Below are 108,847 nucleotides of genomic sequence, written 5' to 3' on the forward strand. Positions count from 1 at the left end.
GTTGTTTTCATTATGGAGACAACACATTCAGTTTTGTTTTCTAACAAAACGAAACGTTTGCACAATAATCGTCTCGATATACGGACGTTTTTTAGGTTGTAAAAATTGAAAATGACCATGTCACGTTCAATATAATTTGTTTGTCTGATGTGATTGCACGAGAAATGACCATAAGATTGAATCACGAATGATTATATTGGTTTGATAAATTTCAAAGTTTTGTTTTCTGAAGCTGAACTAACAAAGTGGAATTTTCAGGAATTTTTTGGCACTTTTGGGGAGCAGACAAGACGAGAAATGGCCTTACGCGTATTTAAAAGTCAGTGGAAATGGATGGGAAAACAAGTTCGTTGAAGATAAGTGCAAAACATCGCTCCCCGAGAGATAAAAGGAGTGCTTTATAAATCAACATTTGTAATAAACTGACGCTATAGGAACGGCACTGAACTTGGCATTTCGTGTTTTAGTTGGGAAAAACTTACTGGCACCGGGACTAGAAAACGTTACTACAATCACTACAATTTTAATTTTAGTTGTTTTTACACCATATGTAAATTTGATATTGTGAACCGGCAATTAAAGTTGGCAAATAAGAGATTGATTAATCTCTTCATTAACAGGGGAGGCTCAGCTTAACTGTTGTACATAAACCTAGTCAATGCAAATAAATTGTTCCTTGTAATTGGCGAATCCACATTGTGAAATCACACAAAATAAAAGCAAATACAGTGTGTAGTCGTCAACTCTGTTCAGTTTCCTTACTGTCGACTTGATGCTGATGTATGCCTAGGCGCCTTACTCATTCCAATACTTTTCAGAGTTACATAGCTCTTTTTGATGAAATAGGAAAACATTGTTTTCGATATCATTTTTATGATCACTACTCGAGTATGTATATAGCCTTTCAGAGAACATAAAATGATAGTACAATTTTGATACTTAAAGCACGTACCTCTGATGCTAGATACTGGTTGCTGTCAAACTTCGCTCGCCTGAATGATGACAAAACGTAAACGGATTTTTTTATTACTTCTTCCCGAAGGACAGGTTGTAATTCTTATGGAAGTGTTGCTTGATGAAGATTCGTATTTTGTAAAATGTTGATTTCAACCTAGTGTCAAGCGGAACACCTTGTTGTGCTTGATTCTTGTCTGACTGCTATGAAATTCTTTGTCAAACTGATTTGTCTTTTTATGTTTTACGTTCAACGCATTATCATCCGCAAGGTTATCGTTTAAGGCCCGATACCGAACGTTTACGTTCATGCTCCAATAACCACTGTATCAGTGCTGTGGCTAGAATTTTCGACCGAATGTAAAAATTCACCAAAGACTTGTTAGAAATGTGTCACTCAAATCAAATGGAAACAATCCATTCAAATACTTGAATTACAAGAGGTAAATTTGACAGGATTAAAAAGTCATGTATTTCGGGATTTCATAGTAATGTGAGAATCTCTCAAGCAGGTTCGAATAAACGACTGTTTGTTTGAAACGAGAAATACCGCTCCGACTGAGCCTTCATAATCATTTATTTCGCTTAATTATGAAACCTAGCAACTTTGATAACTTCTTTACATTTGAATAATTCCAATTAGGACAGAATCAAGACAGCAAGTCGACGTGGGTCGTTAGCAAGCGGAATTATTTCGTCCTCTCTGTCCTCCAAAACGAATCAAATGAACACTATAAGGTCATCATGCGGTAGCACACAATAAAAACTATAGTATTTTGATTTGTTGACGCAAACTTTATACTGGGAGTTTGAAAAATTATCAAGTAATAATTTTGCGGTACCTGGGCAATGCAAATGATCCTTCAATTGATCTCAATCTTCTGTGGCTACTTTGTGAAATACTGCGCAGTTCACCGAAGTGTTCAATGCGTGAAAAGATAAGCATCCCCGTCAGCGCGTCTGACTGCAACTTTTATGAGCTGTCAGGCAACTTGTCACATGAAAAGTTTAACGCCCAAACTCAAAACATTGTGGCGCGAAACCAAAAACATCCACTCGCCAAAACAATTTTTTAAACCACGCCCTCCAAATGTATCATTTTTTCGAGAAATGTGGTCTTTGTTGTACTCAAGACTGACCATCAAATGCAAAGTTACGGCAGGAGATCTCATACCGCTGTATTTCAACTGCTCTTTCGCCACGCAAAGCGTGACTATATCTGGGGTGAGATCTTGGGTCAATTTTACACCAGCCTCATCAAAGAACTGGATTTTGTGCGGGTCTTGTTCGTGCAGAAAGTTCACGAATTCATTGCAGTAGGCAATATTCGCATCAGTGGATTTCTCATAAGCAACTGGCGTCAATTTTTTGAACGTCCAGGGCCCACCCGATAGATGTGTTCTCACAGCTCGTCCAATCGTACTGATGGAGATATCACCATACTCCGCTACCTTTTCTTGGATAGCCCTGTACGTCATAGATGGCTGAGAGCGTTTTAATGTTTCAACCAGTTCAATGTCACCATCTTTAAGCTTCGGGTACGATCCCCTGTTTCCCTATATTGGTTTACATGATACAAAGCGGCGCCATAATTTTCGTACCCCTTGATCACTAAAACGAAACTTTTCAGCGACCTCGCGAAATGGAGAAAAATTACCAGTAACTGAATCTCCAAGCAGCAGTATTTCCTGTACAATACAGTTCTGCAAATCTCGGGAGGTCGTTTTTCCCCCTTTCCAATCTCCATCCAGTTAAACTTACAAAATTATATTCTGCCATGTCGCTAAATATGCCGGTCTGCTGACGTGAACGTGGCCGTCGAAGCTGTTTGTAAGCCTTGAAAGCGTGCAACAGAATATTATCATGGTGGGCGTGTCTTTGCCTTTGCGGTTTGGCGAGTGAATGTTTTTTGGTTTCGCGCCACAATGTTTTGGTTTGGCGCGTTAAACTTTTCATGTGACAAGTTGCCTGACAGCTCATAAAAAGTTGCAGTCAGACGCGCTGACGGGGATGCTTATCTTTTCACGCATTGAACACTTCGGTGAACTGCGCAGTAACAACAGCTGCTTGCTTCTTGTTTTTAAAACGAGGAATGTCTCTGATGAATCAGATGTTTTCTGAGTCGGGCAAACTTTCAATGTACGCCCACGCTGATGAAAAGGTGTAATCTACTTGAGCCGACGTATATCGTGTACAAGCAGCCATCCAAATCAAGTTTTTTGTAATGAAATAATGCAGTACATATTAAAACTGAAATTGATAAACGCTAAACGCTTGCAGTACCCATGTTACGAAGACACAGTCTGTACAGTTGAACACAAACATATCTCCATTTTATCTTGAATAAGTTTGAATTTCTAGCACCTTCGCGTAAACGCCAAGGTCCCCTAGAAAAGGGGCTTATGGCAAGACTATACAAATGTGAAAAAGCCACGCTATGGGTATGACGCACTCGATTTGCTCCGAGATTTCCTGAAATTTTATGCGTGAATAGCGTTAATTTCCATTCGATCTCACAAATGACGTCTGTGAATGCATGCATAGCGATGGTCTTTATGTCGAAAAAACGTTCAAAAGCAAAGCTATTTAATTCAGAGAAAGCACATTTTCACAGAGTGTGGTCCAAGAATGTCCATTTGACCTCGGTTTTAAACGTTAATGCATTCTGTCACTCACGCTTACTTAAATTCAAGATGCGGCCTGAGCGATCTTGATACCTGCTGAGCAAAGCTAACAAAGCGTACTGACATATCACACAAACCACCGTCATGTACCTAAACACGTACACTTGGTTCAAGTCGGTGAATTTTAAAAAAATAAAATCATTTATAATAGTTTCTCTTGTGTCTCTCCTATTTCGTACAAACCTATCCGGAATTTGGCAGCTCACGCCAGGTTTTCCCAGCGATTGAATGCGTCACGTTTGAGTCTGCGCAGTAGTGAGTTAGTTTCTGCCGGATTCCGGGTGAAACTCCGCTGTATAGCGTTCACTCCACTCATCGCGTTCACCCTACTCATCGCGTCCACTCACGCGCGCGTTTCACATGAGAGCAAAATACAAATCATTGCGTTCACTCCACTCAAACATTCACAAATCACAGACTTGAACCAAGTCTACTAAACACGATGAACACGCAAGAAACAGTATTCCCTTTTTTGAGTGATTTTATGGACCTGCAAAAGTCATGAATATTACGGCATTTAACCTTCACACGTCTGTGAAGACCTCTAAGTGGTCCCTGACTTCAAAGTGGTCCCCGTAGTTGTAATTGAACTGAAATTTTACGCAGTCCAGGGATTTTTCCATTCCTATATTTGCATTAAGTTGTTAAACTTTGTAACATTGCTAATACTAATCTGTTATTTTGGTCCTTTTTGATATATGCGCTCACTTTTATTACTTTTTCAAAATTCCGATGCATTTTACAATGCCAAACCTGTCCAAACTGCGCGTCCAATTGTTTCACCTGGTTGGGTGTCTCATATTAGCATCATGGGAGATTCGATTGCGCTGCACACGGCACGGACGAGACCAGCGACCGCGACCCACCGATCAGTGATCGGTCATCACTGTACGGATATGCGGATGTCCATATGGCCTAGCAGTTTACTGAGTGAGTACCAGCTCAAACAGTCACTAATTTCAATCTTGTTGCTCGACGTTATATTTCATACTCGCATACAGGCGCTCTGTTTACTGGGTAGCTCTGCATGGCAGGGCTGTGTACTACCGGCGTTATACGGCCTCCCACCACATGTGTTGGGAGGTCGTATAACGCCGCGCCGCTAACACACAGCCTAGCCCTGCCATGGCCATGCGCATATGCAGCAGAGCTATTTACTGGGCAGTTTGTTTTATGCTACCTGTGCTACGTTCCGACCATGGTTCCGACGTTCTGTTCCGTAGACTTTTACGGAACAGAACATCGGAACGTAGCATAAACTACACTTATACAAACTATCCAGTAAACAGAACGCCTCTGTGCGAGTGCTGATTGTCTTCGTCCAAATCAAATTACACTGTGAACTTACACAGAAACATCGCACAATGAATGATGGCCCTGCGTACGATGCTGTGTGTTTCCGGCGTTATATAACGCAGAGCTAGAACTGCTGTACCTCTCTCGGGGGGAGGGGGGAATACTTGTTCAGAGAAGTGGTAGGGGTGTGCGGCCGCAGGTATAAAACCCAGGGCCCATTTTAGACCTCAAATGTCGTTGTTTTAGGACCCCATTTTAGACCTTTATGACCTTTGACCAGGTCAACAGTCATAGCGTCAACATTTTTAAAACGGAAAAAGCAAGTATTTGCCCCGGCAAAGCCTACCACTGTAAGCTTATACTGCGTTTAGAGCTATTTTGTTGCTGGCCAAGCCATGATTCCGAAAAATCATGAGGAAATACTAACAAATTTTGTGAAAGAAAATGCCTTTCACTCTCACCAAATTTTGGTCCAGCTTCTGCAAATTATCAGTCATCTGCAGTTACAGTCTGAGTGGTGTTTTTTTTTTTAAATTACAATTCACAACAAACCTCGCTGTTTGTCTGTAAAGCAATACTACTTCATATGGCCATGGTCGACCTGAATAATACTAGGAGCAGTAGAGCCACTTTGTTTGGGTATTTTCTATTGGGCAAAAATCTGCCATATGTAGAGTTCTGACAAATCAGTGACAATGTTTTAAAACAAAGTCCATATTTACTTTAAGCCAGGGGGTCTCTGTAATGGTTCCCCTGCCACAGAAAAGATATCCATGCTTATTGAGTGCAGCTCAGAACCCAGCTAGCGAGATGGGAACAGACTGTTGAAATTTGTTCTTGTGTGGCACTCAAACTTCAACCCCATTTTAGACCATGGTTTACAGTGGAATTTAACCCCCCCCCATTTTGGACCAAATTGCTGAAATACCCACCCCATTGGGCGGCGCATATTCATATTGGCAAGTAATAGAAGTGACCCCCCCCCCTGACTGCTCTTTGCCAACTTAGATTTTTTTACCTGTCCGTGGTATTTTGGGGAAAGGGTTTTAAACACAGTTTGTCAGGAATTTATGATGATACTTGAAAGAATAGAATATACTCCAACACCCGACCCTGGCCCACTAAGCCCCAAGGCTGTATCATGCACGCACAGGAAAGCAAATTTAGCACTTTGAGGCAGCCATATTGTCTAGTTTCCATGTGTTGAGTTCGTACTCTACATGCCTTGACATTGTTTTCATTGTAACTTAGGTCATTTCACATAATTGGTACAACGTACATTTCAGTGACTTTGAATGACAAAGTTCTTTTACGTCAAGGACTGTCATCAGTCTTAAAGGGGAAGTTCACCAAGGATGATTTTTACATATGTGCTAGCTTTGTGGTCACTTACCCCGGAAAAGCTATTTTACAAAAACCTATAGAAATAGTACAGGAAGTTGCCCATGTAATTTGAATCATGGAAAAAAAGCGCCAAGCTTGCATCATGTGATATGGAAGGCACCATTTTCCCATGGGTATGGCATTGTCCACTCACCCATGCTTAAACCAGGCTGTGCGTATTTACATAACTTTTGTTTATACTGAGTATCCTTGCATAAACAGTGAATCACTCATAATAAACTGTCCACTGTCAGATTTTGTGTTGCTGTTACTACTGTATTACTGTGAGTGGACAATGTGGGGGCCATACCCATCCGAAGATGGTCCCTTCCATATCACATGATGCAAGCTCCAAGCTTGGGGCTTTTTTCCCATGATTCAAATTACATGGGCAACTTCCTGTACTATTTTTATCATTTTCGTAGAAAATCGGGCGAGTTATAAATGGTGAAAATAGCTTTTCTGGGGTAAATGACCACAGAGCTACCACATATGTAAAAATCATCCTTGGTGAATTTCCCCTTTAACTGATGTCTAGCTGTAAATTCAAGCTATCAATCTAAACTGAATACAATATGATTGTGCTCATGGAATTTGTGTCCATACACTTTTGTAATATATTGTGGTTTCAGTCGGATTTGAACTCACAACGTATAGCACCAGTCACCTAGCGCAGAAGCCATAGATAAAACCGCTGAGCCAAATCCCCAATCTCAGCCTCATGTGTGTTCAACACACAATTTGAGTCTTTACGGTTACACCTATAGTGTACTCATTTATGTATTTTGTTATGTCTCCATTTCAATACTTACCGTAGTCATAATTTTACATATGTGCTTATAATGAACAGACCTGCTTTGAGTCGGTTTTTAGCTCATATTTGGTGTGTATATAAATACCAAAAAGAGATTATATTTAATTTGCATACATTTTATCTTCTGATAATGATGACTGGATTGATTTGCTTACTGGTAATAAATTTTTCAATTTTAATCTCTCCAGATAACAGAGTTCTTGGAAATGATGTGGAAAGATCAGAGTTATCACTGCTTGCTGATTTGGACCATGCCTACACGTTTTAACAGGCGGAATAATAAACTGGTGACGTACTCAAAAATTGGCGACCAACAGAAAAGTAAAAAAAAAAACAGTATTTCCCCGCACATACACACCATGATCATACCAGAAACAAGCATGATGCCATTTACTTAATGCACAACACACGAATGCCAACTATTTGTTGTAATCTTTATTTTCCTGTCATATGATTATTAGTCCCCAAGGACACCGTCCGGGGGGACTTATAGGTTTGGTCGTGTCCGTGCGTCCGTCCGTGCGTGTGTCCGTCCGTCCGTCCATTCACACAGATATCTCAGAGACGCCTGGAGCGATTTTGTTCAAACTTGGTACAAGGATAGTACCCTACCTCATACAGATGCACGTCAATTTGTTTCACAATGTGATCAAATTTGGCTGTGTTAGAGGACTTTTTAGTTTACACCTCCATAGACTCCCATGTATAAGGCAGCTCTCCATAGACTCCCATGTATAAGGCCAAGAAAAATAAAAATTTAGTTTCTCATCGTATTCATATTGCAAAAAAGGATGCAGTGACACAGTTTTTAGTCCCCACAGATAAAGTCCAGGGGGCTTATAGATTGGGACATATCCGTCCGTTCACCCATCCGTTCACGCAGATATCTCAGACACTTTGACAAAATGTCACGTGACCTTGGTGACCTTTGACGTCAAATATACATATTTGTCCATAACTCAGTAACCACAAGTGCTAAACCTTTCATATATGGTATGATAGGACACCTTATGACGCCACATATTGTACCTCATTAATTATGTGCATATCTAATTTTGAGCGAGCCAATAGAGCTAGAGGTCTGATTTTTGGTATATAGGGATAACTTAGCAATACAATTTTTTTGACAAAATGTCACGTGACCTCAGTGACCTTTGACCTTGATTATACATATATATGCACAACTCAGTAACCACAAGTTCTTTACGCTTCAATTTTGATAGGATAATAGACCTTAAGATGTCACATCTTGTACCTCATTTATTATGCACCATATGCATTTCTTGGCTGCCAATACAGCTAGAGGTCTGATCTTATTTCCCGATTTAGAACCATAACTTAGACATGCCTCTTGTTTCAAATTGGGAACAATGACATAGACCTATGTGCCCATAGATCTGAACATATACATGTACACTCCAGTGATACTTCTTAATGACCACATTTCCCTGCCCCATCAAGACTAATACTCCTATTACAAGTGGGGACTATGTCATTGTCAATGACTTGTTTTTTTGAAATTCTCGGAAAATCTAAAATCATGTTAAAAGTTTGAATTTAAATGCTACTTCTTAGGCTATCGACAGTGTTGTACACTTTTTTGGTCTTTAATGTGTCTTACTTGAAGAAAACCCTTGGAAAACTGAGGATAATTTGAGATTGGTTTACAACACATTTGCTGCTGTATGGGGCTTTAAGGTTTGGCTGAAACAAAATAGAATTTTTTACGCCAAAACCCCTTGTCTGACAGCACTGATATTTGTTATACACAGGTTCATAGGGATGATCAAATTGTGAAATATTCAAATTTTGATAAATCCACAATTTTCTATTTTCAGGACAATTTTTAGCTCACATTTGGTGTATACATGTATGTATATTATACCAAAAAGAGTTTTTATGGTAGGTCAGCGGTGTCTACATTTATGTATGTTACTATGTGTGCATGCTATCTTCGTGCATATCGAAAACTCAAAAACCGCAGCACTACCATTGTAGTATTTGGTGTACTGGTGCACCTGGGGGTGGAGATGTGAATTTGTTCAAATGAAAGTGTCAGTCTTCAAAATATGATGATGAGGTAAAAAAAAAGAAATGTGGTAGAAAACAGAGAAAATCCAGCAAACGCTTAAACTCTGTAACGGCAGTCTAGATTTTGTTGAAACTCTGTATGCAGGATGTTTATGGTGATTTTCGTTAGTATTGTGGTGAAATTTTCATTTTTAGCACTATACGATAGTCTTTTGAAGCTATTGGGATGGGTATCTGTCCGGCATCCGTTGTCAGTATGTATGTATGTCCGTTTGTGAGGCGTCCAGTCACTCAAATATCTTGATAACCGCAGTATTTACTGATTTGCTATTTGTTGCGTAGATGAAAAAAATATGATTTGAGAATATATTTTTTTTAATTTTTAGCTCACATTTGGTATACCAATGTGAGGTTACCATATAAGCTGAATCAGTTCATTTGCATCCGTTTGCATGTCTGTATGTCTGTATATTTGTGGTATGTGCAGATGTATGTCCGTCACACACAAAGGCTCCCATACCGCCAAAGCTACCATATCTCAGTATTTGGTGTACACGTAGATGTAGGGATTGAGATGTGAATTTGTTCAAATGAACACATCAGTGTCAAAAATGTGCAAATGAGGTAAGAAAAAGTAAAATCCAGCAAATGTGCAGGAGGCATGCCAGTGAGAAACAGGCAAACTCCACTGATCTTGACTCATTTCCTGTCATTGTTTATGAACCGTTACATATTAACAGACCAGCTGAAACCATAGACAGTAGATGGGGAAGACAGTTTATACTAAACTAAGAGGGGCTTGTTTCTGCTATGCATGTTGCTAAAGTTGACCTCCAGTACCAAAAGTTAGACCTTAATTACTTTTGTCATTCTTGTTTTTCTGGTTTAAATATTTCTTGTTGTTTTTCTGTTGTCTGTGGTTTGTACTCCGTGCAGAAATCATTGCCATAACATCAACGTAGAATTTTCCTCCACTGAACAGATAGAAACAACATTTATGTTGATCATTGGTAACCATACTGGTATATACCAATTCTGATCAAATTTGACCGACACCGTATAATTGCGGTATTTTTTCTGAAACCACTCATCTGATTATTTTGAAAGTTGGTATACATGTTCCTCAGGATGACCTCAGTCAAGTTTATACAAATTGACTTGAAATTTTCATATTTGTAATTTTAGGGCAATTTTCCGAATTTTTGGTCAAAAAATTTGTATTCAAAAACAACAAATCTGATAGCTTTGATATTTGGTATACAGGTTCCTCAGGTTGATGAAATCAGTTTTATGAATATTGTGAAGATATCTTGAATTTTGTATTTTTGCTGAATTTTTTGGTTATTTTCTCATTTAAGTAAAATTTCTTCTTTTCAGAAACCGCTAGCCAATTGCTCTCAAATTTCGATTGGATGTTTACATGGGTGTTACCCTTCTAATTGTTGAACTTACGACAAAATTGGAAATATTACTGTTTTGGGGCAATTTTTATCATTTTTGGTCAAAAAATCTTAAAAAGATTTTCTTTCTAAAGCTCCTGGACAGACAACTTGTTCTCAAAATTACTTGTCTGATAGCTTTTTAATTTGGTACAAAAGTCCCAAGGGATGTTATTTGATAAATTTTCTGCTCAAAGTGTTGGGAAACCCCCAAATTTTTATATTTTAGGTAATTTTCTCAGTTTGTGACCTTAAATGACCTACAACCAACCCAGGATATGTTGTGAGAGAGTTTCGAAGGCTGTGAACATAATTTTGTCATATTTAATATCAATTTGTAGTAAAATTTGATCCAGAAAACAAAGTTGAAGTAAATATTTTCATTGCGAACCAATTTTTGCAACTTTTGCATGTTAAGACACATAAGAACTGATGAGAAATTAGGATCCAGGATAATTCCAGATGTTGTAATCCCCCCCACAGTGGAAGGCATTTCACTATCTGTAACTGATTTAAGTGTTGTTTACATTTGAATGATAGCACTCATAGCATTAATTAAAACATCCCCAAGGTTGTAAATACATTTCCTGTCAGCTGGTTTTATGTAAGGGGTGGAACATTTGATATTCAGGAGGGGGTAGGGGCTAGAAGATTGATGAGGTAGCATTACTTTTTACCAGATCCCTTGTACATTTTTTCCCACTCTTTATTTTTTCCCCACTCTCCCACCTTTTCTTTTTGTCAAGCTTCTCTGGCTAATTTTTTTGTTGACATTGCTTTCTGTATGTAGGATCTGCTTGTCCCGTTGCTATAGAAGATGATAATTTCCCAAAGACGACCTCCAGTACCTAAGTTGCAGACCATATTTGCTTTTGTCATTCTTGTTTTTCTGGTTTAAATATTTCTTGAATTTACCAATTCAAACCGAATGTGAGCACACTGTCCTTGACGGTATTTTTTGATATTGTTGAAAATATGCAAATTAGCGCCAAAAAAGGCGTTTTTGGTAAAAATCTTCTTCATAATCGCTGGTCAGACAGCTTTGTTATTTTGTATATAGGTCCCTTGGGATAACCCAACTTAGATTTGTTCAAATTGTAATGAAATATGCAAATCTGTACTTTTAAGGAATTTTTTTTGTCATTTTTGGTCAAAACTTTATTTCATCAAAACCGCTTTGACATCTGACAGCTTTGATATTTGGTATTGGTATACAGGTTCCTACAGATGAACTAAATATGATATCTTGAATATATGATGAAATCTGCAATTTTGTATTTTTGGGGCAATTTTTCCAATTTTTGGTCAAAAAATGTTTTTCTCTCAAATTTCTTGTTGGATTGCTTTGAAACTTAATACTCTTGACTCTAGAGTGTTTTCTATATGATTTCTTAAATTGTGGTGAAATTTTCATCTTTGTGTTTTTGGGTCTTCTTGCATTTTGGGGCAATATTTTGGTCAAAAAATATTTTCTTTGAAATAATTCTTTGAGTAAATGTTTTGATTGGTTTGAAATTTGTTTTAATGTATCTAGAGGCAACCTCGGTTGAGTGTCTTCAAATTTTTGGTGAATATTTTCATATAGGCATTTTTGCGCAACTTTTCCCATATTTGGTCAAAAATCATTTTCTCTGAAATCCTCTTCCAATGGCTATGAAACTTTGTATGCATGTTGCCAAGGGTAACATGATAGTTAAGTATACACACTGTGGCCTGCCTCATCAAATCAAATGAGAGCCAAGTGTCATTGATGCTATGTTTTCCATTATTGATCGAAAAAATCTCTTTCTCTAAACACTACTCATCTCATACCACTGGCTGATTTGTTCTCAGGGATAATCTTACTGTGATGTTCAAATTATATAATATTTTCAATTTGTATTAGTGGTAATGCAGCTTTTTGACATTTTTTGAAATGTGCTATCAAAGGTATCTATCTTCATAAACATATGTGTCACAAAAAGCTATTCTCTACATAGCACAACAGGACTGTATTGGCCTTTAGGTAATGTGCTTTTATTTTTGTGAAATTGATGCCCTTTATCTCATTTTTCCGGTTATTGAAAATAGTTATTTTACTTTACAGAGAAAAACTGCTCTTGTGCTTTACTCTACTGTTAAATTTATGTACAGTTAAATAAAGATTTTTTTGGCTAAATAATGCTCAACGTCCATTTGTATGTGTGTATGAGATTGAGTTTATAAGACAGAGTTACTTGTAGGATTATTCTACATTTCTACTGATTTAATGTCCGTAAAGGTGTCACGGAAATTCCACTTGATAACATGCTCCATCTGCTATGTTCAGCTTCTTTTAAGGAAAATTAAAAAGAATTGTTGACTTGAAAAATGTAACATGCCAGCTGTGAAGTATCAGGTATAATAGGCCTATAGTACACTTCCTTGGATTTTTGTCAACTTTTAGTATTGAATAAAGAAAATCAGTTTGACTCCAAAAGTGTCCTTTTGACTTCAAAGTGGTCCCCGGGAAAATCGAATGATTGTACACTCTGTCTGCTTTATTCAACTTCTTTTGCGTAATTGAAGCAATGTTCTAACTTGAAAAATGGAACATGCGACCTATGAAGTATCAGTTATTAGTAGGACTATAGCACACTTCCTTGGATATTTGTCAACTTTTAGTATTGAATAAAGAAAATCAGTTTGACTCCAAAAGTGTCCTTTTGACTTCAAAGTGGTCCCCGGGAAATTCGAATGATTGTACACTCTGTCTGCTTTATTCAACTTCTTTTGCGTAATTGAAGCAATGTTCTAACTTGAAAATTGTAACATGTGACCTATGAAGTATCAGTTATTAATAGGACTATAGTACACTTCCTTGGATTTTTGTCAACTTTTAGTATTGAATAAAGAAAATCAATTTGACTCCAAAAGTGTCCTTTTGACTTCAAAGTGGTCCCCGAAAACTTGGGATGATTTTACAGTCTCTCTGCTGTATTCCACATCGTTTAAGTTAAAGACAGAATGTGTTGACTTGAAAAATGTAACATGCGACCTGTGAGGTATCAGGTATTAATAAAACTATAGTACACTTCCTTTTTTTGTCCAACTTTTAATATTGCATAAGGAAAATCAGTTTGGCTCCAAAAGTGTCCTTTTGACTTCAAAGTGGTCCCCGAAAACTTGGGATGATTTTACGGTCTCTCTGCTGTATTCCACATCGTTTAAGTTAAAGACAGAATGTGTTGACTTGAAAAATGTAACATGCGACCTGTGAGGTATCAGGTATTAATAAAACTATAGTACACTTCCTTTTTTGTCCAACTTTTAATATTGCATAAGGAAAATCAGTTTGGCTCCAAAAGTGTCCTTTTGACTTCAAAGTGGTCCCCGGGAAAATCGAATGATTGTACACTCTGTCTGCTTTATTCAACTTCTTTTGCGTAATTGAAGCAATGTTCTAACTTGAAAATTGTAACATGTGACCTATAAAGTATCAGTTATTAATAGGACTATAGTACACTTCCTTGGATTTTTGTCAACTTTTAGTATTGAATAAAGAAAATCAATTTGACTCCAAAAGTGTCCTTTTGACTTCAAAGTGGTCCTTGAAAACATGGGATGATTTTACGGTCTCTCTGCTGTATTCCACATCGTTTAAGTTAAAGACAGAATGTGTTGACTTGAAAAATGTAACATGCGACCTGTGAGGTATCAGGTATTAATAAAACTATAGTACACTTCCTTTTTTTGTCCAACTTTTAATATTGCATAAGGAAAATCAGTTTGGCTCCAAAAGTGCCCTTTTGACTTCAAAGTGGTCCCCGGAAGATCGAATGATTGTACACTCTGTCTGCTTTATTCAACTTCTTTTGCGTAATTGAAGCAATGTTCTAACTTGAAAATTGTAACATGTGACCTATGAAGTATCAGTTATTAATAGGACTATAGTACACTTCCTTGGTTTTTGTCACCTTTAAGTATTGAATAAAGAAAATCAATTTGACTCCAAAAGTGTCCTTTTGACTTCAAAGTGGTTCCCGGGAAAATCGAATGATTGTACACTCTGTCTGCTTTATTCAACTTCTTTTACGTAATTGAACCAATGTTCTAACTTGAAAAATGGAACATGCGACCTATAAAGTATCAGTTATTAGTAGGACTATAGTACACTTCCTTGGATTTTTGTCAAATTTTAGTATTGAATAAAGAAAATCAGTTTGACTCCAAAAGTGTCCTTTTGACTTCAAAGGGGTCCCGGGAAAATCGAATGATTATACACTCTGTCTGCTTTATTCAACTTCCCTTGCGTAATTGAAGCAATGTTCTAACTTGAAAATTGTAACATGTGACCTATGAAGTATCAGTTATTAATAGGACTATAGTACACTTCCTTGGATTTTTGTTAACTTTTAGTATTGGATAAAGAAAATCAATTTGACTCCAAAAGTGTCCTTTTGACTTCAAAGTGGTCCCCGAGAAGATCGAATGATTGTACACTCTGTCTGCTTTATTCAACTTCTTTTGCGTAATTGAAGCAATGTTCTAACTTGAAAATTGTAACATGTGACCTATGAAGTATCAGTTATTAATAGGACTATAGTACACTTTCTTGGATTTTGGTCAACTTTAAGTATTGAATAAAGAAAATCAATTTGACTCCAAAAGTGTCCTTTTGACTTCAAAGTGGTCCCGGGAAAATCGAATGATTGTACACTCTGTCTGCTTTATTCAACTTCTTTTACGTAATTGAAGCAATGTTCTAACTTGAAAAATGGAACATGCGACCTATGAAGTATCAGTTATTAGTAGGACTATAGTACACTTCCTTTGATTTTTGTCAAATTTTAGTATTGAATAAAGAAAATCAGTTTGACTCCAAAAGTGTCCTTTTGACTTCAAAGTGGTCCCCGGGAAAATCGAATGATTGTACACTCTGTCTGCTTTATTCAACTTCTTTTGCGTAATTGAAGCAATGTTCTAACATGAAAATTGCAACATGTGACCTATAAAGTATCAGTTATTAATAGGACTATAGTACACTTCCTTGGATTTTTGTCAACTTTTAGTATTGAATAAAGAAAATCAATTTGACTCCAAAAGTGTCCTTTTGACTTCAAAGTGGTCCCCGGGAAGATCGAATGATTGTAAACTCTGTCTGCTTTATTCAACTTCTTTTGCGTAATTGAAGCAATGTTCTAACTTGAAAATTGTAACATGTGACCTATGAAGTATCAGTTTTAATAGGACTATAGTACACTTCCTTGGATTTTTGTCAACTTTTAGTATTGAATAAAGAAAATCAATTTGACTCCAAAAGTGTCCTTTTGACTTTAAAGTGGTCCCGGGAAAATCGAATGATTGTACACTCTGTCTGCTTTATTTATCTTCTTTTGCGTAATTGAAGCAATGTTCTAACTTGAAAATTGTAACATGTGACCTATGAAGTATCAGTTATTAATAGGACTATAGTACACTTCCTTGGATTTTTGTCTACTTTTAGTATTGCTTAAAGAAAATCAGTTTGACTCCAAAAGTGTCTTTTTGACCTCAAGGTGGTCCCCAAAAACTTGTGATGATTTTACGCTCTCTGTCCTGTATTCAATCGTTTATGTTAAAGAAAGAATGTTTTGATTTTACAATTGAATATGCGACCTGTTAAGTATCAGGTATAAATAAGACAAGAGTACACTTCCTGTTTTTTTAAACTTTTAGTAAAGAATAAAGAAATCAGTTTGACTTCAAAAGCGTCCTCTTGACTTCAAAGGTGTCCCATGAAAATTCGGATAATTTTACGCTCCGCCTGCTGTATTCAACTTCTTTTAGGTAATGTATTACTTCAATCGCGTCACTTTCTATGGTAGGTATTGGATATCTTTGTAAAAAAAAATTAAGAAAAATATCCCCCTAAAATATTGGCCTCGAGCCCTATTCTGGTGTATTTTACATCTGTGCATTCGTATGCTGAGGCCTATTGATTGCATTCGTGTCAAGGGATATCGCTTCAGAACCGCTGTTAATCTGTCCATAGACCTTTTCTGTAGTTTACTACGACACCAATCGGTTTTTTTATTTACCTCGCAAAATAATGAAATAGCTTAGTCTTTGAATAAATGAACATGTACCTACTTTATCTCTGACTATCTATGACTCATCTCCTACTTCCGTTAATTATGTTGAATGTGGCAACATCTATAATTTCAGCTTTTTTTAAGAGCCGTCGACTGTTTCTGCTCGGTTCTGAACTTTTGACAGACCCAAAGTATTCAATTACGCGAGAGGACAAACGTTGCAGAATTCGTGGACGTCGGCTCACGGGAAAACGGTTGAAAATACATGTTTATATTATTGAGGTAGTTAGCAGAAGTAGACAATTGGTCGTGAACTGACCAGTGTTATAGTACCGGTCGAAGTAAACTACCAAAAATGTCTATTGGCTGGCTTGTGGCGATGAATTTTTGACCCACAAGTGCGATTGATACGCCACAGCAATGCTGCAAATTGTATTTCATATCCGTTTATGTATTTACGAGCAGCGATTAGAATGACTTCCAAATATCGATATGACTTCAAATGAGTCATTTTATAGATAAGTCATGATTGATGTAGACACTAGCCCTCCCCATTGTTAATTCTGTGCTCAGCCCTTATTTGTACATTTTTCCCAACTCTAAGTATTAAATACTAAAATAGCAGCTGATATTACATCGGAAACGTCCGTGTGACAACAAAAGCGTCCATTATGCAGTAGGTGTCGTCAGACTTGAGTTTAACCCCCTATCTTACCGGACATTTAGGATGGGGACCACTTTGAAGTCGGGGACCACTTTGAGGTCTTCACACATGTCGTTTGTAAGGCATTCAAAATTTTATTTCTTCCTTCAGACATAAAAACTGAATCTTTATCTTTTCTCTCATATTTTGAGGAATATCTTCAGCATTGTGACCGGTTTGATTATTTATAGCAATTTGAGCTGACTGGACTTCAAATATCAGCGTCGATTACATCGTTAACACTCTTACTGGCTATATCAATATTGCGTTGCATCCACACTCATCCTAGACGGCCGCGGACCTGCACAACTGTCCATGTTGACTCATCAGACAAATAGATATTTTTACCGTGTATATCCAAATACTTGGTCGGACATTTAGTTTCCTGTTTTGAAGCTTTCTGGCCTTGACATTTTTTTTCGTTTGTTGGGCTATAGCTGGTTGGAAGTTAAGCTCAGCCCGACGTTTTTGACCGGTGACCGGCCGGCTATTGTCAATATCACTGCCTACACAAAAGAGTGATAAAGATACAAACAGTCGAAGTTTCTAACATAAGATTTCTTTAGAACGCTACTGTGACAATCTGCTACCGTTTTATCGTGTTAGAGACTGTAATTTATTTGCAATTTGCTGTTGTAAGAAAGTGGTCGTTCCATGTTAAAAGTCGGGGTTCAAAGTGCGGGTCCCGTCTGAAATCGCACCCAAATATGCACAGAAGATCGTTTTTGCAGATCAGAGATGTATCAAAAGCCATGCATCGTTGCTGGTTTATTGAATAAAGTGTGGCTTCTAATGAGGGAACTCTATCTCCGAAGTCAGCGATACGTGCCTATAGCTGCCTTTTTGTTTCCCAACTTCGTACGTTTCCAATGTATACCACAGCCACTGGCGTAGTTGACAGCTCTTTTAGTGTAGTGGTAAGCACAGTCAACTACGAGAGTGCCTGTGACCACAGCAGTTATCGCCTTGTATCGAACCACAAAGGACTGTGGTTTGAATTCAGTAATTTATGATGGGATTCGAATTCACAACGGACGGCAACCAGTCACCTAGCGAAGACATTACAGTCGAGAAAGTTATGTCGGCCATACTTTTTTGTTTGGGACTGTTTAATTACGGTCGGGTTTAATCGTTCCATGGAGGTAGTAGAGTCTCTACTACCTCCATGATCGTTCGAACCCACACTTCCTTAATATTCAGGCAAAGGTGATAATCGGAAGCCCTAGGTGTAACAGATTGTTTGTTTCTCTGATAACCCAACGACTAGGCAAGAGTTTAACAATTCCGCCCAGTGTTTTCCAACAACCAACGTCACTATCTTACTGCCTATTGTGCAACAATATTCATATAGAAAATTGAACAAGAGAACTTGCCATAACTTTACAAATATAAACCGTCATATTAGGTGTCGTCAAAATCTCCATTTCAATACCTTTCCATCGCTTCGTCATTAATGCATGTGATAATTTTGATATCTGGGACTGATATTGCCTCGTCTGCAATTTACTAGCAGACAAGTGTATGACCTTTTTGCTCGTTAAATTTGATATATTCACGGTCCCTCCACAAACGGTCAAGAATCGCAACCTGGTTCTTTTGTCATAGTGCGGATTTCAATGGGTCATTTGTTGATTTTCCCGATGGGGATAATCCCTTTAATAGCACGCGCGCGGTTGAAGGTGTTAATAGTTACGTGAATGAACATCACATAAAATTAGCGTACGTACAAACCACAGTGGGTGGAGGGACTGCATAAACTTAATGCGCCCGAATTATTGTCTAAGCATGCGTCTAACTGGTCATAGTTCGTTTACATCTGCCATCTTCTGAGCTAGCTTAGGTTACGAGAGATTGCAGTAGAGTAACGTGACCATGGAGAGATGTATAAGTCCGGAGACAAATAGTCAATTTCGATTGCTCTGATGTTGATTGAGACTTTATTTTAGAAGAAGATGACGATTCTGAGACTGACAAAGATGCAAACGTTACATTAAATTCGTGCAAATCAGCATTGACACTTACTGCGAAACCCGAGGCTTGCACGGTCTTCCGGCGTCCACTGTTTGCAAGGTCGACAAAATCAGAATATTGGGTTCGGCAGTAAAATGTATTTTCAAGGAAGAACAGATGCCGTTATGAACACGATTGCCTTTTTTAGAAGACTAAACCATCCATAGGGACACACTTAACACTTCTGAACAATCGACAAAGGCGAAAAAATGACCTTAAAAACACCCTCATTTATTACCATTTCGCCAGCTCACAATGGGTCGACTGGACCAACTAAGCGCTTTACAAAAACACGGCCATCGTAAGAGTTCCTTGCGTTCCTGTATTGAATTTTGTTGAAAACGACTAAAATTTTCAAATCAGACTCTCCAAGTGATGAACTGAGTGGATATCATGGTAAATCGATATCAGAAGGAGTTAGAGGGCACTGCACCCAAGACAGCGTATTTTCCTTAAAATAGCTTTTTTTTGCAAATATTCATTCATGTTTAATAATTTGTTCACCAATTTTCAAATGTTTAGCTTTGGAGACCTTGATATAAGACTTGTCGATGCACATTAATCTCCGTCAATGACAGATGGCGTCTTGTTTGCTTAACTCCGCCTTGTTCGATAAAACATTTAATACACGAGACTATTAGCAGCATAGTGTGTTAAAACAAATCTTTTAACACATTTCTATATCTGAAAGTTGACAACTTAAATCCACTTATTTTTAACAAACATTTGTAGCCCACTGTTGCGAGATCTTACAAGTATACGTAACCACTCGAGGGGACAATGGTATATGTTGACAGTTTGCAAATGAAGGTAAATATGTCTGGTTGTCATCAAAGAATTTTTTGTGCTTTTATCCTGATCAGGTATTGACATGTCAGGTTTCGTTACCAGAGCACTCAGTGTGCAGTCACTCCTTTCAAGTGTCCTGCCTAACAATTTGCATTATGAAAACATTTCCTGTGATATATCATAATACATGCTTGTAATAAGTAGTTCCATAATTCATCAATCCAATCACTAAAATAAGCATTCAGAAAACAAATTAATTCCCGAGAATAATTGCAGCACAATATGTCAATACTAGTTCCTCAGTCATATTACTTTAGAAACAAGAGAGCGACGATTATTTGGGTGAGCGACTGGCAAACATGCGTTTGAGTTTTAAAATAAACAGCTGACATTAGGGAGAAATTTACCTTGCAAATTAATTTGGAATATTAAACTGATATGATCAGTGAAAGGCTTTCAAGTCGATATTATTCACTTCACTGACTGGCTAATAAACAGCGGTGTACAAAACTACCGGAAGTGACGTCGTAAACTTTGTCATTCAAGCAGTCGACGTGTGCAACTGGAAGCTCTTCCACTTATAGAATGGCTACAGAATACAGGGACCAAGCACTCGGTGTCGATAAGTCACGCAGAAATAAAGTTTTCTGAGAATACAACTTTGAGAAGGAATGCTTCTAGCGAAAGTTGCAAGCCTAACTATTGAGCTACAAGCCTAAAAGAAATCTGTCCGGGGCATATCCAGCCTCAAGTGCGTCGCTTGTGCATATGGGACTGTACGTACGCTCAGGAACTTAAAAAAGGCGCAGGGAAGACTTTATCTGTTCACTAAACAATGATCATGGACATTGTTGGAAATTGTAATTGGCTTCCTGCTTATCCTGATGTGCAGTAACCTAATTTTATCACTAGACCTGAAATTTAGCTGGGTATTGTAGTTACTTCGTTTGCAGTTCTGAAATTATGCAACTTCTTAATTTGGTTAGAATAGTGCGAATAATATACTTTTTGAATTCTGTGAAAATCTCTCTCTCTCTCTCCCTGACTTCAGTACAATGACGTGGATATTATCAATATGCGGGTTACATTTTACAAAAAATAACTTACCGTCTGATGCCAGCACATTGAACGGTAGAAAACAGCAGCATAACGCTGTCCAGAGAAGACTTCCTGTCATGTAACAGTGGGGTTTGTATTTGTGCTTTTTTGCCATGTTGAGAGAGCGGCAAGTCACCACACGGTCATGCGATGATCTGCTGGGGCATTTCTATCAAATGCTAGCGTATGTGTACTTCAGATAGTAACGATACATGCACTTTAATAACATATTATCTCATTTGATGAGTAATGACAGTAGTAATCGAGCTATTGGACGACAATGTTATTTGGGGAGTTGACGATATGGTCACTGCGTTTACGTCTTTATGTGAGAACTGCAGGAAATACCTCTAGAGTCGTGTCGTAGGGCGAAACTTTCTAAAAGTACTATTCGTCCTTTCCTATAGTGTTTGTTTTCATATTCCATATGATCTTGTATTCTTGTTTACAGGCAATAACATAAGGTGATGTTATGAATTTTGCATTCAGCTTTATTTGACGCTAAAGTAACAAAATGACCTCTTCAGATATTTTCTTTCAAAGACTAATGTATCGCAGCTAAATCAAGGTCACTTTTTCTCTCCTTTGTTCCAGTCTAAATATCTGCTAAATGATGTTGCAGTTGCATTTTAATTTGTTTATTCAAGACATCTTTTTCAAATATTTCTCCACAGAGATATGATATATATTTCTCCACGGAGATTGATATGCCTTAGATGCCAGGGCAGTGTCTCATCATTTGGACATCACAGCACCACTCTGTCCCTTAATACCTATATAAAAATATGACATTACCATAGCAGCTACTTTTGGAGAAAAGTATGCAGGAAGATTTGTCTAAAACTGTACATGTACAATTTTCAAATGTTCAGTTTTGGGGACCTTGATGTAAAAATTGTCGATGCACATTAATTTCCGTCAGTGACAGATGGCGTATTGTCTACTTAACTCCGCCTTGATACATGAGACTATTAGCAGCATAGTGTGTTAAAACAAATTACCAGATCCAATTGCTTCACTGAAAAATTAATAGAACCAATCGTAGACAATTTCCGACATGACTTCCTACATGTTAAAGTTGACAACTTAAATCCACTTATTTTTAAAAAACATTTGTAGCCCACTGTTGCGAGATCTTACAAGTATACGTAACCATGCGAGGGGAGAATGGTATATGTTGACAGTTTGCAAATGAAGGTAAATATGTCTGGTTGTCATCAAAGAATATTTTGTGCTTTTATCCTGATCAGGTATTGACATGTCAGGTTTCGTTACCAGAGCACTCAGTGTACAGTCACTCTTTTCATGTGTCCTGCCTAACAATTTGCATTATGAAAGCATTTCCTGTGATATATCATAATACTGCTTGTAATAAGTAGTTCCATAACTCACCAATCCAATCACTAAAATAAGCATTCAAACAAACTAATTAATTCCCGAGAATAATAGCAGCATAATATGTCAATAATAATTTCTCAATTATATTACTTTAGAAACAAGAGATCGAAGATTATATTTGTGAGCGACTGGCAAACATGCGTTTTAGTATTAAAATAAACAGCTGACATTAGGGGGAAATTTACCTTGCAAATTAATTTGGAATATTAAACTGATATGATCATTGAAAGTCTTTCGAGTCGATTTTGTTCACTTTCATTCAATGGCTAATAAACAGCCGTGTACAAAAATACCGGAAGTGACGTCGTAAATTTGGTCATTTAAGCAGTCAACGTGTGCAATATGACATTAAACTGGTCCAATAATCATTTCCGTTCAAGGTAATACATTACCAGGTCCATGGGACATTTGTGACTTACAAATTTAAGTAGGACCATCCCGAACCACTGATAGTTTGTGATGGTACCAGGTGTCCGGAATGGGCAAGCGTACCCTGCTAGCATGCTACACCCGTCAGGATTAGTCCCAAAATTGTCTAAATATTGTATGAAAAGAATCACTGTAATAAGTCAAAGCCGGGAATGCTGTCGTTCATCATTTGAGTGACCGAAGTGTTATATTTGGCCACAATGTCGTCATATCGCCTTTAGAACTTTTTGAAAGTCCTAACGAGTCTTTTTGTTGTGTATCCTTGTCTCAGTAATTTTGATGCCAATGAGCTGTGTCTCAGTTGAAAATCAGCGTAGGAATTACAAGCCCTATAGTACCTGAGAGATTGAGATACGTACACACCATAAGCGGATGCAGATGGACTTCATCAAATTTCCGCTTCGGAGAATGACTTTATCATCTTCCAAAATACACTAAAAATGGTATTATAGTAAACTACTGACCGTTTTTTTCAACTCATTTGCCCTCTTACGGCCCCTTTGACATGGTGAGGCATCAACTTTGTACTAGTTCAAAATCATAACTGTAGAAATAAATGCAGGACATTATCCCAAAAGCTTCTTTAAGTTTCCGAAGGACCACTTTACTCATGTCAATGTTCTGAAGTTGGCAAGTAAGAGATTGATTAATCTCTTCATATTAACAGAGGAGGCTCAGCTTAACTGTTGTACATAAACCTAGTCAATACAAAATAGTTGTTCCTTGCAATTGGCGAATCTACTTTGTGAAATCAGACAAAAAAAACCCCAACAAATACAGTGTGTAGTTGTCAACTCTGTTCAGTTTCCTTACTGTCGCCTTGGTGCTGATGTATGCCTCGGCGCCTTACTCATTCCAATACTTTTCAGAGTTACATAGCTCTTTTGTTGATGCACTAGGAAAACATAGTTTGTCAATATCATTTTTATGAACACTACTCGAGTATGTATATAGCCTTTCAGAGAACATATCTTGATAGTACATTTTTGATACTAGAAGCACGTACCTCTGATGCTAGAAACTGGTTGCTGTCAAACTTCGCTCGTCTGAATGATGACAAAACGGATTTTTTAATTACTTCTTCCCGAAGGACAGGTTGTAATTCTTATGGAAGTGTTGCTTGATGAAGATTCGTATTTTGTAATGTTGATTTCAGCCTAGTGTCAAGTGGAATGCCTTGCTGTCCTTAATTCTTGTCTGACTGCTATGAAATTCATTGTCAAACTGATTTGTCTTCTTCTTATGTTTTACGTTCCACACATTATCATCCGCTAGGTTATCGTTTAAGGCCCGATACCGAACGTTTACGTTCATGCTCCAATAACCACTGTCTCAGTGCCGTGGCTAGAATTTTCGACCGAATGTAAAAGTTTTCCAAAAGATTTGTTAGAAATGTGTCGCCCGAATCGAATGGAAACAATCCATTCAAATACTTGAATTACAAGTGGTAAATTTGACACGATGAAAAAGTCATGTATTTCGGGATGTCATAGTCATATCAAACATTTCACCGATGCGAGAGCGTTCTTGTATATATTCGATCTAGCGTTTTGTATGCAAAGATATATTGTTCTGTTTTCGTTTCAATTACAAAGTTTGTCTTTACTTTTCACTGACTATTTTTACGATTGTTGGAAGTTTTACATGCTATTTTCTTGTGTATTTTGATATTTGCCATATTTCTATAATTTTTCTCAGTTACTGAAAATTCACTTTCTAGAAAAGTCGCTTAAGGAATATTTGAGACACTTTTTAAGGCTTGAGGGCAAGCCTTTGTGGAAGAATGAACGATGTCATATTTCTATAATTTTCTCATTTGCTGTAAATTTACCTTCTTAAAAATAGCACGGGCGTGAGATTATGTCCCACATATCTTTCAAAATTGGCGCGAAGATGCATTTTCACAATTCTTTGTTCTAATTAAATGGCGCCGCCGTTCAGGAACCCGTATAGTATGAATTCTCATGATTATTCATAGATTCCCTTGTGTACAAAGTTGGACAATAGAAAGACGCTGGTAGGGTGCTTTTCATACTTTCACGGCTTGGATCTTAAACAATATTGTTATGTGGGCAAACTGATAACTTGTACATTGTTTCTTTTCAAAAGTCGGTAGAACTCAAAGTTATATTAATTGTACTTTCTAAGACGATTGAGCCGACAAAGAACTGTAAATGTATAAATTGAGGTTGCTTTCGTGATTAAGGGGCATTCACTGGAGATTCTGTTTTACACTGAGCCCAATCTCTCACGGAGGCCTAGGGTCGGCCCGAGATAGGCCGTTCCCGCAGGGCACCACAGTCAATAAACCTGGTCAAGTTCCACATCGTACACCTGTTGTCGCCGTATTACTACGTAGCTGCACCCCTGCCCTTACTTAATAATTATTACATGATGGAGAATCCGAAGTTCCGGTAAGGAGACTGACATTGGGTCGTCAGCCACCTCTCGTCGCCAAGCGAGACAGCTCTACCAGAGGAGTGAAAATTCCCCGAGAACATGAAGTATTTTTATTAAGGAGATATTACATGGTGGAAGACCAAACCCGGCTTAAAAGTCTGCTCGGAAAATCGACCTGTCTCTTGACTGCTAAGCGAGTGGGTGAGTGATCCCCGTAACCAGACAGTAATCCCCGTAACCAGATCTACAAAGTGAGTTGCAGTTTAAAGCTGTTCCCTGAGCGAAGACCGTGTTGTCATCTTACACAAGCGATCCACGAAAAGAACAGTGAGTTGACTGTAGGAATTAATTCGCCAGAAGTCGCTGTCAAATCCTAGAAATCAGAGGATTCAACGGGACGGCTGCAGCCGCAGACGAATTGAAGAAGATGCCTTACCAAGCGCACTTCGACGCTCAAAGCAGGGCCAAGTCCACTCCAGTCAGCTGTACCAAACCCAGAATGGAATCCGTAGCAAGAAATTTCCGTAGACCAACGTCTCCAGAGATGCCGTACATCTAGCGCCCCGACAACAAGGTAATATTCTAGTTCCACTGCGAAACCAACTTTAACCATGAGATGAAATATTCAACTAAAGAAGCAAACACGAACATTGAACTGTCGGACAATAGTCTGTATTGAACTTGTTTGAATTTAGTTTGTATAAGCTGATAGAGTGTTTTTAAAGTGATACTCTGATTTTTTTCGTCCTTGCCAAAACGCTTTACGATGTCATCAACGTATCTCCATTGGTGAAAATTCTGTTATTTTCGTTTTTACTAAAAAAAAACTTTTTAATTTGTGCCTTTTTGTTGGATTTCATCGCAAATTCTTCACACTCCCGACAGCATTTTTTTTGTTTTGATGAAATGCTCCAGTCATCAACTTTTTAAGCGCGGGGTTTATGTCTGTTAGAGCACCTAAACAAGGTTTTCTGTTGGTTGCCTATTAAGCATTTACATTTTGCGTCTTAGAATGACGATGCCGGTCTTTAGTCGCTGCTCCGATAGGGTTGGTATTGCGAGGGCCAGTCTTTTGTCGTTTGAGCACCTTTAAACTGTTATCATGTCCTTGACTGCAATTGTTTTTGTTCAATGCGCGAGTGTCTATGAATTTGTTCTGTCTCCGATGAATATGACACGAGCTACTTTCAAGCCATTCGTTTCGCGATTCTTTTTTTTTACTTAGAAACATTCTACCTGAATCTATGTGGCGATATTTTTGGTCGACATTGATCTTTTTCGGTGTTTTTTTTTGTTATTTTAAAATGTAAACCGAGTAAGTTATGCGTAATTTATAGAGACAGCATTCGATTCATCCAGCGAGATTTCCGATGGCAGAGCGACCAGTCGGACCCTGGGGGATAAATGAAGAAAGCGGCCTTGAGTAGCGAAAAACGCTAGTAATTTATCTTTTCCTTGAATCTGAAGAATGCGTAAGAGTAAAAGAAGTAATAAGTTAGAAATATTATATATGTTGCGAAATATTAGAGATATTGCAACATTGCGAGATTTTAGTTTATTTTTCCTTTTGAAGCGTTCAACATGCAGTGTTCGTCAGCGATGATAAATGAATAGGCGTCCGAAAAATGGATAAACGCAAGTAGTTTGTCTAACATACACTGAGAACATGCCGTGTTTTTTTTTAATCTCTAGTTGCCGACACAATATCACATATAGATTCCTTTTTTCTTATTTTCCTTTTTTTTTTGCGATATCAAACATTTCACCGATGCGAGAGCGTTCTTGTATATATTCGATCTAGCGTTTTGTATGCAAAGATATATTGTTCTGTTTTCGTTTCAATTACAAAGTTTGTCTTTACTTTTCACTGACTATTTTTACGATTGTTGGAAGTTTTACATGCTATTTTCTTGTGTATTTTGATATTTGCCATATTTCTATAATTTTTCTCAGTTACTGAAAATTCACTTTCTAGAAAAGTCGCTTAAGGAATATTTGAGACACTTTTTAAGGCTTGAGGGCAAGCCTTTGTGGAAGAATGAACGATGTCATATTTCTATAATTTTCTCATTTGCTGTAAATTTACCTTCTTAAAAATAGCACGGGCGTGAGATTATGTCCCACATATCTTTCAAAATTGGCGCGAAGATGCATTTTCACAATTCTTTGTTCTAATTAAATGGCGCCGCCGTTCAGGAACCCGTATAGTATGAATTCTCATGATTACTTGTGTACAAAGTTGGACAATAGAAAGACGCTGGTAGGGTGCTTTTCATACTTTCACGGCTTGGATCTTAAACAATATTGTTATGTGGGCAAACTGATAACTTGTACATTGTTTCTTTTCAAAAGTCGGTAGAACTCAAAGTTATATTAATTGTACTTTCTAAGACGATTGAGCCGACAAAGAACTGTAAATGTATAAATTGAGGTTGCTTTCGTGATTAAGGGGTATTCACTGGAGATTCTGTTTTACACAGAGCCCCATCTCTCACGGAGGCCTAGGGTCGGCCGAGATAGGCCGTTCCCGCACGGCACCACAGTCAATAAACCTGGTCAAGTTCCACACCGTATACCTGTTGTCGCCGTACGTTACTGCGTAGCTGCACCCCTGCCCTTATTTTGATATTATGACAGTCATGTGCGAATCCCTCAAGCAGCCTCGAATAAACGACTGTTTGTTTGAAACGAGAAACACAAATACCGCTCTGAGTGAGCCATCATAATCATTTATTTCAGTTAATTATGAAACCTAGCAACTTTGATAACTTCTTTACATCGAAATAATCCCAATAAGGACAGAATCAAGACAGCAAGTCGACGAAGGTCGTTAGCAAACGGAATTATTTCGTCCTCTCTGTCCACTAACACGAATCAAATCAACACTTCACGATGCGGTAGCATACGATGAAACCTATAATTTAAATTGGAAATTGGGGGTTTGAAATATTATCAAGTGAGAAATTTGCGGTACGTGGGCGATACAAATTATCCTTCAATTGATCTCAATCTTCTGTTACTGCTTTGTGAAATAACAACAGCTGCATTGCTTATTGTTTTTTTCAAACGAGGACACACCTACACATCACTGATAATGTTTTCTGAGTCAGGCAAACTTTCTACGTACGCCTACGCTGATATCTATGGAAATCCAGTCACGACATGCGACATGCGACCTGCGACTTCAAAACTGCGACCTGCGTCCTGCGAGTTTGAAACATGCGACCTGCGACTTCGGCATTTAGACCTAGGTGTAACCTGCGACTTCACAACAGCGACCTGCGTCCTGCGTGTTTGTCAAACTGCGACCTGCGACTTCACAACTGCGACATGCGACCTGTTACTGTTAACATAACGAGCACTAGCAACGCTCAAAATATGCCCTAAAAAAAACCCTTATAAGCTTCCGGAAACTCCGGTCGATGCTGGGTCATTTATTCAATATTTTCATAAAACCTGTTTTACTGTATGGCTTAGAGTTCGGGGACAAGATTTCATGGATTACAAGAAGTGGGATAAATCAGCAATTGAAAAAACTCACCTCAAATTTTGTAAGAACATTTTACAGTGTAATAGACAAGCTTGTAATGCAGCTGTGAGGGGTGAACTAGGACAATTCCCACTTCTACTTGAGATCAAACTTCATATTGTACAACTTCCACATATAGTCTTGCTAAAGAAGCTTTCCTGGAGCAAATGGTAAACAACCCTAACAATAGATCCTGGTTTAACTGTTTAAGTGCTTTAATAAAGAAAATGGAATGGACTTTCTCCTTGATAAAGCTCCATCACTTAAACACCACAAAGTTAAAACTGGATTAATGAAAACAAATTTAACAAACAATTATGAAGTCTTTTGGAAAAATTTGATCACTGATGAAAATAGTAAACTAAGAATGTACGCCAAAATAAAACATAATTTTAGATTAGAACCCTACTTAACACAGTTACAAGGTGAGAAAAGAAAAGTACTCACCAAACTTCGCATTAGCAATCATGATCTAGCAATTGAAAAAGGGAGACACACTGTTCCAAAAACCCCAATTACTGAAAGATACTGCAATCAGTGTAACACTAACAGTATTGAAGATGAAACACACTTTTTATTAGTCTGTCAGAAATACAAAGTCCAAAGAAAGAACTTTTTCAGTAAAATCAATTTCCCAAACGATACAATTGAAAATCAGCTTATTTCTCTACTAACAAAACAAGAGTTATCTTTTAATGAACAACTCGCAGATTATATTTTTACTTTATATAAACAAAGAAATACCTAGTTATATTTATTATTAACTACTATTATTATACTGCATTACTTTATCTTTATTGAAGAAAAATTTGAACTTATTTTTGTATTTTTGCCATAAGTGTGATGTAAATCCTATATTTACAAGCAAGCAATAAAATGTCATTATTATTAATATGACACCACACACCGGATCGCTCACTATAGAGTCAGTCAATAGTGGCTAACTCTCTCAATAACGAATCTGGCTTCTCCTCATCGAGGACGAAGATGACTTCATCACACAACCAAGCGGAGGGGATACAAAACAAGAGCGCGACTGATGAAGGAACCCCATTTTGGTTCCGAAACACCGTTAAGACGAATCACTCAATCAACAAACCGGTTTACCGGGGACCCAGATCACATGACTAGGGTCAAAGCACTATCGATTCACCGGTATCTCGCCATGTATTTCACACAAAATAAATGCAATGATCCATTTATTCACCATATCGTAATATTAAACAATATTGGTAGAGCCTATGTGTGGAGTTGTCCTCATTTTTGCTCACGTGTTGACACACGTGGGCATATGTCGCAGCGATGTCTGTCTGTCTGTGTGTCTGTCTGTCTGTCTGTCTGTCTGTCTGTCTGTCTGTCTGTGTACTCAATATCTCAAAAACGGCTCATCAGATCAGAATCAAATCTGGTACATAGATTTAGTTTGCAAATGGCAAGAACTGATTAGTTTTTGGTGGGTGTGGCTTGCTTACTTTTTGCTCATTTGCATAATTAATGATTTTAGAAAAAACTGATATATATTGACAACGACTGCACATAATTTGATGAGATTTGCTACAAATGTTGATCACACCAAGATATATCAGCTTTGAAAGATATTAAGGGGTGACGTGAAAGATAATTACTAATTTGCATGTTTAATGAAATTTCCTAATTAGGAGTATATATCTGAATTTACTGGATCAAAATTGACGAAACTTGGTATGCATATTGAAGATACTATGATTTAACATTATTGACAGTCATTAAGCATTTTTACTTCATCCAAATCCTAATTTGCATATTTAATGACCTTTTGAAATTAAGGATATATATTTGAAGTTACAAGACCAAAATTGATAAAACTTGCTCTGTACATTAAAGATACTATGATAGAACATTATTAAATGTCATTAAGCATTTTTACATCTGCCAATTCCTAATTTGCATATTTTACGAACTTTCCTAATTAGGGATATTGATCTGAATTAACGAGACCACAGTTGATGAAACTGGCTATGTACATTAAAGATACTATGATAGAACATTATTGAAAGTCATTAAGCATTTGAACTTTAGCCAATTCCTTATTTGCATATTTCATGAACTTTCATAATCAGGGATATTTATCTGTATTGACTAGACCAAAGTTGACGAAACTTGCTATGTACATTAAAGATACTATGATACGACATTATTGAAAGTCATTAAGCATTTTTACTTCATCCAGCTCCTAATTTGCATATTTAATGAATTTTTGAAATTAGGGATATATATTTGAATTTACATGACCAAAATTGATGAAACTTGCTATGTACATTAAAGATACTATTATGTAGGCTAACATTATTGAAAGGCATTAAGCAATTTTGCTTCAGCCAATTCCTAATTTGTGTATTTAATGAACTTTCCTAATTAGGGATATATACTTGGATTTATTTGATCAAAGTTGGCATAACATGCTATGTACATTGATGATTATTCAAGATTACGGTATACCAATATTGGAAGTAATTTCGCACTTAAGTTTTCATGTCAGCTAATTTATAGTTTGCATATCTAATGAGCTTTCAAAGTTTGGAATATAGTTTGAAGGACTTGACCAAAGGCAATTACACTTGCTATGTAAAGTGGTGATACCATGACAGCAGTAAAAGGAATTAATTATTTTTATTTCAGCTAATTGCATATTTGAATACTTAATGACCTATAGAGTTAATCTGTGGTGAATATTGTTCATTATGTTGATCTTAATACTTTCAATGAAGTTGCAAACATGTGGCAAAGGTTCAAATTTACACATAACTGCAATATATAATGAAACACGTGAGCATTTACAGTTCATATCTGGTCCTTTATATTTATAAGCATTGTCCCTTTGAAACCGGACTTTGCAAGCAACCGAACAACACGTAGGCCAACACAGCTGTGTCATCGAAGTTCATCTCTTTCCTAAATGACACCACCTATCACTGGTATTACTTGTGACTGCTTTTCATACTCTCAATAAACACCAAATACCTAAAATCATGGATCAGGTCGTGATCTCGCAGGTCGCAGTTTCAAACTCGCAGGTGGCAGGTAGGCCAGAGCACCCGGAAAACGCAGGTTGTAGTTTGACAAACACGCAGGACGCAGGTCGCAGTTTTGAAGTCGCAGGTCGCATGCCGGGGTCGTATGTCGCATGTCGTGACCGGATTTCCTTAGATATCTACTTGAGCCGCAGTATATCGTTTACTAGCAGTCATCCTAATCAATTTTTCTAACGAAATAATGTAGTACATATTACAACTGAAATTGATGAACCCTTGCAGTACCTGTGTTATAAGGACAGTCTGTAATGTTGAATACGAATATGTTGTCTTGAATTGTTTGAATTTCTGGTGCCTAGTAGTTATGTATACGGTATTGCACACTTGGGTAAGTTAGGGGGTCTTATTCCATCACTTAGGAGACGTACTTCATTTCACATGCTAGGGGACCTCATTATTATGAATACTGTAATTAGTAACTTTATGTATTTATCGATCTATTTACTAGTGTGACGGTAGATCAGTCTGAGCATGCGTGAGGCTTACAACACTACGTCATTGCCTTAGCCTTTATGCAAATTTCTATACAAGTCCCGCGCGGCCAGATTTGACAGATTTTGTCGTTCACTGCCAAAGTTCCATAATATAGGTAAATTGTAACAAAGAGTGTTTTCGTTTAGGGTTGACTTTTGGCAAACATGGACATAATCCGCCACAACTTTGAGCCGAACAAGAAATGTAGGAATGTGGCACATAGGTTATTTGTTTCAGAAGTTAAAAAACTTGGGAAAGTAGCGCACTACCTGCCCCTGACTTGATGAAGAAAAATCTTATGGCTGCTTTCGGAGCTTATTCACAGCAGGGTAGTGATGTACACCGTACATACGGCAGTCTCATTGGATACGAGCGATTTTGGATACGAGGATTTGCTGCAAATAACAGGGAACAATTGACATTCTTTGCAGTCAGCATGGACGATATGAGTCAAGGTATAATGTGGTAAGTTCATTTGCTATATATTTAATTACTTTTCATTTTCTTCGATCACATACATGTATTTTTTGTTCTATGTTGATATGCAGTATCGACCCGACCTGGCTTCGTCTATCAAACAAGCGGGGAGGGGCGCCGGGGCATGTACATTCATGATTTCAACAGTTGTATTGATATATTATCATTCTGCAACATTCGATAAAGGAGTAGGTAGTATGAGAAATGTGAAATTTTGCCTTTAAAATGTAAACTAAAGGAGCGATGCCGTACTGTACCGCACCGCCCAGTATACGCGGCGCTAGCGCCACTGGAAGCATACAGTGCATGTTGTCCGTGAACACGTTACACTTAGCGACGAATACGCGTTGAAGGAAGAGGTTAAAAGACGATAGTTTAATTCTCTTTTCTGCATGGTGTGGACTGACCAATTTGTTCTTGTATTTTAAAGTGCCGGGAATGCTAACTTTTCATGGTTTTTTCACTATGTTTGTTTTAATATCAACCATAATTTCTTGTTTTACAATCCAAAACATGTTAATGTATACAGCCTTCAGCTTGTCAACTCAACTTGTACATGTTGAAAACCGCTGACAAGTGAATTTTTGCCCGACTGGAATTCAAAAGTCAAAACGATGAGTGTTTTCTACACATAGAGACGCTTAGTTGACTGGCTAAATAGTGGGTCGGCTTAAAATTCTTTTCGAAGAAAGGAAAAGAAGACCTTGCCATCGACACACCAAAATCATTATATAAAAATCATCAATAGTTAGCATAACCATTACATTTCAGAATTATCGACAAATTTACTTAGGTCTATAGGAGAATAAAGATTATTTCGTCTCGACATTCAAAAGTTATTACGAAGAAGAGAAACAATGTCAAAAGCAATAATTTCCACGAGGGTTTATGTCGACTCATCTGATGTTTGTGTTATTTTGACAAGAGACAAGGGGGAAAATTCTCCTCGTCTTTGCTTTGACTGAGATTTATCGATTTCCTCTTGTACAGTCGAGTTCAATTTAGAATATTATTCTTGCTATCAGTGTTATCAAATGGAGTTGGTAAAGAAATAAGGTTAGGTAGTGCAGTAATTCTTCTCTTTCAATGATCAATCAACTTTGGACGTTGTTTGATGGTGCAAACGGGGAAAAATGTGCAAATGTAAGACCGTCTATTGGTAAGGGCGGGCTCGTTACATCTCAGGATAGCTGACCATCGTTTGTTGTTCCAAAATTTTATAAGCCTATTTGTTGAAGCGTGCATTTCTTTCACTATATCCTATTTTTATCTCGAGTTGTTGGCGCTTTCATGGCGCCGCCTACGACGGCGTACTACCGATGCTTTTGTTCATTATAACATTGAGGATGCACTCTGGACGTTCGTGTAAGCTGCTGAGTGTATGATTAAAATATTGTTATTTCCACGTCGCCTTCACTTTTTAAAAAAAATTGTCACGACCAAATGTTACCAACCATCATAATGTTTTATATTAACGATTTCGTCACTCCACAAAATGACATTGGAGATCGAGGAGAACTTTGGTTCAGTCACAATCATCATTAAGCCACCGGTAGGAGCCAATGAATGCTACTGGCGGCGGCAACCTCCACACGTCAAGTGTCTTCACCATAGGGCAGATGCGCAAGCGACTCGCAAGGCTGTAGGTGATTGGTGTTTGCGAGTACAGGAAATTGTGAGTGAATGGGAATATGAAAGAATACTATTAGCGTATTATCTCCCCAGTTATTACGGATGATTTTGCCTACTCAAACTGGCAGTGAGAAAGAGTGATTGACCACTGAATAACATGAATATTCAAATAGTAGTTTTTTTCGAATTATTCTTGAGAAGGCGAGTAAAGTTTGTGACTCGCTGCAAAAGAAGTCATTGCAGCACCATGTGACCATCAGTTTTTTATAATTATTTTCGTAGGATCTGATCCTTGTATTTCTTTTTAATGTTAGGCTGCATCACAAACACGCATGTATGGGGGAGGGGAGGTCAAAAAAGTTCTGTGATTTTTTGAAGTGACTCCCCTAACAAACTCAAAACGTGTTCAAATGCCCCCTTCTGACTTGCTGTAATTTTGGATTCCGCTTCATGTAAAACTGGCCTGGTTTTGGAATGGAGATATTTTTTCGATGTGTGCGCGTATTTCGAGTCTTCCGGGGAAGGAGGGCGCTATTTTGACGCATTTCTCTCATAGGAAAGCTCATCTTGTAAAACAGGTAAAACATTACGCGATCACATAAAATTGGTCTGGAAACCTGTCAGTAAAATTGAACATACGTAACATATAATTTATAAAAGTGACATTGACATTACGTTTTGGGAAATATCGCTGCACAATTTGTTCTGTGTATCAACTGCAGTTTCTTGTTCTACTCCCCGAAGCATGCTAGAATAACAAACATGTGTACAGACTGTACTCATTATTATTGATGACAAATGAATATGAATTCAATTTCAAACAATAATAATGCTGACTGTACACATACGGCTGTGTTGAAAAGCTGAAAGCTTGACTTTTCTTCATGCTTCGGGGAGTAGGACAAGACACTGCTTTAGATACACAAAACAAAACCACCAAAAATTAACCGAAAGTTACAGCTAGAAAGGGAGTAAGGTCACTTTGCCTGGGTCATGTAAATGGGCCCATTCTCATCCATAAGTCGGAGGCCAGTCAGAGTGTGTATAATGTTATTGAAAGTGACCTAGTGTGACCGCCTCTGTTCCAATGCCAATGTCAAGAAAGGGGGTCTCAGCAGTTGTTTTCAGTACGGTTATCAACAGATGCCATTTAGTCTTACAGCTTTAAGTTCAGACTTTCGGTTTCCTGTCTCTACTAGAGGTGCTGCAAAAGTTGTGGATGGTCTGTTTTAATAAACCCTAAATATTATTGTGCATTGAAACAAGCGGCCCAGTGTTATCGCTGTACTGCTCTCACGTAAAAACAAATTAATATTTCTGTTGATACATAAGCAGAACAAAGGATGCTGGGGCAGTTCTATGTGATCTGAGAAATACCTGTATTTTTTGTATGTGTTCTAACAATAATTACACAACAGGGAATGTGCTTTTTCCATACAAGTTTTCTGTGAATTTTTATTTAAGAGAAAACTCAACAACTATTTCATGATCAGAGGCAATTTCTTTTCGAGTCTCCCAAACCCTTCATTTGCGCCCCAAAATACGCTTGATATTTTCATTTTGTACATCCATGGTAGTTTTCAAATCCAGTGCCAATTCCCCTTCGTGTTTTTGTTTGTGAATGCAGCTTTTGGGATGCATTTGGTTGATTGTTTGACCATAAAATGGATTTTAAATAACTTTTGAAATACCATAACTGTTAATTCGAGAAAGGAAATTATCTTCGGACATACTGCTAATTACATGGATCAATCGCATAGATTCGGAGCTCTCATAGAAAAACTGGGATCTAAACAGAGAAAAAAACGGTGAACATTGTTCCTGAAATGCAAATCCTACTTGGAAACTGCAGTTGACGAAATGCGATATGCGGGCATTTACAATGCGTATTTCCGTGCACTTATTGTCTTAGGCACTCACAGCCACGCGCGTCACGCATAATTATGTAGATAAGGAGGGCGTCGCTAGTAACAGCTGGCTGATCGTAGCGGGTATACGGCACAGCGCACTGGTTGAGATACTCATATACTCGTAAGCGCAATACACAGAGCAATTCATCGCGCTGCATGTTGGATATTCGTAAGCCGTCTGTACAGAGGATTTTAACGCAAAATGACCGGTAATAAGGGGATTGTCTAAAAAGCTGACATGCTGCCGCGCCGTCCGTGATGGCACATTGGGTATATGACCTGGAAACGGCGCCAATTCCACGTGTGTATACAGTGTAATACGCTAAACCGATCAAGAACATGACCAAAGGTTGTACCGCCGACGACAATAGGAGCTGCAGACCGGAAAATCGTATATTCATCGAGGAACTCGGGGGAGTGTTGTCATGAAAACAAAGCTAAGAAGGTCACGCTGACCAGGAAACAAAACACTGAATCTTAGGAAGTGTTGTTCGCGGTAATAACGTGATGAAAAACAGGACACGAAAGACACGGCGCTGCCTCAGTGATGGCGGCCAATTTGAAAATGGCTGTCGGGGTGAAAGATATACAAACCTAAACACGGCTCGCTGGTCGAGCATATTTTACCTTGCGCTTCTTGCAGTATTCGCCCAAGTCGCTGGCAACCCCGTTAATTCGGGTAAGTAACTGGAATATTGTTTGATTGTCAACATTGTGGAGTTAAAAAGGCAATTGGATTCAACGCATTGGCGAGTCCAAGATGTCCACAAGGCATTAGATTACACCGCAACGAAGGGCGCACATCGTACGCGTTTCCATGGTTTCTTGGCTTATAGACACGCGCCTCGAAAGAGGTGTGAGTGAAGCATTTATAGCAAAGCGCTGAAACAAATTATAAACTTAAACCCGTAAACTGCAATCCCAGGAAACACTGGAAAGACGTGTGCTGCGATGCCCAAATATTTTGTGTGGTACAGTCGTACTGTACTGAACCAGTGCATGGATCTATTTTTTACATCCATGACCAGTGCAGCGTTAGCAACAAGATCTGCAAACGTCGCCAGGGGGTCACCGCGGGTCAAAAATAGTGCTTCATTTCAGGAAACATTACCTCGTAATTTAGACTTATTGTCTGCTTGTTTAGGTTTCGGGGAGTAATGGCAGTGTAGATATATTTTGCCTATAATTTTTTTCAAACGTTGACGTTGCTATAATTCTGCACACACGCTCGTGGCAGCCGGCAGGTCATCGACAGGTGATGAGCATTGCGCCATGCACGCACGGTCCCTGGAGGGACCGTGCGCCACGCCACGTTAACTTGCAGCGTCATGTTTACATGGAAATGTACAACCAACGTACAGATAATTTATTTTTCCCCTTGATTATGCAGAGCCTGCCCCACTCTTTGCAGTCTCGTCCATGTGTATATGTATATACTGTATGGAGAGAGAGAGAGAGAGAGAGAGAGAGAGAGAGAGAGAGAGAGAGAGAGAGAGAGAGAGAGATTCACTTGGTACTGTATAATCGTAAAAGTTATCGTTCTATACATACGTATATCCATGCATACACTGTACTAAGCATATATGTACTATTACGTATGCCATTTGAAATATTTCCCTATATCTTATTCAGTTTTTCACATTTAAATTTATATCATGTGAAATTAGATGTTGGTTTGATTGGCTCTGTTGCAAAATTATGAAGCCATACTATAAATTTTTCGATCCTGCAATCAAATTACTCTCAGTGTTTCTCATTGATAGTGTTTATAGTCAGAGAGAAAGTGAAGCTGTTTTGTCACAAAGTTCGTTTTGTTAAAAAAAATTGTGAAATCGAACATTCATGAGAGATATGCAAATTCCTTGCAATTTTTCAATGACAACAGTAGAATTTAGTTTTTTCATAAATTTCTCGCGAGGAAAATTCAACATATTTTCTTCATTCAGAGCATGAACACTGTTTTGCATTTTCGTAATAGTTGCTCAAAGAATGCGATTGGAAAAAATGTGCGATAATTTTCATATGGATGATTTATTCAAAAAAAAGTAATGGTTGCCATAACAACTCGAATTGAACTTATATAAATGTATGAACCTTGTGAATTGCTTTGTTGGACAATTATGCATGGGTCATTGGCCCATGACTGCACTGAGTGTTATCAACCACCAGTTACTGTACCGATAATTTATTCTCATAATCTTTGCCCCCCCCTCCCCCCTGACTCTTGGCCCCTGTTGACAAGAGGCCTTAATAACACAGGTCTCACAACATTTTGTGCACTGATAACAGTACACCAACACTGCACTGTTAGCTATATGGAGTCTTCCTGGTGCTTCCGAGCTTCAGTTCCTCCCCTGTGTAATGGGATTTGACAGGTTTGTCAAGAGAAAGAATAATTATTCCTAGTTTAGAAAAATAGCATTGTCCACATACATGTACTGTGACTGTAACACCAAGACGTTCAGCACATGTTTTTCAGTAGAGCTGGAAATCGAATATTACCACCAGAACCATAACACTGGGAAATATCCATCAGAGAGTTACAGCTAGTAGTTTTTAATATATTTTAAAGCTATTTTTGTGATACCTGAAGTTAAACTATTGCTAAGTTGAAGTATTGAAGTTGAAGGAGAGGATACAGTTACAATGCAAAACCTCTACAAACTTTTTATCTTCCATTAAACAATAGTCAGACGATTAAATATCATAATAATGCTACCACCTACTGATCCTAATTTCCTCATAGTTAAGGAGTCCAATTATTTCTGTTGCTTTGCGTATTATGATTTGATTAACAACAGGAAGCTCTTAATTGCATCGATTGAATTCCGGCAGGATGAAAGAGTTTAGGTAGTGAAACTTGTTTAAGGGACTGGTCAGTTTCTTCGGTCAGGGGGGTGTGGAGGATAATTTTTTGTGGACATCAAAAAGTGACTGAACCCCCTATTCCTTAACTTCTGTAAACAGGGTCATCCCCTCCCCCGAGACAAAGGTCAAAGCAAATTGAAGTGAGTCATTCCACAGTAAAGTGCAACCACTTTGTGACAATAAGGTCAAAAATTAAATTCATTAATCTGAATCTAAAAGTTGAGTGGGTGGACAGTACTACAGGTGTGTCATCTAAAAATATTTTTTTAAGATAAATAATTTCTTTGTTTAAGGAAGAGGGCAAATTGTCACGGCAACAGTAACGCGTGTAACATGGACAGACATGACATTGTATTGTATTTGATCACATGTATGCCATTATCATCTCTGTGCCAAGTTTGAAAGAAATCCATTAGTCTACAAGAACTAGAAACACACTTCAGAAGATATTTTATCTTAAATATTATCAGAAGAGGAGGATATCTGATGCAATGTTATGGCCACTAGCAACGTATGTAACATGGACAGACACTGGATTGGCTTTATACACAAACTGTGTGTTTTCCAATCTGAATGAATGTACTTGATTGATTTGTATATACGTGTCATGACAAAGTTAAATACCTCAGAATTATGAAGTGAATTGTCATAAATTGGCTCTGTGGATAATCATATAGACAACAGAGGGAAGACCCCTGTATTGTCTATGGGATAACGTATGTAACATTGGACAGACATCATCAGTTCTGTCCAATATTTTCATAAACGATATGGGCATCTGAGGTGCATCAATAGTTGTAAAGAAAGCTTTCAGTAACTTTCTGATACAGATAGAATTGTCACACTAAAAAACAAATTAACATTATTCTATCCAGTATTAATTAAACTACAATTACTTCCACGCGCGTAACACCGGTAACGCGTGTAACAAGGAGGACAGACATCCTGCCATTCAGGTGCTCTCAGTAATGGTGGCCATTGGTTTATATTCAATTGCGCCATAATACATGAAATTTAGGGCACCCTCAAATGACAACATTTCAGCAATGTATACCAAAAGAATTTTTTTTAAATCTTGATTTGGAAATGAGGTAACGCGCGTAACATGTGGACAGACGCCTTCCAGAAATATTTTTAACTGCAAGAGAACCCAAGCTACAATAAAGACAGAATAAAGATTGATACCTAGTGGAAGATTTCATTGTTAGTCAAATGTATGAGTGGTTTGTTGCAGCTTACAGCCTTCACTATATTTATTGTTCTCATATTATCAATTCGCATAGAGTTGGACAGACATCGTTACGTACGTTGCCAATATTTTTTGGCATAATATTTGGCCCTTTCCTAGTGTTTTTTTTTCCAAGAATAAATTTAGTTCGTAATTGCTTATAATACATTACTACTTTGCATTTGAAATCAATTCAAATGGTATAAATATTGTAAATATCCCTTCCTAATGTTACAGGGGTACAAAATGTCACAAAATGGTGAGCAAATAGAGGCAATATTTACAAAGATAAAAATATATAATTTTTGTTGAGCTGGACATTCAGCTTTAATATTATTTTTTATATATTCTCATATGTAGTACTTACTAAAAATAATATCATTCTGTGTGAATGCTGTTATCATTGAAAAAGCTAGAGCTCCAAAATTGGGAATATCAAATGTTGCGCTTTACTGTGGAAAGACTCAAATATAAATTGATACTTAGGTGAGTGTCTTCAAATTGTGGTGAAATTTTCATATTTGTATTTTGGGGCAATTTCCCCATGTTTTGGTCAAAAAATAATTTTCTCTGAAGTCGCTCATCCCATTGCTTTGAAACTTGGTATGCATGTTCACAGGGTTAAACTTAGTTACAGTAAGTATATTCACTCTGGCCTGCCAAATCAAAACAAATGTGAATTCTTACATTGGCTCTTGAATTTTGGGTGTTGCCTAGCAACACAACGTTAAGTCTTTGTTCCCCTGTCTTAAATCCAGGTATTGTTGAGTGTCATGTCCAGGCATATATTGTGGTCTACTGAATAAGATATCCTGATTCAAAGAGCAGATTGACGGGAAAAAGCTATACTGTCATATGCTTTTGTCAAGTGCTTGCAAAGCGATTTTTACTTTTTGGATCAAAACAAAGGCAGTATTTGCAAAGGTTTTTGTCTCTCTTTTTGTGCACCCTAGCACTAGATTTTAGGGAAACTTGTAGCCAAGTTAACACGTACTGCTTAACTAGCTTTTTATGAATTTTTTCAGTATTTTTGTTTTTAATGTGAACAATTTCTTCTTGTACTCTGAAAAGCATGTTGAGATACACAATATTAAGCTTGTCGACTCAGCACGTACATGTGTAGACTGCACTGCTTTTGTTGACAACAAGTGATTTCTGGTCCGGACTAGAATTCAAAAGTAAACAATAACATGATAAGTACATGTACAGGTAGTGCAGTTTCTTGGGGAATTCTTTAGGTGGAGAATGGAGGAGTTGAGATTCATTTGTTATACCTAGACAGTGTTAAAATGATAATGTGTTTCTCTTTAATCTTGCAACAGTACCGCTGTGCTGGTATTGTATTCTCAGAAATCCAGTAGTATATGAGTTTGGATCACAGCAACTGTGCTAAAATTTCTCTGATTGCTGCTGAAGTGGAAAATTGAAAAATAGTAGACTCTCTTGTGGAAATGCTAGTGATTCGACTTCTGAGTTTGCATGGTACATGTAAATACAACTGAAATGCATCCACATTTACTTATTTTTTGCCTTGCTGGGTTTGATTTACTGCTGACCATACAAACACTTCACAACCATGGAACTGCATACATTTACATACAAGAACTAATGACTGGTTAGACGTAGTTGGCATTCCGCCTATAGCACATTGAACAAAAAATATGCAGACATACAAATATTTTGACGACTGGTTATCAGTGTATAACAGCAGCAGCATTCCCACAAATGCAGCTGTAGGTCAAATGCAATAATGGATTTGAAAATAATTAAACAGATTTGGGTGCAGGAATTCTGGCCAATACCATCCCAGTCTGGAAGAAATGCTTGACTGGAATATGAAATCTCAAAAAAAGTAAACGATGATGAGTAGACTTGTGAGACCTTTTTTCTTTTATCCAACATGATTTGCCGTGCATTTTACAAATTCAGGAGAATCTATTAAAAGAAAATATTGTCATTCATGTTAATAATTTGCACTTGCACAATGCTAGTTCTGAAAAGATACATCTATACTTTCATATTTACAACATAATTATGTATACTCTTGGCAGAAACAAATGTTTCTCTATTTTCTCCAGAATGTTATCTGAAGAGAAATGTTCTACGCCATTATAAGTTGTTCTACATGAACTTCTCAAAGTTTTATTTGCTTTTTTAATTAACGCTGAGATTATAATCTGTTAAGAATGCCTAGAGGGATACAGTAATATCTCCTTTAGTTATTACTATTTTGTCTTGATAAAGCAAGGACTGTCAATACTACAATTGTCTTCAATGTAAAAGTGGGGGGATGGAGGGGGGGAGGCATTATTTATAATTCTACGAATTGATGCTATTGACTAAATTTATTTGTGTCATAATAATTGTAGGCTAAAGTGTAGTGTAGCACTAATTTCAAACAATGCTTCATGATTAAATTATATGCTATTGAGCAATGTACACAAACATCATTATATATATATATATATATATATATATATATATATATATATATATATATATATATATATATATATATATATATATATATATATATATATATATGTATGTATGTATGCAATAGGTGCTAATGCAGGTGTACCAAATCAAATATTTCTATAATGCTTCCCTTTGTGGTTTTATGTATACACTATGGAACAAATTATAACATACATTGACATCACAGACCACCATGATTTCATTGAATCATTGGTATTCTGTCCCGCATATGAAATTTTCACCATTCACGGAATGCAGCTCGCTGATGGAATTCCATCTCCAGTGGTTGAGGTCAAGATCCCTCGTAATGTAAAACTACTTTTCATGGTTTTAATGTTGTCAATTGTTGAAAACATCTGTCACATGAAAGCAGTTAAGTTGCAGATAGGGTGAACCTCTGTATTTATTTGATTTAATGAAGTAGTTTTATGGTTGGATCCACGCGCACAGGCATAGCTCTTTTTATGAGCAATATCACAGTTTTTAAAATTCCATTTCAATAAGAAATACCACTGTAAGACATATCTTTGAACAAAAAATTGTTTATCTGTACATACAGTATAATTGCGCCTCAAAAGTGAAAGACTTATACGTTTGCCCAAACTTTCCCTAAGGAATCTTTCAACCATTCCCTTTCCAAATTAAGAATAAAAATTTGGGGTCACTGTGCAAATTTTGGTACTAGAGAAACAAATAACCCAAGATTTACGAATGTCTGAAATTCAAAATACCGGTAGCCGCCATCCCTGTGTAAACTCTATGGTGAAAAATTAAATTTTCGAATTTTAAAAGACTAAGCTGATGAAGAGTTTTTCTTACACCAGGAGCTTTAAAATGAACCTCCACAAAATGTATATCAGAAGAGAATTGTAAAAGTTTGAAAGTCTATCCCCAAGGTGTGTTCTACCTTAAGAATACATGTATGAAATCATTAATAGTTTAAAATACCAAAGTATGGTATTTCACACAGGCCCATATTTGTGCACTCATGATGTGTAGAATTTGGCTGTATATATTTCACAATAAAATACACACTTCATCTTTTTACCCACTATATGGTTTATTTTAATCCGTTTAAATTCATGTGATATTTATGAGACCATTTCAGAATAGGAATTGCCATAAACTAATTCTGCTAAAATTGGACATTAAATTATAAATACGGGGCTTTGCGACAGCTTTATAGATATAGCATAAACACTATAATCCTAAATCTGGGCAAGTTTTTGTCATGTAAATTTGTTTAAATGCAGGGCCAGCCAGTGGGTGGTTTCTATGACAACTGCGTGGCTGACTCAATACAGCTGACACCATATTTCAAAACAAGTCTATCATGAGTCACAAATGATAACATTGGTTGCCATAGTTTCATTGGATTGGTCTCCAAATGACACCACTGGGTGTGTTTTGTGGTTCATTGTCCAGGCAAAGATTTATGCAGGCACAACCGTGTAAATATTACAGAGTGTCACTGAAGGGCCATAATTATTAGAAATGCTACTTTGAAATTCTACATACCATACAGTATTTGCCAACAGACAAGGGTGCATGTGACTCATCTTTACGTCATTCTAATATTTCAATCCCTTGGAGCAGCCTTCTGTTTAATTTGCATTAATTTGTAATTGCAATATGATACATGAACATGCACAGTATATTATACAAATATGTTCATTTTGTACAAATTTAAAATACCAGTAACGGCTTTCTATAAATGGCAATGGTCAGCATTCAATATTTTCTCACCTTGAATGCACAGACTATATTTAGTTGCAACTAATGTCATGGAAATCCACCGGTAGTTTCCATGTGGTAGAGTTTTTATTCTATGCTCTGTATCAAAAAATTGGAAAACCAACTGTACAGTACCCGCACTTTACTATTTAAATGGCAGAAGTTACATAATCACTGTTCTTTTATCCAATTTTAACCTTTAAAAATTACTCTGACAAGAAGGACAGTGTACCAGTATATTCACAGACTGATGAAGAACTGCAGATAAACTGTAAACACACACAAATCAATATTTTGATTTCTTTAAATTGTTGTTCTCATTGTATTTCAGCTCAGTGTACATCAGCATATTTTAAAATATTTGGTAATATTTCGCAGACATTTCTACATCGACCTATTCTTTCCATAAGGCCATCTCTATTATCATGTCTCTATTATACTAGTGTGCAATGAGACGATGGCTAAATTGCAAAATAATGCACATGTATTGTACATGATGTATTATACAGTAGTCCAAAGAACAAACTATATTGTGCCTGAAGTTACAGTAGGTGATTATTTGTCCAACGTTGGGACCGCAAATGGTGTCCTGCCTCCAGGGCACATGTAGTCCTTTCTTTGGGCTATAATGTTTTTATAACATTCCTTTCTTACATAGTTTTCACTTAAAGTACAGTCGTACGTAGATTTGGCAATGACAATCATACCGGTATGCTTTATTTCCATGATAGATGAAATTCTGTTAAAAAACTATTTTTATCGGTGCATTGATACATTAAAATCACTGTTAGGAGGGTCATTTTTTTATTCACAATTTTCTTAATACCATATTTCCTTTGTAAAACACGTAATTTAATCATTCTTATATACGTACAAGTTGAAAATAGTTCCACTTCACTTTCAGTCAAATGATGACTTTGCTACCTGCAACGTCATCAACAAGGTACCATTGCATCCTCTGATGGGGTGCTTGACTTTAGATGCATGATGTACGCAATAAAATGTGTTCATGTGATAAAAAGTAATGTACATACATGTATTGAAAACCAAAATGCCGAATATCTCCCTCTGATTTCATGCCAGGAAGCACAGTATACTGTTGTTTGTGGAGCAATATCTCAGCTGCCCTAAATACACACCAGCCCTTCCTTGCTGTAAAGCTAGGACAGGAAACACATAACTATGGTTTGTAAATCAAATTTTCAGTTTCCCTATAACTACCATCCTCATCCTGCCAACCACACCACCTTACTTGTTGTAAGTCAGGATAGGAAGCATAGTATGATTTGCGAAGCAACTTCTTTCCTACCCTAAACACCATCCCCAACTACCCCTCTATCCCTCCTTGCTGTACATGTACGTAAGCCAGGACAGGAAGCATGGTATGGTTTCCATCGCAACTTCCTTCCTACCCTATCCTCCCCACTACACCCTCTACCTAACCTTGCTGTAAGCCAGGACAGGAAACAGTACTCTGGTTTGTGAAGCAATTTCTCAGCTGCCGTAATTCCAGGAAGAGGAAGAGTAGGGTACAATTGCTTCTGTAGTGTATCCATTAGGGAAACAGTAGTAATTACTGCATGCCTTCCTGCTGTTCAAAAAAACATTGCCCTCGGCTGTGTACTGTGGATAATTCTGTATGCAGGAGACCTTATGTGTCTGAAATTGAATAGCATTTGTGTTTATTGAAATGTTACAGCTGCATACATGTATGTACAGATCATGACCATGGGAACGTAACAATCTGATTGTGCATGGCAGCTGTTTAACTCTTTGAGCGCCAAAGTCAATTTTTGTCGCATTTATAAAATATACTGCAATCAAATTTTTTTCAGATTTTAGCCAAAATTTTGGTAAAAAATTGTAGCTGCAAAATGTGAATTGTCCCTTTGGTTCTAAATTATCAAAAGAATCACAGAAATATTCATAAAAATTGGAAAAATGTTGCAATAAAATTTTGATTGGAAAAAATTAAAGCACTGAGGGTTTATATTTTTTTGTGTACATGTATTTTACTACATACAGTACATGTACCTGTAGTTCGTAATGAAAATGAAGAACGCATATATTTGTCTGTGCTATTGTTGTCATTTCAATGGCATTATATTGTTGTTAATGGAAATACAGAGAACAATATAATTATACTTAATATGGCTTCCATAGCTACGTATAAAATTATTAAATGTACATATGATTGTATTCATGTACACACGAGCAAATTCTAAACTTCTTTATTCCCTGCGTTATGATGGTGATCTTCAAAAATGACAATAACCATACAGTCCTCTCCATAAAATGCATACATACATAGTATATGCCAGTAGAATCAGATTGTACTTAGCTTTATAAGTACGGTTCTGAAATGGAACTTGAGATACATGTATTATGGCAGGAAGCAAATATTGTACGGTATGTACTATACCCCAGTACTTCAAATTATTAACATTTCAAGCTGACTTCTGACACATGTACTTGACCCTACCTTGATGTTGAAGTTTATCCAAACTACTACACTTTATATAGTGAGTCATGATTTAAGTCTCTCCGTGGTTCTAGAAACTCTGTTGTGTTTACATTTGTTACCAGAGTATACATTTGACCTTCAGATGGTGAATTATTTCAACGCTGTCCAAAAATATTGACAAGGGGTACATGCGATGTGCCTATTTATGGAAATGATTCAGTACGTTACAAGTAACGTGATAGACCGGGGCGTGACCGTGCCCTACTGAGGTCCCTGTTAACGCATTAACAAAACACGCTCAGCATATGGTATCTGATGCGTAGATAATACACAATCTGTTGAATACAGATTTATTGTTGTGTAATTGTCGATTCTTGCAACCCCACATCAATCATTTCGATATATACACATACTCTAGTATGGAAATGTCAGAGGGCTGAACACAGATTTATTATTGTGCAATAATCGATTCTCACAACCCCATATCAGTCATTTCAATTGAAATAGACATAAACTTCAATATGGAAATGTCAGCAGTTGATCTATGCATTAATTACTTCATTTTAGTTTCTTTGTTTGATCGCAAGAGACCAAATGTGATAAATCAAGACCTATATTTATAAACATGTGCAGTAATGTTGAAAAGAACATACCACACCAAAAAAAAAAGACTACACTCTCCTACAGTACATATGTGTATTTGGATTTTTGTCTGGTCACATGACAAAATGACCTGAGGTCATGTGATCACACAAAAGTTATGAAAATTATTTCTGTTTTAAAATTGAAGAACCATTCTGTAGCTCTTGAAATCATTGATATTTAAAAAAAATATTTTGTATTATTAAAGATAGTAGCGGTATATACAGTACGCACCTAAAAGATGAAATATTTAAAATTTGCTCTAATTTGCCTCAAGAAAACGCAACCATTCTCTTTCATAATCAAGAATAAATATCAGGGGTCACTCTTACAAATTTTGTAACCAGCGAAATTTAACCATCTTTGAAATTCGAAATGGCCACCATCCCCGAATTATTTCTATGAGGAAAAGTCAAGTTTTTGCTTTTCATAACACTAAGACAGTATACCGGTATCAAAAAGCCTCATGGTAAAAATTGAGGGTCCAAGCATCTGTCCTGAGGCGTATTCACCACATGTACCTTAAAATTTCACATATTGTACGTGTATCCTGGAATAGTTCATTTTTTGTGCATGCCCGATCATAAATTCAGACATATGTGCTTGCACTATGTGGTTCTACGTGTTCATTTTTTACCAGACTTTAGTACATGTACATTGACTGGATATTAATATTGGTCAATTAATAATTTCCCAGTGGAAAATTTTCTCATCCAAGAAGAGGGATACACCTTTGAAATTTGGTATCTACGAGAATATAATGTTGAGGTGTTAATGAAAACTACAAAGTTTTGGCATCAGATTGAAGAAAATAAAGTACCTTTTGACTAATCAATCAATCAAGTTATCTTTTCTGTGCATGTGCTAGTTGATTAACCCTTTCACCACGATGTTTGGTCCAAACCCATTGTTTTTTTATGGTAAATCTGTACCTCTATACAGGGAAATGGGGGTGAAAGGGTTAAGTTAGTATAGCACTTTTTAACTTTTCTACATCTACATGTATGCTTATACTTTCTTTCCATACACATTTTCACTCACTGGTACATGTATCAGGTGTACCAGTATTTTATATGTTGAATCCCAGATGCATGTTCCACATTTTACAGCTCAAAAAACTGATTATTGATATTTCCACAAGTTGTAAATCAGTAGAACTGCACAGATTACAGAAAAAGTACCGGAATGTATTGATAAATATTTGCATGTATTGATCAATTATTAAATCAGCATACTGTCTGGAAAAGTTAAACTTCCAATATTTACAAAATGTGAGTCAAGCAATCTAAATATTGACCAATAATTCTGTATAAATTTTATGAGTAATATATTTTATGAGTTATGAAACTTAAACTTCCTATAGTGACAATTTTATACATGTGTAAGCCATATTAAAAAGCTTAAATTAACAACTCTTTAAAGGATTATGCTTTTGACTGACCATAAAGACATATATCATATGATTTATTGTCAAAAATGACACTGTCGTAAATTACACATAAATGTGAAAGGAGATTCAGTGAGTAGTGATATTAAATACTGATGTTGCGTGTGAATGTGTTTCATGTGTTGCTATGGCAATTATTTCGATTCTTATTCGATTTATTGTTTCCCCTTAATTGTTTGCTTGTTAGTTTTGGTTTTCCTGTGAACTACATGTATGTATGGCATTGGGTATTATTGAATGATAATTCTAGTCTGAACTAAAATTCAATTTTTCAATGTAAATAACATTGAGCGTAACACACACCTGTATAGGCTGTGTTAATGAATTTAATAAAGGGACATACATGTAAGCTGTAACTTGTGGCAAGTTTTTCAGTATTCTGTTTCTGTATATCAACTAACGTGTCTGACCCTAATCCATTTGTCATGTCGAAATTTTTTGGTATTCTTTTTGTCAACTCAGCTTGTATGTGTGTAGTGATCATTGTTTATTGTTTACAAATGGATTCTAGTCCGGACTTGAATACAATTTTCAACAATAACAATGTAGATTATACTCATATAGGTTGTAATGATATGCTTGGTATTAAATTACAGTTTAGGGATTCAATGCAGAAAGTGTAGGCAAACCATAAACAAAAGTTCTGAAAAAATAGCCAAAAGATACAGCTAATGGAGCTTTAAACCCAAGATGGTGCATTTATAAATGTTTTAAGGGCAAGAAAACCTTTTATGAATTTGACTATCATCCATTAACCCTTTCACCCCCAGTTCCCTGTATACAGGTCCAACTTTACCATAGTAAACAATGGATTTGGGACAAACCATGGTGGTGAAAGGGTTCAGAATGGTTGGTTAGGTCACGTCGGCATAGTTGTTTTTGAGGGGGTCTCTCACTGAAAACACCCCCACCCTCCCCCACTCTTATGGAATTTTACATGGTGTTATTATAAGGAACTTAAAGGAAGTATGATACATTTCTAAAATACATATAGTAGCTGAATGTTCTCAATTTACAAAGTGATAGTTTCACCAGGCAGTCTCATATAAACATATTGGTGACTGTGTGTCTGTTCTCATGACTCCCTTGAAGCATACAGACATCAGAATAGTTTGGTAGGACAAACAATTAACACATTGTACAATTTTCTGAACACTCCTAAAGTGATCATCAAAATTACTTTTAGGGCTGGATCACATGCAAATCTAATTAAACAGAGTGTTTGTGTCCTTGAGGATGTCTGAAATGTCTTTCAAGCCACGGTCACCCACTTTTTGCGAGCTTGGTTTTAAGAGTTGTAAAATTTGCACCACATATCGAATATCCGCCTCAGGCATTCTAGGGTCAAAAGTTACATGTATCTTGACCCAAGACTGGTACTCTTTATGCCGTACGTAAATGAAAAAGAACTTTGCCACTGAAGCCTACTGAAATGTCTTTTACTTTTTGTTCCACCCCAAATGTTTATCATATGACTTGTCATGTGACTTTACTAATAATAAGGATAGAACACTATACTACTAAATTTGCTATGCATCAGTTGTTGTGATATTACGGCAACTGTGTGTTGACTACGTATTTCTGGCAGTCCATCTCATGAAATTCAGGGATGACCAAATTTACTGGCTACGTGTAGCCCAAATAGTTTTAATGATTGAGCTTAATAATATTTTACGCCTACCGGTATTCTCTGTATATATAAAAATTTAACATTTTTCATATTACTAAATTAGTCATTTCAGTAAAACGTGTTAATGTAATGTGCTGGCATTAATATACAGATTTGAGATCAAATCAACGGCTACATACTGGACACTGCACCTCACGGAGTGGATCCCATAAGGAACAAAATTGTACAATGATTGTAATAAAAGTATTCATACATTAAAACATCTACAACAGTATTGATAAGACAGTATACTAAATCTTACAGTAGTATTTTGAAATAATTTGACTTTGAAGAACATGCTGTTTGGATTGACCATATTCTCTTTTTTGATACTTACACAAAGCCGTATCACATTAGAACGGATTATTTGAGTACGTCACCTAAAAAGTACAAAAGAAATAATTTAAGCTGGTGGGATTGTGTCATCCTCAACACCCAAGCTGTCATAACTATTTACATTTACACTGGTGGTCAGGTGGTCATGGAATTTGTATCTGGCTGCGAATTCTATGGATTTTATCTGTCACCTGGCGGATTTTTTCTAAATCCTTTTAAAAGCAAACATGCTATCATCATAACAGCAAAAAAATTCTGGTCTTCCTGCTTACGTGTTCCCATCCGATTACCGGTGCATGTATGTTTACGTAAGTACGACATACTTGAGTGGTATTTGTGTCAGCTTTTAAATTTACCATGACGTGTCATGCAATAAATTCATGCATTTTTCGATATAAAGCCATTCATTTAGTTACATGAACGTGTAGTCATATCAAGGTATCATTTTGCAAAATTACACTTTGAAAACAATATTGCCATCAAGCTAAAGTTATTTTTTCTATTTATTTCAGTAAAATTGGATAATCAAGGCATTTTCACGTCTGTAACTTTTCTTGTGTGCACAAAAAACTATATATACATGTACTGCGTGCTCAGTTTCCGTGTGATACAATGTTCCCCAACAGGAAGAGGTTGCCCACACTGCACAACCTTAAAACAAACAGAAAATAAACAAACAGAACAAATCACTGGTAACAATGTTATGAATCATTGTATACAAAATGCATAAAGTTGTAACAACTAGCGCTTCAGCTGTTCCACAAACTGTCTGTGGAAAAACTGTTGGATATCTCTTTTTTGATATAAAAAATTCAAAATCATGGGTCATAGTGCAAATTATTGTACTATTTAGGTACAAAATGGATGCCATCCCTATACATGTAATATAACTCCCTGAGAAAAATTTCATTTTCACAAAACACAGGAAAGATGAACCTTAATTTACACAAGTTTTAAAAATGAGTTAACAAAAGCAGCATCTAACTAGCATAGTACTTGGAGAAGTTTAGAGTCCAAATATCTGTCCTTGAGACACATTTCTACCTCAATGCAGACCATATTAACAGTAAAGCACAATTACATGTACGTTGTACCGGTACATACCGGTATACCGGTATGAATATCAATGATATCATGGCATGTATCTATGAGTATGAGTACATGTATGTACATGTATGAGTACCAGTACATGTACATGTATACAGGTATGTACTGTACCGGGCATGTTCATTTAACTTAAAGCAGGAGATGTTTATATTTGTTGTCGTGGTAACCTGTACAACACCTCTGTAAATTGTGCAACATTTTAGGGGTTTTGGACCCCAGGGTACATGTATTTGTGAATCCTTTCTTCTTTTTTTTTTAATCAGTTTTTATACATTTTAATGCATAGATCAACTGGTCATCAAGATATATGGATAGTATTTTGATTTCAGCTTTTTTTGGTTGATAAGTACAGGGAACCTTCAACACTTCCCAGCGGTCACTTGATGATAGGGTATCAGACCGAGCTCAACCTGAACTTCGGAAGAATTTTTAATATCATGCACCAATTTCAACAGATTAGGCTGATCCTACCATAAATCTTATCCTTGATCCATACTTGATGACAATCACCGAGGTGGAATATGAGTAAAAGATTACACAAATTCCTTCTCTCGCCCCAGCATGCACAATGACTTGTACCGGTATGTAAGGTACATTGAAAACGAGGGAACGGTGTGCGTTATAATATTTCCCCCAATTTTCTTGTTTTTGAGCAACAGATCTCATAATAAATTACATAAATTCATAGTTAAAATGAACAAAATGAACCAAAAAAAATGTTTATCAAAATGGTTTGGCTCAATTGTATTGTTTGAATGGCACGTCTTTACCTTTGGACACAAGAATGGGAACAAAAGCCGTATACATGTGTCATACTGATTCACAAATGGAAGAGCACATAATTACAGTGCTATCTGTTGGGACTGTCATTGCATATACCATGTAGTTTACGCCTCAAAATTGAAAGACTTCAACTTTTACCTAACTTTACACTCTCCTCTGTATATTTTGCTGCATAAAGGGGTCACCCTGGAAAATTTGAAACCAACGAAACAATCAATGCCCCAATATTTACTGACATTTGAAATTCAAAATGGCCACCGTACTTTGGTTAACTTTTTGAGGAAATTTATTTTTGAAATTTGGCAAAAATACATGTACCGGTACGCAATGTTCTAATAGTTACTCCATGAGCTTCAAAATGAGCCCCCACTTAGTGGTACCCGGTACACCACAGAAGCATTGTAAAAGTTTGAGAGCCCAAATATTTGTTGCACAAGAAGCGCTCTGCCATACATGTACCAGGTACACAATATACATGTATGCATGTACCGGCATGTACATTGGCAAACATACACCAGTGCACTCATGAACTGTACTCAAAGCACTCTGGTTTACATGCAGCCCAGCTCAAGCTACTTGATATTTACAGTTGTTGGTTCCTGCAATTCTTTTATTTCTTTTAACCGTTATTTTCCCTCCTGTAACTTTATAGAAATCAGGGTGATTAGGTTTCAGACTTGCCTTGTAGTACCTGTACAGGTATGTTCCAATCTCCCTGATAAAACAAACATTGGTGTGGTATTTTGCCATGAGTCAAAAAAGGTAATCAATACATAAATATCACCTGAAGGGGATACAGAAATCCTCAGCTATCAACAAGTTCCTTGGCTATCTGAATATTTTGTAAATAGTGGAGAGGCACTGTGCTTATCTTGGTTGATCACCACTTGACTAGGTTAATTTATGTTTGATTCCAATCTCAGAGAGATATAAACCAGGTGGATTTACCATACTATGCTGATAAACGATATATTGTGGTATATATTACTGTTTTTGTTGTTTGTGTGTAAATTCATGTTGTCTTTCTCCTGAAATCATGTTGAAATACTTCAACTTATCAATAACCCTTCTTTGTGTGTAATGTCCATTGTTGTTCTTCATAGCTGAATTTCTAGATATTTTTGCCAGCATAAAAGTCATGGTGGAAACTAAAATATTCAGGTGTACAGTAGTTTCTATTGTATGTAGTGCCAGACACCAAATCCGATACACTGCACTTTAGGACAGTATTGTGTATAGCGTGAATGTTCTGTACAGTGTAGATCCTTACTTCTAAAAGTCAATCTATGTTGTTCTGAATGGGATGATTTGTTGCTTAGCAACTAGCATGATAAACATGGCCGGGCATTGTGAGCAGTCTAAGACAAACTTCAGATCACTTTACCCTCATGGAAATTGTTTGTCTCAATGGCATGCAATGTGATAGTTCAAATTTTTATGAATACTTTAATGTCAGTCATGTACACATACATGTACCAGTAGGTCTGTGTCTGCAGATGACCTGATATGACCTCATAGAAGTTTACACTAATAACAATTACCGTATATAAGAATACTAAATTTGAATGAAAATCTTAGTGAGAATGAAAAAGTTTAGGCATACATTCGACTGTTACAATATAGTTAATATTTTCGAAAAGCAACTCAAAAAGAAATAACAAGTTAATTATTTGAGCTTCACCAGCTAGTCTGTGAATTCTATACAGAGCTGTACAGTGGTACAATGTATATGATGTACTTTAATTTTAGATATACCGGTAGTTCACTGTACATTTGTTCAGTTGAAATGCACACAGGTCTACAGGCAGTTGTACTATTTAAAACATAAATATCAAACCATCATGAAGAGATGCAAACATGATTTGAATAAACTGCAGTATTTTGATTGACAGTGCAAATGATATCTACAAATCACTCATTTACAAGTGGTTTGGGGGTACGTTTAATGTGAAAGAATTTTTTCATTTTATTTGGTTGCAATAGTTCTCATTTTGCACATGATTCTGAATTCTCACAGATCATTGCTTTTCTGAAATGGCTGAATGATGTCATGCGGTGTGCAATGTTTTCTTTGTTCAGTAAGCTGAAATTATGTGAGCGTGCTGGGGGGTAAAATAATCACAACAATCAATTAGGATACTACCAGATGTTGTAGACTTTACTGGGTGCGACGTCTGGATGCATTGTTGTGTTGTGATTCCATGTATGTATACCTTGTGATTCTGTGCATAAGCCTGTGACTTACGGCCACTTTGGTGTAAACAGTTATTGAAAGCTTCAAAATTGGAATCGTACGACCAATTTCCTAATTGCCTGGTAACAGCTGTCGCCAAGGGGACAGATTAACAACGCCTGATTGGTTCAAAATCCTAAATGATGGATAAAAATCTGTACATACCGGTAATTAGACACTGTTAATGCTATGATCATGTGAAATGTGATTTACCGGTATTTATTATGGCCACGCTATGTAATATTCCATTAGCAGTATTATATTTATATCACCAACCAAAACTACATAGTTGCTATTGTGTGTTCAATTGTGATCAGCAATAGTGTCACCATTCATAATTAGGGTTGTGGGTTAGCAATATTGCTACACTGAGGTCAGACCAGTACATGAGACAGAGAGGGGTGAACAATCCTGTATATTGGGGATATCAAGTCACATTGTTGTGCCATCATGAAGACATTGTTAATGAGCTGAATTAACACAGAAATAACCATAAAAAGAATATGCAATTATAGACAAAATGAAACAATGTCATGGAAACCGCATATGTCTGTCTTGCAATATTACGTAATTATGATATGTAAATTCATGTATGTATATTGCATAGTGCTTCCTATAAATGCATTAAATTAGCAACATTCCTGGCTTATGTTTCCTTTTTCAGTTTGCTTTAAAATATCATTTGGTACATCAGCCACAATATCCAAATATTCCTGTGATGAAAATCCTGTGATCAGATACATGTACCGGTATGTACGGTAGACACTGTACATGTATATGGGATATTCATGCCATTTTTCAGACACATTATCAATAAATGTAATTAATACAGCATCAGTTTGATATGGCCTTGCATGCTATCATGTTGACTCAGCAATATCTTCAGACATTGATATCATAGATTCAGTGACTTGAAACCACCAAAAAAATGGTTGAAATAGCTGTTGCCTGGCAACCACCATGTACTTTGAAACCTCACCATGGAACATGATATACAATGTAGTCTTCGTATTATATTGGATATCAATATGTTCCAGATCATAAATGTTCAGACTATCTGTGTGTGATACCATGCAGAGAATACCAATGCCCTACTAATAGAATTATTCTTCCACAAAAGAAATACTACATATCAAATGGTTCATGCTTGCCTCTAGAGGGCAGCACACAAAGGGAAGGCTTGACATCATAATGTCAACGTGTTGAACTGTGTTCAAAATTAGAAATTTGAATCTATTTTTCTCCTATAGCAGAATTAACAGGGTAAATGAAAATACCTTCAGATATTCTGGAATTAATTTTTTTAGAATTTTGACCAGTCCAGGATATTATTAAGTGTTTATTTTTGGGTGTGGTTCTCATGAACCCGATGAAATCAGCTTAATCACAGTCTGCACCAGATGGTTTGTCGTTGCATTGTTTACATGGCATATGCGTCAGTAGCCTGAATCATGGCGCCACTTGTTATTTTCCATTTTTGTTTTTCAAATATCGGTTTAGCTAATTATTAATTAATACTCAATTTTAATAATTATGTCATCAAATATCATTGCCACAGAAATTTAATTACCAGAAAATGAACAAGCATGCAATAAGTCTTTCACTTTCGAGGCGCATACAAACTTAAAATACACCCACACTACATATTCTATCATAATGATAAAGCTATTGGATTGCAAAACCATACATATTGCCAGCATCAAAAAATCCAATCTTTTCAAAAAATTCTGACAAGACGACAAACAAATATTCATGAGAGAACAAAGACAATGTGTGAAATAATAGTCTTACAGGCATAACATTTGATAACATTTTCGTTATGTTTGTGATGATATTTTCATTTTTCGTTCCGTAAATCAAATACTCAGACTAAAATATGCCAACACCGTACAGTGTACATGTATGTAGTAACTAGCGGGTAGATTTCACCTGTACACAAGAACCTTTGACAAATTAGGCAGCCTATATTGAAGAGTATAGCCTCAACATTATTAAGAAACAGATCAAGAGAACTTACTGTACTGTACAATATAAGGAGACAAAACTACTTAAAATACATTAAAAAGTATATCAGCAGCTATCAGAGTTTCAATCAGTGTTTCTTTCATTTCATATCCAGATTTTGTCACTTTATGAGTAACTCTACAAGTTTTATTTGCCAATGAAAATATTTGCCAGTCTTTTATTATGTTTGTTACAGGCAGTAGATGGCTCGTACATGTATAATTGTTACCATGGTACAGAAGTCATGTTTTGCAAGTTACTGATAATAAATCAAATCAATCTTCGTAAATGACAGTTTATTTGTTCCTCACCCTTCACTGTGAGGGCGCTCTAGTATTCGCCTTTGCTGTTCTCAATATTCAGGTGATTCAAAATTGTGATTAGACTGGAAGAGCCATCGCTCGAGGGCTCTCGTAAGAGGAGGGGAGCATAGGGAGCATCCTCAAGTGAGGGACCTTTCAGTCTAAATCGTGATGTGTTCATTATGAATCAGTATATGCAGAGTTTTTTCTGAGTCAAACAAAATTCAAAAAAACTTTTTTTTTCTTTGCAGAGCCAGTAGGGGATCCCATCAGCATTTTACAGTTGTCTTCCCAAGCAGTTTTAGACTCCCAAAATTTTGTTACAAAGGGACCAGTTGCCATGGAAATGACATCTGTACAAGCAGTCAAACAGGTACATGTCACTAAACGATTCAACTTTTGTAGTTTACAAGGAATTGAGATCATTGTGCATGGCTTGATCTCATATGATTGAAACCAATTAATCCTTGTACATCAAAAAATCCATGAGGTGTTTGATGTATTTTTCAGTATTGTTTTTCTATTTGCAAAATATCGATTCTTTGTTCTACTTCCAAGATCATGTCAAAAAGCCAAGGATATAACAAGTCATAACAGCTTGCGTGTGTATGCAATACCTTGTATTATTGTTTACAATTGAATTGTGTTCCGGACGAGAATTCATTCGTCAAAAAAGAATGACATCACATATTTAGTATATATTAAACAGAATGCATTCTGCCTGATTTGTTCAAGTGGGCTTTATTTTTAAGAACAATTCATTTGTCATGAATAATAATTTTCATGCTGTATGCAATGCCTTGTCAAGGCAAACCTCATACATTTGCCATCCAATATATATAATACATGTACTAGAAAATGTATGGAATTTACAAAACAAACGATAATGAAAATGTTATAAAAAGTTACGATTACCAGTACATGTGGTATCATTGGTAAATTAAACGTCAACCTTTGAGGTCTTCAGTATTTTTTTTCAATCTCAGTCAATTATATAATGAATAATTGTAACAACAATTTGATTATTTATTTACACTGATATTGGCTAAAATATTCTGCTGCCTGGTTTTCAAATAAAAAAGCAATTCCACTTTGATATTAAAATTCACTGTTTTAGGAGGATAAATTAACCCAGCAACCACATATTTTTGACCTAATGTGATATCTTAAAAATCACCTAATTTTCCTTGTTTCTCCCTACAATTTCAATTTCCACGCATGCATATACTGCAGGGGCAAACAAACCCTGCAGACATAGTCCACAGAAAAGTAGTGGACAACATTATCTTCTCCAGGGATTTGCATACTCATGTTTCATTCGTTGCAAGATTTTTTGTGAAGTTCACAGTATGGTTAACTTAAATTTTAAAATGAAATCATATTAAACAACAACTCCACTGAGGCAACCTCAAGTCAAGAAACGTGACACAGCAAACATCCATTGTGTCATAACAAATGGTGATTTTACAACTTTTTATGTACCCTGTGAAACAGTTCACATGATTTGTGAAGTTATTTTCACTTTTACCTTTGTCTATGTGTAAATTTTCTTTTGTGTTTGTTTATTGTCTTGGTATCACTTCACTCATCGCAATTGAAAGCACAATAGGGCAAAGGGGAACTGGTTCTGTGGTTTATCATTTTGTAAATTTATCGTCATTCATGTGTGAATCAGTGTATGCCTTGTACATCAGTGTCATTCTCATTCTTTGTTTAAATTCATTTCACTTTTCATTTCTTGGGAAACTGTATTCATACTTACTTTAAGCCTCTTGCGTTACTTGCCATGCTATTAAATGGAACCTGCCAACATAGTCATTTCATGCATGGGGAATCATTCCATAAAGGCTCTTTTCTTAAAGTTTTCCTGAGTTGCTATGTACATACATCTTTCCTTCAATACTAGGCAGAAATAAAGCTTTTTGTTGTTTATCTTGTATCTGGTGTCTTGGTTTTCATTTTGGTCACCTCTTTGCTCAACAGTCTTCATAATAACTCTCTATCAGCAAAATGTTTGTTATTTCGTTACTTTCTCTCATGCCTATGTGTACATTGCATGATGCTCACTTTCCTTGCATAGCTGAATCAAAGTATCGTTGACATATCAGTACCGTGGAAAAAGCAGATTTGTTGTGATATTTCTCAATTGTGTTCTAAAGTTGAGTTAAATTTTTAAAAAAACCTTTGCTGTGTTATGCAGTGGAATTAAATGGAAGTTCCAGGACACCATTAGCATCATGGTTTTTGTTTCAGGACTTCCATATATGTGTCATTGTAATCCCTGTATTTGTGTTGTAACGTGCAACGGTGAAAAGGCTTGCAGCTAAATAAAAACAAAAGACTAATGTATTCCCTGCATGAGGGCGCCCCACCATTGAAAATTGCTGTGCCAGCAGACTACGCCTGTGAGCTGCTGCCATGTAAAACTATGATACTACTGGGAAATTACTTGTCAGAATATGATTACCTGTTACTATCATTTTGAGGTTAGAATTTATTGAAATTGTCAACATCTAGAGTCTAAATACCATCATGCATAAAAATGAAAAATCGGAAGCTGCTGTAAAGGCAATGTACAGTTGCAGAGAAATTTCAACACGTTTCACAACAAATTATTATTCAACCAAAATTATTATTTAACCAAATATTGAAATATACAGTGCTCTAAGATAATATCTGTATATGTATACCGATATATATTTGGATATTTGCAGTGTTAGATTACAGCTTAATCAAGGTATTGATATTTTTATCACTGAACTTTTGTCAATGCACTTTATTTTCTTTTCCCTTTTCTTCTGGTATTGCCTAAACTGCATGAATCCTTGTATTGCAAAAATGTGCATGTTATATGCTTGTCACTATTTTCTTCTGTGTTGAATGTGCATTAATTCACAATCATTAAATCTTTTCTGTCTGTCTGTTTGATGTCTGTCTGTCTGTCAACAGGGTTTTACATCACTTTTAACTTTTGAGAGTCCCTGGGACTCCTGGTGTTAGAAAATGGGAGTCCTACATCAAAATATGGGGGTCCCAATTTATTTCACAAAAATGTTTTATAGTTTATCAATGCCATGGTCTTCACTGTGTTCAATTAGTATTAAAACACACAGCAAATAGTTGCATATTTCTTAAAATAATTCCTACATGAAAATTCTAGTTCATACTGAGGGCCCTCATTGATCAATTCAAAGAACATTATTCATGATATTATCTCATAACTTTAATGACAAGTTCACAACGTGAAATTTGAACAAATATTCAAATTTGTCAAATTGACAAGAAGGTAAGTAATTTCATACTCTGAAATGGCATACACCTAGCAAGTCCAGTAGGTTTGAGTTCACACTCTGCCAGCAGCTCCTTCAGCAAATAACCTACAGTAGCAGTGTTCATGAAGTCAAAATCATCTATGATGGGGCCAACCAGTTTGATGAACATTAGTCTATTAAGCTTTGAGGATTGAGTCTATTTCGTGCCCTCTGTTTGATGGCATTTTGTACTGAAAAGCCCCTTTCACATGGGGCAGAGGACACTGGTATGACAAGAGCAATTTTAGCTAGGATGGCAAAATCAGGATACTCCTCTGTAAAATCGGTTAGCAACAGCTTGATATACATATCAAAATTCAGTGCCTCCCTATGAGATCTTGTGAAGTGTTTGTAAACAAGGAAGTGTGCCCTAGCTCTATCAGCATCAATACCTGGTGTATTGTTATAATGAATCAACAGTGATCAAGCTGGTCGACCCATAGTCAGGTAGGTTAGCCACATTTTCAGGATATGTGTGTGGGTTGAGAATCACATCAAAAACACTCCAGAATATTCATCTCATCATCTGGAAATCTGCTATCTAAATTCTGCAGCAGTTTGTTGATATAATTTTCTCTTGCATCACAGAACCTCTGTCTGAGTGGCTGATTGTCAGTATTTGAATGTTTTTGTATGTGTTTTTCTGACCATTGGTTGCCAGGAACATCACCCAAATCATTAAAGACGTCTCTGACAGTGTGTGAATCATTAGTCATTCTATTTAATGTGTCCCTAGTAGACTGAACACTTTTTTTGATATAAGAGGTGACAGAATCTTTCTGAAATGTAAGGCTCAAAATTCCAATGACAGTAAGAACATCAATCAATAAGGCAGTGAATAGCAGACACAATGAATTAGAGATAAATTTCAACAGCTCATCAGCCTTTCCCCTTTTTTGTCACTTGCAAGTGCCAAGGCAATTGGCTCAAAACTGATGAAAACCATCTTGGCAGCTGATTCGACCGACAGCCAGCGAACAGATGTAGCCTCAGTAATTTGTTTTGTTTTCCCATTCAACAGAGTTTGAATTTCCCTAAGTTTGTCATATCTCACACTAGATTCAATGAAGTATTTATACAATGAATGGATTATATTATATTCTTTGCAATATTCAATATCTCTGCCTGCTTGGGAAGCAGCAAGATTCAATCAATGTGCAACACAGTGCACTTGAACAAGGTTGGGATTTCTGGCTTTTAATTTTGCACCCAACCCGTTCAAACGGCCGGTCATTACGGCCGCCCCGTCTGTTCCTAGTCCATATATTTTGTCACGGCTGCGTCACAGATTTCTTTCCTAGTCAAAAATTCAATCAAGGCGTTTTCAATCTCTGCAGCATTGGCATCTGTAATTTGCTGGTTACAGAGGAAAGAAAAATTCGCCTCGCCATTCTGAATATATCGAACATGTATTGCAAGTTTCTTATGAATGAAATGTCACAACACAAGTCTCATCCAACATTATACCGATGACGTCACTTGCATGTATGCTATCAATCAGGGACTTCTCGATCGCACGTTGAATACACTCTTCAAACTCCATAACTATCTGAGGACGTTTGTAATATTCAATGTCTAAGCCGTTCAGATTCTGCAGATGAATGATGTCAGTGAATACATCGCATGGAAGGTCACGTTTAGCGATCAGGTAAACAGTACGTAATTGTGCAGCGTACGCCTCGAGTTCGTTACTCTTACGCTACGTATCACTCCACTCGTAACTGTGCTCTTACCCTGCAACTGCCGGTCCTCATGCTTAGGATTTTAACGCTTGTGAGACGACTTTCGAGTCCTGATGACGAGTGAGAGTTGAATGTTGAAAATTACAAAAACCTTCCATGAACGGGCATGTAACATTCGCTTTCAAACATACACCGCATTCCATGACGTTTCGCTCTTCAGAATATCGAAGCCATTTATAGTAAATCTATTGAGTCAACTTCTGTTGAATGTTCGTAATTTTGCTGACTTGGTCGGGGGACCTGATGTATCAGTATCGCATGGCGTAGCTGCCGTTTCGGCCTCGACCAAACCTGCATGGTGCTGGTTGCTGCGGCCGCCGAAAAACCTTCGCAGATCGGCCTGTTTGACACGACCCGCCATGATGCATAAATATGTGTTAATCGACACAAACAAGAAATCGACAATTAAGAATCAGTTTACATTTTGAAAGTAACTTTTTACAGCAATAGAATTGTTTCCCGCGGTTACCATTGGTTATGAAACAGTGGAGGCCAATGCACTATGGAGCATTCCATTAAAGTACGGGGTCGGTAAGGTTTACTGGGATGTGTTTTACGTGTTCAGCAGCTTCGCAAGGTGTACACCAGCAACAGATATTGCTGCGTCCCAAGGGACGCGTGGTTTAGTTTTTGAGGGGTCCTGCGTCCGGTTTTATGCGTAAAGGACGCAGAAATGCGCGTCATGTAAAACCCTGGGTCAATCTATGCATGTGTGTCTACATTTTTTGCATGCAATCTGGATGGGAAGTTTGGCTGTTTGCATGCATTGCCTGCATCATCACATCAATGAATGTCAATTCATTTTATGCATTTCAGACTTCTACAAGGGCCATGAGACCCGTCATTTCCATGGCAGCCAGCATGCATTATGTTCATGAGCTTGCACCATCAGAGTCGACAATTCATCCGGCAGCTGCATCTTCCACTGCCAAGAGTGTGCTGATGGCAACTTATAGCATGTCAACCATTTCATCACCTGTTGTCATGGATACAAAACATGTTGAGCAAAGAGTACTGACGAGTAGTGTCCAGATTAGACAATCAGATTATAGTACTAGAAGGACGTCTGTCGCGAATGATTTAATGACAAGTGAGAATGCCCATTCAAGTGATATAGCTACTCCGTATTTGCTTCCAACTGACATTTCCCCAGTATTGATCTCCAATATCATTTACAATACATCACCTGCTTCACCTGAGTCTCCATACACAAGGGAAAATACGTCACCATTAGCAAATACTGCTGCGCTAAAAACAACAGATTCTGATGCAGCAGTATTCTCTCAAACACAAGACGTGACACAAGGCCAAGGATTAATTGAATCAACAAATGTCGTAAACTTGGCTCAGCAATCTTCAAAAGTTCCACGACAGCCATCAGAGATTTCAACAACTACACACACGTGGTCCAGTGTATATGATACCACTGCTCGTATACAACCATCAGTCGCTTCAAAACCAATTTTTCCTGAAAAAACATATTCAAAGGACAACTATGACGTATCTGCCCTGCAAGACAAAACATTATCAGGTTCTCTGATAGCAGGTCAAGAAACTCCAGCAGCTAGAAGCAAACTTTTATCCCTCAACGTTCAAGATCAGGCTTCAACAGTATCAATGTTCGGAGAATTTGACTTTATAACTACCGGTATTTCTCCTACACCTTCCATTGCTCCGAGTACTGCCAGAAGGAAAAGTATACCTGCAATCTCTTCCATTTTGGAGCCTTCAGAATTTACAGCGCCCTTTCAGGCATCTACAAGTGCAATATTTGAACAAAGTACAATCAAGTCATTTACAGATAGTGCAATAGATCCTGTTGAAGTAGATACAAGTTTGAACAGTCATTTTATATCTCCATCAAGTGCAATACCACAGTTTGATAAGCAAATTAACAGTCCTTTCAACAGTATTTATCAAGATGCATCAAGGGGATCTGACAATATATATGACATAAAAACAAGCCATCGGACTTTTGTTGAACCATCTCCAAGTATTCATCTCTTCAAGACTGTTTTGGTTCAAACTAGTGAACCTTTTGAACAGATGTCACTTCTTTCAAGGCATTTAAGTACCCATAATCCCTCAGAACGCTTAGAAAGATCTGGTTCAGGAACTGCACCGAAGCATTCTACCAACACACAAACCAACATTGAATCACTTACCACCAAAATGGACCTCTCTGTGACGACTTCTTCAAAGCTTGGAAGTTCTCCATTTATCTCTCAATCAGAAAACTCACCATCATCTTTCAATTCAAGAACAGGCTTGTTACCCACAGCCTTTCCATTTGGGAGAATGCCAGTGAGCAGTATCATACCTGAAACTCCATCACAGTTTGGGATTGCATCGACTGCTGACAATTTATATCTCCACAGCTCACTTTCCACAGACAATTTAAGAGCACAAACTGACAGTAGTGCCGTCAGCTTTGGAAGTAATCGAAATAGAGTGAAAAGTTCTAGAGACTTCTCAACTTTAGCTATGCATAAAAGCACCACAGATTTATATGTGAAAACAAACAGAGAAGATTCTTCACACTCTCACTTGAGTTTTCATTCATCCAAAGCAGATAGTTTGAGGCTTCAGCCATCACTCGTGCATTCATCAAGTGCATCGAAAATATATATGTCAGAGGCTAGTGCCACTTCAGTTTTGACAAAACAAGAGTCGTCCCAGAGGGAGAGATCTAAGCAGTCAAAGTTCAGTTCACACATTGCTTCAGATTCCCAGAGCAAAGTGCCGTCGATGCCGCCAGAAACTGGCAAATCACCAAACCCAGTGATGCCAACAACTTTCGACTTTCACACAAGAACAATCATTCCTGGACCAATCACATCCTCCTATGATGCAATCTCTTCTGCCTCTATGCAAAACAGTCCTGGTACTTTTAGCAATAGTGCAAATGTAGCAGGAGTGACATCATCACATTTTACCATTGCATCTTCGGCACAAACAAGAACTTACAGTTCTGACATGACTGCTTTAGTGAACACACCAAGTCAAAATGTGCAGAAGTTGTCACCTTCTCCAACGAAGTCACACACACAAACAATACTGGAAACCAGTGAAAATGGTTTCATGAGTACATGGATTCCCTCACAGAAGATATTTTCCAGCAAGGTGTTAGGACAAGTGAGCCAAAGACTCTCAGAATTTTATTTGAACTTGGAAACTCCTCAAAGGAGTCAAACTCCTGTTGCTGGTTTCAGAGAAATTTCATCATCTGACAGTGAGAGCCTTCAGTCACAAATTGTACCAACAAATTTATTTCCAGCAGTTTCTCAAAGTACTTCAAGTGAAGCAATTCCTAGTGTTGATGGGACATATCATCCATATTCATCTACTACAAGGACATCATTTAAAGAGACACAAAGTCCACACATTCTTCCAACTTTGACTGAAATATCAGAAAATTACAGCAAGCTGCAAGTCTTGCCACGGGCAACAGTTCTCCAATCTTCATTAAACAGTCATAGGGAGGAAATAACATCCACAGAAATCAGTTCATTGGAGAGTCAAATTGAATCAACAGGAGTTATACAATTATTCCTCACAAGTAGTGAAACCATGAATATTTTCAGTGACATATTCCAGCCTTTACACACAACATCTCATACCCAATCACCTACAAGAACTTTATCACCATATGTCTTTAGCCATTCTAGTGAAGCTGCCAGTATGCCAGAGAAGTCATCTGGACACACAGATTTTCAGATTCAGAGTGTGAGTGACATGTCACCTTTGACGATGATGCAATCTAAGTTACCAATTTCCCCTGAATACTCATCAACGTACAATCAACTGCAGACATCTCAGATTAAAAGTCTGGAAAGAAACACATCAAGCAGAATCAAAGAAATGCCCAGGACCTCTAACAGTTTGCAAATTTCTCCAGGATACCACTCGTTTTCAATGAACCAGATACCAAGTTCCTCTATCACAATGCTTGAGTCAAAAGATCAGGTTAGTTCATCTGAAAGCCTTCCTACAGAATCACAAATGTCACTGGAAAGAAGTTTAGCAACATCTGGACTCGGCAAAATTGAAGAAGCTTCTCATGACAGTGTGTCCACTTACAATACGCTATTGACACAAAGTAATACAATTGCTCAACTCACCAGAAAGCCTAGTACCGGTAGCTCTTCAGTAATCTTGTTAGAAACGATTCAGTCAGAAGTGTCACTGGATCCAAATGAAAAGCTGTTTACAATCATGTCAAGTCACTCTTCTGACAATGGTCAGTTTTCCAGTATCCATAAGTTTATCACAAAAGATAAGATATCTCATAGCGCTACTTTTGATAATTTACTCACAAAAAGCACTGCTGCATATATTAGGACTTCAACAGAAATATTAGATGCCATATTAAACATTTCTCCAACAAAGAGTCAACAAATAAACAGTGTTAGCCCAGCTGATGGAACGGTCACCAATGTTTCACTTGAGACATCAGAACATGGGGTGTTTTCATCATATTTTGTCTCCAGTTCTGCTACAACAATGGCAGATAATGTCATGACTTTTACTCCACATCCCTCAGAATCAACTGACTTACCACTTTTACCAACCAGAAGTGCAATAAAAATGAACATTCTCAGTAGTTCTGTGGGAAGAATCATGCACACTCCAGAAATACCACATACATTATTGGCAACAGACTCCACTTCTGCACAACCAAGGAATGAAATGAGAACCATTATTAGTCATAAGGAGAGTTTAGAAAAACTTCAGACAGCAACTGTCTTTTCAGAAGTTTTAAAGTCAAGAACTTTGCCATTGAAAATCTTGAGTAGTTCTACAGAAACATCGACCAGTTTCTCAAAACTGTCAGCTGAATATTCAACATCACATTCAAAACGTGTGATGGATACAATATCATACGACAGCTCAAGAGGTTTTCTATCTATGTCACCTGGCTATAAGACCTTGCCCATGGAAAGTGGACCAGTATTTTCCAAAAGTCAGTTTGAACCATCGAACACTGCACAAAGCTCATCTGCAGACATATCGTTACCAACAGTCCACATGTCAGGGGCATCAGAAAGTGCTCAGTTTTCACATGTCAGTTCAAGACTCTTGCACTCAGTGTCACATGAATCTCTGAACAATTATGCACCATCAAAAAGTTTGCCTGCTTTCATCCCAAGCAGTTTTGCGGACAGATTGGAGAATGCTACAAACCTGCACATGGACACAGCAATGCCAAGAACAACAATACGTGTAGTTACAAGTATAGCATCAACAGTTGATGAATGGAGTCCAGAACTAAAATCATCTGTTTTAATATCATCAAAAATTTCACCAACAAGAAGTACACAAACGTATGTTGATCCTTTCACATCAAAATTGTCATTGGACTACTCAGTAAAACCATCAGAGACCTTGGTCACAACAAGTCCTAGAACATCAGTACTAAGTGAATTCAAGAGTACAATTACATTGATGCAAAATGTTGCAACAACTCTTTCAGAGCAACATCCTCAACAAACCAGTCATTCATTACCCAAACACAACAAAGAAGACCCTTTTACAAGTATTGCAGATACAGATAGAGTTCAGAGTTCATCAAAACCTCCAACAACATCAACTAAGTCATTGATCTCGCCTACTACAGTTTCAACTCTGCATGCCCTAACCATCACTGAAGAAATACATTCTTCATTAATGCCATCAGAATATACCCTCCTTCCTGAAGACTGGACTTCAAGGCTACCTATGACAACAATGTTGACAAATGTTTATGCAAAGATAAGTCAAGTTCAGTCACTGCCAGAAGAGTCACTCATCTCACCAACAAAAACTTCACCCGTTCCTGCTGAAGCTACCTTTGAAAAGTCAATAACAGGAATTTTAGAAAAGTCATTGGCAGAGAGTATGACTGCATTGCCAGCAAGTAATGAAAAGACCCTTGACAGAACTTTGCAACAGACTTCATTGAATGAATCACAGATTCGTCAACCAACAATCTCAAGCCTTCATAGTATCAGCAGTTTTAAGGAAATACCAGTCCATACTGTAAAAATACCGTTAATATCATCCATCTTACTAACACATGAAGTATCAATATCACACATGCCCATCAGATCACTGGATTCAAGAGTGTACAGAAGTTCAAGACCATTTCTGACAGATTCAGTTGCATCAGAGATTTTGTTGAGCACAAAGATACAGATACATCAGTCTGGCACTTCATATTCAGGAGGAAGTACCGGTACTACAGGCAGGTCATCTGGGTTAGCCAGTGATATCTTTCAGACAAACACTCCTGCAGAAATACTTACAAGTATTGCATCAACAGATAGTTATAAGACTGCAACACAACCTTACGTATTTCAAACTAGATCACAGACCAGAAGTCTCAGGAAATCTGATGAAATTGTCACCCTTGCATCAGAAATTCCATTGGAACGTTCAGTATCTTTTCGGCAGATCAGCTCAGAATTGCCTTTGAGCAATTTGGTGACACAAAACCTTCAGAGTATAAAACAAGAACAATCAATGTCTCTCAAGTCACATGTCATACAAACTGCAAGTTTACCGTTGTACATGGGGAACATTACTAACGTCTTAACAGCAAGTGCTTCAGATACTTCAACTGAAAGCTCCACATCATATCCAGCAAGTACAACAGAACCAGTAGACTCTCTCCATTCAACACTTTCCACTGTGTCCTTTGAATCACCAATTCTACCATCAAATAGTTTACCAGTCATTATTCAAAGCACCAGTACTTTTGGAGACTCCACTGACAATATTCCAGAAGTGTCATCCGTTTATCAACTAGCACCAACAGAACATGTCGCAACAGTACCAACAACTGCTCTACCAGCCAATGATTATAGCTACTCAGGACAATTTCAATCAACTCCATTTTTACCACAGCAGCTACTCACGAGAAGTTTGTCAGATGCTGTCCAAGGCACCTTCAGAGATACGTCATCAGACACAGTTTCAGTGACCACTGAATATTCTGTTTCTCTAAAAGATACTTCAGTGGTGCCAGTAAATAGTGAAGCAGTTGACTATACTGACTTGCATTCAAGGCAACTTTCATCAACTTCAAGTTATTTACATGTATTACCGAAAGGAAGTTCTCCGGTGCATAGTACTGGTAGTGTGGACAAAGCGATTACTATGGCATCAACAATGTTATTGGAATATTCATCACTACCAACAAACGGCATGGTCACAACATTTACAAGTATTTCAATGCCTGATGTTTCTAGGGGGAGTACCAGAAGACATCCAATGATGTCTGTCGTGTCCCAGATGTCGCCAATAGTAAGTCAGCTAGTACAACCCTCCCGTTTTTCTTCAGGAGGAATAGTCAGAACAGTACAAACATCATCAAGTTTGACCAGTCACCTGTTGGTAAAAGACACAGATACTAATCTACTTAAAACAATGACAAATGAATATGTGAGTTTGACTCAATCTTTGCCAGCATTCACAAAGTCTCATATCATACCAACTAGAACTATTGGTATACCAATGCAGAGTAACAGCACCTTTGAAAGAATGATCACCCAAAGTTCAGATGCATTCAGTAAAAACACAGGCATTTATACTTCAGAACAATTTTCAAGTAGCCCACTTATAGGTAATGTACAGAGCTCAAGAGAGCCTCCTCTTCCATCCAAAATATCAGGGATCTCGCCCTCAACAACAGGACAGTGGTTGGATCAAAGTACTCCCAGGAAATCGACAGCAACTGTTTCAGAAATGCTGCGAATGTATTCAGTGTTGGACACAGATAATATGACAGCACTTAAAAGTACCAGACTGATATATCATGACAAAACTTCCATACATCCTCTTTCGCTGTCAACTGGTGAATCCCAAATCAAACCTTCCAAAAGCTCAATCATGGTCATGTCAATGGAATACTCAGAATCATCAACAGACCCTGCTGCAGCAAAAATATCAAGTTCTATCTTATCAAATTCCTATACTTATACTACAGATAGATTGGTTTCTACAAACACACTTGGAATACGTGTTTTATCATCTGGAAGTTTACCAACGTACCAGTTTGAAAGTACAAAAGGAATTAGATCAAGTAGATTGAGCAGTTCATCTCGATTTACCAACATTGCTGTTCAGACAACTAACACTATTGATCAGCAAACAGATTTACCAGGTTACAAAGCTTCACAGATCCTACCAACCATAAGTTTTCCATTGCACAGTCAGAAATCTTCAAGATACCCTACTAACTATGCCTCAGACACTCCTAGGCCTGCTCCATATACTTTACATAATAAAGAAACAATTTCAATGCTATTTCCTAGTACTGTTGCGTCAAGTGGTCATCAGCGCATCAGAAAAACTCCTTCGCTGCTCATGAAATCATCAGTGTATTTCACTGAACGTCTTCTGGTGGACAGCATCATCGATTCAGAAGGAAGGATCTCCAGTACACCAGTGGTATCCTTCATTGATACATTGTTGGTATCAAACAGCCCGGAAGAGCACAATAAAAGTACTCCTATAGCAAAAAGTGACATGAGTCCAAGTAGGAACAAGTTAGCATCCAGTGAATCACAGATGTCTTCAACACAAAGTCTACCTATTATTTCTGCTCAAAGTACCATCTCTAAAATGTTAGTGAACATTTCAGAATCAACAGTTTCAGCACAAACAATCAAAAGTTCATTGTTGCATGGTCCGGTCAGTTCTGAAAAACATTCCCCACTGCCTGTAGACAAAACAGAAAAGGTATTCACCTCTATAAACATGCTTGAAGGTTATGGCAGTTCAGCTGGAAATCTGCTCACTTTCAAACAACCACAACTATTTCCAAGTGAAAGGACATCAAATTACTTGCAAAGTACTGGTAGAAGTGGCCATTCCTTTCGTCCTCAAAGCATTCTGAAAACATATGATTTCCCTATGACATTCACAGACAAGACAAAAATAACATTTGCAAGTCCCAGCATTGCAGAATCATATACAAGTGCAGAAAATTATGCTACAACATCTAGCAATACAGACATTTCACCAAGCAGAAATTTAGCCCTTTCAACAAGTACTGCCATGACAGACTCAGGCATATATGGAGACAATTTGGGGAGCCTCGCAACAGGTACCATTATGACGATGTCAGGCATAGTCCTGTCACAGGTCTTTCCACCATCTGAAGAGCTGACAACCTCCAAGATACACAGTTCCAGGGGAGACTTATATTTCACCCAAGGTTCATCATCAGCTCATGAAACAGCACCTATTCTAACAACAGAGGGTATTTATAAGCCAAGTATGAGTAAACACAGTTATTTTGAATCATTATCAACCACAAAATTTAGCCAACTGTATGTGGAAATACCACACACTGTCACATCAGTGATGAACAGCAGGGTTCTGAAGGGTTCTGCCACATTTATCAGCAGTGCTGAAGTGTCTTCTCAGGTACTGCTGCCAGACAGTTTGGATACTACCTCTCACCTCAAATGGCAAACTGGTGGCCCATCTACTATCAGTGAAATTCAGCCATCCTGGCCAACAACTTCAGTTCTGCAACTTACATCATTATCAGTGGCTTTGGCTTCAGAGATCTTACTGAGAAGTCCAATATCACAATTTTCGCAAGATCTACCAATAAATACTGTAACGACTGATGGTTTAACCCTGTCCAGCATCCAGAATCTCCTCTCTCTGTCACCAGCAGAACTTTGGAGCGGTATACCGGTATTTGAGAAGAGTTCGACAAATGACATACATCAGCCATCGATGGAATCAGTGCTACAAATCACCCAAACCAGACACACACTTCACAGTGTGATTCCATCTCAATCGAGAGACTTACAATCACAAATCATGTCAACACTATCCTTTAAAAGGTCAGCTGTGTCCATCTCACATTTGATTAAAAGTTCACACCAAATCTCACCAAGTTTGGCAACACCATTATCATTACAAAAGAGTAAATCATTGGACATTGAAGTCTCAGAAAATAAACAGGCCACCACATTGATAAACTCAGTGGGCACGTTAAAGGTGCAAACACCAAGTTTACAAAGTGGTTCCGTAATGTCAGACTCTGTGATCACTGAAGCTACAGCTTTGCCAAGAGAGTCATCCCTTGAGATCTCTTCAGAGACTCAATCATCCACAGCAACATCTCCAGAAATAACAACAAGGTACAAGATGACTCAAGTGGAACAAAGCTTATCAATCGTTAATTCAGTGATAACAGCAAATATCAGTGACAGTCAGCTATCCTGGCAGCCAACTTCAGTCCTGCCAATTACATCATTATCAGTGGCTTCAGCAAACTTACTGAGAAGTCCAATATCACTAGTTTCTCATTATCCGCCAACATATACTGAGAAGACTGACATTGTCATGTCCAGCATCCAAAATCTCCTGTCTTTGTCAGCAGCAGAACTTTCAAGAGTGGTACATTTGTAAAAAGTGCAACAAATGACATTCATCTGCCATCAATGGAATCAGTGCTACCAATCAGCCAAACCAGACACACACTTCACAGTGTAATTCCATCTCAATCTAGAGACTCACAATCGCAGATCATGTCAACACCATCCTTTAAAAGGTCAGCTGTGTCCCTGTCACATTTGATTAAGAGTTCACACCAAATCTCACCAAGTTTGGCAACACCATTATTGTTACAGAGCAGTAAATCGATAGATATTGAAGGACCAGAAAATAAACAGCCCACCATTTTAGTTACCCTGGTACACACACCGAGTTTAAAAAATGGTCCCACAATGTCAGATGTTGTGATCATTGAATCTACAGCTTCGATGAAAGAGTCACTTCTTCAGATCTCTCTAGAGACACCATCATCCCAAGTTACATATCCAGTAATAACAACAAGCGTAAACTATAACCACTCTTCAGGCAAATATACCAGCAGTTATAGAGGAACAATACAAGAAAGAACAAATGTAGATGTGCTAACAATACAGCTCCCAGAAAGTTCTCACGCATTTTCAAGCATGCCATATCCAGAACAATCTAAATATCCACAAAGCAAAGGAGTTACTGTGACAAGATCATTCTCCACCAAAAGTCAGCCACAACAGCACAAATCAACGAGAAAAACTGAATTTTCTACCATCATGCAACCTAGTTTTGATCTTCCAAGCTCTGATGTATTAAGCCAGAAATGGGTTAGTGTTCGATCTGTAAGGCCTCTGCATCCAACAGATGGTCTCTTTTGGTCTGATATAGTGTCAGACATGATGACACATGTTCAAGAATCATCTCTTTCTCATAAAGTGTCCTCTAGATTTGCAACTGTCTCAGCTGAGGCTGGTCTGAATAGTATGTACGTAAGTGAACTCAGAACAAGAACAATGAAACATATACCGGTAGAACCACTTTTCACAAAGACAGCAGCTCTTTCTCCTGTGTACAGTTTATTTTCACCTCCGAACAATACCAATATAGCACATTATCAGTCAAAACACAGCACAAGGCAACAGTTCTCTGGAAGTTTATCAGATGAAGTTGTGATTACAGAGGCACCTTGGCCTAAAGCCTCTTACCCTGGACGTTTGGTTTCAAGCTCAGCATCAATTGAGAGCAGTGAAATAACTCACAAACCAACACTTCATCTTGTGTTCTCAACTTTATTTCTTCAAACAAGTCTTTCCAGCGAAAGAACACCAAGGTTAACATCTGTTCTTCCCTGGAGTAGCAGAGATCACTCTACAATGATCAGTAGCACTCTTCAAAACTCACAGACATCTGACAGTAACCTGCAGACACAAAAGATAGATACAACTGAAAGCATCAATACAGTAACAAGTGCCAGGCAGTTGGAGTCCTCTGAGATGAACTTTGAAGATGACATGACACCTACGCCAGAGGTTCTTGGTTCAGTAAAAGAAACAGACACATTGTTACAAAGCTCCAGCAGTTTAGTCCTGTATGTTGGAAACAGTACTGAACAAAATGAAGTGATATCAAGAGAAACCACTGCATCATTGGTCTCGACAGGAAGTTCTTCAAAGCATGACCTTGCCACACCTTCAAATCCTGAAGTTCATGGTACATCAAGTAGTGTTTCCCTTTTGTCGAGAAGTTTGCTCTCGGCTATGCCAATCAGTTCAAAAGTAAAATTGCCATCATCAATGGAAGAAGTTCGCAATGGTACTACTGATAATGTCCAGGGTGTATCCTCAAGTCTTTTTGAATCAGTTTGGTCACTTCAAATTTCAAGGAGAAGGTCATTAATAACGAGAACTGACAGCACAATGGATGTTTACCCAAAGCCAATTTCAAGTTTCTCAAAGTCAACGTTCCTGACCAAGTCATCAGCTTTGTTTGGCTCACAGGGAATGGCGACTGCTGGTAATACCAATGTTGGCAGGTCTGAGGTCACAAAGTTGGCAAGTAGTGATAAAATGTATTACATGTGGGAGGATTATCCTGGGAAACCCACATACAATGCAAACGCTCTAATCCTACCACTGTCTGAGAACTCTAACCCGCTAAAACACCATTTCCTTGTAATCACAACAAAGTCCTACCCCACCTCAGTAGGGTTTACGGTTCTCTTTGCCCTTTATGAACTTCGGTTGCCAACCTCAGAGTGACCCAAGCTTGGCATTTAGGTTACCTACCAGCATATACCTTTGTCATACCTAACTACCCAGTTTTCCCTATCCCTTATGGTACACCCATATGTTACTAAAAGGGCCTTTTTATTTCATCACTAATCAAAACATGGCAACATTCTGTTGCTGTTGGTGTATCCTGGGATGGTAATTCCTGCCATGATTACTTTTTAGTTTCTTCTGAATTGACAATGATATTTCAAAGGGCAATGTTTTGAAAGCTGAACTAGAGGGCAATTTTTAGATGCAAAAGTAACTTAAATTTTCAAAACATAGTAATCGATGAATTCCTTTTTGCTTCCTGTGACCAAAAGTTCAGGAGGCTGTGCAGAAAGACCATCCGTAAAGTATGATGCATAATATTTGTAAGAAGAAACTTGCTTTTCTGTGTAAACCTTCCAAATTTTAGTGCAAAGAACTGAAATGTTAAATACACTGTCTTGTGAACTTGCTTCCTTAATTTTATATTATTGTCTTGTTTAATATTGAAAAGAATAACTAGTAACATCCACAACCTGCATCTCAAAGCTGCCTTTACGTTCTGTCATCTCAACACTGCATAGTTTGTCATGTATGGTACCATGAGATACTTGAAACAAAAGCTAAAGTCTGATTAATCTACTGTTTTTCTGGTTCCTAGAACTCATGAGAAATACAAAAATGTCAGTACCAAAGTGAAAACAAAAGTATACTGGCAGAAACTTTGATGGAAGTATTCAGTTTATTCATGAGTACTTGACAAAAATATAGAACACATTATTTCCTTACTTTCACAAAGGGTCTGTAACCTGCTGTGCAATACTGAGGTTTAACACTTCCCTAAAGAAATGTGTCTTTTTCTGTTATTGTGTTATTGTGCAATATGTTATCGTGTACTGTGAATCTGTTCCTGCTCACATGCTTCTTGTCATTGTAGTTAACCTTACATCTGGTATTCAAATTTGTTACCTTGCAAATATGCATATTGTCTATTTAAACCCTAGTCATTCACGGTCAGCTTTAGAGTACAAAGACCAAAACATTTAACTAGTAAATATTAGTATACCCATATAGCCATAGATTATTTGCTGAGATGAAGAAGTCGCCTTACCATTTGTGATCAATCATGTATATTATTTTGTTGCAATGTTAATTCATGTCTTTTGGTATCTGTAACTCCCACATTTCTTTTTTATATCAGAAACGTTTCAATGTCCAGATGTATTCCTTATCAATTGAGATCTAAGCCTGTTCTGTCCACTTCACACCTTTATATGTATGTCCACTTTTTACTGTTCCTGTATCCAAATTCAGGTCATTATTTTCTGACGTTCAACATTTCTGAAATATCTTCATTTTTTTTTTCCTACAGACAACAGTCAGTCTGATTCAACCCACAAAGGTAATGGTGTCCATGGCAACAGAGTCAATAACCTCACCCAGAACAATTGGTATATCTCCATATCCATCAGTTGGCCCTACTGAAATTGAGTCAACGCCATCTTTTACGATTCCAACCAGTTCAAGAGACCCTACGCCACCGCTGCCAACAGATATTCTGCTGTTTTCGTCCGCAAGTACACTCTTCTCAAGACCGACATTAGTCCAAACATCAAATATTAATGCAGTGCAACCAACCACCAGCATTGAGATGCCATATACTTCAACAGTTCAACCACCGTCACAAAATACACCAGAACCTATTAATGGAACGACTGAAGCACCTCCAACTTACATTACAATAAATATGACGACTGATACTCAACCAAATATCACAACTGAGTCAGTTTCTGTAAATGTAACATTGGAACCCCCAAACACAACAATTGACCCACCTCCATGGAACATGACAACTGAAGTCTTGTCAAATGTAACAGATGAATCGTCAACAAATATCTCAACTGAAGTGCCACCATTTATGACAACTGTGATTGTGACCAATATGACAACTGAAATTCCTACTGATGTTACAACTGATGTCCCTTTCAATACAAGTGCTTTTCCAATAAACAGTACAACGGAACCTCCATTGTATCTGACATCTGAAGCCCCCGCATCAAACATGACAACTGAATTGTCATCTAATACGACCACTGAAGTTTCTGTCAACATTACAACCGATGTTCCCTTTAACACAACTGCTGTGCTGACAAACGCTACAACTCAGCTGCCAGTTTACCTGACAACGGAAGCACCTGATTCGAATATGACAACTGTGGTTTCTGCCAATGTAACAACTGACTTGCCATTCAACACAACAACGGAAGTTCCAACAAACATAACAAATGAACCACCATTTTACGTGACAACTGAAACACCTTCAAACATGACGACTTGGGCTTCTGTAAATTTTACAACAGATGTCCCTTTTGTCACAACAGCTGCTGTACCAACAAATATTACATCTGAGCTACCACCTTCAAATATGACAACTGGTGTATTTGTCAATATTACTAGTTATGTTCCATTCAATACAACAATTGAACTTCCAACAAACATTACAACTGAACCACCAGTTTATTTGACAACTGAAACACCTTCAAACATGACCACTGAGGTTTTTGTCAATGTTACAACAGATTTTCCATTCAACACAACAGTTGAACTTCCCATGAACGTTACAGTTGAGCCACCATCAAATATGACAACTAAAGTTCCAACAAACATTACAACTGAGCCACCATTTTATTTGACAACTGAAACACCTTCAAATATGACCACTGAGGTTTTTGTCAATGTTACAACTGGTGTACCATTCAACACAACATTTGAAGTTCCAACAAACATTACAACTGAGCCACCATTTTATATGACAACTGAACTTCCAACAAACATTACAACTGAGCCACCATTTTATTTGACAACTGAAGCACCTTCAAATATGACCACTGAGGTTTTTGTAAATGTTACAACTGATATGCCTTTCAATATGACAACTGAAGTTCCTGCAAACTTTACAACTGAGCCACCTTTTCATTTGACAACTGAAACACCTTCAAATCTGACGACGGAGGTTTTTGTCAATGTTACTACTGATTTTCCATACAACACAACAGTTGAAGTTCCGATGAACGTTACAAGTGAACCACCTTCAAATATGACAACTGAATTTCCAACAAACATTACAACTGAGCCACCATTTTATTTGACAACTGAAACACCATCAAATATGACCACTGAGGTTTTTGTCAATGTTACAACTGGTGTACCATTCAACACAACACTTGAAGTTCCAACAAATATTACAAGCGAGCCACCTTCAAATATGACAACTGAATTTCCAACAAACATTACAACTGAGCCACCATTTTATTTGACAACTGAAACACCATCAAATATGACCACTGAAGTTTTTGTCAATGTTACTACTGATGTACCATTCAACACAACACTTGAAGTTCCAACAAATTTTACAAGCGAGCTGCCATTGAATATGACAACTGAACTTCCAACAAACATTACAACAGAACCGCCATTTTTCATGACAACTGAAGCACCTTCAAATATGACCACTGAAGTTTTCATCAATGTTACAACTGAAGTACCGTTCAACACAACATTTGAAGTTCCAACAAATTTTACGAGCGAGCTGCCATCAAATGTGACGACTGAAGTTTCAACAAACATTACAACAGAACCGCCATTTTATTTGACAACAGAAACACCTTCTAACATGACCACTGAGATTTTTGTCAATATTACAACTGATTTTCCATACAACACAACAGATGAAGTTCCCATGAACATTACAAGTGAACCACCTTTAAATATCACAACTGAAGTTCCAACAAACATCACGACTGAGCCACCAGTTTATTTGACAACTGAAACACCATCAAATATGACCACTGAAGTTTTTGTCAATGTTACAACTGATGTACCATTCAACACAACACTTGAAGTTCCCTTGAATGTTACAAGTGAACCACCTGTGAATATGACAACTGAAGTTCCAACAAACATCACGACTGAGCCACCATTTTATTTGACAACTGAAGCACCTTCAAATATGACCACTGAGGTTTTTGTCAACGTTACAACCGAAGTACCATTCAACACAACATTTGAAGTTCCAACAAATTTTACAAGCGAACCACCATCAAATATGACAAGTGAAGTTCCAACAAACTTTACAACAGAACCGCCATTTTATTTGACAACAGAAACACCTTCAAACATGACCACTGAAGTTTTTGTCAATGTTACAAGTGATGTACCATTCAACACAACAGTTGAAGTTCCAACAAATTTTACTAGTGAGTCGCCATCGAATATGACAACTGAAGTTTCAGCGAACAAAACAACTGAACCACCATTTTTTATGACAACTGAAACACCATCAAATATGACCACTGAGCTTTTTGTCAATGTTACAACTGATTTGCCCTTCAATACAACAGCTGAAGTTCCCACAAACTTTACAACTAAGCCAGCAAATATGACAACTGAACTTCCAAGAAACGTTACAACCGAGCCTCCTTTTTTTGTGACAACTGAAACGCCTTTAAATATGACCACAGACGTTTTTGTCAATGTTACAACCGATTTTCCATTCAACACAACAGTTGAAGTTCCAACAAATTTTACAACTGAACCGCCATTAAATATGACAACTGAAGCACCTTCTTCAAACATGACAACTGAAGTTCCTGCAAACTTTACAACAGATGTTCCATTCAACACAACAATGGAAGTTCCAACAAACACTACAACTCTTCCACCATTTTACACTTCAACTGAAACACCTTATGTGAACATGACCACTGAAGTGTCAACCAATGGTACAAGTGAGATACCATCAACCCTGACAACTGAGGTTTCATCAAATGTAACAACTGAGACACCATCAAACAGTACAACCCCACCACCATGGAATCTGACTACTGATGTTCCACCTGAAATGACAACTGATCTTTGACAAACTTTACAACCGAATCCATATGGAACATAACAACACAACTTACAACAGATATTACAACTGAAGTTCAACCTAACATGACTACTTCGTATCCATCAAACGTTACAACCGAAGCAACACCCAAACTAACTACTGAAATTTCAGGGAATGTCACAACAGATGCTCCATTTAACACAACAATTGCAGTTCCTACAAATATGACAACAGAAGTTTCCATGAATGCTACTACTGAATTTCCAACGTACGTGACAACAAAAATAATCGAAACAACCACAGTGACAGATATCAGTACAGAAGCACTGATGTCAACTTCAGTTGGTTATCAATCAACAGCACCTACTGTAACTAATGCTACAGAGACCACAACAACAAACATCACAACAGACGTACCTCCATCAACCTCAACGCCAAAGCCCACGGGAACATCAGCAATACCAACAACAAATCCCACAACAGTGACGTCACCTTTGACCTCTAGAACAATTCCAACTACTCCTGCAGTTCCAGATGAAAGTTCTTGGATCACAATGTCACTACAACTACTGGACAGTGATCCTGATGATCCTCAAGTGTGGAAACAAATTGAACTTGACTTGGCAGAGCTGTATGACAAGGGAGTGGACAACCTGAACTCTGCGGCCAGTGAGGGCAGGCGTAAAAGGGACATAAATGGATTTGTGAATGGTTCCTGGCCATCTCTCCTTGTGACAGTTGATGCTGATGGAAACTCAACAAAACCACAGGATAACTTGAACCAATGTACCACAAGCGCATGTAGACTAAAATCAAGCATTGGTGCTCTTTTCCAAAAAATTGCAAGCATCAAAGAAATTGCTCTGAAGAAAGTTGATGACTTCCTTGTAAGGAATGGTCTACGACAGATTTCAAACAACCGGGTTGCTTCTGCTAATTGGAGAAATTTGGACTCCAACCACCGAAACATCAGAGCTGCAGGAGACACTGTAACAACTTTGGCACCAAGTGACACTCAAGTTTCGGTAAGTCATTCTCAACATAAGCACAGCAAGATCAGTCAAAGGTCACTCTTGTATTGAGAATATAGATAACATGATTGTAATATTGAATGTAATCTATGTCTACAAGTTTTAAATGAATATACCCTTTTGGTAGTGAACATTAGCAATGCATATGGACTAGTGAAATTCAAAATGCTAAGAGCTACAGTATAATTATACAACTTGACTTATTATGTTTATAGTGGGCAAAAAATGTAGTACACTACCGGTATATCCTATACCAGTAGATACTTATACATTTCAATCTGTTTTACAACACAGTCACATATGGGCAATTGGCAGCCATTTGTTTTAATTTTTGTGGCTTCGGCGCCAGAAGGACACTGTGCAACATTGCAACTTTGCAGTGATTTTGCTTTTTAGCTCATATTTGGTATATGTATATATACATATACCAAATTTATATATATATGATTAGTCAATGGCATCTGTATGTCTGTGTGAATGTATGTTAGTACCGGTAAGTAAGTATGTACATGGGGATGTATGTTCATTCACATCTAAAACTGAAACCGCAGCACCTACAATCTTAGTATTGGGTGTACAGGTGCACCCAGGGGTGGATATGTGAATTTGTTTCAAATGAACTTGGCAAGTGCAAATGAGATGAAAAGAGGAAAATCCTGCATATTGCTAAAACTCTGGAACCACAGGTCAGATTTGGTTGAAACTTGGGGCAATTTTTCCCGTTTTTAGTTAAAAAATCTACTCTGAAACTGCTCGTCCCACTTGGTATGTATGATCCTAGGTTTGACCTCTCTTAGATTTCTTCAAATTGTAGTGAAATTTTCAGATTTGTATTTATGGGGCAATTTTTCTCACTTTTGGTCAAAAAATCCTTTTCTCCCAAAGTTCTTGTTGGATTGCTTTGAAACTTGATATGCATAACCCTAGGCTTGACTTCTGTCGGATTTGTAAAAACTGTGGTGAAATTTTTGTATTTGTGTTTTTGAGGCAAGTTTTTGCATTTTCTCCGAATTAACCTTTCTGATTGCTTTGAAACTTGTTGTGTAGTACCTAGAGTAGAGGCAACTTTCCTTAAATGTCTTCAAATTGTGGTGAAATTTATGTTCATAGTGTATTTTGAAGGCAATTTTTCCCATTTTTGGACAAAAAATCATTTTCCCTGAAATTGCTCATCCGATTGCTTTGAAACTTAGTTAAGTATACACACTCTGGCCTGTCACATTGTACCAAATGTGAGCAAGTGTCATTGACGCTATGTTTTAATATTTGTCCTGACTCACAAGATGCACGTAAGCTCTTTATCATAACATTGCAGTGTTGTGATGTTCAAGCTTTTATTTCCGGTTCTGCCCTTCTGCCAAGACATACAGATGCACGCCAACTTTTTTTCTGATATTATTGGCTCTCTAACAGTCACTTTGTTTTAATTTTGTTTGTCCAGAGCCATTTACTCAGAAATTCCAAGACCTACTGGTATTCTAATAAAACTTGGCACAAGGGTGTAGAACAATGACATACAGGATGCACATCAATTATTTTTGTGATACGGTCCAATACTTTTACCTGTTGGCCATTTTGTTTTAATTTTGTTTGGGCTGGAGCCATAACTCAGACATGTCAAGACCAATTTTATTTAAAACTTGTCACTAATTAAAGGCAAGGTTCTATGACCTGTAGCTAGGATTGCATACTGGGGTATACATGTGTTTACCAGTCACACTTTCTAATTGATGCATTTGCTTCAATTCAGTTGCATCAAATCAAATCACCTAACTTACAGGTGGGGACTGTGTCATTTAACAATGACCATTACTTCTGTTGGACTGAATATTTGTAGGAATGTGACAGTTGTCTTGTGAATAACTACATAAGTACATATACCTCAATGTCAGTCAATAAGCTACATACAGTGTGCTCTGTCTCATATCAAACCTGCCAATTATAATCTGTCTTAACATTGATGGTGTCATGATTTTACCAGTGAGTAGTGATACTTACACATGTTCAAAGTTACACATCCATCGCAGTTACAAGTCTAGCATTGAGAATGAAAACAGAAAGCAGAGGACACTGGTAAATAAAAATTGCAGGCAAATCATTGAGAGAATGTTGCATTAATGAAAGGGTACATTTAGTCTCCTTGGTGTTTTGCAAGCATACCCAGCATTATGTGTGACATAAGCGTTATTTACAATCTGACAAGACACAATTATAAAATTTGCCCAGTTTTGTCAGTTGGAATACACAGGTGTGTTCTATTAAGACCTCAGAACGTAATCACAGAAGTACTGTGTACCGGTAACTATATTTTTGGATGCTAGTTCATTACACCAGGAAGGGAGCTGACAGGAAGTGACAAAGAATTTACCACCCTTTCCTTGGTAAATGAAAAGGGCAAGAAATCACTTCGGAGGTCTTCCTTTTGAGAAAGCCACAAGGTGGGGGGGCCATGGGGGTTCAGGATGTTACGTGATGTATGTATTTGCATTGCAATTAATGATGCATGCCTGTTTGATTATAACCAGTAGCTTTGGTGGAGGTCTGGGAAAAATGCAGATTTTCATGAAATTAATATTGAATGTGAAATTGGTTATTAAACAAATTTATTTAAATACAATTTTACATATACATAGGTTTACTCAAGATAAGAAAGGGGCAATTTTGTTTTTTGGTTTTTTTTCTGGCAAAAATGGAAAATATACCAGATGAACGTAAAATATGCAAAATAGTTAATCTTGTCATAAATATTGTCATTTATCAATACAGAAATTCTCAAATGGCATGCAGATTTTGATATCTGAATCCATAAGCTTAGCAACACAAAGCTCTTCAGAGTGTGGGTTTAACCAATCAGCATGCTCACATGTGGTGCTGGATTAGGCCGAGTCATCAAAGTTGAAAAGGTCCCAAATTGAATGGAAAGGAGCATTTTGTATGAGATCGCTGACGTGCCTGTCATACTTTTGATATAAAATTTTAATCACTTTCAGATTGTATCAGCTTTCAACATTAATATATTTGTCCGGAGTACAGTGTGCGTTCTTGCAAAAAACAATCAGTGCGGTCAAATTTGAACAAATTTAATCATTTTTAGTCGAAAATTTTAAAACATTTTTGGAGTATGTTATGATCAATGTTTGCTGCCATGTAGCTGCCAGTCATATGAAAGTCTTATGGATTTGCATACTGTAGGTGAGTGGAAACATGCAAAATAGCTATTGTCTGCAGGTAAATAAGTAATATTATTGACTTTTGTCATTGCTACTCTAATTTCCATCGTTAATAAGTCATATGTGCAGCAGAATCGATTTAAATCTTAAATGTTAAAATTTTACCAGAAAAGTAAAAAAAATAGATTTAGTTTTTGAAATGTATGTTTGGGGTAAAATGCATGAACGTTAGCCTTACGGTAGTTATCTATCGACACAAGTTAACTTTGTTATCTTTTTTCTCCCATGAATGAATTACTTTTTGGACAGTTTGTTATCATATTTCATCTAATGGTAGCAACACATTCTGTGATTTGTTGCTGTAATGTTTACTTCAATAGAGCATTTTCTTTTTGAAATAACCTTCAACTTTTTTAGCAAGCTGAATGCAAAATTACAAACAGTTATAATAGATTGTGCCTCAGGGACAGATAATCGGCCTCTCAAACTTTTACAGTACATTTCTGACCCACCATTTGTTGGGGTTAACTTTAAAGTTCATGTTTTTGATAAAGTTTTTTAGTGAAAATCAGAAATTGGTAGTTATCTTTTGAGTTAACAAAGGGATGTGGCCATTTTGAATTTACAGTGTTGGGAAAATTTGGGTAACTTGTTTCCATAATACTGAAATTTGCACTGTAACCACCTTTTTTAATCTTGATTTTGAGAGAGAATGATTAAAAGTTACCTTGTGGAAAGTTTGAGCAACAGTTTCCAACTTCCATGCGCATACTGCCTGAATGATGTCCTCTCTTTACTCAGCTGTAAAAATTGGCAGATTATGTATTACCGGTATGTATTGTGTTGCATCGAAAGGACAAAAGTCGCTCTTTTGGACCTACACTGCAAAAGTGTCAAAGTTTACTCCTTTGCTGAGTGCAGATGATTTTGTTTGTGACGTTGAGACAAAATTGATTTTTTTTATTCCTTTTTGCTTTCCTATGACAAATGGATATTGCTACAATGTAACCTGCTATCCATATCTATATGAAAGGCAAGATAATTAAGTTTTTATTACAAAAGCTTCCATTTGGTCAAAACTTCATATACTGGTATGTTCAGCCATGCATGGTGAGAATTGTACACTTGGACTTTTGACTATGATTTCTTTTGGTACAGACTGTAAAATGTTTCTCTTAATAATTAATCTTGTCTGGCTACAAGCAGAGTTGAGGTTGTGTACAGTTACTAGTATTTCACCATGTTTCAAGAAGTCAAACAACACAAACTACTCTTCATATCTAACAAATTCAGGGAAAAATGCTCAAAAAAGAATGACTTCATCCCTTTACGATAGAACGCACCTCGGGGACAGATATTCACTCTCGAACTTTCACAATGCTTTTCTGATATACCACTTGTTGGGGTTCATTTTAAAGCTCTTGGTGTAAGAAAACTTCTTAACATCTTAGTTATTTTGAAATTTGAGAATTTTATTTTGCCTCTTAGAGTTAACACAGGGACAGTGGCCATTTTGAATTTCAAATATCGGTAAATCTCAAGTTATTTGTATCTCTAGTACCAAAATTTGTGTGACCTCGATTTTTATTCTTGATTTGAAAGAGAATGGTTGAAAGATTCCTTAAGGAAAGTTTGAGCAAAAGTTTAAGTCTTTTACATTCGAGGCACATAAATAAGGTGAAGTTTCCAAACAGGTTTGAGATTTAGAAAGAAAATAATAAAAGTAACTTACCTTACATTATTATTTAATCTTCAAATCACCATGAAACAGTCAGTGTAGTCTTCCATTATCACTTATAAGGTACTTTGTGTCTTGAAAGTGAAAGACTTCCAACTTTTGCTCAAACTTTCCCACAGCAAATTTTCAACCATTCACTCTCAAAATCAAGAATAAAAATCGCGGTTCGCCATGCCAATTTTGATACCAGAAAAAAATTACCCAATATTTACTGATGTTTGATGGCTGCCATCCCTGTGTTATCTCTCTGAAGAAAAATATGATTGTCAATTTTCACAAAATTATGCTGATGAAAACTTTGTACATTCCATAAGCTTCAAAATGAGCCCCCATGTGTGGTTAGACCTAACAAATATGTAAAATATGATGATAGTCCAAATATCTGTCTCTGAGCTGCATTCTACCTTAATAGTGCCAATTATCCATGTTAATACAGCAGTGCTAAGGGACACTGCAGGTATCAACCAAGCAACTTACATGTAACTTGAATAGCTTCAGCGTTGTAAACTTCCCTAGTTGTGTTCAAATTGCTGTGAAACTGTCAGCATGGATTTTTCCCGTGATCATGGAATAAAACAAACCATCCACATCCACACAGCACTGAAGGAATGGTGGTTTCAACCACCAGCTTACTGTGAACAAGTTCAGTATTGATTTAGTATAGCCAACTGGGTCATACCATAATCAGTATGGGGGGAAAGCTTGCTGGGGTACATTAAAACAACTATCTTTATAATAGTTTACTGAATAATTACTACTTCCGAGAAAAGCCTACTAGGCTATTTAAAAACTAGTGGTATATTCTATCTGAAGAGTGGTGGCCTTTAACTGTTACCATGGTTTCCACAACCATGTTACGGAATTTTTTGTTAACAATAGAATAATGCAGCAGACATGTGTCACCACAGTTCCCAAACCATAAACCACTTTTTCAAAATTTATAACAACATTAGTTTTAAAGATGGTCACATTTTTAGTGACTTTCAATTCAAGATATGTTTAACCCTTTGAGTGCCAAAGTCAATTTCTGTCACCTTGATAAAATATAACCAATGAATTTTTGTTTTGATTTTACCAAATTTTGATCAAAAACTGTAGCCATTGAAAAATGATGTCCATACAATACAACATTATCAAAAAAAATGACGGAAAAATTCACAAAAATTGGTAAAATGTTGCACTAAAATTTCGGAGGGAAAAAATTACAGCTTTCAAAGGGTTAATAATTGTATTTTAATTATGACTCAGTGTTATACTGTAAGTGCTGGCTAGCAACCTAGTGTTGATATGTAACTTGCAGTGTAGTTCTTAAATGTACAGTACCGGTAGTTGATTGAATGGCTGAAATGACTTGCGCTGATGTGACTGATCAAGACTAAGCCAATCCATAGGATTCAGAATATCTGAATAAGATATACCGGTACACTGTCTCAATTACATGTAGCTGCTAATATGAAGACATGTTCAAACTTCACTCCAAATCTGCCCTAAGGGTCAAATTTTTGAATTGTGGTTCCAGTTGACTTTTAGTATGAGAGTACAATTTTCTACATGAACATTCATGCATTGGTTGTACTGCAACAATGTTAGCGTACGGACTTTATCTTACTACATGTCCCTTACTAATAGGAAGTGGAATGTTAGAATGTCATATAGTGAAAAAAGCCATAAACTTTCTGACAGGAGACACACGTCAGTGTAATGTATTACCTGTGGATTAAACGGCTCTAAAGCAGGATGCACTCACGAGATTTAATAACCTGTTCAGCATCAGATGCGTTGTGATAACAGATGAAATTTCAGCAAAGATATGAATAATTGACATTTTGGACATTTCCATATTACAAGTAGGAATGGTCTCACAAAAGTCAACATGGTACAGTAGAACAGAATGAAGGTTTAGATAAAAAAAACCATCTCACAATATGCAAAACAACATGATTAATCACAACTAAAGCTTCAAAAATGCGGTAATGAAATTAAATCTTGTACTAACTGTACAATATTTGAATTTGTTCAAGGATCTATCAAAAACTTTTCAAAAGAGAGATTAGAAACAGCTCAGAGTCAGACGTGTTAATCAGCCACCCCTCATGAAAAAATGGTGTATTCCTGCCAAATTCTATAATACAGCTCTCGTTTGACCTTGACAGAGAATGGAAGTACCGGTATAAGTGATTTGGATATCTTCAGAATACAAATTTATGCCACTGGGTGCCTCAATGTTACCAATGGCACAAATTCAAAGTCAACCGTTGACTTTGGCATTGAAGGAAATGTGATAATGGTAAAATGTCTTTCATCATGTAAATCATATCGAAAGGAGGAAAAATGAATTTACCTGAACTTCAAGTCTGAAATCCTTTCAAACTGGATTCGGTCGAGTGAATACATACGTTGTATTGATTGGAATTAGGGTTAGTTAGAAAGTGTGTCCCATAATGCAGTGGGACATTTTCCACAGAGTGACTCCTGTAAAACAAATCAATAACTTCCTGTATTGATTCTCAAACAAGGTAAAGTCCACTGCATTTGGTGTAAGTAGTCTGTAACTGATGAATAATGGGACATAATCTGACTGAGAAAATTAATTCAGACTTGGAAAAAAACAATTGCAAGGCTTTGATTGAGCATACAGTAGTGATTGTGTTATTGTATTGACAGTGTATTGATTCACAAATATTACATTTTGTACACTTGTGGTATTTTTCATCCTGTTAAAATTAATGATATATTTTTTCTCCCGTAATAGTTAATGATAATGTTGAGCATCAAAGGGAGTTCCATTTATCAATCATCAACCAATATTATATGCATTTTTTCCATTTTGTTTCTGCAGATTATTGATCGTACCGACTCTGGAAATGACGAATATGACATAGTGTATTACGTGATGTCTGGTGGTGAGACAGTTCCAGCGACAGAGGCAACCGATGCCTACTCCACTCTTTCTGACGCTGAAATGAGTGCAACTCTCGGCCATGTGGTATGTTACATATTATAACCTCCAATCGTCACATTCGCGTGATTTCTTCATATCAAATCTACGGTATCTGCTTTAAAGTTAGATGTGCAATTCATGGATTTTGTGTTCAGGGGTGAGCTCACACCATGTGTCGATCAATACCGATACTTTTGCCTTAATCAGCGGAGACTTGAAAGACATCTTCATCCTCCCTAAATGATGCATTCTCGGTATACTATGAGGAGTTTAAATGTCACAAGAGAGAGACTATTGAAATAATCAGTGTACACACTTATGAATGAACACAGCTAATATAATGGAAATCAGACAAAAACTTCCTTATAATGAGGTTACATAATCATATTTTGTTAAAAATAGCAAATCCAAGAAGTTTTAACAACCACTAAGTAAAAGTAATAGTCTGCTACCTAGCATGTAAGTAAAGTGTGTCATTATTATTAGAGACAATAGGAAGATGTACAAACAAGTTTTATCTGGCAGTTATCGTCATTTATTTATTAATTATTTATTTTATGTTGATAATTGCCAGTAAAATTGAAGAACACTATAATCTAGTTGTTGTGGTTAGCTGTGCCAGCAGAAAAATTATTAACCCTTTGAACCCGGCTCGGACAAAAATGTCATAGGGTACCAAGGGGTCAGGATGCAAAGGGTTAAAGACTTGAGTATTCTCTTGTGACCTATTTCTGGCATAATGTCTAAAGTATGTTGTTTGCTCCATGCATTTATAATAACAAAGTTTTCTCTGTTTACTTGATTCAGGTGACATCACCTCCGACAACTTATGTCCCAGTTGAAGATGATGGCAGTAACACATGGATCTGGATTGTGGTTGGTGTAGTGTCAGCAGTCGTGCTCATCGTCATTATCGTCATCATTATCTGTTGTTGTTGTAAGAGAGACCAGTCAGAAAAACCTGCAACTGAGGAGAAAATTGAAAAACAGACAAAACCGACAAAAATGGTAAATACTCTACATGGCAATTGTTATCTTTCTAAGAAGAAAATTTTTCTCAGTTTTTATATGTACATTGTAGCTGATGTACCTGTATAAAGTAAAACGTACATATTATATGTCAAATAAGGAAAAGATCTTGTTTCTCATTCTCACACGCATCGATCTAGACGATTCACATCAGTTTTTTTAATGATCACTTTAGACAGTGATAGTCACTGTAAAAATGATTACAGAAAATGTAACATTTATAATCTGTAGGATCACATGCACAGGATGTACAGTTCTGATTGAGGTCATCATGTCAGATATTGGAACTATTTGCATTTGAACAGTCTTGATATGGTATTTTCATGTTGCTACAATGTTACATAAAGATCCATGATGCCACATCGTTTTTTTAGTGACCCAGGATTTCACACCAATATATTATCTTTTTTTGCTTGATGTATCGCAGTACACACATTCAAAAGGAAAGTGTCTCACTTTTGCTAATTTTATCAAAACCCTTATTTTGATACGAAGAACAAAAATCACAGTTAACGTTTGGATATAGATTCTGAAGCAAATAATCTAAATGTATATGAATGTCGAAACTGTAGCTCTTCTGAGTGATAACTTGATGTGGAAAAATTAAAATATTCATTTATCACAAAAGCAAGACAATAGAAAATTGATAGTTTGAAAATGATTCCACCATCTACTGCAGACCAGTTTTGAATTGTAAGAGTACACGGTTACAGACATTTAAAAGCTTTCTCCAAAGCAAACCGCTTACATTAGTTCTACATTTTTAGGTACTGACCTTGAACTTTCTGGAACTTTGCTGAAATTCAAAAGCTTTCTCTTCATACGGTACATCCTTTCAACTGTCATTATTATCATGGGGAAACTGTCATGCATATTAAATAATCAGTGGTATTTGCCTCGACCGCTGCCAGACCATACCACCACATGCTGCGTAATGCAGATCCTTCTTCTTTGTCAACATTCAATCTATGGTTCTGTATACCGGTATTTCTATGTGCTTTCATTCCTCTCAACTTTCAAACTCTCCAGGTGTTTGAGTCATTTTCTGATCTCGTAAGTCAAATGTCATTTTTTATCACAAGTTAGAGCTGCATGTATTTTCCTCTTAGCAGATTAGAAAAAAGAGAAATCTGTATGCTAAGTCATGCATGTTAAACTTATGGCATGGAAATGTATCAAGTAATCTGAAACTGAATTGCAATCTGAATCATGTCATCAGTAGTGATGACTCGAAATGATCAGGCTGCTTGCCAATATAGTTGTGCAGTTATGCATTTCATTTCCTATCACCATGGCATCCATGATGGCATCAATGACAACCACTAATTCATTCACTAGAAATTCATGTCACATTGCTTTATTTATGTTGCAAGGGCCGGCATCAGAATTTTGGTGACATCAGAATTTTGCTATGCAAACGCGCCATAATGCATTGAAGCTGTGAAATGGGCAGTTGAAGTGGCCGCATTGATGATCAAATTTTGCATTTATCAAGACAAAATTCATCAACAACGTTCATCAACTGTTCATTCCTTTAGGCTGTCTGTTTCCTAAATTGTTGGTAAAGTCAAGTCAGCAGGGACATATTTGGAAGATTAATCACAAATACAATTAACTTCAGAGCAAAATGGAAGTGAACTTGGAGATAATAGACTCTTTGTCAAACTCCTTTCCATCTGCGTTGTGTACCTGTCAATGCTTTCAAAAAACAATAATTGTGTAGTTTGACAAATTACAAATGAAGGTGTACAGATAGAAAAGAAGATTATTAAAAAGTGCATTGTGCAAAATAATAGACTATTAATCACAAGTAGAAAAGGTTCAGCAACAGGTTTGGTCTAATTAGAAAGCTTTGATGATGTACATTCATTGAGTTGAAAATAGCATTCTGGATGGGAATGAAGTATCTTTTTTTGTACATCATTTTATAGAAGTTGAACTTCATGTTCTTAGTCAGAAGCAAAACTAACATTGAAATTTATTATGATCCTCGCTCAGAATATATTTTGATTTAATTCAGTTGATTCGTCAAGATATTGACTGTAGATTACAATTTTAGAACAGACACTTCTGCAAACTTTTCTGTTGCTTTATTTTTTACATAGTAAGTGAAAACATGAAAGAAAAGCAACAGATACTGTTTGCCATTGCCTCTGTGTAATAGCATTTATACCTTTTTATGTAGACCACACACAGCAACATACAACAGTACAGTACAAGCTTACTTGTGATATTAATAACCTCTATGTACTGAGTATAGTAACACCTTTGCATGTATAACATAACTGGTAGAACAGTCCATAGCAACTAGCTTAGGATGCAACAGCCTGTGTTTATTTCCATTACAATAGTGGTTTTATATATATATATATATATATATATATATATATATATATATATATATATATATATATATATATATATATATATATATATATATATATATATATATATATATATTGATAGTAACAATAGAATAGAATGTAATATACATATGTTATATGTTAAGGTGGGAATCCATTGTACAATAACAATGTCATAACAAGATACATTTATACATTTTGTATTGTTTAAAGCACTAAGAATTTCTGTGTAAACTTGACACTATGAGTGCCTGTGAGTCTAATCGGGGATGACAGTCAGTTTTCAAATAACATTTATAGACATTTTGTAGTTGTGAACAGGATATCTTCACATGTGTAATATGCATGTTATAACATTCCCTTGTTCAGATCTCTAAAACTGTCTCGACAAACAGAGCTTCCTGTAAACTTATCATAGTAGTGTAATCTTAAAATATTTAGTGTAAAATAATTATGTCAGATACTGAAGGGGGCGTACTGATACCAGAGTATATGTAAGCCAATATACCGGTAACTCTTGACAGTTATTTTGTGATACGTTATGGTGAGGACCAGAAACTCACATGGCAAATAGTTGAAAAAGTTTATGGCTATTAAACTGTAGCAGCAAAAGTACTTTGTGACGTGAGTTTGGTAATGCAAAAACTGGTTGGTTCTAACTCTCGATGTTTTAGGTCCACTGAGTTAATCAACTGCCTTGAGTGTTAATGTCGTTATACATAAAGGAAGGACTATTCATTCCCTTTTCCGTACTGCTACACAAGAGGACCATAATTGTGACTCTCAATATTTTTTGTGGAAAATATCAGCCAAAACATTTTAATGTTGGACTTGTTCTTGTGGAAGTTAATTTACATATTGCATGATGTACTTCATTCAATGCATGTTTGATGTTCCAAATTTTCAGGCCAGAATTTATGTTTATGAATGAACAAATGTACAGTATAATTGTATTTTTGCCCATAAAAGATACACCACTCTTTTTGTTGATCCATTAATTAAGTTAGCCACAAAAGAAATCATCTAGCCATGTTGCCATTCCATTTATGATAAAAACATTGATCTCCTTGCAAACTTTTTCTCAACAGCGTGACAAAACTACCAGCATCGACATGGCTGGACTTCGCATCGACATTGAGAGAGGAGAAATCATGGTACCATCCACTGACCTGAGCAAGGTCAATGTCCAAAATGGTCAAGTTCAAGAGACGGCTCTGGACAATAACTTGGTTGGTGATGGGAAATACAAAGGCAAGCGTCGGTCACCTGATAAGTTTGAGCAAACCAGGTAAGAAAGTTCCCCCTCAATGGCTGTTTTGTTAGTGCCTTTTCTTTTTCCCTGGCAAGGTTTTAATACAAGCAATGCTTGGCTGGTCTATCATCAATTGATTTGCTATATTTTCCTATACAGACCAGTGTCAATCTTTGTATCAGTATAAATTATGGATTTGAAAAATCAAAACCTCAACCCTTCAGCGATTGAAGTAAGTGATTCATGATACAAAATTGATCATATAATTATGCTTTTTGTCAGAAAAGAACAGGTTTTTGTAAATTCTGAATATACTGTGTTTTTACGAGTATCATTGTTTTGATGAACAAAAGGGAACAGTGGTCAACTTGGGTGGAGAACCTCTGAGTCAATAAAATTTATCATGATGGTGTTCCTAACAAAAGCTACCCGAGCTTTTCAAACAATCTTTTACCTATTCTTTAACCCTTTCACCATCATGGTTTGTCCCAAATCCATTGTTTTCTATGGTAAAGTTGGACCTGTATACAGGGAACTGGGGGTGAAAGGGTTAAACTGTTATCTTAATTGCCATTATTCCTGAGACACTTCTAAGTGTACAGGTATGTGTATATTGTCATGTTGTACATATTGTTATGCACTACATGTACTTATAACTTTTTTTCTGCAGCTTTGTGTCTGAAGGTGACGGTGACAGTCTAAGCATTAAACCTAGGAACATTGAAGATATACCTCCGGATCGCAGACCTAAAGGCTACCATGTAGCAAGGCCTGTCAAGCTAGCAAGTTCTTACGAAAGCTTGACGTCTGCTGTCAGCATGGATGTGAGTAAAAGCAATTTTAAAAATGTAATGATTTTGATATTTCATCATTTAGTTATCATAAGTGATGTAAACATAACTATTCTCAGACTGCCGAATGATATCCATTCACATCTCATTTGGAAATTATTATAAAGCAGGACAACAAGATTCTAATTCTCCTTTCTGAGATTTGATTTTTCTATCTATAAATTTAAAAGTGCAAAATTACTCAAACCAGTAGAAGTGATTGCTGTTTATTGTTTTGGTTCAGGTTATCGCCACTATCATAAATAACAAGACTTCTGAAAGTATGAGCTCCCACCCTCATTTGCAGTAGACAAGCCGAATTATAGTGTACTTTAGAATGTCACTGATGAGGTACATGTATTGTATAAAGAAGCTCTGCTGTATGTAATGGATAAGAACATCACGTAATCTTTCATAAAAGTCTTTAACTCGCCTGCGATCATTTCGTGTAACTTACACAAACAGATTGAAGAGCCAGACAGGGACAACAGTCTTTTCTCACACGTGGTACTGATGAGCAAAATTGAAGAAAACCCAGACACCAAGGATGTGCCGCCAGTCAAGTTCAAGTCAAGCATACCAACACCAGACTTGTTTGATTTGTCGAATTTGCCGACCTTGCAGCAAACGCCGTTAGTCGGAACGACAGATCGTGAGTCTGAACAGATTAAAATGATGAAAGAAGCTGGCGTTCCAAAGGTAATGCCATCCACCCCCAAATCAGAATGGTTTAGCCCAACTACATGTATGTTGCAAAGATTATCACAATGACTTTTTCTTTTTCAACTCCAACCTTTTTAACTACCGGTAGTATGTAATTACAGACTCATTTGTTGTGATTGTTGGTTTTGATGTATTCAACAAAACAGCTATATATGGACTGCCACTTTCTGTCCATAGGGTGTACAGATAACTCCACAAACTGACTTACCGGTACATGTATGCAAAGCTGCAAATACCAGAAATGTCACTGGAATATTTACCTGTCAGATCCCATCACAGGGAGTACACATGTACATGACACTTGAAATAATGCACTACCGGTACATTCAGTACCCTTAGAATAATGATCTGACAGAGATAGTTTTTTCAGTTGAGCGATATTAAAGGGATATGTGAGATAGTTTTTTCAGTTGAGCGATATTAAAGGGATGTCAGCGCTGTTTCCTCATTGAACGTCCATGGTACTTTCTTGTGAGCTACTTCATTGCATGTGAAAATCAGCAATGCAATTATTGACCATAAGTTGTGACTGAATTCTTTATCCCTAATCACCCTGAATTTCCTATAAAGAAGTCCACAATCACCATTGATAACATCAAATTTTCACCCAACCATGGCAGCTAGTGAAAGGTTTAAGCAACACTAGCTGTATTTCAGTCCACAATATGGTATTGAAGCAATACAATGTCCTTTTCACAGAGTTGGTACAAAACAAAGAAGGACATGGAACCGGACAAACTCGGCATGGAAATCGAGAGATGGAAGACCAAACAGAAGCAGAGAGAGAAACTGAGGAAGGACAAGGAGAGACGAAGGAAAGAAAAAGAGAAACAGAAAGAAAGAGAGAGACTGGAGAACTTGATAAGACCAACAAGTGAGAGAGAAGTGGAACGAGATCTGTGGTATGCAGCTCAGCCAGAGGTGTGTACATGTACAGACTAAAGTGTGATTGGCTTAGTCAGAAAGTCTATTGTTTATGATTCGTTAAGCCAGAAAGTCTCTTGTTTGTGATTGGTTAAGCCAGAAAGCTTCTTATTTGTGATTGGTTCAGCCAGAAAGCTCTTTTATGATTGGTTCAGCCACAAAGTCTCTTGTTCATGATTGGCTCAGACTTGGAGATGCCTATTTATGATATGCTCAGTCAGAAAGGTTCTTTAACGTTTATGATTGGCTAAGCTAAAATTTCTTGGTCAGTCTGATCTTGTTTGAACAAGCTGTATAGTCCTGAGTTTTCACATATGGTTGACATATGGTTGATTGGATGAAGTGCAAATTACGACTTAGCTACTTGTGGTTGAATGGATGTCACAGAGTAGCTACAATGAGGTGAGTGCCAGGTATTTGTAAAAAAATATCATACAGCATCAGATGTTGCCTGTAGTATGGCGAATGTCATGCAAAGAAGGTGAAAGCGAGTTGATTTGTTTTTGTGTTTTGATTTCAGATTGATGAAATCTTGGCAGAGGAAACAACCCCAGCTGCAAGGTAAGAGCAAAGCTTCATAATCCAGTACATTTACTGCAGTATTGTATATCACCGTAAAACCCTGATTGCAAATTTTCATGGCAATTCACATACAAACACTTGCTATTTTATCTGCGTCGTTGGACAATAGATTGAATCCATATTTGTTGTCACGGAACTTGATACATGTAACTGTGTGACCCATACTTTTCATATGGTAATATTGGCAGACAAATGAAAGAAGCCCGCAGTGAACGATGGAAGAAACACCCACACAAGGCAGCCATGCCGTCCTCGGAAATACCCAATGGAGAAGTCCAATTTGTAAGTCTCCTGAAACTATTGGCTACTTATTATGATATAGTGCTTAGTGTATGAAGTATAGTGTGCAGACTATTAACATTTTGGACTGAGGCTACAAAACATAGGAAGGTTTTTTATCATCATAAATCTTTTACAAAAAAGTGTGGTATAAACATGTTTTCTGTATTTTGATTGTTTTGGGTTAGCTGAAAGACCTAACTACCAATATGAAAATCACAAAATCAGGGAAGTTAACATGCATTTAGTAATTCTGACACGTGGTATGATGAAAGTGATAACGTCCATTTTCATTGTTGTATACTTGTAATACGTGCATTTTCTTCTGTACGTTGCACACTGTCATTTTTTCATAGTCAATTTTTTCAGCTGTAGAAAGTGGAAAGATACTGACATGGCAGGTGTAAATTGGACAAGGATTGGAAACAAAACTTACTTTTTGGGGGTCTAAATTTATAATTCAAGAAATACACTACACTTTGCCTATGTGTATATTAAATTAGCATGTATCTCAATCAGCTGTATATTATGGCAACCATCAACACTCAATTTCATATGAACTCTGTTATTGAAAGACATGCAAGATTAAGGGATATGTGCTCTTGCCAAGATACGTAGAGTGTTGCTTCGAAGCTATAAGAAGATTACATCAAAATTAGACAAATAAAATCAAGGGAGAGTTAGATCACTATTATTTAACACATTGCTATGATTGAATATACTATCACTTTCAAATGAATTTGAGAAAATCACCTGTGTGTAGGCATGTTTTACTTAGACAAGTCTGTGAAAACAGTGTTTAGGCAAAGAAGAATAATTAAATTGTTAGTATGAATTGCATCTTGTACTTCAGCCAATATGGAATTTTTTTAGAAATTGCGGCAAATAGATACTTCAATATTGCAGCTTTTAGTGCATTTTTGTTCAGCATATTTTAACATTTAATTTCTTCCGTGAGGATATAGAAATGCTCAGAATTTGTTCTGTCAACACTGCCTGTAGATGTAATGCCTCTATTATTGCGGATAATTTGGAAAATATATTAGACTCCAAGTTGGGAAAGAAAGGGTTCAATTGCCGCAGTAAATGTAATAACTGAAATCTCATTTCATTCTAAATCTCTTCCAAATGTTTGATCTGAGATTACGTCATGAAAACAACTCTTGTTCTGATTCTTTTTGCAAAACAGAAAGTCAAGAAAATGGGTCGAAACACGAGAGCCCGACCTAGACAAGTCATCGCTGATCATGACCTTGAAGGAACCGACAGTGACAACGTAGAGCTGGTCAGCGTGAGACCAATTGGCGGAAGATATGTAAGTAGGACGTATATCGCGAATTTTAATTGGTTTATCCAAAATTTTTTCCTTGGCAACAAGATATGACCTAGCAACAAATACTTGTCTATGGTGATTCAGCTCGGGCACCCGAGTTGATGTACAACATGAGTATACTAAAAAATCCATCAGCTTCTTTGCTTCTTTGCCATAGTAACTGTCATACACTAAATTTTTCTTAAAATTTAAAAATACTTGTTAATTATTCATAATTACCTAATGTAGTCAATCCTTGGGAAATGAGACAGTTTTGCCATATACTTTTTCTGAAACATTTTGAGAATCTGAGAAGAGCAAAAAGGAATAAATGTATGTTTTGTTATAGTGTTCCCAAGTTTGTTGCGTTCATGAATATAAAATCTGTACAAATTTTGATAACTGGGAATATGCGAGAATTTAAACTTTTGCTATCCAAAACAGGAACTTCCCCTATAAAAGCCGGATTATCGTAAATCTATGCAAATGTAAAAAAGCCACCCTACTGATGGGACGTGCCGTGTTTGGTCACAGAATCCCATAATTTTGACATATTTCAGGCGTTCATTGTAATTGAATCTTGCATATGATGTCTGTGAATATATAGTGACTAAACTTGAGTCGAAAATAAACTGAAAAAATGTTCCACTTTTTGTTGGAGAACACATATGTTTTGAAACGTTTTCCCTGTACGACAATCTGACACCTCTTTTCATATTTCTCATACGGTTAAAGCGATGCTATGAGAATTCAAAAACTCCCGCCCAGTGTATGCAAATGGCTGCGTCATCAGTAATCCATCTATTGTGCGCCCACGGTCCTGTAACATCCTGTTTAAAAATTGAAATTCACTGACTTGAGCATTCCTCTAAGAAATCTCCGAGCAGCTGCAGTTTGAAAACCAGTGTCAATGTTGCTAGTTACATTATCCAAGATGTTTGATGCCAAATATCTAGCATAATGTGGAAGCCCCAAAAGTGAAAAAAATTGATTTTTTTCTCAAGAATATTGTAACTGAGTACATGTAATTTATGGATAAGGAAAATAGGTTACAAAACTGAATAATGAGAAAAGATATCATCATTTTAAAAGATTCGCTGTTTACTTTTCGTATAATACCCACAGCCTCAAACTACGCAATACATGGGTGATCCATACACAGGCGGTGGCCAGTACAATGGTCAGCAGCTTGGGTTGCAATCGGGATATGCCTGGATGCCCCATCCCACCGTGGATCAGTTGCCGCAGCAACAGCTCTTTCCTCAACAGCTGCCCCAGCAACAACACTACCTGCAACAGTTGCCCCCACAGGCACAACAGCAGCTGTTCCAACCAGTTGACTCCCACCCTGTAAGTAACTGTGATTAGAGTTTTTAGACATCAATATATGAGCTTGATAGTGGCAGTGATTGTCAAGAAACTATGTGTATGTGAATGCTAATATACATTGTAATGACACGTCATATTTTTTTTTAAACTCTGTACAAAGGAACTATAATGACATTAATTAACCTGAAGAGAAGTGACTTGGGAGAAAAATATGAAGGAAACATCTTTCAACATTAAAATGTTTGTTACTTGTTAAGGACATTGAATCTGTAATATATGTTATCTTGTAATGTACAGACCCAACTTCAAGTTTTCCACTGAAAACATTACAGATGTTGAATCCTGTCCCTTTGATTAGTTTAAAACTGACTTAGGGTGAAATGCGCCTCTTGGACCAATACGGTACTCAGACTCTCACGCTTTTGCAATACAATTTTTGTCCACTACTGGGTGGGGCTCTTTTTTCAGCTTATGAAGTAAATGTTTTTACTGGCTTTGTTTTGTGAAAATTGGAATTTCTGGTTTGCAATAGAGTTACCCCAGGGAGGGTGGCCATTGTGAATTTCATGTGTCAGTAAAATATAGCATAATTTGTTTCTCTAGTACCAAATTTTGCACTGTGACACTTACTTTTTTTCTCGATTTTGAAAGGAAGTGGTTTAAAGTTTCCCTGAGGAACATTTGGGCAAAAGTTTTAAGTTTCGCTTTCTAGGCATGAACTATCCAAATGTAAAGGGTTGTAAGATTGCAACAATGCTTAATGCCAAAATAACATAACAAATCTTTGTCAGTGGAAGTCTTATGTTGTATATAAATGCAGGTCGTCACTCATAAACACTCCAGTTCCTGGCATGCTGGTAATTTAGTTTATTTAAATACAACATACTGGTATTCATGACTAATTATTTCTGTGATTTTTTTCCATGACATAATAGTCACAGTTGTTTTCATCACTACACCTCTGTTTTCTTCTCTGAAGCTCTACCAAGAGCAGCTGGAGCTGCAACAACTCCAAGAAGAGATGGAACGGCAACTGAGAAGGGACGAGGAAAGGAAAGCCGTGAACAGACTCCTTGACGAAGCTTTCTCTCTGTCCAGTAATCCGGTGCCGCCATCTTCTCAGGAATTGTCACCGACTTCAGGACTTGGTACTTCACCCGCAATGTCAGCTGGAACAGTAAATGCCGGAATGCTGCCAACATCGGGGGTTGCAGCCGGCATTGTGCTTGATCCGGGAACTCTTGAAAGGACTCCTAAAAATCCAGCTTATATCCCGGGGACCGTTAGCGCTGGAAGTGTCTTTCCGAGTCATACCGGATCTCTTCCGAGGTCTTCTACAAATCCGTTTTCTGGATTTGGTACCGCAACCAACGGATCACTGCAGCAGCAGTTGGGAATGCCGATGTCCAATCTGGGAATGGGATATCCGTACTCACAGCCCCCTCTGGGGGGCTTCAACAAGCGGAATGCAGCTCATTCAGCCCCAGCCCCACTACGGAACACTTCCCTCACAACTCCCGACCCGCAGCTCAATGGGTGCGGGCGCAACCCACGGAGCTGAAGACAAAGCAAAATTGGAGAGGGAAAACGCAGCGCTCAGTGAACAACTCCGAATGCAACAACTTCAGCTGGAAAAGACTCTGGATGAGCTGGGACAGGCTCAGAGCAGACTCAGTCAAATGTCAGCGCCGAACAATGGCTCCGCAAGATCTACACCATTGTCAAACTTAGGCAGACCACAGAGGCAGGTTGGTCCAACACCCTACAATCGCCCAGAAGAACTACCAGGTCCAAGTCTAGATGGATGGGCTGGACAAAATGGCAACAGCTCGGTAAAATAATTTTATTCTATTTCACTGGTGAAAATATTTAAATGGCTACTTTTATCTAGTACATAAATTGTATGGGATGTTATGAACATTACATATTACATTATATTGGTTATATTAACAAGGTAAATTTATGGAGTAAGATATTAAGATTTTGGGAGTTGGACAAGAAGTATATTTTACAGGAAGGACAAAAATACTGAAAATACCTCAAAAGTTACAGCTAATGTGTATATTCTTAAGCGTATTCTTCTTATATCTTCTCAGCTGAAACAAAAGTGGTCAAAACAATGTCAAGAGTAAAGGTCACAATTTTTTCACCAAGTGTCAATCCTTCTGCTGAGAATTCTTTTGGTTCATTTAAAACGGCATTTCAGTATTTTGTACTGCGACTCAAAGAAGTACACTCAGTCCAACTACCAACATTGAAGTCATTTGGAAAGAGCAAAACTCGCGGGAGTTTGCCAAAATCTTGACACAGAGGGTGTAAAATGATGGGTGTACTCAACCAGTTTCTGTGATCTTCAATGATAAAGATAAAAACCATGAAGATTAAAGAGACAGTGGTTGAGTGCACCCATCATTTTATACTCACAGCATTTATATCCCATGATTTCATGTTTATTGTGAAGTGGGAATTTGTGGGTGAAAATAAAATTTATCACCTGTCTCATGTGTCTGTCATTTATTCACCGAGGCACTTTTTCACTCTTTCACAACCCATGTACTGGTATTCAATCCCCTCCAACACATTGAAAAAATAGCACTGTAACAAAGTCTTCAGGTTAAAGGGTAGAAACGTCCTATACATAGAGATATGCATGCTTCTTATCTTTATAAATGGTCACTTTTGTAATTTCTTTTTTCCGAACAGTTAACAGACAGCTATGGCAGACAGCATAGCAGCACACCTCAAAGACAGAGGGAGGGTAGCTACCTAATGGATTCACCTTCAGATTATCTAGGTAATATATCTGATCAATGGGACTAAGCTTTTAGATTGTGTATTCATCCTCCCATGTTTTCTCTAACACACCTTCAAGTCATTTCCAAGAGATTTATTTAGTAGCAGGCAAGATTCAGCGCCAAAGTCTTTTTATTTTCGTAAACATATTAAGAAGCAAACATACCTATTTAGTAAGTGAACTGCATTCGTCACTCTATGTCCATGGCATGTATTATACAGTGTACACCTTTTTCTAACAATGTCATTTGTGGTTTTAAAATAATCTTGTACATGAGCTTGAATGTGTATGTTGGCCATGGCCTCAGTTGTCACCTTGTAGGGTCAGCAGTCATGAATGTTAACTTGGCCTAATATTTCCTACACCTTGTACTAAAATATGAAATTGTTGGATATGATTTCCAAAGTACCATTGCACATATTTGCAGCAAAATGACACAAATAGAAATAGATTTAAAGCTGTCTGATAATTTGCTGTAATGAAACAGTGTTATCATTATGTTTCCGTTGTATGCTTGCAAAAGCTGGTTAAAGTTCTGGAGGACTGTAGAGGGTGCCCTTTAAAACTTGATTTTATCATGTATGTTTCTTTGTAAAAGCAATTCTTTGTTTCATGCTATAAGTGGTTTTGAGTTTTTCTTCAGCATTATTTACATATAACAAAAAATGTTTAGCCACTTTCAATAAGGATGGCAATCCATATCCCACCATGCATTGCAGGGTAGAACCTGCCATGGTGTTCTATGAGTAAACATACCCTACATAATACCCTATGGCTAAAAAGTTTTATGAGTAACATACACTTTGTATAACCTAGATTATACTGCATCATGGAAAGAATATAGCAAGCTGAATCACAGAATGTGTACACAAAACACGATATGGCGGACTAGCACACAGTAGAATACCAGGTTATGGCAGTTTTCACTTATGAATTACAGCATTATTAGTAACAATGCCAGCTTATAGCAGTTTTCACCTTTGTATTACAGCATAACTAACCATGCTGATGTTTCTCTGCCATCTTAAACTCCTTAGCAACAACAAGATCCGCATCCTCTTCATCCGGAAGAGAACCCAACTTGACATCGGCCAGTATTCCAGGCGTCTCACCGACAGACTCCTTAACACAGGAACAGAGAGATGTATTACTTGCGGAAATGAAATATGGAATTCTACCAGCACAGTAATACAGTATGTGCTTGACATTTTCTACCCACCTTTTTACCTCCTACATTTTGTGTAGGAGACGTTTTGTTTTTGAAAGAGTAAGAAGACTAGCTATCGGTTACTTAACTTGTACCTGTTAACTCCCTTACAATACATGCCAACACATCCATAAACTAGGATTTTAAACCAACAGTACAATTTACATAGTAAAGTTATCTAAAGAAGAGGAGTTTGACATTATGGTAGAAATTAAGCTCCTTGGGGTCAAATATTCACTCTCAAACTTTTACAGTTATATTTTGGCCTGCCAATTGTGGGGGCTTGTTTTGAAGCTTTGAGTAAATAAACTTTTAACCCACTTTGTTCTGTGAAAATCAGGAACTGACTATTGTCCCCAATAGATATAACACAGGGATGCTGGCCATTTTGAATTTCAAATATTAGTAAATACATGTATTGAGTAAATTGTTTCTCTAGTACCAAAATTTGCATGGTGACCCCTGATTTCTATTCTTGATTTTGAAAGAGAGTGATTGAAAGTTTCATTCAGGAAAGTTTGAGGAAAAGTGTATAACGGTATGTAAGTTTTTCATATTAAAGACAACTCTTCCATATAATTTGCTTAGAGAAGACACATTTGGCGTGTTTCTGAACATGCCTATGTCATGAACATTATTATTGTTTACAGCAGCATTATTCTGTGACAGCGTTTGTAAGACACTAAAGCTGTTTCTTCATGCTTACAAAGATCATTCATTTTAAGAGAGCATGAACTACAGTTTGTCATATTTCCTGAAGGTCACAAATAACAGGTATTATTTGAATCAGTATAAAATTTTGAAGTTATTATTTTGTGCTAAGATCAGGCTCATTACAGGAATGAATGAAATGTTTTCAATGTACATGCAAGAAGATGTCAACTTTCTTCGCGACATGTTTGACTTTTTTATTTTTAAGTATCTATAGGGGCATCACGGTATATCTTGTAAGTTCATCCAGTTTCTTAGTCCCAGTTAAAAAATGTACAATATCATACGTACGCTGTTTTTTCAACAAATAAGTGTCAGTTTTCATGAACAAATGGTTTAGTGGTACAAGCTCATGGATGAGAGAAATCACATTTTACTAAACCAGCTACTTTTCCGCATGTCATATCAGTAAATACAACAGAGTGTACATTTCAGTGTGGAACCAAGGAAAGATGCCATGTTTTTACATTAACCCTTTGAGGGCCGAAGTTAAGTTTTATCAAAATTCTGATAAAAAACCCAAGCTAGTATTCAATCATTTCAATTCAGTCCAAGACTATGAAAAAATATACAGAAAAATTGCATAAAAATATATAAAATGTTGCGCTCAAACTTTGGAGGGAAAAATTATGGCACCCAAAGATGCCATGTTTTTACATTAATATGACACAGAATGTTTGATATATACTTTGAATATTCTGAACAACACGTAGGATGCATTCATATCCTATAGATCATTCAGTAATATTTACAATGCAGATACACAAATAATCCAATCATGATCCATGGTTAAACATCAAGAAACGTTGGACCATCTGAGTGGCAAAAGTTTACAAATGCCATTATTTCGCCTTTCCATATGAGTGTATCGCCGTTGCAGCTAGTGCGCCCTCTGTGGCTGAAATTAGACAATCCCTTTGGAGTTTCTGTGTAAATCTAACATATCATTTGATACGTTTTCCAGACTTAAATTTTATGTGCTGCATGGGAGTAACCTTTTTAGCCAGTTATGTGGCTGCATGTCTCCGTCAGTGGTTTTTTTCACAAGGGAAGTTAAAGTCAAGGGAAGTTAAATTCAATCAAGCTTTAAATATTATTCCACATCGCTGCAAAAGTTGTTAAAGGGATACAGTTGTCGGAACTGCGCTCAAAAGGTTGTATGGGCCCCATACGACCAAATGTAAACACTACCCAAGGTACGATGGTGATTGATGAAAGTTAAAACATGTCTGTCATAATCTTCATCATATAATTTAAATGTTGTAGCTATGATGATGAGGTTCATCTAGATATCGTGCACGAACAACATTGTTTGTAAGAGACTCGCACAGGTGTAGCTCTGATGACTGTTTCCCTTTAATAGTGTTCTTTAAGACAGTTACTTTCATTATGTCAAAAATTTGTAGATATATTGTGATCTCCTGAAGTATGCTTCCAGTTATTTCTTCTAAAACTGCAGAAAATATTTACAATGTACATACCAAATACCCAAGTGCCTTACATACAATCTCATTGATATTGGTCATAACTTAATGTTCTGGCATATGCCCAGTATTTCAATACAGCAGTTTTGATGTGTTTTGTTTTTGCAAGTTTGTCAATAACTTGCTCAATTGCAGCTTCTAATATTTAATTTAGAGTTTCAAAGTTTTTCATATTTTTGATGTTGTTTATTGTATTGTATTGTATGTGTATTGTTTATTGTTTGTTTCGTTTATGAGCCCTTTCGACAAGTCAAATCGGGCTGTAATAATACTGTGGTCGTGTTCTCGTATTGATGTGTTTTAAACATTTGTTTTGAACTCCAAGCATTATGGGTGATGGAAATAATAAACGCTGTGCCTATTGCAGAAAGGAAGGTAGACATTTTGTTAGCGAAACTTTTCCTTCACCCGGCTGCTAGTCAAATTTTTCTTGTATTTCAACTTTTTTTTTTATACCATATATTTTACACTAACTATATATTGGCTGTGCATGTGTTTTTAAATTATATCTTCTCAGACAATCTTGTACAGTGTGCTATATGCAAATGAGTCTGATTTGAATAATAAAAACAGTATTTCTGATTGGTCAACAGTAAATGCTGTTTTCATCAAACTGCTAATTTATAATATATATTATGATATTGACCTCAAAATATTTAAGATTTATTGGATATTCTATGAAAGTAAGTTAAATTTAATATTTCTGTGAATATTTTGTGTAAATTTTTAAGATTTTATTATCGCAACTAATATTTTATGTTACCGTAATCTATGCTTGCCAGAATTCTTACAAACTACCATATTTGGTCAGAGTATTTTTTTTATCGCAACTAATATTTTGTTATATGCTTGCCAGAATTCTTACAAACTACCATATTTGGTCAGAGTAAAGAGGTGATGGATTTTGAAAATTGTAGATGCAGTACTCGTAAAATTATCGCTCTTTTGTAAAATAATAGTTGCTATATGTACAATAGAGCATCCCGTCCTCATTGAGCAGACAATATGTTCTTACCATACAGTGCCTTTTATAACAAAATATTCCTAAGTATAAGTTAATAAGGTATTCCCAGTGTGGGGCATATCACAAATTTTTGACCAGTTCATGACATGTACAGTGTTCCCAAGCGACAGCAAGTGCGCATGTGTCACTGTAACTGGTCAAAACTCAGTGGTGAACCTCTAGCTGGGGTGGTTTATCACTGTGATATCATAACAGTATATTGGAGTTATGGCGTGAAACGTTGAAACAGAGATTTTTCTATATAATCAGCTTGTGCATGCTCCAAGTGTGCTATATTGCAAATATAGCTCTGTCATTTTCACATCTCCACCAATCAGGTTGCTGTATTTTTGCCACCAATATACTGGTATAATATAATGCTTTGTTGCACAGGATCTGGCAACAGTGTTGCAGCTATGCCATTATGATTCCACTTACCGACAAGAAAGTACTGATTAACAATCATACTTACACAAGAATAATTGAAATTTTGAGAGAAAATTACAAGGTTTGTACGAAATTTTTTGATTGAAATCAGTTGAAAGCAAATAAAGGCTTCTGTCATTTATATATATTTTTCAGTGTTTTTCTCGTGCTGTGAAGATGGTGTGCCTGGGAATACATTTCACAATTTTTTACTATTTCTATCCATCTATCTGACAAATTCATATAGCTCCTCATCCAAAGTTTAACCAATACTCTGTGGTGCTTTGAGGGATAACTAAAATGCTGTCTGAAAAAGGTGTAAGTTTTAATTTAAACGTCTTTCGAGTGTTGACATTTTGAAAGATTCTAAGCCTCCAAGGGCTAAGAGAGTCCTAAAGGACAGAAGCTGCTGAAGAGAGTGAACGATGGCTGTAGGAAGTCAGATTTCATCTGGGTTGTGTGCAAAAGACATTTATCCCATGAACGAAGAGTACATGTGATGTAGAATGTGCTGTAATGATCTTCCTGAAGATATTGTGCAGAGAGTCCATTGAGGAGGGTCTTGTAAAGTGATGAGCAAGAGTTTGAATACAATATGATGATATACAGAAAGCCAGGGAAGGTTTTTTTGAGCACAAGTAACTCAGGCTCCTTGTTTGTGTGTGTGTGTGTTGATGGGTGTTTGTTAATTTGTTACATGGGATTATTCCCATATACAATAAAAGAACCAATAAAGGGTTGCATTGTGTTTAGGTGTATCAATATAAAGAATGGTGTTTGTTTGTTTGTTGTTTGTTTGCCGTTAGGAATGTGTCCACCACTCTCTCTAACCTTTAAAGTGGAAGTGGTGGACTTACCTGAGTGATTACCTCCTCATGGCAAGGGAGGGTATGCCTTATTTCACAATGTGGGGTTGTATTAGAAAATTTTTAAAGTATCATTTATTGACAATACTTGCAAACAAACAAACAAAAACCAAATACACAAACAAACACCATTTTCTATTGACAAACATGAACACAAATATAACTCTCTATTGGTTCCTCATTGTACATGGAAATAATAGGGTATATGGCACAATCAGAGGTCTATGATACAATCATAGATCTATGCTACATAGATCTATCTGACAATCATAGGGTCTCAGCTACAATCTAGCATTGACAATGAGCTGTTCAAGGATTTATGGTACAGCAACTTTCATCTGTTACAAAGAATTGCAAAATAGCTAGCACCTCCTTCAGCTACACACACACCAAGCCATTTTACTTCTATGCTGTATATTTTTACGAGTCATCGCAAAATCAAAATGAAGAACACACGATTCAAAAACATATGTGAGTGCTATTCCAATCACGACA

At 37.0% G+C, this 108,847-nt stretch overlaps 3 protein-coding genes across 3 annotated transcripts; all 3 read left to right on the plus strand.

Annotated features, from left to right (window-relative positions):
- Positions 1-36,635: 36,635 nt before the first annotated feature.
- LOC139136085 (mucin-5AC-like) lies at positions 36,636-80,385 on the plus strand. The gene is made up of 3 exons (XM_070703872.1): positions 36,636-37,232; positions 58,100-58,221; positions 76,840-80,385. The coding sequence occupies exons 1-3, from the start codon at positions 37,061-37,063 to the stop codon at positions 80,383-80,385; spliced, it is 3,840 nt and encodes a 1,279-aa protein (XP_070559973.1). The 5' UTR covers positions 36,636-37,060.
- Positions 80,386-80,462: 77 nt separating this feature from the next.
- LOC139144444 (uncharacterized) lies at positions 80,463-100,938 on the plus strand. Its single transcript, XM_070715147.1, has 13 exons — positions 80,463-81,383; positions 89,137-89,283; positions 90,046-90,246; positions 91,297-91,320; positions 93,719-93,918; positions 94,553-94,706; positions 95,178-95,411; positions 96,135-96,356; positions 96,880-96,920; positions 97,130-97,223; positions 98,410-98,535; positions 99,658-99,886; positions 100,841-100,938. The coding sequence occupies exons 1-13, from the start codon at positions 80,463-80,465 to the stop codon at positions 100,936-100,938; spliced, it is 2,691 nt and encodes an 896-aa protein (XP_070571248.1).
- On the plus strand, positions 100,847-107,630 carry LOC139136098 (uncharacterized). Its single transcript, XM_070703880.1, has 3 exons — positions 100,847-101,693; positions 102,565-102,655; positions 103,693-107,630. Exons 1-3 carry the CDS (start codon positions 101,043-101,045, stop codon positions 103,842-103,844), a joined length of 894 nt encoding a protein of 297 aa, XP_070559981.1. The 5' UTR covers positions 100,847-101,042; the 3' UTR covers positions 103,845-107,630.
- Positions 107,631-108,847: the final 1,217 nt, after the last annotated feature.

Source organism: Ptychodera flava, chromosome 1, assembly GCF_041260155.1.
Source record: "Ptychodera flava strain L36383 chromosome 1, AS_Pfla_20210202, whole genome shotgun sequence".
Taxonomy (NCBI): Eukaryota; Metazoa; Hemichordata; class Enteropneusta; family Ptychoderidae; genus Ptychodera; species Ptychodera flava.

Bases quoted from the DNA above. Each gene is read 5' to 3' on its own strand.
- LOC139136085 (XM_070703872.1), top strand. From the start codon at position 37,061: ATGAAAAACAGGACACGAAAGACACGGCGCTGCCTCAGTGATGGCGGC. The intron at 37,233-58,099 runs GTAAGTAACTGG...TTTTCTTTGCAG, and splicing joins TGGCAACCCCGTTAATTCGG to AGCCAGTAGGGGATCCCATC. The intron at 58,222-76,839 runs GTACATGTCACT...TTTTTCCTACAG, and splicing joins CTGTACAAGCAGTCAAACAG to ACAACAGTCAGTCTGATTCA.
- LOC139136098 (XM_070703880.1), top strand. From the start codon at position 101,043: ATGCCGGAATGCTGCCAACATCGGGGGTTGCAGCCGGCATTGTGCTTG. The intron at 101,694-102,564 runs GTAAAATAATTT...TTTTCCGAACAG, and splicing joins GACAAAATGGCAACAGCTCG to TTAACAGACAGCTATGGCAG. The intron at 102,656-103,692 runs GTAATATATCTG...TAAACTCCTTAG, and splicing joins TTCACCTTCAGATTATCTAG to CAACAACAAGATCCGCATCC.
- LOC139144444 (XM_070715147.1), top strand. From the start codon at position 80,463: ATGACTACTTCGTATCCATCAAACGTTACAACCGAAGCAACACCCAAA. The intron at 89,284-90,045 runs GTATGTTACATA...TACTTGATTCAG, and splicing joins GTGCAACTCTCGGCCATGTG to GTGACATCACCTCCGACAAC. The intron at 91,321-93,718 runs GTAAGTCAAATG...TTTTCTCAACAG, and splicing joins TTGAGTCATTTTCTGATCTC to CGTGACAAAACTACCAGCAT.